Raw genomic sequence first — 115518 nt, 5'->3', positions numbered from 1 at the left:
CCAATTTTGAGTTTCATAGCAAAGGGTCGGAATATTTATGTAAATAAGGTATGTTTTCTTTTTTACATTTTGTATTCATTTGCAAACATTTCTAAAAACCTGTTTTCGCTTTGACATTATGAGGTATTGTGTGTAGATTGATGAAGATGTTTAATTTAATCTATTTTAGAATAAGGCTGTAACGTAACAAAATGTGGAAAGGGGAAGGGGTCTGAATACTTTCTGAATGCACTGTATGTCTGTATACATGCATGAATGAGCGATACTCACTCTGGCAGTAGGCGGTATTTGTCTTGGTTGATTTCAGGCAGGAAGGTGTCACTCTTAAACTGCTGCAGGATCCGTGTCACAAACAGCCTCCTGCTCCCCTGACTCTCCATCATCTCCTGGGGAACCAGACAACAAATATATACACTGAATGTATAAGTTTGGGATTTTAAGACCAAGACCCACATTTTGTCAATGATTTCAGAGTAGGAGTACTGATCTTAGATCAGTTTGCCCTTTAGAACATAATGTATCAGATTATTAAGGAGGGGGAAGACCTGATCTTAGATCAGTTTGCCCTTTAGAACATAATGAATCAGATTATTAAGGAGGGGGAGATCTGATCTAAGATCAGTTTGCCCTTTAGAACATAATGAATCAGATTATTAAGGAGGGGGAGATCTGATCTAAGATCAGTTTGCCCTTTAGAACATAATGAATCAGATTATTAACTTCTTATGGCTGCAGGGGCAGTATTGAGTAGCTTGGATAAGGTGCCCAGAGGTGTCCAGAGTAAACGGCCTGCTCCTCAGTCCAAGTTGCTAATATATGCATATTATTAGTACATTTGGATAGAAAACACTGAAGTTTCTAAAACTGCTTAAATGTCTGTGAGTATAACAGAACTCATATGGCAGGCAAAAACCGGAGAAAAAAAATCCAAACAGGAAGTGGGAAATCTGAGGTTTGTAGTTTTTGAACTCAGCCCTATCGAATACACAGGGGGATATGGTTCAAGTTGCACTTCCTAGGGCTTCCACTAGATGTCAACCGTCTTTAGAAACTTGAATGAGGCTTCTACTGTGATGTGGGACCGGTTGAGAGCTCTTTGAGTCCGTGGTCTGGCAGAGAGCCTGGTCCTGGTCATGCGCATTTCACATGATCGCGACCTGCGGTCCATGGCTTTTCTACAGACAATGGAATTCTCCGGTTGGAACGTTATTGAAGATTTATGATAAAAACATCCTAAAGATTGATTCTATACTAAACTTTTAAAACATTACTTCCGACGTTCGGCTGGACCTGCACGAGCGTTTGGATTTGTGTACTAAACGCCCTAACAAAAGTAGCTACTTGGGACATAAATAATGGACATTATCGAACAAAATCAAACATTTATTGTGGAACTAGGATTCCTGGGAGTGCATTCTGATGAAGATCATCAAAGGTAAGGGAATATTTATAATGTTATTTCTGATTTCTGTTGACTCCAACATGGTGGATATATATTTTTCCTGAGCGCCATTCTCAGATGCATGGTTTGCTTTTTCCGTAAAGCTTTTTTGAAATCTGACACAGCGGTTGCATTAAGGAGAGGTATATCTATAATTCCATTTATAACACTTGTATTTTCATCAACATTTATGAAGAGTATTTCTGTAAAATTGATGTGGCTATGCAAAATCACTGGATATTTTTGGAACTACTGAACGTAATGCGTCAATGTAAACTCAGATTTTTTTATATAAATATGAACTTTATCAAACAAAACATACATTGTGTAACATGAAGTCCTATGAGTGTCATCTGATGAAGATCATCAAAGGTTAGTGATTACTTTTATCTCTATTTGTGCTTTTTGTGACTCCTACTTTGGCTTGGTGGTGACCTAACATAATCGTTTGTGGTGCTTTCGCTGTAAAGCCTATTTGAAATCGGACACTGTGGTGGGATTAACAACAAGATTAGCTTTAAAACGGTATAACATACATGTATGTTTGAGGAATTTTAATTATGAGATTTGTTTTTTTGTATTTATTAGGCGCCCTGCACTTTCACTGGCTGTTGTCATATCGATCCCGTTAACGGGATTTCAGCCCTAACACGTTTTAAGAAGGGGGGAGACCTGATCTAAGATCAGTTTGCCCTTCAGAACATAATGAATCAGATTATTAAAGAGGGGGGAGACCTGATCTAAGATCAGTTTAGAACATAATGCATCAGATTATTAAAGAGGGGGGAGACATGATCTAAGATCAGTTTGCCCTTCAGAACATAATGAATCAGATTATTAAAGAGGGGGGAGACCTGATCTAAGATCAGTTTACCCTTTAGAACATAATGCATCAGATTATTAAAGAGGGGGGAGACATGATCTAAGATCAGTTTGCCCTTTAGAACATAATGAATCAGATTATTAAGGAGGGGGGAGACCTGATCTAAGATCAGCACTCCAACTCTTGACAAATAGACCCAAGACGTTATTTTCTACTAATATGCCCCATTGTAGATCGACCCAGACAGTCTGTGTGTGTGTTCATAACAAGGTTGTGGTTAAATGGAAAATAGTCAAGGTCTTAAAGTCCCAAATTGAACCTTTAAAGAGTTATCCCTTTAGATTGAGATATGAGGTGGAGAGTGTGTGTGTGTGTGGAGAAGTGAAGAGAGTTCGAGAGCGTGTGCTGTATTGTCAAAAGCATCCTTGAGCGATGAGGTCTCCATGACAACCTACCGACTGCCGAGGGAAAGAAAGGTATGAGGGACGCTCTGTGTGTGTGTGTATGGAGATTGAAACTTTTCTACTTTCAATTTCTTTCAGACTAGCAGACAAATAGCATAATTGAAAAGTCTCTCAGTGTTTTTGACAGCGGAGAATGCAGTTGAGACCTTGGAGAATGCACCAAGGTCGTCAATGATGTCTGTTTCTGAGGTAAAATATGTTTAGAGCAGTAATGAAGTTCCCACTCTAGTAAACAGTTTCAAAAACGCCCACTCACTCAAAACCCATTTCTCTACAAGTCTGAGGTAAAATACATTTAGAGCAGTAATGAAGTTCCCACTCTAGTAAACAGTTTCAAAAACGCCCACTCACTCAAAACCCATTTCTCTACAAGTCTGAGGTAAAATAGGTTTAGAGCAGTAATGAAGTTCCCACTCTAGTAAACAGTTTCAAAAACGCCCACTCACTCAAAACCCATTTCTCTACAAGTCTGTCTTTATGACCACATCCCTCTACACAAATTCCCATCTGGCCATGTCTCAGAGACTATTGACCCATTCCAAATGGATCCTATCCAATCCTCCACATGAAGGACCAATGGCGAAGGCCTGCGTATTTCTTACCTCGTACAGAGAGCTGCCACCGATCACCCAGACCTGGTCGACCCGTTCTGCCATCTCAGCCGTGTCCAGCAGGCGGAGTGCTGAGCAGAAGTCTGACGCCAGCTGGTGAGCCCCGGCTGGAGGCTCTCTGACATTCACACAACACAGGAGTAATGTTAGGACAACATAGTAGCAATGTTAGGACAACACAATAGTAATGTTAGGACAACACGCTAGTAATGTTAGGGCCACACAGGAGTAATGTTAGGACAACACGGTAGTAATGTTAGGACAACACAGTAGTAATGTTAGGACAACAGTTAGGACAACACGGTAGTAATGTTAGGACAACAGTTAGGGCAACACGGTAGTAATGTTAGGACAACAGTTAGGGCAACACAGTAGTAATGTTAGGACAACAGTTAGGGCAACACGGTAGTAATGTTAGGACAACAGTTAGGGCAACACGGTAGTAATGTTAGGACAACAGTTAGGACAACACGGTAGTAATGTTAGGACAACACGGTAGTAATGTTAGGACAACACGGTAGTAATGTTAGGACAACACGGTAGTAATGTTAGGACAACAGTTAGGACAACACGGTAGTAATGTTAGGACAACACAGTAGTAATGTTAGGACAACAGTTAGGACAACACGGTAGTAATGTTAGGACAACAGTTAGGGCAACACGGTAGTAATGTTAGGACAACAGTTAGGGCAACACGGTAGTAATGTTAGGACAACAGTTAGGACAACACGGTAGTAATGTTAGGACAACACGGTAGTAATGTTAGGACAACAGTTAGGGCAACACGGTAGTAATGTTAGGACAACACATTAGTAATGTTAGGACAACACGGTAGTAATGTTAGGACAACACGGTAGTAATGTTAGGACAACACAGTAGTAATGTTAGGACAACACAGTAGTAATGTTAGGACAACAGTTAGGGCAACACGGTAGTAATGTTAGGACAACACAGTAGTAATGTTAGGAGAACAGTTAGGGCAACACGGTAGTAATGTTAGGACAACAGTTAGGGCAACACGGTAGTAATGTTAGGACAACACAGTAGTAATGTTAGGACAACACGGTAGTAATGTTAGGACAACAGTTAGGGCAACACGGTAGTAATGTTAGGACAACACGGTAGTAATGTTAGGACAACAGTTAGGACAACACGGTAGTAATGTTAGGACAACAGTTAGGGCAACACGGTAGTAATGTTAGGACAACACAGTAGTAATGTTAGGACAACAATTAGGACAACACGGTAGTAATGTTAGGACAACATGGTAGTAACAATGTGTTTTGGTTCATAGTATTTAATGACTTCAGTATTACATTGTCCCTTATGACACAGAGGAAGAGAACCTTCCCTATATTACCCTCATTTCTCTTGCAGGTACAGATAACACAGGATGATGAACATTGTATAGAAATGAGTAGCTGGTCAGTGGCTGTCATTACAGATGTCCTCCATGCCTCTTACTTAAGTTCTCTGCTGAGAACGATGTTGATCCTGTTCTTGAGTGGCCGGTTCCGCTCTGGAATGGAGAACCATGTCTTCCGCCCCATGATGACAGCATTCTGTTTACCTAACCAATCCCAGACAGAGATGACAACATTCTGTTTACCTAACCAATCCCAGACAGAGATGACAACATTCTGTTTATTTAACCAATCCCAGACAGAGATGTCAACATTCTGTTTACCTAACCAATCCCAGACAGAGATGACAACATTCTGTTTATTTAACCAATCAGACAGAGATGACAGCATTCTGTTTACCTAACCAATCCCAGACAGAGATGACAACATTCTGTTTACCTAACCAATCCCAGACAGAGATGACAACATTCTGTTTACCTAACCAATCCCAGACAGAGATGTCAACATTCTGTTTACCTAACCAATCCCAGACAGAGTGACAACATTCTGTTTATTTAACCAATCCCAGACAGAGATGACAACATTCTGTTTATTTAACCAATCAGACAGAGATGACAGCATTCTGTTTACCTAACCAATCCCAGACAGAGATGACAACATTCTGTTTACCTAACCAATCCCAGACAGAGATGACAACATTCTGTTTACCTAACCAATCCCAGACAGAGATGACAACATTCTGTTTACCTAACCAATCCCAGACAGAGATGTCAACATTCTGTTTACCTAACCAATCCCAGACAGAGATGACAACATTCTGTTTATTTAACCAATCAGACAGAGATGACAACATTCTGTTTATTTAACCAATCCCAGACAGAGATGACAACATTCTGTTTACCTAACCAATCCCAGACAGAGATGTCAACATTCTGTTTACCTAACCAATCCCAGACAGAGATGTCAACATTCTGTTTACCTAACCAATCCCAGACAGAGATGACAACATTCTGTTTACCTAACCAATCCCAGACAGAGATGTCAACATTCTGTTTACCTAACCAATCCCAGACAGAGATGACAACATTCTGTTTATTTAACCAATCCCAGACAGAGATGACAACATTCTGTTTATTTAACCAATCCCAGACAGAGATGACAACATTCTGTTTATTTAACCAATCCCAGAAAGAGATGTCAACATTCTGTTTACCTAACCAATCCCAGACAGAGATGTCAACATTCTGTTTACCTAACCAATCCCAGACAGAGATGACAACATTCTGTTTATTTAACCAATCCCAGACAGAGATGACAACATTCTGTTTATTTAACCAATCCCAGAAAGAGATGTCAACATTATGTTTATTTAACCAATCCCAGACAGAGATGACAACATTATGTTTATTTAACCAATCCCAGACAGAGATGACAACATTATGTTTATTTAACCAATCCCAGACAGAGATGCAACATTCTGTTTATTTAACCAATCCCAGACAGAGATGTCAACATTATGTTTATTTAACCAATCCCAGAAAGAGATGACAACATTCTGTTTACCTAACCAATCCCAGACAGAGATGACAACATTCTGTTTACCTAACCAATCCCAGACAGAGATGACAACATTCTGTTTATTTAACCAATCCCAGACAGAGATGACAACATTCTGTTTATTTAACCAATCCCAGACAGAGATGACAACATTCTGTTTATTTAACCAATCCCAGACAGAGATGACAACATTCTGTTTACTTAACCAATCCCAGACAGAGATGTCAACATTCTGTTTACCTAACCAATCCCAGACAGAGATGCAACATTCTGTTTATTTAACCAATCCCAGACAGAGATGACAACATTCTGTTTATTTAACCAATCCCAGACAGAGATGACAACATTCTGTTTATTTAACCAATCCCAGACAGAGATGACAACATTCTGTTTATTTAACCAATCCCAGACAGACATGCGTTTCCCCTGGTCAAGAATAGCTCAGGGTCCTACACAGCCCTGAGACATGGCTGAGGCCTGCTATGATGTCTATGGAGGTCATTTCTCAGGGTCCTACACAGCCCTGAGACATGGCTGAGGCCTGCTATGATGTCTATGGAGGCCATGTCTCAGGGTCCTACACAGCCCTGAGACATGGCTGAGGCCTGCTATGATGTCTATGGAGGCCATGTCTCAGGGTCCTACACAGCCCTGAGACATGGCTGAGGCCTGCTATGATGTCTATGGAGGTCATTTCTCAGGGTCCTACACAGCCCTGAGACATGGCTGAGGCCTGCTATGATGTCTATGGAGGCCATGTCTCAGGGTCCTACACAGCCCTGAGACATGGCTGAGGCCTGCTATGATGTCTATGGAGGCCATGTCTCAGGGTCCTACACAACCCTGAGACATGGCTGAGGCCTGCTATGATGTCTATGGAGGCCATGTCTCAGGGTCCTACACAGCCCTGAGACATGGCTGAGGCCTGCTATGATGTCTATGGAGGTCATGTCTCAGGGTCCTACACAGCCCTGAGACATGGCTGAGGCCTGCTATGATGTCTATGGAGGCCATGTCTCAGGGTCCTACACAGCCCTGAGACATGGCTGAGGCCTGCTATGATGTCTATGGAGGCCATGTCTCAGGTTCCTACACAGCCCTGAGACATGGCCGAGGCCTGCTATGGTGTCTATGGAGGTCATGTCTCAGGGTCCTACACAGCCCTGAGACATGGCCGAGGCCTGCTATGGTGTCTATGGAGGTCATGTCTCAGGGCTGGGCCAGACCTACAGTCAAGCACAGGACTGTTTGATTCGAGAACTGAAGGGCAAAAGTACTCCTTGTTTTCATCCTCTCATTCGAATCTAGGACTGTTTCAGACCTGGGGCACTCGGTGGGAGCAATTAACTACCAGGTAGAAAGAAAAACCAGAAGTGTTTTGGCACCTCCAGGACTGGAATATAGTGAGGAAAGAAATCAAGAAAAGGACAGGGGAATGACATTTGACGATGACAGGACATGTGATACAGGTGCTCAGGTCATGTGATGAGGGAGGAGTGAGATGTTTTCATTTCAGATGACACTAGGACTGATTTCAACAACGAGGGAGGAGTGAGATGTTATATCATTGCAGATGACACCAGTGGTAGGTGTTTTACCTCAACGAGGACTGAGATGTTATATCAAGTTTGCAGATGACACTAGTGGAAATGATTACCAAAGGACGAGGGAATGACATTTTATGACAGTTTGACAGATGACACTAGTGGTAGGCTTGATTACCAACAACGAGGGAGGAGTGAGATGTTATATCAAGTTTGCAGATGACACTAGTGGTAGGCTTGATTACCAACAACGAGGGAGGAGTGAGATGTTATATCAAGTTTGCAGATGACACTAGTGGTAGGCTTGATTACCAACAACGAGGGAGGAGGTCCATCGGAGTGTGGTGTCAGGAAAATAACATCTCACTCAACGTCAACTAATTAAAGGAGATGATCGTGGACTTCAGGAAACAGCAGAGGGAACACCCCCCTATCCACATCGACGGGACAGTAGAGGAGAAGGTGGAAAGTTAAGTTCCTCGGCATACACATCACGGACAAACTGAAATGGTCCACCCACACAGACAGCGTTGTGAAGAAGACGCAGCAGCGCCTCTTCAACCTCAGGAGGCTGAACATTTTTTGGCTTGTCACCAAAAACACTCGCAAACTTTTACAGATGCACAATCGAGAGCATCCTGGCGGCTGGCAACTCCACCCACAACCGTAAGGCTCTCCAGAGGGTAGTGAGGTCTGCACAACGCATCACCGGGGGCAAAATACCTGCCCTCCAGGACACCTACACCACCCGATGTCACAGGAAGGCCAAAAAGATCATCAAGGACAACCACCCGAGCCACTGCCTGTTCACCCCGCTATCATCCAGAAGGCGAGGTCGGTACAAGTGCATCAAAGCTGGGACCGAGAGACTGAAAAACAGCTTCTATCTCAAGGCCATCAGACTGTTAAACAGCCACCACTAACATTGAGTGGCTGCTGCCAACATACTGACTCAACTCCAGCCACTTTAATAATTAAAAATTGGATGTAATAAATGTATCACTAGTCACTTTAAACAATGCCACTTTATATAATGTTTACATACCATACATTACTCATCTCACGTGTATATACTGTACTCTATACATTTACATTTAAGTCATTTAGCAGACGCTCTTATCCAGAGCGACCTACTGCATCTTGCCTATGCCGTTCAGCCATCGCTCATCCATATATTTCTATGTACATATTCTTATTAATTCCTTTACACTTGTGTGTATAAGGTAGCTGTTGTGAAATTGTTAGATTACTTATTAGATATTGCTGCACGGTTGGAACTAGAAGCACAAGCATTTTGCTACACTCGCATTAACATCTGCTAACCATGTGTATGTGACCAATAAAATGAGGTTTATATACAGTAGATGCTCCTGACTTTGGACTCAGTACTGTAAAAGCAGTGCGGGTATGTACCGGTAAATTCATTTGGATCATGACAGTGTTTTTACATATTTCTTTACTAAGGAGCAACTCCACCACTTTTGAACCTAATTTTCATTGTGATGAGCACAATACCAGTGTCTACATATGTGAAAACGTTGCATTTCTAAGTTTTGTAGACAATAAATATAAAAGTTTTAAAAAGTTACACCGATTACATCATCAAAAACAATAACATTTTAAAAACAGTGATTTTCAAACTGAGATTCGTGGTGACGTGGGGAGCTAGAAAACACTCTCCTTTGGGCTAGAAAATCAATGCTGGTTTTGAAAATCACAATTTAAAAAAAAAAAAACTTTTAATCCTACCCTGTGATTTCACAGAGGCATTTTTTTTAAAGGACCTTTCTTATGTTTTTAACCACCGATCATAGAAACGGGTTGGTCCTGGGGATGATGAATACGAGGTTAAAAAGTGGCGGAATGTCCCTTTAAAATAATATTTGCGAGACTCATGATACTTTGCACATGGTGCTATACTGTTACCTAGTGGCCATTAATAATACAGTTTAATGTTGACAACTGTCACAGTGTTTACAACTGAATCAGCCAATGTCTGTATCCGTGTTTGGATTAAGCTCATGTGATTTACACCGTATTGGTAAAAAATACAAATAATAATATGTAATAACCTGAACCAGCACTTTACCCCCACCAGCTCTGACTCTACTGATAAAGCTACTTTATTGACGAAAAATATATATTTTTTATACCTTTGATATGTGGCAGTCCCACATAGCTACGGTATCTGAAGATGAATGCACTAACTGGAAGTCACTCTGGACAAGACCATCTGCTAAAATAAATAACATGTCGTCAATGTGAAATATTTGGAAACGGACTTTACCTTCCACCGAAGACGTCATTGTCATCTTCTGGAAATGCTTAAATTCATTACTGTAAAAGAAGTCAACGTCATTATTATTGTTTGTGAGACAAAGGGAGAAAAACAACAGTCCAGCAAGAATGTAGAAGAAAAAAAAACTGTGAAGTCAATTGTATGGGTTTAACTACAGAAACGATGAATTTAAGTTATATGCCATGATGTTGTTAATTAATAACTTAAGTCTTGTGCAAAAAAACCCTGGCCTTTGGATCCTCGACGTTGTCACTCATTGCATCATCTGCAGCTGACTCTTCTGATTTCCTGCTAGATTTCTGTACCACACATCAATCGACCAAATATTTGCCATTTCAACACTGTTGTTAGCTTTCCATTCGTTGCCAGCTAGTTGAAACAGATATGATGTGTATATAGGCTATTGTTGTAGATGGCTTAGCCAGCAGTTAAAGCTAAATGAATGTGGCTAACGACGTTAGCTAAATGGCTATGTAGGCTAACGTTACTTACTTGAGTCTCTTCGGGTGCCAAGGTAGATTCCCGTTATTTCCAATCCCCATATCAGGACAAACAGCCACAATGCAGTTCAGCACACGAGACATTTTCTCTTGACGAAAAAGTGCAATGATTTTAGCTCAACCAAAATGAAGATATTCAGTACCTACTAGGAAGCCAACTGTGGACTACTGTACAGTTCCCGCCAATATAGATACATATTTAACCGGATATGATAACGTATTGTGTGGCCAAAGATTTGTTATAACTAAACCCAGATAGACCACAGCCTGTCGTTTCCAATGGAAACAAATGAGCCATAGTGGGCAGAACCAAGCACGGGTTAGCAAGATCCTATTGGCCTGTTCTAGCATATATCTGCATATTTCAGTTTGAGAACGCCTACTCCGTGAAGTGCGCGTGTGCAATAACTACATTTGTCGTTGCCCTCCTTCTAAACAACGTGATGTTTTACAACTTTGGTAAAGGGTAAAATGTACAAAACTTAGTACACTCTGGTCGTAGCAGATTTTAGTTTTGGGAACAAAAAACTGTATTGAGATCAAATGTTTAATCGATGAGAAAAATTACAGAATGTTGGTCAAAAACCATCTCCTTCAATCTTCTCCCATTGCCGGCCAGTGGACTTCCTCTCACTACCATTTTTGGTGTTGAGTGGAAACGCGTCACAAATCCAGTGAAATATCGGTTTCATTGTTCTATCTGTGGTATGGCCCAACTCTTCTTCGAGGCAGTACATTTCTCAAATATTAGCCACTGCCCTCTATAGGTAATTTTTGGAACATACTATACTGAATATGTCAATGTGTAGATAACAAGGGGAAATCTAAATTACAGTGGAGAGAAGAAATGTTGGGCCGAGAAAGGCTACTTTTGTAAGGTAGTAAGTCTCTCTCTCTCTCTCTCTCTCTCTCTCTCTCTCTCTCTCTCTCTCTCTCTCTCTCTCTCTCTCTCTCTCTCTCTCTCTCTCTCTCTCTCAATGTAAGGGCTTTATTGGCATGGGAAACATATGTTTACAATGCCAATGCAAGTGAAGTAGATAATAAACAAAAGTGAAATAAACCATAACAATTGTACCATAACACTGAAAGATAAGATGGGTATGATGGGGTGGATGGGTTAGGGGCAAGTGAGAGGTGAGGAGAGGGGGAGGGGTGGGTGGGTAGGTTAGGGGCAGGTGAGAGGGTGGGGGATGGGTAGGTTAGGGGCAGGTGAGAGGTGAGGAGAGGGTGAGGGGTGGGTAGGTTAGGGGCATGTGAGAGGTGAGGAGAGCGTGGGGGGTGGGTGGGTTAGGGGCAGGTGAGAGGTGAAGAGAGGTTGAGGGGTGGGTGGGTTAGGGGCAGGTGAGAGGTGAGGAGAGGGTGAGGGGTGTGTGGGTTAGGGGCATGGTGAGAGGTGAGGAGAGTGGGAGGGGTGGGTGGGTTAGGGGCAGGTGAGAGGTGAGGAGAGGGTGAGGGGTGGGTCGGTTAGGGGCAGGTGAGACGTGTAGGCTACTGGCGTCCTGTCCAGGGGGTGTACGTGTAGGCTACTGGCGTCCTGTCCAGGAGGTGTACTTGAACATAAAGCTGCCTCAGTCACATTACAAAGACAGGAAATGGGCTCCTGCCTCTATGGGCTGGTCTGTCTCAGACAATACTTACTTTTACAAGGCTTAATTTAGTTACTATGAGAGGATATGTGCTTTGGCCTGTGATAACCCCATAATCACCCTCAATATAGTATCGTTGCTTGGCCCCTGTCACCCACCTGTTAGAGGAAAGCCTTTTCTCACAGACGTACCCTAACCTACCTTTCATTATGTAATGAGACCATCTCTGTTAAACCGGGCTTCATCCCAAATTCCATTTGGCACACGACAAAGATTTCAGTTCAAATCCCTGTTTGCTAGTATAGGGCGTTGCCATCTCATAGCCAGCACCGTGGAGACTCATTGGCTGAGACGATGCTTGAGAACTGACCATATGTATGTTGCTATCACCTTTAGAGTGGAGGGGGCTGAAGGGACTGTTCAGTATGTTATATTTAAAGGGGTAGAATGTACAACATTCAGAGGCTACAAGGATGAGGTAAAGGACAGCCAATCCATATTTCTATCTCTTAGGATCCTTGCCCTGCGCCTTGTACACTTAGACCAGGTGGGGTTTGTACTAGGTGGGGTTTGTACCAGGTGGCCTATCCTCCAACAACACAAGGATACTTTTTCCATGTTAAGTCAAGGGGCTAGCTCTCTCCAGTATCCAGAAGTAGCAGTATCGCTGGATGCAGAGAAAGCTTTTGATAGAATGGAATTGTCCTTATGTGTTTTATACTCTCTCTAAATTGAGCCTGCTATTATGCAGTGGATCAGGGCACTCTATCATGAACCTATTGCTTCACTTGAAACGAATGGCAGACTGTAACATCTGCCACTTTCAGCTTCTCCGTTCTACAAGGCAGGGCTGCCCGGCCTCACCATGTATGTTCATTTTTCCACTAGACCCCCTTGACTGTATCACTTGGAGCGGTCATGACTTCAAAACCAGCCTATACAGTGATGATATCTTACTAACACTGAGCGGTCATGACTTCAAAACCAGCCTATAGGGTAATGATATCTTACTAACACTGAGCGGTCATGACTTCAAAACCAGCCTATAGGGTAATGATATCTTACTAACACTGAGCGGTCATGACTTCAAAACTAGCCTATACAGTGATGATATTCTTAGTAACACTGTGAAATCCCAGCTGTTCGATACCAATAGTGGCCAATGTTCTGGATATAAAGTGAATTGGACTAAGAGGGAGGCTATTTCTCTGAACCACCACAGCTTTCCATCCCACCTTCGTACTGCTCCCTTCATATGGAAACCACAAGCTATAAATACCCAGGGAGAGATATCAGGTCATCTATCAATAATATATTTCATCTTAATGGACCAGGTCTCCTAAAAGCCATCAGGGCTGACATTAAGAGATGGACAGTTCTGCCTTTATCACTATGAGGACAAGCCGAGGTGATAACGATGAACATAAACCCTAGACTATAATTTCTTATGTCATCTATACCACTTCAGGTCCCTCAGGTTTAAAGATACTGTATACCTAGTTTATTTTCTTCTCTTCTTGTGGAAAGATAAGAAACCAATATTTAACCATAAACACTGGCCATGTCAAGAAGCATGTGTTGATTAGGTGTTCCTGATGTTGACTTGTATTAATGGTCTTATAATGCCAGATACTCAATGTCATAGGGCTTTACAAAAAGGGGGGGGGGGATAGTATGAACCTGAAGTAGATAGAAGAAAGAGCATTGTAACAGAACATACACATTTGATCTCTATATCATCATTATGGTTCCACTGTAAGACTGATCTTCAAGAAAACTACAGAAAAAAAGATCCGTTAAACCTCGAAGCACACGGGAATCTCTACCTCTACCTGGTCCTTCTGTAGCACAGTTGGTAGAGCATGGCGCTTGTAACACCAGGGTAGTGGGTTCAATTCCCAGTACCACCAATACGTAGAATGTATGCACACATGACTGTAAGTCGCTTTGGATAAAAGCGTCTGCTAAATGGCATATATTATTATATTACCTTTACCTTTACCTCTACCTCTACCTCTACCTTTCCCACTCGCGTAGCTGCCAAACTGAGCAGAGATCGCTGCTGAGCAGAGAGAGCACTGAGCAGAGACCGCTGCTGAGCATTGCATTTACATTACATTTAAGTCATTTAGCAGACGCTCTTATGCAGAGCGACTTACAAATTGATGCATTCACCTTATGACATCCAGTGGAACAGCCACTTTACAATAGTGCATCTAAATATTTTAAGGGGGAGGGGGGGGTGAGGAGGATTATTTTATCCTATCCTAGGTATTCCTTAAAGAGGTGGGGTTTCAGGTGTCTCCGGAAGGTGGTGATTGACTTCGCTGTCCTGGCGTCGTGAGGGAGTTTGTTCCACCATTGGGGGGCCAGAGCAGCAAACAGTTTTGACTGGGCTGAGCGGGAACTGTACTTCCTCAGTGGTAGGGAGGCGAGCAGGCCAGAGGTGGATGAACCCAGTGCCCTTGTTTGGGTGTAGGGCCTGATCAGAGCCTGGAGGTACTGAGGTGCCGTTCCCCTCACAGCTCCGTAGGCAAGCACCATGGTCTTGTAGCGGATGCGAGCTTCAACTGGAAGCCAGTTGAGAGAGCGGAGGAGCGGGGTGACGTGAGAGAACTTGGGAAGGTTGAACACCAGACGGGCTGCGGCGTTCTGGATGAGTTGTAGGGGTTTAATGGCACAGGCAGGGAGCCCAGCCAACAGCGAGTTGCAGTAATCCAGACGGGAGATGACAAGTGCCTGGATTAGGACCTGCGCCGCTTCCTGTGTGAGGCAGGGTCGTACTCTGCGGATGTTGTAGAGCATGAACCTACAGGAACGGGCCACCGCCTTGATGTTAGTTGAGAACGACAGGGTGTTGTCCAGGATCACGCCAAGGTTCTTAGCGCTCTGGGAGGAGGACACAATGGAGTTGTCAACCGTGATGGCGAGATCATGGAACGGGCAGTCCTTCCCCGGGAGGAAGAGCAGCTCCGTCTTGCCGAGGTTCAGCTTGAGGTGGTGATCCGTCATCCACACTAATATGTCTGCCAGACATGCAGAGATGCGATTCGCCACCTGGTCATCAGAAGGGGGAAAGGAGAAGATGAATTGTGTGTCGTCTGCATAGCAATGATAGGAGAGACCATGTGAGGTTATGACAGAGCCAAGTGACTTGTGAGCAGTGAGCAGAGAGAGCACTGAGCAGAGACCGCTGCTGAGCAGAGAGAGCACTGAGCAGAGATCGCTGTTGCACTTGGCCAAATCAATTCCAGTAATTAATGAAAGATTTAAACATTTACGTCGCCACCCACCGTTAGCAGGTCCACGACCCATACTTTAATAAACGCTGCCCTAGAGCCTCTACAGTAGACCCTGTACTACTCCTACACCCTAGAGACTCTACAGTAGACACTGTACTACTCCTACACCCTAGAGCCTCTACAGTAGACCCTGTACTACTCCTACACCCTAGAGTCTCTACAGTAGACCCTGTACTACTCCTACACCCTAGAGCCTCTACAGTAGACCCTGTACTACTCCTACACCCTAGAGTCTCTACAGTAGACCCTGTACTACTCCTACACCCTAGATCCTCTACACTAGACCCTGTACTACTCCTACACCCTAGAGCCTCTACAGTAGACCCTGTACTACTCCTACACCCTAGAGTCTCTACAGTAGACCCTGTACTACTCCTACACCCTAGAGCCTCTACAGTAGACCCTGTACTACTCCTACACCCTAGAGTCTCTACAGTAGACCCTGTACTACTCCTACACCCTAGAGCCTCTACAGTAGACCCTGTACTACTCCTACACCCTAGAGCCTATTCAGTAGACCCTGTACTACTCCTACACCCTAGAGCCTCTACAGTAGACCCTGTACTACTCCTACACCCTAGAGCCTCTACAGTAGACCCTGTACTACTCCTACACCCTCGAGCCTCTACAGTAGACCCTGTACTACTCCTACACCCTAGAGCCTCTACAGTAGACCCTGTACTACTCTTACACCCTAGAGTCTCTACAGTAGACCCTGTACTACTCCTACACTTCTACAGTAGAGCCCCTACACAGTAGACCCTGTACTACTCCTACACCCTTTAGAGTAAACCCCTCTCCTACACCCTAGAGCCTCTAGACCCTGTACTACTCCTACACCCTAGAGCCTCTACAGTAGACCCTGTACTACTCCTACACCCTAGAGTCTCTACAGTAGACCCTGTACTACTCTTACACCCTAGAGTCTCTACAGTAGACCCTGTACTACTCCTACACCCTAGATCCTCTACACTGGACCCTGTACTACTCCTACACCCTAGAGCCTCTACAGTAGACCCTGTACTACTCTTACACCCTAGAGTCTCTACAGTAGACCCTGTACTACCCCTACACCCTAGAGCCCCTACAGTAGATCCTGAACTACTCCTACACCCTCGAGCCTCTACAGTAGACCCTGTACTACTCCTACACCTTAGACCCTAGAGCCCAGTAGGCCGTGTGCTACTCCTACACCCTAAAGCCTACAGTACACCCTACCCTGGAGTCCTCTTATCTAAAACAGTATTTACTACTGATAGTCCTATATACAGCTAGAGTAGTATCTATGCAACATCTGTTCCCATATCTCTCAGTCCTCTTATCTATATCTACCACAATGTCCCATGTCTGACCCCATCAGCTTTCTCGTTCTCCTCAGACCTGAGCTGAAACCTAGACCACTCCTTTCATCTAGAACAATGTCTATTACTGTAGTCAACACCCTCAACTAGACACCTCCTTTTAAGGAACCCATCCTCCACTACAACCACAGTGTAGGTCAGAGGTCTTCAACCTTTTCTAGCATGAAAGCTACTTTTAAAAAAATCTAATTTTCAATTTTCCTAACTTTCAAATAGGCACATTGTTCTCTTTCTTCTCTCCCCTGCAACTCTTCTCCGTGTCCTTAGTGAGAACATGTTCTCAACTGGCCTAGCTGGTTAAATAAAGGTGAAATAAAAATAAATAAGTAAGTAGAAAGTGTACAAGAGAAAGTACTGCACTATGTTTTCTGTCAATATACCTGGTAAAATAATGGTTAATAAACAACTCTAAGGCAAACCCTATAAATCTGTAATTTCGTACCCAAATTCTATCTTATATATTACACATTTGATGTCCATGTCACAGCTTAATTTTTATTTGATATAACTAGGCAAGTCAGTTAAGAACCAATTCTTATTTACAATGATGGCCTAACCTGGCCAAATCCTAACCCGGACGACACAGCTGCCCCCCTCATTACTCCTAATTCATATCAGAAAACAATTGTATTTAGGTCTGAAACAAAACTTGATTTATCTTGTGTAATTCCCCTTTTGTTGTGCATCTGGCCCTTTCATTTTGCATCTAGCGAGTAAATGTCTAGCAATTCTTCTGTACTACTGATGCTCCCTTCACCAGTAGTGGTGAGTGGGTAAAACCACTGGGAAAAGCCCATATTACAACCTATGTGTTGTGATTATTGCGTTATTTGCTCTACAACCTGTTCGTTCATATAATAAACAATAAGAAGACTCAGTGGCAGAATAAATTCAACCACATTTTTGTTTCACAAAACCGGAGGGAAACCTCTGTCCTGTGAAGTCCACTAAGCATATTGCATGTCACTAACAGTTACAGTACATGACCTACAGTATGGTTAAACAAGTTAACATTTCTGACATTTTCAGCTATTGATTTGGAGAGTTACAGAAAGTCACAAAGAAACAGGAGCTGCCTCCACTATTCCAGCACCTTTTCAACATCATCAAATCACCTCTGCTTAGTCTAATACAGTGACAACTAAAATATACCAAAAACAATTAAGTCCAATCAACGTAAGCTTAATATGATGTGTCCATGTTTCTGATTTGTGTGTGTGTGTGTGTGCGTGTGTGTGTGTGCGTGCGTGTGTGTGTGTGCGTGAGAGCAAGTAGAAAACATGTTGACTCACCCTACTTGTAGAGAAACGCCATCCTCCTCTTTCATGTTGATGAAACAGTCTTTCACTCTGTCATACACACTTTTATTTTTTGTTGCCCTGGGCTACCTGACTAAAATGCTTGCGTGCTAGCCTAACTTTCTTTCATGTGCAATGTTAGCTAGTTAACATTAGCCTTCTACATCTAGCTACATATTGAACTTCCATCCTCTCAGGCCAGGGGCACAATGCAGGAATTTATTTATTAATTTCCGTTATAATCATTGGCCAGTACGGAGAATTAAGTAAAACCACAAGTTTAGAGCAACACTGATTGGCTATTTTGCTCGTTGGCTTCTCTTGCATTCAATGCTACATGGCGGCAACAATGTTATACTCTTTATGACCAGACAGCATCAGACAGATTACCTACACATACGGAGACAGAGGGGCGCTGTTTCACTCGCTGGGATGTTTTCATTGGTGACATTCCTCTTGCCTCTTGCAAATTGAAGGACAATTATGAGAATACAGAGAGATTAAATAAAAAAGATTTTTGGGGAAGCTTGGCTTCCCTTGGCATCCATGAATACATGCTACTGCCTTTCACAAAAAAAGTTAGCAAATAACAAATAATAGATACAAATGATATACTTACTCATGATATACTTACTCATGATATATCAAATCTTCAAATCAAATGTATTTATTTTCACATCATATATTTTGTTGTGCTGTTGAAAAACAGCCTAAAACCCCAAACAGCAAGCAATGCAGGTGTTTATCATCTTTAGGTGGCTAGAAAACTCATCATTATTATAGAACCTAGGAAGAAACCTAGAGAGGAACCAGGCTATGTGGGGTGGCCAGTCCTCTTCTGGCTGTGCCGGGTGGAGATTATAACAGAACATGACCAAGATGTTCAAATGTTCATAGATGACCAGCAGGGTCAAATAATAATAATCAGAACAGTTTGAAACAGGTCAGCACCTCAGTAAATGTGGACCGGGGACTTTTCTCTGTATAGTCATCAATGAGGTTGCTCTTGCTGGGGCACGGATTCCTGGGCTCAGGTCCTCCGAGAGATGACACCAAGAAAGAGAGAATTAGAGAGAGCATTGGACACTGGCTATCAAACCTCTTCTGGCTGTGCCGGGTGGATGATTATAACAGAACATGGCCAAGATGTTCAAATGTTCATAAATGACCAAATGCATGCTTTTCAACCGAGAACAGTTGAAACTGGAGCAGCAGCATGGCCAGGTGGACTGGGGACAGCACCCTGGAGTCATCATGTCAGGTAGTCCTGGGGCATGGTCCTAGGGCTCAGGTCTTGAAACTGGAGCAGCAGCATGGCCAGGTGGACTGGGGACATCAAGGAGTCATCATGTCCAAGTCCTGGGGCATGGTCCTAGGGCTCAAGGTCCTCCTTCAGAGAAAGAAAGAAGGAGAGAATTAAAACTGCACACTTAGATTCACACAGGACACCGAATTAGGACAGGAGAAGTGTCAGATATAAAATGACCCTAGCCCCCAACAAACTACTGCAGCATAAATACTGGAGGCTGAGACAGGCCAGGGTTTTGTCACTGTGGCCCCATCCGACCCACCACTGGACATGCTCAAACAGGAAGGATATAACCCCACCCACTTCCAGGTCCAAAGTCCAGCCAGGATATACTTATCTCAGTTCACTGGTCACGATGGCAACACCCATCCAAGTATACTTACTCATATATATAGCATTTATCTCACTGATCATCCCTAAAGCCACGCTTTTACACGACTTCATTTGTGCATACATTCTACAGTATGGCTGGTCCTGGAATCGAACCCAAAACCCTGGCGTTGGAGACGCCATGCTCTACCAACTGAGCAAACAGAAGGACCACCACTCATGATCTACTTACTCATGATATAGTCTACTCATGATATACTTACTCATGATATACTTACTCATGATATACTGTCTTCATAAAACAATTTTTTTTATTTATTTTTGTTGTTGTTGAAATAACAGCTAGCCTACAATTTGACAACTGAGGTCATTTATCATCTTTAGCGTGGCAGAATTCTCATCATTATTATAGAACCTAGGAAGAAACCTCATGAGAGGAACCAGGCTATGAGGGGTGGCCATTTCCTCTTCTGGCTGTGCCGGGTGGAGTTTATCCAGAACTCTGGTTGTCTGTTCAACATGGCCAGGTCAAAGTTCAAATGAGAACTAATAATCACAGTAGTTGTCGAGGGTGAAATCATAACCTCAAAAAAAATTTCAGTTGGCTTTTCATAGCCGATCATTCAGAGTATCTCAGAGTATCTCTGGGACAGGTAGCACGTCCCGTGAACAGGTCAGGGTTCCATAGCCGCAGGCAGAACAGTTGAAACTGGAGCAGCAGCACGGCCAGGTGGTCTGGGGAAAGCAAGGAATCATCAGGCCAGGTAGTCTGGAGGCATGGTCCTAGGGCTCAGGTCCTCCGAGAGAAGAGAGAGAGAAAGAAAGAATTAGAGAGAGCATACTTAAATTCACACAGGACACTGGATAAGACAGGAGAAATACTCCAGATATAACAGACTGACCCTAGCCCCCCGACACATAAACTACTGCAGCATAAATACTGGAGGCTGAGACAGGAGGGGTCGGGAGACACTGTGACCCCATCCGACGATGCCCCCGGACAGGGCCAAACAGGCAGGATATAACCCCACCCACTTTGCCAACGCACAGCCCCCACACCACCAGAGGGATATCTTCAACCACCAACTTACCATCCTGAGACAAGGCCGAGTATAGCCCACAAAGATCTCCGCCACGGCACAACCCAAAGGAAGGGGGGGAGGGTTGTGCTGAGTTACTTATCATCTGTCATGGTGATGTATTCCCACGGCAACACGTTTTTCCACACCCGTGTTTGTTCAAGCTGGCCTGAAATGTGATTGGTACACCTCATTCCAACATTGTTTAATTTAAAATATGTTTCCTTACAGCACAAGAAGAATCCAGTTTAGCTATCTGTACATCTGGTCGGGTATACCACAAATAGCTGAATACTACTTTCTTACTTAATCACAATCCCCCAAAAACAACAACATTCGTTGCAGGGGAAAGGCTATGTTATTGAATGGTTTTACATTTTTACCTGTTGTGAAAGACAACCAATGTTGAATCAGTGTCACGCCCTGACCTTAGAGATCCTTTTTATGTCTCTATTTTGGTTTGGTCAGGGCGTGAGTTGGGGTGGGCATTCTATGTCTTGTGTTTCTATGATTTTCTATTTCTATGTTTTGGCCGGGTATGTTTCCCCAATCAGGGACAGCTGTCTATCGTTGCCTCTGATTGGGAACCATACTTAGGTAGCTTTTTCCCCCCACCGTTCTTTGTGGGAAGTAGTCTTTGTTTGTTGGCACTATTGCCTTCAGCGTCACGGTTTATTGTTGGTGTCATTCTTAAATAAAGTAAAATGCACGCTCACCACTCTGCACCTTGGTCCTCTCTTTTCAACAGCCGTGATAATCAGGAAGATGCTGCTAATTAGACACTATGACCATATACAAACACATTTGGCTTAAAAGGTTTTCTTAATTTCTCTCTCTAGGAATTCCATTTTCACTAACAGAGGTTCAATTACCTTGTTGGTATCATAATTCCACAGTTTTATTGACAATTTATGTCCAAAGACCGGTCTCCAAACTAAACATGGTAAGAGACTATGATTGAAAATATGTAAGCCACAGTAAGTGACAAGAGGTTAACACATTCAATACTGCATAAGGTAAACATACACAGTACTTGTAAAAGATATAGCTATAGTAACTATAGTGGGACAACCAGATCTGGGTCATATAACCGAGTCAAACTTCAAATACACAAGGTGGGAGACATCAGTGTAGACACTAATTACAATACACTAACTGTAAGGTGGAGGTGGAGTTTTGTACTGCTCAATGTTCTAGAATATATATATAATATATATATAATATATATGCCATTTTAGCTGACGCTTTTATCCAAAGCGACTTACAGTCATGTGTGCATACATTCTACGTATGGGTGGTCCCGGGAATCGAACCCACTACCCTGGCGTTACAAGCGCCATGCTCTACCAACTGAGCCACAGAAGGACCATAGAATCTAGTCTGTTATGATGAGCCTGAGGATGAGGTCAGGGGGAGGACGGTTTTTCAGCTCAGTTTGAGGAGAATGAGAAATCCATGTCAGAGGAGAGGGGTTAGATGGGGGCCGGATGCTGCTGTTGGTGAGAGCAGGCATACTCTCTAGTTGAGGATGTAGGAATCAGGGATGTTTATAAAACCCTAGATGACTTTAATGGGGTGCTGTTTTGAAGCCACTGCGCAGCCATTCAACTCCTTGACCATTCAACTCCTTGACCATTCAACTCCTACACCATTGTAAAAACGATTTTAGAGGCTATAGAAATGCATGTATTATTGTCAACATTTGTTTTTGCCAAGTATATTCTATCATAGTTGCCTTAATGCATACTTTTAAACATACACATTTAAATAAAAAACTATTATAATAAAACATTCTTTAAAGTATACTTTTTAGAGAGTACTAATGTTACTGTCCCCGCTACAACAAAGAAAAACTTAAATACAAGCAATTTTGTCCGTGACATCCTATGGAGGACTGCTCTTTATGAGGAGAACCAATATGGCGGCTGCTGGCTTCAAAGTGTCTCGTTGGCCAATACATAGCATCAGTATCAAGGGTTTATAAACATCATATGTAGGAATAGTAGAGGCTGGGTTCAATCAAATCAAATTTATTCATAAAGCCCTTCTTACATCAGCTGATGACACAAAGTGATGTACAGAAACCCAGCCTAAAACCCCAAACAGCAAACAATGCAGGTGTAGAAGTACGGTGGCTAGGAAAAACTCCCTAGAAAGGCCAGAACCTAGGAAGAAACCTAGAGAGGACAAGAGGAGCCTAGAATTCAGCTCAGGAGAATGAGAAAGACATGTAACAGATGAGGAGTCAGACAATGGAGGAGGAGGTCTAGCTACTCTAGCTGAGTATTGTTGGCTTACAGTAGTTGATGGAGGGGCTCTACTCTAGGCTAGGGGCTCCAGGGTGTAGGAGTAGTACATGGTCTACAGTAGGGGCTCTAGGGTGTGGGAGTAGTACAGGGTTTACTGTAGGGGCTCTAGGGTGTAGGAGGAGTACAGGGTTTACTGTAGGGGCTCTAGGGTGTGGGAGTAGCAGGGTTTACTGTAGGGGCTCTAGGGTGTAGGAGTAGTACAGGGTCTACTGTATGGGGCTCTAGGGTGTGGGAGTAGCAGGGTTTACTGTAGGGGCTCTAGGGTGTAGGAGTAGTACAGGGTCTACTGTTGAGGCTCTAGGGTATAGGAGTAGTTCAGGGTCTACTGTTGAGGATCTAGGGTGTAGGAGTAGTTCAGGGTCTACTGTAGGGGCTCTAGGGTGTAGGAGTAGTTCAGGGTTTACTGTAGAGGCTCTAGGGTGTAGGAGTAGTACAGGGTCTACTGTAGAGGCTCTAGGGTATAGGAGTAGTACAGGGTCTACTGTAGAGGCTCTAGGGTGTAGGAGTAGTACAGGGTCTACTGTAGAGGCTCTAGGGTGTAGGAGTAGTACAGGGTCTACTGTAGAGGCTCTAGGGTGTAGGAGTAGTACAGGGTCTACTGTAGAGGCTCTAGGGTGTAGGAGTAGTACAGGGTCTACTGTAGAGGCTCTAGGGTGTAGGAGTAGTACAGGGTCTACTGTAGAGGCTCTAGGGTGTAGGAGTAGTACAGGGTCTACTGTAGAGGCTCTAGGGTGTAGGAGTAGTACAGGGTCTACTGTAGAGGCTCTAGGGTGTAGGAGTAGTTCAGGATCCCGCCTGTCTTCAGGAAACATTTATGTTGCCAAGTTCCGATCTTGATGGAGCGCTCGCAGGTCCCCAGCAGGTCGTTGGTGTTGATGTCGCTGTCGTACACCTCCAACCTCAAGATGTTGTTCTCACGGGCGTTGAGGAAGCTGAACTCCTCCTTCCAGCTGGGGTCGTGGTTGTTGTTCTTCACCTCTGTCCTCCCGAGAAAGCCGTGCGCTCTGAACACCTGGATAATAATGAGAATGATTATGATCATAGAGTTAGTTAGAGGAAACATCATGGATATAACCCGTTCGCCTATGAGGATACACAACTGTATGCTAGCATAGCACAATGACTGGAAGTCTACAGGTAAGCTAGCATACCTAGCTAGCATTAATTCGAAAAACTACCTGTAACTTCCTTCATACGGCACGCAGAGGCATAAATCTGGTATCGACGAGTTCATCTGACTCTGGGTAAAGAATCTGGGTAAAGAATCTCCAGAATCTCGCGGTATCCCTTTAAAGTAGTCAACTGAGTGGGTATGGTCGTCACTAGTTACCACAGCCACAAAGTCATAAACCCCGCCCATTTCTATAATTTATCTTTGTAAAATCGGATTTTAAACCCAACCCCAACCCTAACATTAACGTTAACCAGGCTGCTAACCTTATGCCTAACCCTGACCCTAAATTAATGCATACATTTTTTTGTGTGGCTGTGGTATGTAGTGGAAACCAGTGTGTTGGGAGGGATCAGCGAAGGAGAGCAGATCAGGAGAGCATTGTCTCTTTCTTCAAATTGGGTTAACTATGGATTGAATGAAATTAATGGCAAGATTTGTTTCAGGACTCCAGCCCCGCAGGTGGCGGTAAATTACCAATATAAGCTTTGTGAAAATTGACTACTTAAAAATGGAGATGGCTTTAATGGCGCTGCCCATGCTCAGATACAAAGACGAGTCCTCTAACTAACTCTATGAATTCTGATATTAATGCTGAAAATGATCCAAATAATCTTTTACCTTTATTTAACTAGGCAAGTCAGCGAAGAACAAATCCTTACTTTTCACGGCCGTCAAAGGAAGTTGACCAAAGCGCAGCGTGGTGAGCGTACATATTCCTTTTATTTAGGATGACGCCGACAAAAAACAATAAACAATACAAAACAACCGTGAAGCTTAAACCTCTTGAAGCTAGGGAGCAGAATTTTTATGTTTGGAAAAAATAATGTTCCCAATGTAAGCTGCCTATTTCTCAGGCCCAGATGCTGGAATATGCATATAATTGACAGATTAGGATAGAAAACACTCTAAAGTTTCCAAAACTGTCAAAATATTGTCTGTGAGTTTAACAGAACTGATTTTGCAGGCGAAAACCTGAGGAAATCCAACCCAGAAGTGCCTCTTATTTTGAAAAACTCCTGTTCCATAGCCAGCCTTTCCTCCATATCAACCAGATTCATTTTGCAAATGCTTCCACAGAGTGTGAACAGTCTTTAGACATAGTGTCAAGGTTTTATTCTGAAAAATGAGTGAGATTTATCAAAACGCGTCAGTGGATAGCTGAATGTCCTTCGATTAGTTCATGCGCGTTCAACATTTTCTTTATCTCTTTTATTGAATAGTTTACCATCCGGTTGAAATATTATTGATTATTTATGTTAAAAACAACCTGAGGATTGGTTATAAAAAATGTTTGTTTCTACAAACTTTACGGATACTATTTGGAATTTTTGTCTGCCCTTCATGACCGCTCAAGCCTGTTGATTTCTGAACATACCAAATTTAGGTTTTTGGATATAAAAATAATATTTATCGAACAAAAGGAACATTTATTGTGTAACTGGGAGTCTCGTGAGTGCAAACATCCGAAGATCATCAAAGGTAAACGATTAATTTGATTGCTTTTCTGACTTCTGTGACCAATCTACATTGCTGCTAGCTGTTCGTAATGTTTTGTCTAGTGATCGATAAACTCACAAACGCTTGGATTGCTTTCGCTGTAAAGCATATTTTCAAAATCTGACACGATAGGTGGATTAACAACAAGCTAAACTGTGTTTTGGTATATTTCACTTGTGATTTAGTGAAAATGAATATTTTTTGTCATTTTTAAAAAATTTGGCACTGCAATTCAGAGGTTGTTTACGAAAATGATCCCGTTAAAGGGATACGTGCGCCAAGAGTTAAGGGCTATATGCCACAAACAAAGTTAACTTCCCACACTGAAAGGAGGGAAAAGGGCTACCTAAGTATGGTTCCCAATCAGAGACAACGATAGACAGCTGTCCCTAATTGAGAACCATACCCGGCCAAAACATAGAAATACAAAATCATAGAAAACAAAAACATTGAATGCCCACCTCAAATCACACCCTGACGAAACCAAATAGAGACATAAAAAGGCTCTCTAAGGTCAGGGCGTGGCATTATTTACAAAGACAAACCCTCCTCTAACCCGGACGACGCTGGGCCAATAGACTCCCAATCATGGCCGTTTGTGATACAGCCCGGGATCGAATAATCTTAACATCACACATCAGCTATCATGGTGGACAGGTGACTCAGGTGAGGAGAGATTTACCTCGACGTAGGCATCAGGGGTCCCTAGCAGGCTGCTGTGCAGGTCAGTGGCATGGAGGTTGAACACCTTGAGGACTTTAGGTTCCTCTGCTGCATAGATCTGGACCACAGTCAGAACACACACCACCAGCAGGCACCACGGGAGAGAGGAGGAGGACATGTCTCTCAGTCTGATAGGGCTTGATCCGTGGAGGGAAGACAACTAGAGAGAGAGGGGGTGTTAGGGAGATGAAAGGAGAAAATATAAGCACATCCATCACCTGTTTCTCTAAGAGCATGTCACAGAGCAAGAAGAGCAAGAAAAGATACATTAAAATACATAAATAATTAGAAGATAGAAGGAACAGGATATATCAGGACAATACCCACTGGTCACAGTTCAAAGTCTATTTCTGATTTACATTTGGTTGTCATTGGATTTAGGTTACATTGATTACTTTTTGCAAATTCAGAATTCCACGTTGATTCAAAGTCATCACATAGATTTTTGTGGAAACAATGTTGATTCAACCAGTTTTTGCCCAGTGAGTTCTATACATAATGTCAATTTTCAAATATAATACATTATAAAGTAAACTCTCATTACATGACTCATAAAAGGTCATAATACCTGTGTTCTGTAGAGTCTGGAGACGAGTCTGTCTGCCTCAGGGGGAAACAACCACTTCTGGTTTTTCCTATGCCCTCTCACTGTTTATAAAGACCTCACCTGTGCATCCACAATATACCCTCAACACAGATGCTTTGTACCAAATGACACCCTATTCCCTACATAGTGCTCTACTTTTGACCAGATCCCTATAGATCCTGGTCAAAAGTAGTGCACCACCTTGGCCAGGGTGTCATTTGGGACACAGATAGAGGGCCAATGGAGACAGGTGGCCTGTTCTCAGTGATGCCTCAACCAATGAGATAGCACTCTGTTGCTAAACAACAGCAACACCTACAAGTATTATTAACCTCTCTGATGCTGATGAATGAAGGCCCGGCTTTTTGATTAACACTTTGTGGGCTAGTTTTCTGGACACAAATTAAACTTGGTCCTGGACTACAAAGAAAAGCCCTTTCAACAGGGATTCTACATTAAGTGTGCTTTTAATTTCAGCATTAGGCTTAATCTGGGTCATCAAACCTCAATGTTCATTAAGAGAAATCCATGAAAATTCAAATTCATAATCACTGACATGTTAAGATAAAAAGTAAACACTTTACGTGATGAAATAAATATCCAGACTGAGACCATAACACTATATATGCCATTTAGCTGACGCTTTTATCCAAAGCGACTTACAGTCATGTGTGCATACATTCTACGTATGGGTGGTCCCGGGAATCGAACCCACTACCCTGGCGTTACAAGCGCCATGCTCTACCAACTGAGCCACAGAAGGACCACAAGATGCAGAACTGAACTGAGATGCAGGTTTCTTTGTTGATGCCATCGTCATATCAGATGAGTGATCCGATATCCAGTAGGGACAAGGTCACAGGGAGCATTTGGCATATGCTCAGTTATTGGGGTTAGTTCATTAACAAATGCACTTAAATATGATAATCAGACATTGTGATAGGGGTGAGTACATAGTATGTGCGTCTCTTAGGTCAAGAGGGTGTTTGGAATGAGCGTGGGGTCAAAGGTCAGCGTCGTGTAACGGTTGAGGTCCTGCTGGTCAGGGGCATAAAACAAATCACATTTAATAAAGCACATTGCATGCATGTCGTTGTATATGGCTTTTCAAATCTGATTCCATGAAATGCAATGTCATTTTACATGACTGGAGACGTCACAAGAACGTTTTTTAATAGCATACAAATGACCAAAATGGCTACTCCGACGTCGACATACTGAGATGAGTTAAACAAATGACGCTGTCTTTAAATGCAACCCTGTAGCATAGGCCAATGAAAAGTATGGATGCACAGATTATATGAGGAGGAAATTATACTTCACCAACTTTCCAGTGGCACCCAGTCATCCTGTCATCCAGTCATCCTGTCATCCAGTCATCCAGTCATCCAGTCATCCTGTCATCCAGTCATCCAGTCATCCTGTCATCCTGTCATCCAGTCATCCTGTCATCCAGTCATCCAGTCATCCTGTCATCCAGTCATCCAGTCATCCTGTCATCCAGTCATCCAGTCATCCTGTCATCCAGTCATCCTGTCATCCAGTCACCCAGTCATCCAGTCATCCTGTCATCCTGTCACCCTGTCACCCAGTCATCCTGTCATCCTGTCACCCAGTCATCCAGTCATCCTGTCATCCAGTCATCCAGTCATCCAGTCACCCAGTCATCCAGTCATCCAGTCATCCTGTCATCCTGTCACCCAGTCATCCAGTCATCCAGTCATCCAGTCATCCTGTCATCCAGTCATCCAGTCATCCAGTCATCCAGTCACCCAGTCATCCAGTCATCCAGTCATCCAGTCATCCTGTCATCCTGTCATCCTGTAATGGGTGCGTGTTGGTGGCAGGGAAGTCAGGCGCAGGAGAGTGAACTTGGTATAAACAGAGCAATTTAATAAATGCTAAAAAAAAAACAAAAAAAAAACAATATATAGAAAAATAATATAAACGGGTACAAAACCCATCACACACCAGAACATGACTTGAGCAAAACATACAACAAACAATCACCAACCAGGAGATGAGGGGAAACAGAGGGTTAAATACACAACGTGTCATTGATGGGATTGAAACCAGGTGTGAAGGAAGACAAGACAAAACAAATGGAAAATGAAAAATGGATCAGCGAAGGCTAGAAGGTCTGTGACGTCGACCGCCCGAACAAGGAGAGGGGCCAAGTTCAGCGGAAGTCGTGACACATCCAAACTGTTTTTTCCCCGCAATTGCATTTTTTATATTATCAAAGGCCTTTTAGCTGCTGACTGTTGTTCATCGACAGACACATTGACAGACACATTGATAGACACATTGACAGACACATTGACGGACACATTGACAGACACATTGACGGACACATTGACAGACACATCGACAGCCACTTTATATTGACAGACACATTGACGGACACATTGACAGACACTTTGACAGACACATTGACAGCCACATTGACGGACACCTTGACAGACACATTGACAGCCACTTTGACAGACACATTGACAGACACATTGACAGACACATTGACGGACACATTGACAGACACTTTGACAGACACATTGACAGACACATTGACAGACACTTTGACAGACACATTGACAGCCACATTGACGGACACCTTGACAGACACTTTGACAGACACATTCACGGACACATTGACAGACACTTTGACAGACACATTGACAGACACATTGACGGACACATTGACAGACACATTGACAGCCACATTGACAGCCACATTGACAGCCACTTTGACAGCCACATTGACAGCCACTTTGACAGACACATTGACAGACACATTGACAGACACATTGACAGACACATTGACAGACACATTGACAGACACATTGACAGACACATTGACAGACACATTGACAGACACATTGACAGACACATTGACGGACACATTGAGAGACACAGACACATTGACAGCCACATTGACACATTGACAGCCACATTGACAGCCACTTTGACACCTTGACAGACACATTGACAGACACATTTGACATTGACACATTGACAGACACATTGACAGACACATTGACACACATTGACAGACACATTGACGGACACATTGACAGACACTTTGACAGACACATTGACAGACACATTGACGGACACCTTGACAGACACATTGACAGACACTTTGACAGACACATTGACAGACACATCGACAGACACTTTGACAGACACATCGACAGCCACATTGACAGCCACATTGACAGACACTTTGACAGCCACATTGACAGCCACTTTGACAGACACATTGACAGACACATTGACAGCCACTTTGACAGACACATTGACAGACACATCGACAGACACATTGACAGACACTTTGACAGCCACATTGACAGCCACTTTGACAGACACATTGACAGACACATTGACAGCCACTTTGACAGACACATTGACAGACACATTGACAGACACATCGACAGACACATTGACAGACACTTTGACAGCCACATTGACAGCCACTTTGACAGACACATTGACAGACACATTGACAGCCACTTTGACAGACACATTGACAGCCACATTGACAGCCACATTGACAGACACTTTGACAGCCACATTGACAGCCACTTTGACAGACACATTGACAGACACATTGACGGACACCTTGACAGCCACATTGACAGCCACATTGACAGACACTTTGACAGACACATTGACAGACACATTGACGGACACCTTGACAGACACATTGACAGCCACATTGACAGCCACATTGACAGACACATTGACAGATACATTGACAGACACATTGACAGACACATTGACAGACACATCGACAGACACATTGACAGACACATTGACAGACACATTAACAGCCACTTTGACAGACACATTGACAGATACATTGACAGATACATCGACAGACACATTGACAGACACTTTGACAGACACATTGACAGCCACTTTGACAGACACATTGACAGATACATTGACAGACACATTGACAGACACATTGACAGACACATCGACAGACACATTGACAGACACATTGACAGACACATTAACAGCCACTTTGACAGACACATTGACAGATACATTGACAGACACATTGACAGACACATTGACAGACACATCGACAGACACATCGACAGACACATTGACAGACACATTGACAGACACATTGACAGACACATTAACAGCCACATTGACAGACACATTGACAGACACATTGACAGACACATTGACAGACACATTGACAGACACAACTCAACAGTCAGCTGTTTGATATTTGCCCCATGGCCTGCCCAGTTGTGGGATTCCCGACAGTAGGCCTATATGTGCTATGGCTAAATGATGCTCTCTGGTGAAGTATTTTTAATGATTTCATTTATTTCTGTACAAACAGGAGCAATTAGGCCTTTATCATTTCACAAATGTATTTGACTTTATTGTGGCTATGTTTTCATCCCCAAGGCCAAATAATCAACACTTCTTATTATTCGAAAAGAAAGGAGGACCAAGGCAGTCTTCATATAATTAATTACAATGCCTTTATTAGTATGGCACGTTCAATAGAAACAATAAACGACGCGTTTCGGCTGCATGGTCTTCGTCAGGGAGGACAACAAAAAACGACGCGTTTCGGCTGCATGGTCTTCGTCAGGGAGGACAACAAAAAACAACACATTTCGGCTGCATGGTCTTCGTCAGGGAGGACAACAAAAAACGACACGTTTCGGCTGCATGGTCTTCGTCAGGGAGGACAACAAAAAACAACACGTTTCGGCTGCATGGTCTTCGTCAGGGAGGACAACAAAAAGTACTACTTTTTAGTCTTCTGATACTTCTAGCTTGGAGTTGTATTTTTATGATCACATAGCTACAGTATTTCACCTTTTAATGTGTATAGTATTGCTTACTATGTGTGTCCAATCAATTGTGTAACCACTCCCTCTTCCAATTAGGGCTAATTGGAAAAGCTAATTGGACATTGTATTCCTTTTTTAAAACTTTTTTGTCCTCCCTGACGAAGGCCATGCAGCCGAAACGCATCGTTAAAAAAAAAAAAACTTTGTTTCTATTGAACATGCCATACTAATAAAGGCATTTTAATTAATTATATGAAGAGGGCCTTGGTTCTCCTTTCTTTATGATGACCAATTTACCCCTTTTACCAAAGAGCACCTTCTGTCTACCAAAATGTAATATTGTGTACCTTAGTAGCTCTTCCCTTCCTCCTCTTTCTACTTCTTGTTATTTGTTCAATGGATTGTGGTCAGGATCCCATGAGGTTATTGCATATAATAACATCCCATTTAAAACAGTCTATCAGCAAGTAGCCTACAATTTCAAGAGAGTGTAGTCAGTAAGACAATGAACAAGTATTTGTTATCTTATCAATTATTTCCCTTTTTTAGCCCATAGTGGTTTAGTTATATTGTCATAGAAACGACGCAGGCCCTTTTTTAAACAATTGTAGCACAGATTTTATGTTCATAATGCAAATAAGAAAAGATATCAAATTATTTGAACAGCCTTTGGGAAAAGTGTCAAAATATATACAGTATTTGCATCAGTAGACTAAGTGACTGAAATGCATCAGAAAAGTATTGGAGGGTTCAGGAAGGCATCAAGGAGGCTAATCAGGAAGCGGCTATAGGTCTAATGTGTGCAGAGAAGAAGTGCATTGCTTTGACTTGCTAGACTAATGATCATGAGCACTCACCTCAACTTAGCTAACATTTTCACAGGCTAATATTTGACCCAATATCCAAATGGAGATTCAGTGAAAACAAACGTATGACATTGATTTATCAAGATGAGTTCCCTTGCTTGTCTCAAAGATGCGCAATGGCGCTGTCCCAATAACCGGTGCTGGAATATCAGGTGAATAACCAATATAATAATATAACCATCAATAGTATAACCAGTGGAGGAGCCTAGTGGAGCACAATGTTATATTATTACATCATAGCCTAGTGGAGCACAATGTTATATTATTACATCATCATGTATTATAACCAGTGGAGAAGCCTAGTGGAGCACAATGTTATATTATTACATCATCATGTATTATTACATTTACATTTACATTTAAGTCATTTAGCAGACGCTCTTATCCAGAGCGACTTACAAATTGGACCAGTGGAGTCGCCTAGTGGAGCACAATGTTATATTATTACATCATCATGTATTATAACCAGTGGAGTCGCCTAGTGGAGCACAATGTTATATTATTACATCATCATGAATTATAACCAGTGGAGTAGCCTAGTGGAGCACAATGTTATATTATTACATCATCATGTATTATAACCAGTGGAGTCGCCTAGTGGAGCACAATGTTATATTATTACATCATCATGTATTATAACCAGTGTAGTAGCCTAGTGGAGCGCAATGGAATTTCTTAGTGACCCCAAACTTTTGAATGGTAGTGTACACTCAGCCTCTTGCAAATTGAAGGGAAATTATGAGAATACAGAGAGATGAAATAAAATGATTTTTGGGGAAGCTTGGCTTCCCTTGGCATCCATGAATACATGCTACTGCCTTTCACAGACAAGTTAGCAAATAACAAATAATAGATACAAATGATATACTTACTCATGATCTACTTACTCATGATATACTTACTCATGATCTACTTACTCATGATCTACTTACTCATGATATACTTACTCATGATATACTTACTCATGATATACTTACTCATGATCTACTTACTCATGATATACTTACTCATGATCTACTTACTCATGATCTACTTACTCATGATATACTTACTCATGATCTACTTACTCATGATCTACTTACTCATGATATACTTACTCATGATATACTTACTCATGATCTACTTACTCATGATATACTTACTCATGATCTACTTACTCATGATATACTTACTCATGATATACTTACTCATGATATACTTACTCATGATCTACTTACTCATGATATACTTACTCATGATCTACTTACTCATGATATACTTACTCATGATATACTTACTCATGATATACTTACTCATGATATACTTCAGTCTTCATAAAACAATTCATTTTTACCATATTTTTTATGTTGTTGAAATAACAGCTAGCCTACAATTTGAAAACGAGGTGCTTATCATCTTTAGCGTGACAGAATTCTCATCATTATTACTCACCTGTTAATCGCAGACTCCCAGTAACCAACCAGTAACCTCTCTCTTAAAGCTCATTGGAGGAGAAGATCCAATGTCCCTCCCATGGACCCTCTCCTCCAATGATCTTTAAGATGAATTGAGGAAACAAGGAGGGAGGAAGCAAGGATTTGACAGCCAGAAATGTTTTCATAGACAGCCAGTCCAATGTGTCCATAAAGGGGAGGTTACTAGTTCTTTAAGCCTCATTGTCAAATTGTAGGCTAGCTGTTATTTCTATAACATGAATATGGTATTTCAGTGAAGAACTAGAGAGAGCCAGACTGAGACCATTGTGCAGGGAAACAAGATTTGTATTAATTGTTGTCATACTAAAGTGAGGATCAGAGCAGGCCAGACACAGTGACAGCAGGCCAGACACAGTGACAGCAGGCCAGACACAGTGACAGCAGGCTAGACACAGTGACAGCAGGCCAGACACCAGTGAGTGACAGATGTTAACTCATTCACTACTGCAGTTCTAAGGTAAATGTGTAGACACTAATTACAATGAACTAACTGTAGGGGGGAGGTGGAGTTTTGTACTGCTCAATGTTCTAGAATCGAGTCTGTTATGATGAGCCTGAGGATGAGGTCAGGGGGAGGACGGTTTTTCAGCTCAGTTTGAGGAGAATGAGAAATCCATGTCAGAGGATAGGGGTTTGATGGGGGCCGGATGTTGTTGTTGGTAAGAGCAGGCATACTCTCTAGTTGAAGGGTGTAAGGAATCAATAATGTGTATAAAACCCTAGATGACTACAATTGGCCGCTGTTTGGAAGCCACTGCGCAGCCATTCAACTCCTTCACCATTCAACTCCTTCACCATTGTAAAAACAATTTGGGATTATATAGAAATGCATTTATTGTTGTCAACATTTGTTTTTGCCAAGTATAGTCTATTATATATGCCTTAATGCATACTTTTAAAGTATAATAAAGTAGCGTTTTTAGAGAGTACCAATGTTACTGTCCCATCTACAACAAAGAAAGACTTAAATACATGTAATTTTGTCCGTGACATCCTATGGAGGACTGCTCTTTATGAGGAGAACCGATATGGCGGCGGCTGGCTTCAATAAGGTTTGATTTGATTTGATTTGGAATGAGAAAGCAATGTAACAGATGAGGGGTCAGACAAGGGAGGAGGAGGTCTAGCTACTCTAGCTGAGTATTGTTGGATTACAGTTGTTGATGGAGGGGCTCTATGCTAGGCTAGGTGCTCCAGGGTGTAGGGTAGGACTAATACAGGGTCTACTATAGAGGCTCTAGGGTGTAGGAGTAGTATAGGGCCTACTGTAGGGGCTCTAGGGTGTAGGACTAGTACAGGGTCTACTGTAGAGGCTCTAGGGTGTAGGACTAGTACAGGGTCTACTGTAGAGGCTCTAGGGTGTAGGACTAGTACAGGGTCTACTGTAGAGGCTCTAGGGTGTAGGAGTAGTACAGGGTCTACTGTAGAGGCTCTAGGGTGTAGGACTAGTACAGGGTCTACTGTAGAGGCTCTAGGGTGTAGGACTAGTACAGGGTCTACTGTAGAGGCTCTAGGGTGTAGGACTAGTACAGGGTCTACTGTAGAGGCTCTAGGGTGTAGGAGTAGTACAGGGTCGACTGTTGGGGATCTAAGGTGTAGGAGTAGTACAGGGTCTACTGTAGAGGCTCTAGGGTGTAGGAGTAGTACAGGGTCTACTGTAGAGGCTCTAGGGTGTAGGAGTAGTTCAGGATCCCGCCTGTCTTCAGGAAACATTTATGTTGCCAAGTTCCAATCTTGATGGAGCGCTCGCAGGTCCCCAGCAGGTTGTCGACGAAAATGTTGCTGTCGTACACCTCCAACCTCAAGATGTTGTTCTCACGGGCGTTGAGGAAGCTGAACTCCTCCTTCCAGCTGGGGTCATGGTTGTTGTTCTTCACCTCTGTCCTCCCGAGAAAGCCGTGCATTCTGAACACCTGGATAATAATGAGAATGGGTTGTGAGTGATCAGTGTGATCAGCCAAGGAGAGCAGATCAGGAGAGCAGATGATCAGCAGAGAGCAGATCAGGAGAGCATTGTCTCTTTCTTCAAACATTGGATTTAATTAAATTAATGACACACGATTTGGTTCAGGACTTCAGCCCTGCAGGTGGCAGTAAATTACATATATAAGCTTTGTGAAAATTGACTACTTAAAAATGGAGATGGCTTTAATGGCGCTGCCCATGCTCAGATACAAAGACGAGTCCTCTAACTAACTCTATGAATTCTGATATTAATGCTGAAAATGATCCAAATAATCTTTTACCTTTATTTAACTAGGCAAGTCAGTTAAGAATAAATTCTTATTTACAATGACAAACCCTCCTCTGACCCGGACGACGCTGGGCCAATAGTACGCCGCCCAATGAGACTCCCAATCACGGCCGGTTGTCTCAGCTATCATGGTGGACAGGTGACTCAGGTGAGGAGAGATTTACCTCGACGTAGGCATCAGGGGTCTGGAACAAGCCGCTGTGCAGGTCAGTGGCATGGAGGTTGAACACCTTGAGGACCATAGGTTCCTCTGCTGCATAGATCTGGACCACAGTCAGAACACACACCACCAGCAGGCACCACGGGAGAGAGGAGGAGGACATGTCTCTCAGTCTGATAGGGCTTGATCCGTGGAGGGAAGACAACTAGAGAGAGAGGGGGTGTTAGGGAGATGAAAGGAGAAAATATAAGCACATCACCTGTTTCTCTAAGAGCATGTCACAGAGCAAGAAGAGCAAGAAAAGATACATTAAAATACATAAATAATTAGAAGATAGAAGGAACAGGATATATCAGGACAATACCCACTGGCCACAGTTCAAAGTCTATTTCTGATTTACATTTGGTTGTCGTTGGATTTAGGTTACATTGATTACTTTTTGCAAATTCAGAATTCCACGTTGATTCAAAGTCATCACATAGATTTTTGTGGAAACAATGTTGATTCAACCAGTTTTTGCCCAGTGAGTTCTATACATAATGTCAATTTTCAAATATAATACATTATAAAGTAAACTCTCATTACATGACTCATAAAAGGTAATAATACCTGTGTTCTGTAGAGTCTGGAGACGAGTCTGTCTGCCTCAGGGGGAAACAACCACTTCTGGTTTTTCCTATGCCCTTTCACTGTTTATAAAGACCTCACCTGTGCATCCACAATATACCCTCAACACAGATGCTTTGTACCAAATGACACCCTATTCCCTACATAGTGCTCTACTTTTGACCAGGGCCCTATAGATCCTGGTCAAAAGTAGTGCACCATCTTGGCCAGGGTGTCATTTGGGACACAGATAGAGGGCCAATGGAGACAGGTGGCCTGTTCTCAGTGATGCCTCAACCAATGAGATAGCACTCTGTTGCTAAACAACAGCAACACCTACAAGTATTATTAACCTCTCTGATGCTGATGAATGAAGGCCCGGCTTTTGGATTAACACTTTGTGGGCTAGTTTTCTGGACACAAATTAAACTTGGTCCTGGACTACAAAGAAAAGCCCTTTCAATAGGGATTCTACATTAAGTATGCTTTTTAGTTGAGCATGGCCTTAAGCCAAATACATTTAATCTCAGTTTTTCATAATTCCTGACATGTAATCCTAGTAACAATTCTGTGTCTTAGGTCAGTTAGGACCACCACTTCATTTTAAGAATGAAGTGGTGTCAGAATAATAGTAGAGAGAATTATATCTTATAGCTTTTATTTCTTTCATCGCTTTCCCAGTGGGTCAGAAGTTTACATACAATCAATTCGTATTTGGTAGCATTGCCTTTAAATTGTTTAACTTGGGTCAAATGTTTTGGGTAGCCTTCCACAAGCTTCCCTCAATAATGGGTGAATTTAGTCCCATTCCTCCTGACAGAGCTGGTGTAACTGAGTCAAGTTTGTAGACTTCCTGGCTCGCACACACTTTTTCAGTTCTGCCTACAAATTTTCTATTGAGCTCCATTTTTTGTGATGGCAACTCCAATACCTTGACTTTGTTGTCCTGAAGCCATTTTGCCACAACTTTGGAAGTATGCTTGGGGTCATTTTCCATTTGTAAGACCCATTTGCAACCAAGCTTTAACTTCCTGACTGATGTCTTGAGATGTTGCTTCAATATGTCCACATAATTTTCCTCCCTAATGATGCCATCTATTTTGCGAAGTACATCAGTCCCTCCTGCACCAAAGCACCCCCGTGCTTCATGGTTGGGATGTTGTTCTTCGGCTTGCAAGCCTCCCCTTTTTTCCTCCAAACATAACGATGGTCATTATGGCCAAACAGCTCTATTTTTGTTTCATCAGACCAGAGGACATTTCTCCAAAAAGTATGATCTTTGTCCCCATGTGCAGTTTCAAACTATAGTCTGGCGTTTTTATGGTGGTTTTGGAGCAGTGTCTTCTTCCTTGCTGAGTGGCCTTTCAGGTTATGTCAATATAGGACTCGTTTTACTGTGGATATAGATACTTTTGTACTTTTGTAGAACCACGGAGAGTTTCCTTAAGTCTCAAAGAAAATAGGCGCTGCCTCCACTATTCCAGCACAGTTTCAACATTATCAAATCACCTCTGCTTAGTCTAATACAGTGACAACTAAAAACAATTTAGTCCAATCAGCCATGGCAGTCCCATGGTTCCGATTCCTCTCTCTCTCTCTCTCTCTCTCTCTCTCTCTCTCTCTCTCTCTCTCTCTCTCTCTCTCTCTCTCTCTCTCTCTCTCTCTCTCTCTGTGGTTCATGCAGAGCCCCTACAGTAGATTCTGTATTACTCCAACACCCTAGAGCCTCGACAGTAGACCCTGTACTACTCCTACACCCTAGAGCCCCTACAGTAGACCCTGTACTACTCCTACACCCTAGAGCCCCTAGCCTAGCATAGAGCCCCTCCATCAACTACTCTCATCCAACAATACTCAGCTAGAGTAGCTCGACCTCCTCCTCCCTTGTCTGACCCCTCATCTGTTACATGGCTTTCTCATTCCAAATCAAATCAAAACTTATTTGTCAAATGCGCCGAATACAACAAGTGTAGACTTTACAGTGAAATGCTGACTTACAAGCCCTTAACCAACTGTGCAGTTCAAGAAGAGTTAAGAAAATAGTTACCAAGTAGACTAAAATAAAAATTAACACAATAAGAATAACAATAACGAGACTATACACAGGGGGCACCGGTACAGAGTCAGTGTGGAGGCTATACACAGGTGGCACCGGTACAGAGTCAGTGTGGAGGCTATACACAGGGGGTACAGAGTCAGTGTGCGGGGGTACAGGTTAGTTGGGTTAGTTAGAAATGTCCTTGTTTTTGAAAGAAAAGCACGTTTTTTGTCCATTAAAACAACATCAAATTGATCATAAATACAGTGTAGACATTGTTAATGTTGTAAATAACTATTGTAGCTGTAAACGGCTGATTTTTTTATGGAATATCATAATATGCGTACAGAGGCCCATTATCAGCAACCATCACTCCTGTGTTACAATGACATGTTGTGAAGAGGTGTCTCCAGGATGCTGGCCTTCTAGGCAGAGTTTCTCTGTCCAGTGTCTGTGTCCTTTTGCCCATCTTAATCTTTTATTTTTATTGGCCAGTCTGAGATATGGCTTTTTCTTTGCAACTCAGCCTTGACGGCCAGCATCCCGGAGTCGCCTCTTCACTGTGACATTGAGACTGGTGTTTTGCGGGTACTATTTAATGAAGCTGACAGTTGAGGACTTGTTCAATTGTGCACCGGGGCCTCCCACTCCTCTTTCTATTCTGGTTAGAGCCAGTTTGGGCTGTACTGTGAATGGAGTAGTACACAGTGTTGTATGTCTGTGTCTTCCGGGTTGGAGCGAGCGGTCGCATCGCACTTCGCTCCGCAGGTAGTATAACTTTTTCATTACATTTCATTACATTTCATTATAGTACAACGGTTGATTTGTCTAATCCTAGCAATTTCTTCTTAGCTAGCTACATAGCCGTCCTTGTATCAGAGATAATTGCATAATTATCGTATTTCGTCGCCCTAACGTAGCCTTCACTGCTATTCACTGCTATTCGCCCAGCAGCTAGCCAGCTAGCAAACGCTAGCAAACGCCCACAGATTAGCAGCACTGTAGTACTATTACACTCAACTGAACGACTTGATTAGTTTAGTGTTAGCTAGCTACATAGCTGTCTTTGTATCCAAGATAATTGTGTAGTTTAGAGTGTGTAGTCTTGGAGTGATTATCTTAATTTACCGAGGTTAGCTAGCCAGCTATTTGTCGTCCTTAACGTAGGAGACTCTGCTAGCTAGCCAACAGCTAACAGCTAACAGCTAGCCAACGTCTACTGAATTGAACCCAACAACCCGGTCGCACTCACAGGTAGTATCACATTTTCATTTCATTTCATTACAGTACAACGGTTTGATTTGTTTGATCGTAGCTAGCTACATAGCTACATAGCTGGCTACATAGCCGTCTTTGTATCAAAGATAATTGTGTAGTCTAGAGCGATTTTCTAGGTTAGCTAGCCAGCTATTGTCGTTCTTTTAACGCAACGTAACGTAAACAACACTGCTAGCTAGCCAGCTAGCCCCCGAATAGCAGCACTGCAGAAACTATTACACTCAACGGAACGACTTGATTAGTGTAGTGTCAACAACGCAGCTACTGCCAGCTAGCCTACTTCAGCAGTACTGTATCATTTTAATCATTTTAGTCAATAAGATTCTTGCTATGTAAGCTTAACTTTCTGAACATTCGAGACGTGTAGTCCACTTGTCATTCCAATCTCCTTGCATTAACGTAGCCTCTTCTGTAGCCTGTCAACTATGTGTCTGTCTATCCCTGTTCTCTCCTCTCTGCACAGACCATACAAACGCTCCACACCGCGTGGCCGCGGCCACCCTAATCTGGTGGTCCCAGCTCGCACGACGCACGTGGAGTTCCAGGTCTCCGGTAGCCTCTGGAACTGCCGATCTGCGGCCAACAAGGCAGAGTTCATCTCAGCCTATGCCTCCCTCCAGTCCCTTGACTTCTTGGCACTGACGGAAACATGGATCACCACAGATAACACTGCTACTCCTACTGCTCTCTCTTCGTCCGCACACGTGTTCTCGCACACCCCGAGAGCTTCTGGTCAGCGGGGTGGTGGCACCGGGATCCTCATCTCTCCCAAGTGGTCATTCTCTCTTTCTCCCCTCACCCATCTGTCTATCGCCTCCTTTGAGTTCCATGCTGTCACAGTTACCAGCCCTTTCAAGCTTAACATCCTTATCATTTATCGCCCTCCAGGTTCCCTCGGAGAGTTCATCAATGAGCTTGATACCTTGATAAGCTCCTTTCCTGAGGACGGCTCACCTCTCACAGTGCTGGGCGACTTTAACCTCCCCACGTCTACCTTTGACTCATTCCTCTCTGCCTCCTTCTTTCCACTCCTCTCCTCTTTTGACCTCACCCTCTCACCTTCCCCCTACTCACAAGGCAGGCAATACGCTCGACCTCATCTTTACTAGATGCTGTTCTTCCACTAACCTCATTGCAACTCCCTCCAAGTCTCCGACCACTACCTTGTATCCTTTTCCCTCTCGCTCTCATCTAACACCTCCCACACTGCCCCTACTCGGATGGTATCGCGCCGTCCCAACCTTCGCTCTCTCTCCCCCGCTACTCTCTCCTCTTCCATCCTATCATCTCTTCCCTCTGCTCATACCTTCTCCAACCTATCTCCTGATTCTGCCTCCTCAACCCTCCTCTCCTCCCTTTCTGCATCCTTTGACTCTCTATGTCCCCTATCCTCCAGGCCGGCGCGGTCCTCCCCTCCCGCCCCATGGCTCGACGACTCATTGCGAGCTCACAGAACAGGGCCCCGGGCAGCTGAGCGGAAATGGAGGAAAACTCGCCTCCCTGCGGACCTGGCATCCTTTCACTCCCTCCTCTCTACATTTTCCTCCTCTGTCTCTGCTGCTAAAGCCATTTTCTACCACTCTAAATTCCAAGCATCTGCCTCTAACCCTAGGAAGCTCTTTGCCACCTTCTCCTCACTCCTGAATCCTCCTCCCCCTCCCCCCTCCTCCCTCTCTGCAGATGACTTCGTCAACCATTTTGAAAAGAAGGTCGACGACATCCGATCCTCGTTTGCTAAGTCAAACGGCACCGCTGGTTCTGCTCACACTGCCCTACCCTGTGCTCTGACCTCTTTCTCCCCTCTCTCTCCAGATGAAATCTCGCGTCTTGTGACGGCCGGCCGCCCAACAACCTGCCCGCTTGACCCTATCCCCTCCTCTCTTCTCCAGACCATTTCCGGAGACCTTCTCCCTCCTCGCTCATCAACTCATCCCTGACCGCTGGCTACCTCCCTTCCGTCCTCAAGAGAGCGAGAGTTGCACCCCTTCTGAAAAAACCTACACTCAATCCCTCCGATGTCAACAACTACAGACCAGTATCCCTTCTTTCTTTTCTCTCCAAAACTCTTGAACGTGCCGTCCTTGGCCAGCTCTCCCGCTATCTCTCTCTGAATGACCTTCTTGATCCAAATCAGTCAGGTTTCAAGACTAGTCATTCAACTGAGACTGCTCTTCTCTGTATCACGGAGGCGCTCCGCACCGCTAAAGCTAACTCTCTCTCCTCTGCTCTCATCCTTCTAGACCTATCGGCTGCCTTCGATACTGTGAACCATCAGATCCTCCTCTCCACCCTCTCCGAGTTGGGCATCTCCGGCGCGGCCCACGCTTGGATTGCGTCCTACCTGACAGGTCGCTCCTACCAGGTGGCGTGGCGAGAATCTGTCTCCTCACCACGCGCTCTCACCACTGGTGTCCCCCAGGGCTCTGTTCTAGGCCCTCTCCTATTCTCGCTATACACCAAGTCACTTGGCTCTGTCATAACCTCACATGGTCTCTCCTATCATTGCTATGCAGACGACACACAATTAATCTTCTCCTTTCCCCCTTCTGATGACCAGGTGGCGAATCGCATCTCTGCATGTCTGGCAGACATATCAGTGTGGATGACGGATCACCACCTCAAGCTGAACCTCGGCAAGATGGAGCTGCTCTTCCTCCCGGGGAAGGACTGCCCGTTCCATGATCTTGTCATCACGGTTGACAACTCCATTGTGTCCTCCTCCCAGAGCGCTAAGAACCTTGGCATGATCCTGGACAACACCCTGTCGTTCTCAACTAACATCAAGGCGGTGGCCCGTTCCTGTAGGTTCATGCTCTACAACATCCGCAGAGTACGACCCTGCCTCACACAGGAAGCGGCGCAGGTCCTAATCCAGGCACTTGTCATCTCCCGTCTGGACTACTGCAACTCGCTGTTGGCTGGGCTCCCTGCCTGTGCCATTAAACCCCTACAACTCATCCAGAACGCCGCAGCCCGTCTGGTGTTCAACCTTCCCAAGTTCTCTCACGTCACCCCGCTCCTCCGCTCTCTCCACTGGCTTCCAGTTGAAGCTCGCATCCGCTACAAGACCATGGTGCTTGCCTACGGAGCTGTGAGGGGAACGGCACCTCAGTACCTCCAGGCTCTGATCAGGCCCTACACCCAAACAAGGGCACTGCGTTCATCCACCTCTGGCCTGCTCGCCTCCCTACCACTGAGGAAGTACAGTTCCCGCTCAGCCCAGTCAAAACTGTTCGCTGCTCTGGCCCCCCAATGGTGGAACAAACTCCCTCACGACGCCAGGACAGCGGAGTCAATCACCACCTTCCGGAGACACCTGAAACCCCACCTCTTTAAGGAATACCTAGGATAGGATAAGTAATCCTTCTCACCCCCCCCCCTTTAAGATTTAGATGCACTATTGTAAAGTGACTATTCTACTGGATGTCATAAGGTGAATGCACCAATTTGTAAGTCGCTCTGGATAAGAGCGTCTGCTAAATGACTTAAATGTAAATGTAAATGTATGAGATTTTCGGTTTCTTGACAATTTCTCGCATGGAATAGCCTTCATTTCTCAGAACAAGAATTGACTGACGAGTTCCAGAAGAAAGTTCTTTGTTTCTGGCCATTTTGAGCCTGTAATCGAACCCGCAAATACTGATGCTCCAGATACTCAACTAGTCTAAAGAAGGCCAGTTTTATTGTTTCTTTAATCAGAACACCAGTTTTCAGCTGTGCTAACATAATTGCAAAAGGGTTTTCTAATGATCAATTAGACTTTTAAAATGACAAACTTGAATTACCTTACACACTGTGCCATTGCTGATAATGGGCCTCTGTACGCCTACGTAGATATTCCAATACAAATCTGCTGTTTTCAGCTACAGTCGTATGAAAAAGTTTGGGCACCCCTGAGAATTTCCATGATTTCCATTTATAAATATTTGGGTGTTTGAATCAGCAATTTCATTTTGATGTATCAAATAACTGATGGACACAGTAATATTTGTGCAATATGCATCAAAACAAAATTATACAGGTGCATACATTTGGGAAATAGAAAAATCACATCAATATTTAGTAGAGCCTCCTTTTGCTAAACTAACAGCCTCTGGACGCTTCCCATAACCTCTAATGAGTGTCTGGATTCTGGATGAAGGTATTTTGGACCATTCCTCCCTACAAAACATCTCCAGTTCAGTTAGGTTTGATGGTTGCCGAGCATGGACAGCCCGCTTCAAATCATCCCACAGATTCACAATGATATTTAGGTCTGGGGACTGGGATGGCCATTCCAGAACATTGTACTTGTTCCTCTGCATAAATGCCCGGGAAGATTTTGAGCAGTGTTTTAGGGTCGTTGTCTTGTTGAAATATCCAGCCCCGGCGTAACTTCAACTTTGTGACTGATTCTTCAACATTATTCCCAAGAATCTGCTGATATTGAGTGGAATCCATGCGACCCTCAACTTTAACAAGATTCCCAGTACCGACACTGGCCACACAGCCCCACAGCATGATGGAACCCCCATTTTACTGTGGGTAGCAAGTGTTTTTCTTGGAACACTGTGTTCTTTTGCCGCCATACATAACGTCCCTTGTTATGACCAAATAACTCAGTCTTTGTTTCATCAGTCCACAGCACCGTATTCCAAAATGAAGCTGGCTTGTCCAACTGTGCGTTTGCATACCTCAAGCGACTCTGTTTGTGGCGTGTGTGCAGAAAAGGCTTCTTCCGCATCACTCTCCCATACAGTCTCTCCTTTTGCAAAGTGCGCTGAATTGTCGAACGGTGCACAGTGACACCATCTGCAGCAGGATGATGTTGTAGGTCTTTGGAGGTGGTCTGTGGGCTGTTTTTGACCGTTCTCACCATCCTTCGCCTCTCCGATATTTTACTTGGCCTGGCACTTCTGGCCTTAACAAGAACTGTGCCTGCGGTCTTCCATTTCCTCACTATGTTCCTCACAGTGGACACTGACAGCTTAAATCTCAGCGATAGCTTTTTAAGCCTTCCTTTAAACCATAATGTTGAACAATCTTTGTTTTCAGGTCATTTGAGAGTTGTTTTGAGGCCCCCATGTTGACACTCTTCAGAGGAGAGTCAAAGAGAACAACAACTTGCAATTGGCCTTAAATACCTTTTCTCATGATTGGATGCATTTGTCTATGAAGTTCAAGTCTTAATGAGCTCACCAAACCAATTGTGTGTTCCAATTAATCAGTGCTAAGTAGTTACAGGTATTCAAATCAACAGAATGACAAGGGTGCCCACATTTTTGCATAGCCTATTTTTCACATCTGATTTAATTTCATACAACTTAATATTGCTACACTAAAAGTCTTTGTCTGGACAATACCCCAGTACTCAGCTTTTATTAGAAAATGGATGGCATGCCAGAGTAAATTATTATGCAGCCTCAGAGGGGTGCCCAAACTTTTTCAGTTTACAAGATTAACAATGTCTACACTGTATTTCTGATCAATTTGTTATGGACCAAAAATTTGATTTCCTTTAAAAAACAAGGACATTTCTTAGTGACCCCAAACTTTTGATCGGTAGTGTAGGTGGGGGTGACTATGCATAGGTAATAAACAGCGAGCAGCAGCAGTGCACAAAAGGGATCGGGGTCAATGTAATGCTTGGCCCCAGTGATGTACTGGGCCGTTCACACTACTCTCTGTACCGCCTTGTGGTCAGCAGTTGCCATACCAGGCGGCAATGCAACCGGTCAGTATGCTCTCGATGGTGCAGCTGTATAACCTTTTGAGGATCTGAGGACCCATGCCAAGTTTTTCCAGTCTCCTGAGGGGGAAAAGGTTTTGTCGTACCCTCTTCATGACTGTCTTGGTATGTTTGGACTATGATAGTTCGTTGGGGATGTGGACGCCAAGGAACTTGAAACTCTTGACCCGCTCCACTACAGCCCCGTCGATGTGAATGGGGGCCTGTTCGGCCCGCCTTTTCCTGTAGTCCACGATCAGCTCCTTTGTCTTGCTCACATGAATTATTAAGGGAGAGGTTGTTGTCTTGGCATCACACTGACATTTCTCTGACCTCATCCCTATAGGCCGTCTCATTGTTGTCGGTGATCAGGCCTCCCACTGTTGTGTCATCAGCAAACTTAATGATGGTGTTGGAGTCGTGTTTGGACATGCAGTCGTGGGTGAACAGAGAGTATAGGAAGGGACTAAGTACACACCCCTGAGGGGCCCCAGTGTTAAGGATCAGCGTGGCAGACATGTTGTTGCCTACTCTTACCACCTGGGGGCGGCCCGTCAGGAAGTCCAGGATCCAGTTGCAGAGGCAGGTGTTTAGTCCCAGAGTCCTTAGCTTAGTGTTGAGCTTCGCGGGCACTATGATGTTGAACGCTGAGCTGTAGTCAATGAACAGCATTCTCACATAGGTGTTCCTTTTGTCCAGGTGAGAAAGGGCAGTGTGGAGTGAGATTGAGATTGTGTCATCTGTGGATCTGTTGGAGCGGTATGCGAATTGGAGTGGGTCTAGGGTGTCCGGGAGGGTGTTGTTGATGTGAGCCATGACCAGCCTTTCAAAGCACTTCATGGCTACGACGTGCGTGCCACGGGGCGGTAATCATTTAGTCAGGTTACCTTCACTTCCTTGGGCACAGGGATTATGGTAGTCTGCTTGAAACATGTAGGTATTACAGATTCGGTCAGGGAGAGGTTGAAAATGTCAGGGAAGACACTTGCCAGTTGGTCAGAGCATGCTCGGAGTACACATCCTGATAATCCATCTGGCCCAGCAGCTTTGTGAATGTTGACCTGTTCACACTTTAATATTTTGTTGTCCTAGGCTCCTGTCTAAAATGCTTGCTCGCTAGCCTACCTTATTTTCATGGGCAACGATGAGCCAGCTAGTTAACATTAACCTGATGTGCCTGTCTCATGGCACCCAAGTTATCCGAAGGCCTCGTGCCACTTTATAAAGCCCCCGCGGCATGCAGAATACGCTCATATTAAACCACATGTGGTTTGTTCCCAGTGGTATCTAGCACCAATATGAACACAGGGTGCATCCCAAATTCCACCCTTTTCCTTATATAGTGCACTACTATGCACCCTGGTCAAAAGTAGTTTACAAAGAGAATAGGATGCCATTTGGGAAGCAGTCACACCCTCTCCTGCCAAGAGATTTTAAAACCAAGCTAAAAAAGCCAATCTGAAGTTTAATCCTACATAAGCAAACAATAAACTCAACATCAGGTAATCTGATGCGGTTTAAGCTGCATTTGCATTTGCTTAAACTGTTTTCTAGTGAAATGTGTTTTCTCGTCAGGACACTGTAGTTCAGAGCAATGTGGCAAATGTCAGAGACGGACAGAAAGATTTATACAAATCTCTGATGTTGAAAATGAAATGTTAGCCTAAAAGAAACGTGAGACAATGTCTAGATGCTTTTTATAGTGGAGATCAAGTTTATAAATTTCCTGGCTGGGCTGATGAGACAGTGGACTGCTCAGTCAGATGGGACAGAGTAAATAAGCCTTCCAACATCATAGATTTAGCCGGTGGTAACTTCTGGAATAGACACTGGCTGGAATGTGCTTTTAACCAATCAGAATTGAGGAACTGACCCACCCATTGTAAAACAAGGTAATAAGGAATGTGTCACCCAGTTCCTAAGTCCCATCGCTACAGGCCAATAGCAGAAAAAGATGGACAGGACCTCTTATTGGGCTGTGTCTGAAAACAGCACTAGCTGTCAAAATCCTGTCAAAAAATCTATGTACAGTGTGTGCAAATGTAGAAGAGTAGGGAGGTAGGCAATAAATAGGCCCTAGAGGTGAAAATAATTACAATTTAGTAATAATACTGGAGGGATAGATGTGCAGATGATGATGATGATGCAAGTCGAGATACTGGGGTGCAAAAGAGCAAAAGGGTAAGTAATAATATGGGGATGAGGTAGTTGGGTGTGCTATTTACAGATTGGCTGTGTACAGGTACAGTGATCGGTAAGCTGCTCAGACAGCTGATGCTTAAAGTTAGAGAGGGAGATATAAGACTCCAGCTTCAGAGTTTTGAGAGGAATTGAGAAGATAAAGAAGCAAGGATTTTTTTATTTTTAAAATTTAACTAGGCAAGTCAGTTAAAACCTCTTTGGGTTAGGGGGCAGTATTTTGACGTCTGGATGACAAGTGTGCCCAAAGTAAACTGCCTGTTACTCAGGCCCAGAAGCTAGGATATGCATATAATTGGTAGACTTGGATAGAAAACACTCTAAAGGTTCTAAAACTGTTAAAATAATGTCTGTGAGTATAACATAACTGATATGGCAGGCAAAACTCAGAGGACAAACCATCCAGAAAAACATAAATTCAGCCCACCTGTCTTAGAATTTTGTGTTTTCTTTCTTTATTTGGTCAGGCCAGGGTGTGACATGGGTTTATTTTGTGGTATGTTTTTGTATTGGGGTTTTAGTAGGTATTGGGATTGTGGTTGAGAAGGGTTGTCTAGGAAAGTCTATGGTTGCCTTGAAGCCGTTCTTAATCAGTCTTTAGAAAAAGTTCCAGGCTTGTTTTTGGAAATTTGTAGTTTTTCCAAGTGGCTCCCATTTTGGCTGTAGTGTTAGTTACGCGGACTGGTGAATGCGCGTACTTTGTTGTTTATCTCCGGTATAGACAATAACAATCCTCCGTCTTAAATTCTATCGTTTATTTACGTATTAGGGTACCTGAGGTTTGATTATAAACGTTGTTTGACTTGTTTGGAGAAGTTTATCGGTAACTTTTGTGATTGATTTTATATGCATTTTGAAGGAGGGAAACTGAATTTTTGGGATATAAAGAAGGACTTTATTGAACAAAATAACCATTTGTGATGTAGCTGGGACCTTTTGGAGTGCCAACAGAAGAAGATCTTCAAAGGTAAGGCATTTATTTTATCACTTTCTGACTTTCGTTGCGCATCTGCCTGGTTGGAAAATGTTTTTAATGCTTTTGTGTGCTGGGCGCTGTCCTCAGATAATCTCATGTGTACGTGTACTTTCGCCGTAAAGCCTTTTTGAAATCTGACACAGTGGCTGAATTAACAAGAAGTTACGCTTTCAACTGATGTATGGCACTTGTATTTCATGAATGTTATATATGACTATTTCTGTAATTTGAATTTCGCGCTCTGCAATTTCACCGGATGTTGTCGAGGTGGGATCTAGCCCAAAGAGGTTTTAAGAACAAATTCTTATTTTACAATGATGTCTTACCCCGGCCAAACCCTCCCCTAACCCAGACAATGCTGGGCCAATTGTGTCGCCCTATGAGACTCCTGATCACGGCCGGTTGTGATACAGTCGGGATCAAACCAGGGTCTGTAGTGACACTTCTAGCATTGAGGTGCAGTGCCTTAGACCGCTGTGCCACTCGACAGTTAGCAACGTTTTCCTCACTCATTGGGCAGGGAAACTAGCCCTCAAAGTGTTAATTCAAAAGTCTGGCCTTCATTTTATCAGCGTCAGAGGATACCTGTAGGTGTTGCTGTTATTTGGCAACGCAGACTGTCATCTCATTGGTTGAGGCATCACTGAGAACAAGCCACCTGTGGAGTGCCATTTATAAACAGTGAGAGGGCATAGGAAAACAGTCAGTGGTTCCCCTGAGACACACAGAGGGACACACAGACAGACGCTCGTCCCCAGACTCTACAGAACACAGGTATTATGACCCTACCGAGAGTTTATTTCATAATGTATTATATTTGAAAATGGACATAATGTAAAGAACTCACTGGGCAAAAACTGGTTGAATCAACGTTGTTTCCACGTCATGTCCTGATATATCAAGTCTTTCCTCTCTTCTTCTGACTTTTTCTATCTTTTCATTTGTTTCTCTTCTCTCCCCCACTCTCTCTCTGCCTCCCACCCCCATCTCTGCCTCTCCCCCGTCTCTCTCTCTCTCTCACTCTCACCCTCACTCTCTCTCTGCCTCCCACCCCCCATCTCTGCCTCTCCCCCGTCTCTCTCTCACTCTCACCCTCACTCTCTCTCTGCCTCCCACCCCCATCTCTGCCTCTCCCCGTCTCTCTCTCACTCTCACCCCCACACTCTCTCTGCCTCCCACCCCCCATCTCTGCCTCTCCCCCCCTCTCTCTCTTCCCTCCACAGATCAAGCCCTATCTGACTGAGAGGCATGTCCTCCTCCTCTCTTCTGTGGTGCCTGCTGGTGGTGTGTGTTCTGGCTGTGGTCCAGATCTATGCAGCAGAGGAACGTAAGGTCCTCAAGGTGTTCAACCTCAGAGCCAGCGACCTGAACAGCGGCTTGTTCCAGACCCCTGATGGCTACGTCAAGGTAAATCTCTCCTCACCTGAGTCACCTGTCCACCATGATAGCTGATGTGTTGTGATCTGTCTGGTGCCAAATGTCTGGGTGATACACATTTGTGGTGGAAGCTATATGAAGCTCTTTGAGCATCTGGGCAAAAGCTTTATATAAATCTAATCTATTATTATGATTGTTATTATGTTTATGATGATTGTCATGACGATGGTGATATTTATGATGACGATGATGTTTATGATGATGATTATCACTATCATTATTATCATCATTATTATCATTATCGTCATAATCATTGTCATTATTATAATACAGGTGTTCAGTGGCGCCGGCTACGGTGGGAAGACAGAGGTAAAGACCGACAACCATGACCCCTGGTGGAAGGAGGACTTCAACTTCTTCAACGTCCGTGAGAACGACCCGCTGAGGCTGGAGGTGTACGACTCCGACGTGCTCTTCGACGACCTGCTGGGGACCTGCGAGCGCTCCATCAAGAATGGAACTTGGCAACATAGCTGCTCCATCAAGAGGGGAGGGACGCTGTATTACTCCTACACCCTAGAGCCTCTACAGTAGACCCTGTACTACTCCTACACCCTAGATCCTCCACAGTAGACCCTGCACTACTCCTACACCCTAGAGCCTCTACAGTAGACCCTGTACTACTCCTACACCCTAGAGACCCTACAATATACCCTGTACTACTCCTACACCCTAGAGACCCTACAGTAGACCCTGTACTACTCCTACACCCTAGAGTCCCTACAGTAGACCCTGTACTACTCCTACACCCTAGAGCCCCTACAGTAGACCCTGTACTACTCCTACACCCTAGAGTCCCTACAGTAGACCCTGTACTACTCCTACACCCTAGAGACCCTACAATATACCCTGTACTACTCCTACACCCTCGAGACCCTACAGTAGACCCTGTACTACTCCTACACCCTAGAGCCTCTACAGTAGACCCTGTACTACTCCTACACCCTAGAGCCTCTACAGTAGACCCTGTACTACTCCTACACCCTAGAGCCTCTACAGTAGACCCTGTACTACTCCTACACCCCAAGCCTAGAGTAATGTCCCACTTCTCATCCATAACAATCTGTCAAACTCTGACCTCATTCTGATTCCAAACACCCTCAACACCAGTGTTTCCCAATCCCGGTCCTGGGCACTAACACACCTGTTTCAACGAAAGTCTTGACGATGTCTTGATTAGTTGAATCAAGTGTGTTAGCGGAGTGCTAGGGCATAACCCAAAACGTGCTCCTCTTTGAGTCCCCTAGACACAGCTCTAAAATGTGTTCTGAATCACAACAGACACATGTACCTACTTTCTCCCTCCTCCTCACTCTGATCTCATGGTCCTCCCTTTAGACATCAATAAAACAACTGTTTTTCAGGAGAATGCTCTCAATTTGGTTCTTTCTTTTATCACCATGAAGTGTTTAGGTTTTCTCCTAATATTTGTCAGTGACTCCTGCAGGAATTTGTGCCTCTGTGAAGGAATTGTGCAGGACTAATGTTGACAACTGTCAGAAGTTTTGCCTACCCCTCCGTAGGACTCCTGTTTGTATTGTCCTGCAGGAATTTCTAAAATCCTACAGATCCTGCATGTTTAAAAAAAAATATTCCTGCAGGACATGGTAAATTCCTGCAGGATTAATTTATTCCTGCAAGGTAAGACAAATTCCTGCAGCGGTTTTGATAAACCTATATAATGTCAGGGCAGTGTCGGTGAGAGCAGGTTGGTAAGAGCAGGGCAGGGTCGGTAAGAGCAGGGCAGGGTCGGTAAGAGCAGGGCAGTGTCGGTAAGAGCAGGGCAGGGTCGGTAAGAGCAGGGCAGTGTCGGTGAGAGCAGGGCAGTGTCAGTAAGAGAAGGGCAGTGACAGTAAGAGAAGGGCAGTGTCGGTGAGAGCAGGGCAGTGTCAGTAAGAGCAGGGCAGTGTCGGTAAGAGCAGGGCAGTGTCGGTAAGAGCAGGGCAGTGTCAGTAAGAGCAGGGCAGTGTCAGTAAGAGCAGGGCAGTGTCGGTAAGAGCAGGGCAGTGTCAGTAAGAGAAGGGCAGTGTCGGTGAGAGCAGGGCAGTGTCGGTAAGAGCAGGGCAGTGTCAGTAAGAGCAGGGCAGTGTCAGTAAGAGAAGGGCAGTGTCAGTAAGAGAAGGGCAGTGTTGGTAAGAGCAGGGCAGTGTTGGTAAGAGCAGGGCAGTGTCGGTAAGAGCAGGGCAGTGTCGGTAAAAGCAGGGCAGTGTCGGTGAGAGCAGGGCAGTGTCGGTGAGAGCAGGGCAGTGTCAGTAAGAGAAGGGCAGGGTTGGTAAAAGCAGGGCAGTCTCGGTGAGAGCAGGGCAGTGTCGGTAAGAGCAGGGCAGTGTCGGTGAGAGCAGGGCAGTCTCAGTAAGAGAAGGGCAGGGTTGGTAAAAGCAGGGCAGTCTCGGTGAGAGCAGGGCAGTGTCGGTAAGAGCAGGGCAGTGTCGGTGAGAGCAGGGCAGTGTTGGTAAGATCACAGCAGTGTCTGTATCTGTAATTTTCTGGTAATCATCCCAGTACCCTGGCGACGTGTGGTACATTCTGAAGTACACTATGCTACACACTGCAGTAGCCTGTGTTCATACACAGTGCCTATCATAGAATATTGTTGACATGTCCTATAGTGCCCCTATCCCGAATCTTGTTTCTTTAAAAATATATTGTATAATATTTTTGTGTGTTACAACAGATCTAGCATATGCATTTCTACCATTGGGTCCCTTACTAGAGCATTCTATGGAATACAATAAGCCTATAATAGGCACAGAAAACAACAACAGTGAAAGTGAAGGCACATCTTGCTGATAGACAGAGGCTGAGTGAGGGGTGTTTTTATTTCTCTTGTGAGTACAATAATAATAAAATAATAATAATAAAATAATCATAATAATAAATAAGAATACATAAATTGTCTTCCAGATATTTTCCTTGCTCTGGAGTTGAGGACATACTTGGGTCTGTTTTATCCTACTAAATGAAGGATGAGGGTCTGTTTTATCCTACTAAATGAAGGATGAAGGTCTGTTTTAGTGTTGTTTTATCATAATCACCACATGACCAATATGGTAATTACGTTATAATTTTGAAATTGGGAATTGCATTTGTCTTTACAATGACTTAATTTCTCCTATAGGAAGTTTGTATATAGAAATGTGTCATTATTGTAATGATTATTTTTGTGATATTTAGCCCTGCTCAGATAATCCCTACCATTGTGCTGCTGAATTGCCTTAGTGCTGCTGCAAATGTACATTATCCCAGGAGTGTTGGAAGTTATAATGTAAGTAACCAAATGTGTTTTCCTCTAACTTCCCGAAATGCCTCTGTCAATCGAACAGATATTGTAAGCAGTAATCACGAGCCCATGAACCTGAGTTCTACTGTCAGCACTGAGGCGGTTTGCTCTGGTAGGAAGTCCATTATCTGCTCCAAAATAAATATCACTGCCATGTCTTCCTCTGATAAGCCTCACAGTAAATCAATAAAAACAATCATTAACATAATTTGCCTGGAAACAAGGTTCATGAAATTGATAACTTTCTGGGAAATGGCAGCAGTGCTTTGGTTACCACATCATCAGAAAAAATGATGGGGGTGGAGTTGCTGTTTGTATGCAGAGTCATATTCCTGTAAAGCTTAGAGAGGATCTCATGTCAAATGCTGTTGAAATAATATACCTACAGTGAGGAGAACAAGTATTTGATACACTGCCGATTTTGCAGGTTCTCCTACTTACAAAGCATGTAGAGGTCTGTCATTTTTATCATCGGCACACTTCAACTGTGAGAGACGGAATCTAAAACAAAAATCTGGTATATCACATTGTATGATTTTTAAGTAATTTGCATTTTATTGCATGACATAAGGGGCTGTCTGTCCGTAATAAAGCGTTGCTCTGCTTTCTTGACATGGCTATCAAAAAAGCAAGTCCTACACTCTTAGAAAAAACTGCGTTATCTAGAACCTTAAAGGGTTCTTCGGCTGTCCCTCATAGGAGAAGCCTTTGAAAAACCCTTTTTGGTTTCAGGAGGAACTCTTTCGGGTTCCAGGTTTAACCATTTTGGGTTCGGTGTAGAACCCTTTCCACTGACGGTTCTAAATGGAACCCCAAAAAGTTAAACCTCTAACCAAAAAGGGTTGACCTAAGGGGACAGCCAATAAGGGGACAGCCAATAAGGGGACAGCCAATAAGGGGACAGCCAATAACCCATTTGGAACACATTTTTCTAAGAGTGTACAGGCCCTAATTTTGTTGCCCCTTGTCAAGTGCCACAAAGATGGACTTAGGCAAATTACAGTTGACCCATCACAGAACAGCACAGCTGGCCCTTAAATGTACACAGAGAGTTAACAATAATAATATGCATGTCAATCTTTCCTGGATCAGATGGACAAGTAGAGGAGGGATTAACCTAATCACTACTTGTATTTGTGAGAAGTATTGACACGTCGATGCATCGAGTTGTCTGTATAAATGACTAGCACACAGCGAAGACACCCATGCACCAGAGGTCTCTCCACAGTCCCCGCGTCCAGAACAGACTATGGGAAACGCACAGTATGACATAGAGCCATGACTACATGGTAGTAATTCATACAAGCAGTAGAATCAGATTTTTAAAAAAATAGATCAGCAGGGTTATATCTGGAAAGATCAGTCTATCTGAACATTCTGTAAATGTCCATTCTCCTGACTGTCCATTGCCCCAGGTGTACATAATCAAGTCAAACCAACTAACCAATGCTAGTCTGTACAGAGAAGTATAAATAAGTTGTGATGCTCAAATACTGTATGACTCTTTCAACATACCACTGAAAATGTTGAAAGCTGCAATACAGTTTTTGATTCAAAGCCTACTTTGGACCTTCTTGTCCATCTGAGGGGGAGTGTTCTTGTTTCAAACACACTCTACCACATTTAAAGGGATAGTTTATTCAGAATACAAACTAACATAATTTTTTACCTACTGTACCTTGGCTGTAGTTGATTCAAGAAGGCAGTTTTGGATATTTAGTTCCCACTTAATAGCTGTATTTTGTTACTGTGAGCACTTAACATTAAACTGCCCTTGTGCCTGTGTATTACAACTAAATTCAATTAGCATGTGGTGACATAATACTTTTAATTGCAAAGCAATGAGCCAAGAGTTTTTGTAATTACGGGACACAAGAGGAATAGTGACGGTTCCTTATTCCATGTAATAACTCCATCGTTATGTAATCATGAAGCGATTTACAAAGTACTACGCTACAACACATATATAAGAACATGATGTGAAGTGTTACTGTATTATCTTATGTTTCACTCATTATGAACAATATATTAGTTAGTCATTTTGAAGCTGCAAAAGTGGTCTACTCTAATGTTGATGTGATTCCATGTCCCTCATGTGTTTCATTCTAGGCTATATATTCTATTAAGATTCACATCTGAGAGCCCTCCAGACCATGTGCTAATGATCATATATTTAGACTAATTCAACTAACTGTTGTAGTTTTTTATCAAATATTTGGCCGCCATCAAATAAATACATTTTTGTTTAAAAATAATTTTTAAAAAAGTGTTGCCTTTTAGTCGAAACTATATAAACTATATTAGACTATGAATATTTGAAAGGGGCACAACTTTCACATGCCCCCCCACATTCTGAAATAAAAAAATGTATGATTATAATTGGAATGTGATACAAAACTAGGCAGCGGTGTGCTTTAGGACCATGTGGATGCCTCCTTGCGGACGCTGCTGTTTGGAGTGTTTATCCCACTTCTAAAACAAAAGTTGCACAGCCCGTGTGCACTGTCCCTGCATTCAATTTGAGAAGACGGTGATGGAGAAGATGGCTGACGTTTTACGTGCTCCTAACCGATTGTGCTTTTATGTTTGTTTTTCGCATTGTTTGTAACGTATTTTTTAAACTTATTTTGTACATAATGTTGTTGCTACCGTCTCTTATGACTGAAAAAAACTTCTGGACATCAGAGCAACGATTACTCACCACGAACTGGCAGAGGCTTTTTTTTCCATTATCGAATCCTACAAGCCTGATGTGAATGACATACTGCTTTCCCGGGAACAGGCCCAAATCCATGTTATTTGCGTGAAGAGACAACAGAGAAAAAGAGGACGGAGGTTGGGCTGCCTTCTGAGAATTCGTAGGTGATCTAATAAACCCCCACTGCCTTCCGTCCTACTAGCTAACGTGCAATCATTGGAAAATAAAATCGACGACCTACGAAGAAGATTAAACTACCCCAATGGGACATTAAAAAACGGCAATATCTTATGCTTCACAGAGTCATGGCTGAATGACGACATTATCAACATACAGCTGGCTGGTTATAAGCCGTATACTCTGTATCGGCAGGATAGAACAACGGTGTCTGGTAAGACAAGGGGTGGAACTATGCATATATGTAAACAACAGCTGGTGCACAATATCTAAGGAAGTCTCAAGGTTTTGCCCGCCTGAGGTAGAGTATCTCATGATAAGCTGTAGACCACACTATCTACCTAGAGAGTTTTCATCTGTATTTTTCGTAGCTGTCTACATACTACCACAGACTAATGCTGACACTAAGAACGCACTGAATTAACTGTATCCACCATAAGAAAACAGGAAAACGCTCATCCAGAGGTGTCGCTCCTAGTGGCCGGGGACTTTAATACAGGGAAACTTAAATCCGTTTTACCAAAATTCTATCAGCATGTTAAATGTGCAACCAGATGAAAAAAAAACTAGACCACCTTTACTCCACACACAGAGACGCGTACAAAGCTCTCCCTCGCCCAAACCCAATAAAAAGATTGGAAAGATTCTCCCATCAAAGGTGACTGTTTATAATAGCCTGGAACTCATTTTTGTTGCTCCTAACTGTCTGATTGAGAAACCGTTGGGTGGGAGGAACCATGGAGATGCTTGCTAGCCCAGCTAGCTAGCTAACTGGCAGACCTTAGCTCTGTGGTTAATTAAGCTAGCTATCTATGCAGAAGATGAATAGTAAGTAGCTAATCGGTTAGCTAATCACTTGTTAACCAGCTAGTGAACTGTTAGCTAACAATTTGATATATGTATGTATTATGTCAATAACCTTGTACAGACACCGTCAATTAATATAGGCCTAACTGCAGCTAAGTTAGCAGACCTTTATAGTTAGCTAGCTAAACACAGCTTTCTAGCCTGAGCTGGATGGGTAGCTAGCTAAGCAGCTGGTATGTTCAATTATTGGGACAGTGAAGAATGTTTCTAACCACGATTACGGATAATCCTGAATGAATCGTGAATAATGATAAGTGAGAAAGTTAGGCGCACAAAAATCACCCCCCAAAAAAAAATGTATATGTTATAGTATTTGTGAGAGGTTAGTATGTCTTGGGGCTATGGTCTTTGTACATCTAACCTTCTCACTCATCATTATTCACAATTCATTCAGGGCTATCCATAATCATACTAGCATCCACTTTAATGTAGAAGTGTTTCGAAATATATTCTATTCTTATTTACAATAAAAGTGACACACTACATTATTTACCATGACCATTCATTTAAATACTCTGAAACACAACCAAAACCAACAGCAAATGCATGGAACAAATTAAAACACACGTAAGTGAATTTGTCCCAATACCTTTGGTCCACTGAAACGGGGAGGGGGGGACTATGCACAAAAAGTGCTGTAATTTCTAAACGGTTCACCTGATATTGATGAAAATACCCTCTGATTAAAGCCGACAGCCTACCCTTTTGATTTTTTTTGGAGTATAGAGTCAAAATAATAAATGATTTGTAGAGAGAGAGAGAAAAAGGTGAAGAGGCTCTTCTCTCGCAAGCCCAATTTGTTCTCCTGGCAAGTCAAAGATCTTCTCCCCTCAACCCCTCCCCTTTGTTCTCTTTTCAGAAAACATGTTTTTCAATCTTCCACCCCCGTTTTGACTCCAGAGGGTTTTAGACCAACCCACAGCCAAATAGCAAGCTTCATATAAAAACCAATGTGATTCGAAACACTTTATCATTAACTCCGGCAAACTGACACACTCAGAGAGAGAGAGAACACAGTGCAGAACCTTCAATGCAGGAACACATATCAACTTGTTTACCTTCATAAAGGTAAGAGTAGCATCATTTCTGTTAGATTTCATCTAAAAACATACATTGCCTTGAAAATCCCTGCACCAGTAATTGGTTCTTGGCTCAAGAAATGCAACCTCATTTTATTGGTTGTGTGTCCATTCAAGAAAGTAAAACATTAAAAATCAAATAGCTAAATTATCCTTGGTATGACCGACTTAAAACAATTCCACTTTGGATGGTGTAGCAATATATCCAGTCACTACAAAGATACAGCCGTCCTTCCTAACTCAGTTTGACGGAGAGGAAGGAAACTGCTCAGGGATTACACAATGAGGCCAATGGTGACTTTAAAACAGTTACACAGTTACACAGTTTAATGGCTGTGATAGGAGAAAACTGAGGATGGATCAACAACATTGTAGTTATTCCACCATACTAACCTAAATGACGGAGTGAAAAGGAGGAAGCCTGTACAGAATACAAATATTCCAAATCATGCATCCTGTTTGCAATGAGGAACTAAAGTAAAACTACAAAACATGCATCCTGTTTGCAATGAGGAACTAAAGTAAAACTACAAAACATGCATCCTGTTTGCAATGAGGAACTAAAGTAAAACTACAAAACATGCATCCTGTTTGCAATGAGGAACTAAAGTAAAACTACAAAACATGCATCCTGTTCGCAATGAGGAACTAAAGTAAAACTACAAAACATGCATCCTGTTTGCAATGAGGAACTAAAGTAAAACTACAAAACATGCATCCTGTTTGCAATAAGGCAGTAAAGTAAAACTACAAAACATGTGGCAAAGAAATTAACTTCATGTCCTGAATAAAAAGCTTTATGGCAAATCCAACACATAACTGAGTACCACTTCATATTTTCAAGCATGGTGGTGGCTGCATCATGTTATGTATATGCTTGTCATTGGCAAGGACTAGGGAGTTTTTTAGGATAAACCCCCCGGAAGATAGCTTCGTAATATTAAAGATTAATGATATTAAATATAGATTAATGATATTAAGGATTAATGATAAAAATGATTATTCATATTAAAGATACATTAATTGATATTAGAATGATAGTAACTCGCCCTCCATTTGGTAAATCCGACCACAACTCTATCCTCCTGATTCCTGCTTACAAGCAAAAATTAAAGCAGGAAGCACCAGTGACTCGGTCTATAAATGACTCGGTCTATTTCTGGAGGTAGCTCAGGCCTTGATAGGGAGAGGAAGTGTTTTTGAGGATAGGTCAGGCCTTGATAGGGAGAGGAAGTGTTTTTGAGGATAGGTCAGGCCTTGATAGGAAGAGGAAGTGTTTTTGAGGATAGCTCAGGCCTTGATAGGGAGAGGAAGGTTTTCTGGAGGATAGTTCATTGAGAGAGTAACTTAATTTATGTAGAATGTGTTGTTTAATTGAAAAAAACATTTAATACACTATATCAGGTATGAAGGTAAGACCAAGATGCAGACAACGTCCAATAACAATGGTTTAATAATCCAGGTCAAGACAGGCAGGGGTCAGTAAACAAGAGGTGGGGCAAAGGTACAGGTCGGTATGCAGGCTCAGCGTCAGGGGCAGGCAGAGTGGTCAGGCAGGCGGGCTCAGAGTCAGGACAGGCAAGAGTCAAAATCAGGAGGGCGAGAAAAAGAGAGACCGGGAAAAGCAGGAGAGACACAAAAACGCTGGTTGACTTGACAAACAAGACGAATTGGCAACAGACAAACAGAGAACACATGTATAAATACACAGGGGATAATGGGCGACACCTGGAGTGGCGTGGAGACAATTAAAATTTTACTAGGCAAGTCAGTTAAAAACAAATTCTTATTTTCAATGACGGCCTAGGAACAGTGGGTTAACTGCCTTGTTCAGGGGCAGAACAACATATTTTTACCTTGTCCATGGCTGAGCAGCTGCTCACAAGCCTAAGATAACCATGTGCAATGCCATGTGTTTGGCTGGAGTGGTGTAAAGCTTCTCGGCATTGGATTTTGGAGCAGTGGAAACCATCTGGCATTCCGACAGACTAATCTGGGTTTGTCGAATGCCAGGAGAGTGCTACCAGCCTGAATGCATAGTGTAAAATGTAAAGTTTGTTGGAGGAGGAATAATGGTCTGGGGCTGTTTTTCATGGTTCGGGCTAGTTTGGGGAATTCCTTTTCTGTTTCAGCATGACAATGCTCCCATTCGCAAAGCGAGGTCCATACAGAAATCGTTTGTCGAGATCGGTGTGGAAGAACTTGACTGGCCTGCAGAGAGCCCTGACCTCAACCCCATCGAACACCTTAGGGATGAAGTGGAACGCCGATTACGAGCCAGGCCTAATCACCCAACATCAGTGCCCGACCTTACTAATGCTCTTGTGGCTGAATGGAAGCAAGTCCCGCAGCAATGTTCCAACATCTAGTGGAAAGCCTTCCCAGAAGAGTGGAGGCTGTTATAGCAGCAAAGGGGGGGGGCCAACTCCATATTAATGCCCATGATTTTGGAATTAGATGTTCGATGAGCAGGTGTCCACATACTTTTGGCCATGTAGTGTATATTTTGTTGTATTATTCATAAAAGTGCATTTATCTATAGGTGCATTATTTAAATAAGTGCTTTCATCAAGAGTTACATGCACATCATTCTAGAGCAGAGTGCATTGTTTATAGCGATCACCATGGAGAAGATGATGGATGCATTCCCTAAGCATTGTTTATAGCGATCACCATGGAGAAGATAATGGATGCATTCCCTAAGCATTTTTTATAGTGATCACCATGGAGAAGATAATGGATGCATTCCCTAAGCATTGTTTATAGCGATCACCATGGAGAAGATAATGGATGCATTCCCTAAGCATTTTTTATAGTGATCACCATGGAGAAGATAATGGATGCATTCCCTAAGCATTGTTTACAGCGATCACCATGGAGAAGATAATGGATGCATTCCCTAAGCATTGTTTATAGCGATCACCATGGAGAAGATAATGGATGCATTCCCTAAGCATTGTTTATAGCGATCACCATGGAGAAGATAATGGATGCATTCCCTAAGCATTGTTTATAGAGATCACCATGGAGAAGATGATGGATGCATTCCCTAAGCATTGTTTATAGCGATCACCATGGAGAAGATAATGGATGCATTCCCTAAGCATTGTTTATAGCGATCACCATGGAGAAGATAATGGATGCATTCCCTATGCATTGTTTATAGAGATCACCATGGAGAAGATAATGGATGCATTCCCTAAGCATTGTTTATAGCGATCACCATGGAGAAGATAATGGATGCATTCCCTATGCATTGTTTATAGCGATCACCATGGAGAAGATGATGGATGCATTCCCTAAGCATTGTTTATAGAGATCACCATGGAGAAGATAATGGATGCATTCCCTATGCATTGTTTATAGAGACATTGCCATCACCTTTCCTGAAAATGTTACAAGTGAGTCAGGAAAAAATGAATTAAAAAACACATTTTTAAGAGAATCTCCAGAGTCTTAATTGTAAACGTAAACAAGGAAATAAAAAGAGACCTTCTGTTCTACACAGATGATCCTAATGCTTGGCAGAAACCTTTTCCACAAGACCAGCATGTTGATCCTACTGCTGGGCCCACAGCTCTCCACAAGACCAGCATGTTGATCCTACTGCTGGGCCCACAGCTCTCCACAAGACCAGCATGTTGATCCTACTGCTGGGCCCACAGCTCTCCACAAGACCAGCATGTTGATCCTACTGCTGGGCCCACAGCTCTCCACAAGACCAGCAAGTTGATCCTACTGCTGGGCCCACAGCTCTCCACAAGACCAGCATGTTGATCCTACTGCTGGGCCCACAGCTCTCCACAAGACCAGCAAGTTGATCCTACTGCTGGGCCCACAGCTCTCCACAAGACCAGCATGTTGATCCTACTGCTGGGCCCACAGCTCTCCACAAGACCAGCATGTTGATCCTACTGCTGGGCCCACAGCTCTCCACAAGACCAGCATGTTCCACACAGCAGCGACCACTACCCTAGGGTCTGGCAGAACACTGTTGAGGGTAGTGGACAACATGATGCAGTCCATACCAGGTATCATTCACATCATTCAAATCCCCAAGCTGACAAGGTAAACATCTGTCATTCTGCCTCTGAACAAGGCAGTTAACCCACTGTTCCTAGGCTGTCATTGTAAATAAGAATGTGTTCTTAACTGACTTGCGTAGTTAAATAAAGGTTTTTAAAAAATGATGAGAGTTTGGAGCTTTGCCCTCCACACCACCCTCCTCAATTCTGCTACCAGGCCTGGGACACTCCTGCCCCCCATGGCAGCCCCAACTATGCAACAGAAGCCACACCAAAGCCTCCTTTGCACACCTAGAATGGAGCATTGGCAGCCACTCCGATCCCCTGCAGCATCTCCACTCCTTTGGCGGTAGCTTCATCAGGGTGGACTGAGCTCTGCCAACACTGCTCTCCCAGTTACCCCCCAGTCCCTGCATCCAGCGACTGGAGGGAGGTCTGTCAAATGCTCAGTCTGCTCTGCTGTCATGTGTTTGGCCAGGGACCTTGGCAAATTCTCAGCTCAATCAACAAATAGCTGCAGATGACCCTATGCTTGTTAGCTCCTATGGGACAAGAGCTGAATACCCCCTCTGACTTTAAATCTCCCAAGGGGCTTCGGATAATGCACCTAAATGTGCGAAGTATGATTTAAAAATGGAGGCAATGGTTCCAGGTTACAGGATCCGTGTCCTGACATTCTGGTTACCTCGGAAACATGGTTAAATGGTTCTGTCTCTGATAAAGACATTGAAGTAAATTATTATAATGTATTTAGATGGGACCGAATACAGAAAGGGGGAGGAGTTTCATGGCGTCCCAATCTTTAAAATCTCCTGGTTGTAGATAAACCAGAACACACGTGTATTTGTTGCCGGGATTTACCGACCCTCTGCTGCCATGGTGGATGCTTTTGGTGCTATATCCAAGTATTTAACACCTTTTTTTGTCCTCTGAGTTGGTCATTTTAGGGGATATCCCTGGCATCAGATCAATTTAAGAGTATATGCATTGATTTTAATCTGATTCCATTGATCTCAAAAATCTTATTGATTGATTTCATTCTTACTAATAATCCCCATAAATATTTGTCTAGTGTAGTATTTGTATATGCTCTCAGTGATCATTGTCCCATAGTATGTATCAGAGATAAGAAACAGCAAAATACTAGTCCTCTTTTTTAAACTTAACTAGGCAATTTAGTTAAAAACAAATTCATATTTACAATGACGGCCTACCCCGGCCAAACCCTCCCCTAATTCGGACGACACTGGGCCAATTGTGCATCGCCCTATGGGACTTAGTGACACCAGTGCCTTAGACCTCTGCGCAACTCAGTAAAAACCCTCAAAGGTTCTAGAACATTTCTCCTCCATATTTATTCCTATGGCAGATAAACACACCCCTTTTAAACAATTCAGAGTCAAAGATAGATCTAACCCTTGGTTTTCTTCTGAGCTATCTGAGCTCATTCAGATGAGAAACCAAAGCAAGGAAAACTGACTCTGTGGAGGACTGGCAATCTTTAACACAATTGAGAAGAGAAAGCTGCTAAAAAATTAAAATCAAGCTACTTTTTTAGCTCTATCTCTGACTCTGCTGGTGATCCTTCTACGTTTTGGAAAACAGTAAATGCACTGAGGTGTACAAATTCCTAAAAGGGCATTGTGCTGCCCTCTTCATTGACCTGTCAAAGGCTTTCCATACTGTTGATCACTCACGGCTAATTTTGAGGCTTTCTTCAATTGGCCTAGACCAGGTGGCATGTAGGGAAAGGGATTTAGATTTTTTTGGTTACTACACGATTCCAAAACCCTTGAATGAGGAGGTGTGTCCAAACTTTTGTACTGTATATGAATGCAGCTACCATTTCATTAAAGCCATTGGATGAGGTTTATCATAGCACACTGCTCTTTATTACGGCTAACAATTTTAGTATTCATTACTGCATTCTCTACCAGAAAGTTGGTTGGCCCTCTGTGATGTCATCACTGCATTCTCTACCAGAAAGTTGGTTGGCCCTCTGTGATGTCATCACTGCATTCTCTACCAGAAAGTTGGTTGGCCCTCTGTGATGTCATCACTGCATTCTCTACCAGAAAGTTGGTTGGCCCTCTGTGATGTCATTGCTGCATTCTCTACCAGAAAGTTGGTTGGCCCTCTGTGATGTCATCACTGCATTCTCTACCAGAAAGTTGGTTGGCCCTCTGTGATGTCATCACTGCATTCTCTACCAGAAAGTTGGTTGGCCCTCTGTGATGTCATCACTGCATTCTCTACCAGAAAGTTGGTTGGCCCTCTGTGATGTCATCACTGCATTCTCTACCAGAAAGTTGGTTGGCCCTCTGTGATGTCATCACTGCATTCTCTACCAGAAAGTTGGTTGGCCCTCTGTGATGTCATCACTGCATTCTCTACCAGAAAGTTGGTTGGCCCTCTGTGATGTCATCACTGCATTCTCTACCAGAAAGTTGGTTGGCCCTCTGTGATGTCATCACTGCATTCTCTACCAGAAAGTTGGTTGGCCCTCTGTGATGTCATCACTGCATTCTCTACCAGAAAGTTGGTTGGCCCTCTGTGATGTCATCACTGCATTCTCTACCAGAAAGTTGGTTGGCCCTCTTTGATGTCACGTAGGTTGATACATTGCAATGTTTTCATTTATAAATCCCTTTTATAGAAAGAGATCCTGGTCTCAGTATGACTCACTGATAAAATAAAGGTAAAATAAATATCATTAATCTATCCTTAATATCATGAATCCTTAATATCATGAATCTATCTTTAATGTCATTAATATATCTGTAATGAATACAATGGGAGACAGAGAGCTGGTTTCAAGCGCAGGGTGCAGCAGGTGTTTATTTGTAAAGGACCACAGGAGGAGTCAGGTAGCTGGGTCCAGGGGCAGGCAGTAGGTCATACACAGGGGGTCAAAAAGGCAACAGTACAGGCAGGGAAAAGGCTAGTAAAGTAGTCCGGAAGATCAGGCAAGAGGTTGATGACAGGGAATCTGATAGGCTAAAGTACAGGCAGGGAATTGTTAAAGGCATTGTTAGTGAGAATGGCCAAAACTATGAAACACAGGAGGATTAACAGGAAAAACAGAGCCCTGAATAGAAAAGCATATCAAAACAAACAATACCTCACAAAGATGGGATGCAAAGAACTGAATGAAATAGTGTCTGTAAATGACATACAGGTGTGTGAACAGGTGATCAGAATTCAGGTGATTGGGATCTGGAGAGTGAGCTGCCTTCAAGGGATCTATGTTTTTGAGAGTCTGAGCTGGAAAGTGGGCTGCGTTCAGGGGATCTATGTGTTTGAGAGTCTGAGCTGGAAAGTGGGCTGCGTTCAGGGGATCTATGTGTTTGAGAGTCTGAGCTGGAAAGTGGGCTGCGTTCAGGGGATCTATGTTTTTGAGAGTCTGAGCTGGAAAGTGGGCTGCGTTCAGGGGATCTATGTGTTTGAGAGTCTGAGCTGGAAAGTGGGCTGCGTTCAGGGGATCTATGTGTTTGAGAGTCTGAGCTGGAAAGTGGGCTGCGTTCAGGGGATCTATGTGTTTGAGAGTCTGAGCTGGAAAGTGGGCTGCGTTCAGGGGATCTATGTGTTTGAGAGCATGAGTTGGAAGCAGACATTAAAATATCCTTAATATCATTAATCAGTAATATCATGAATCTATTCTTAATTTCTTTCATCCTTAATATCTTTCCTTACTGTGTTTTTCTTTTCTCAGAAGAAAGCAGTTTTTGTGAATGTTGAATAGCCACCATGAGGCCCGCTGGTCTTTCCATTTTCATTGCCATCCTCTCAGCCTGTGTCCTGGGGTGCGGCTCCATGTGGCCTTACTCCAGACCGGAGTGGCAACAGGTTAACATTGATCGGCCAAATGAAGTGGAAATTCACTTAGTGCTTGGGCCATCCGATGTCTTCATCAATGACCAAGCTTATATTAGTTACGCATCTTCTTACATCAAAGGGAAAGCAGCTAAGGTGTGTGTTATGAAAGCAAACATAGACCAAAACGGGCAAACAACATTTAATGTGCTTAGCATGCCAGATGGGATGAGCAATGCACTTATTGAGAACGCTGATAGAGTCAAGATTACCTTGATTTCTCATGGTTACAGAAAACTGGTAGAGTTAACAAACTATGGTCAGAAACATTTTGGCGTGGACTACAATATCAACAACATGAATTACCATGAACTGGCTAATGTGGTGAAGGTATTGGTCAGCAATATGAAACAACCCCAAGTTGAAATGCGATTCATTGTGTGCAATGCTGGAACGGATGCCGCAAGCAATTACATGACTGGATTCATGAAGGAGGTGAATAATAATCATCTAGGGTTCCAGCTCCATAAGATTGTGGCGTACGACACCTTGCTGTCAACAACCGACACATTTAATGTTTACCAAACCCAAATGGGCAATGTTCCTGAAAACCTATTCTGGAGTTATGAGCAAAAGGGCATGGAACCTTTTCCTGCTGTCTTGGACCATGGGCAAATGACGAATGAAATTACCATAAAAGATCAAAGAAGATGTTTGTTTACTTATGAAAATGGAAACGTGTTTCGCAGCCCCTTGCGAAAAATTACTAATAATAATAACCAAATGGAGGTCGATTTGGAAAGAAACATAAACCAGCTTAATGACCAAAACAGCTTTGGGGAGCAGCTAGATATGAACTTACATGGTTGTTATAAGAAGAGGCGACGACGCAGAAATGTGTGCAATTCAGAAGAGTATGTGGTGAAGGACAAGTCACTGTGCATTAAAGACGGTCAAGTGGAGGTTGAAGTGGCAAGCAGGAGGAATCCAGAGGACACCCACCTGGTCTCCTTCCCTCTAGATGAGTCCAGAACCTTCTACACCCGGCAGATCGAAGAGAATGCCATGCATCAGGGCAGTCGGGTGAAAGCGGCCGGTGGGGGTGCCTTGGACAAGATCAACAGAGGCATGGCGGTGTATGGCATTGTGGCTGGCTTCATTGGGGCGGGGAAGTTTTTTGCAGAGAATGATACAGCCAGAGGTGCCTTCACTCTCACCCAGTCTCTACACGGGCTTGGGGGGCTGACTGGCGTGAATCAACAGCTCTCCAAAATGTCCCAGAACATATTAAAAAGCACCATCAGTAAAGGGACAGAGAGATTGGGTCTAGAGAAGACATTGGAGAGAGTAAGCGGCTCACTGGAAAGAGTTCAGGAGAGTGCCGCTGGACAATTTATGAAGGACATTCCCTTCGTTGGCTTGGGTTTCCAATTCTATTTCATAGCTGAAGATTCTGTAGCGATTCAGACAAGCAACAACTCTGACCCAGAACAGAAGAAATATTATGGCTTAAAAGTTTCAAACTTAGTCTTGGACGTGTCAACCACTGTGCTGACCATCGCTGAAGTGGCCTTCCCTCCGGCCGCACTCATTCTGGAGCCCATAATCATTGGCCTGACCATAGTTAGGATGTCTCTCGGTGATTTTTACTGCGATGTTGTGAGTGAGCTGGACCGGCTGCCCAAGGGGGCTAATGACATACAGAAACTGACTGCTGTTTTAAAAGGGTTAGGGGAAGGTGCTTTGGATTTTGGGACTGGAGGGCTGCTGAGACAGATGAAAGAGGTGGATGAAGAATACAGAAAAAACCAAGAGCTTCTGCGGAAATTGTTTTCCCCCGGTGCCTATTACAGAATAGTGGCCAATGACGGTAACGTAAGCACCATCGACCTGACGGAAGGGGAGCTCTCACAATACGGGGGTTTGATAACGGTCCGGCTGTCGAACCACGGCAATGTCACCATTCAGATTGGAGGCATTGATGATGGGCGAGGCGGGGTCAAAACCATTGTGAAAACATTCCACAACCCTGCCATTCAGAGCATCATTCTTGGGGTGGGGGAGTCTCGCCAGTTCCTGTACACCCAGAAGACTGCAAACCTGTGGTGGGTCATCCCAGTGCACTCCAAAAAGGTAATCTGTGGAGAACTCCTGCTCCGCTCCTCCCTGTTCGGCACCTATTATGGGAATGACAAGGACAACTCATTCTTTGCCCTCCATCAACCGTCAGCAGAGCAGCCTCCACCAGCTCCCTCAGACCCTTGCGCTTATGGAGGCCTGGATTTGGACTACGTGATCCGGAACTACCGCTACACCATCCACGGTCATGGGGGGGATGACATTTTCTTTCTCGGGTCGCAGGCTTCGGTGCTCTCTGGCGGAGAAGGGAGGGACCTTTACGTCTTTCCCACAGACGGAAGCATTTCCGAGATTGACAATTTCTCCCACGATTTGTTTGAGGATCACCTGTTGATAAAAGCACCTTTCAGCCGCATTGATTGTATCCGGAATCAAAACGATCTTCTCCTCATTTACGGACAACAGAAGAAGCACCAGATCACCATTAGGAACTGGTTTACCCACAGTAACGTTGACTACTATCAGCACATGACATTTCAGTCTTCTGATGGCGTCATGTTTAAAATAGCAGACAGAGGACTTATGGGGCACAAGTTCCATACTAACTGTGTCCCGGAAACTCTGGACAACACCAAATCCCAAAGTCTGATATCTCTCAGACTGGAGGGGGTTTACCAAAGTGTAATCAGGGTTTTGGGCAGCAATTTTAGTGACAGCATTTTAGGCAACAAGAGGGACAACGTTCTCAATGGTGGTCCGGGAGCAGATGTACTTGAAGGAGGAGAGGGAGCCGACACCTATGAGATCTTTCCAGCAGAAGGCTGTGATATCATCAACAACTACGCCACAGACCAGAAAGTAGACTTGGTGGTGTTTCACGTGCCCTTCCAGAGGATTCGTGCAGAACTGCTGGATGATGGTGTTCAGGTGACAGACGAAAAAGAGCCGAAGTCAACGTGCTTCCATTTGCAAAAGTGGAACACGGACAGACAATATCAACACTTGGCGTTTCTGTCTTCTGATCATGTGACTTTTTACATCTCAAAAAGTGAAGACAGTGGGCTGGTAAAGACGCCGCTGATTGTCGACCTCAGCACAGAGCAACATGGCAGCACCGTCAACCTCAACAAAACTGACCAACACTTCCACACTGTGGTGACTGTCTTCGACTCCCCCTATGATGACATCGTTGTCGGGAATGTGCTGGGCAATTTCCTCAGCTGCAGCGGGGGCAGGGACCACCTGCAGGGAGGAGGTGGCAGTGATAAATACGTCATCAAGTCTGGCTGCGGAGGAGCTCATATCAACAATCTCGCAGAAGACAAATCTAGCGACGTTTTGTTTATCCAGTATGCCTGGGGGGAAATCAAAACAGAGCTTCGATTGCCACACCTTGTTTTGAAGGTGGCAGTTGTTAACATTGAAGTCGTCCTGTGGAAGTGGTTCCAGGGTGAGAACTTCCAACACCTGGTTGTGCAGACTTCTGACGGCATCATCTCCACCTTGCCGCTCAATGAGTCCGACCAGGACGTCATGAGTCCCATGGAAATTAACCTCAGCAAGGAGGAGTGTATAGACCAGAAACAAATATTTGACTTGAGCAAAGAGCCCTGGAGGAAAGTGGAAAGGTTCCAAGCCAAATCTAGCAAGTGTTCATACACTGTGATTGGAAACTCTTTGGACAACTTCATTGACCCTGGCATTGGAAACATTTACAAGTACCAGTACCTGCGGGGAGGCAATGGGTCAGACACCTATGTCCTTGGCCATGCATACGGCTATGAGAACGAAATTGACAACGAGGCAGGAGACATGAAAATGGACAACCTCTTCCTTCAGGTCCTCTATGAAGACGTCGAAGTTCTCCTGGAGGGACCCCACATTATCATGTTCTCCCGCTCTAGGAACGACTCGGTCCGTGTACGCTTGCTGAAGTACTTGAAGGGGCCGAAGTTTCAGCACCTCCTGGTTCGTTCCTTGGATGGATTTCTGTTCAAAATCAATGGTGATTCTTACCCCTACAAGTCCGTTCTCAGCATTGACATGGCATCCTCCACCAAGAGCTGCAACATCAGCTGTGCCTCATCAGGAAGTGAATTCAAAAATGTTTCTAGAATACGTGGCGCCACTGCCTTCAGTAACTACATCACGGGGAGCAACGGCAGTTTCCTTATTACCGGGGGCAACATGAATGACTATATCCATGGCCACCAGGGAAGCGAGATGATCGCGAGCTTTGGAGGAAATGACATCATCATCGGAGATGGCGGGAATGACGTCCTGGAGGGGGGAGAAGGGGAGGATGAAATCCAGGGTGGCGAGGGAGACGACTTAATCTACGGGGGAGGTGGGGCCGACAGGATTGACGGGGGTCCTGGGATAGATACAGTATTCTTCAGTGGAGACGTGCGGACAGGCAGTGGGGTCACGGTGGACCTACACTCAGGCAGGGGGTGGGGAGCAGACGCGGAAAATGACACCTTCACTGGTGTGGAGAGGGTGATTGGGACAGAGTTCAACGACCTGCTGATTGGCGACAACGAGGATAACCAGCTGATTGGGAAATTCGGAAATGACAGTCTGGTGCCGGAACACGGGTCAGACCTGCTGTGTGGGGGGCCAGGAAGAGACCTTTACATTCTGGACGACAGCAGCGGAGTAAAACACATTGACAACTTCGCCTCAGATGGGATCGAAGATAGCGTTCTAATTCGTAACTTCGCCCCCCAGGACGCCTGCTTCTTTACTTTAGAAGGAAACCTTGTTGTTTCTCTGCACTACCGAGACCCTCTTCTAAAACTGATTGGCAGAGACTCGCTCACTGTGATTTTTGATAACTGGAGCAGCAACCGCTCGCTTTACCAACACATCAGCTTTGCCTTTGCAAACAACACCCTGACCGACTCATCCTACTTCAACTCAGCTGTTGAGATTAGCCCCTCCCTCAAGGCTTTTAACTCATCCCTTCCACCCTTCAGCGTGACACGTGCTAATGAGACGGCCATTGAAGTAGAAGACATGGCTCTGGGGAGAGTAGGAAGTGTGGCAGAGTCAATGTTCCGCTATCATTTAAAAGTGTCAGACCAGCTTTTCCACACCGACACTTTACCTTGGGGTAACAGCCCCTCATTGGAAATCACTGGCCTCCTTTCTGGAGTCCTTTACACCTTTCAGCTCTACCTGACGAGATGTGAAGTTCCAGTGTTGGTTTTATGGGAGGCAGCACAGAGAACGAAACCCAATCCGCCAGTGTCTCTGAAAGTGCTGCACGTCACCCACAGCAGCGTGATGATAAACTGGGCGGCACCCCCTGTGGGGTCTGACCCCGACAGCGAGAGGTACACTTACGTGGTGCTTGTGGAAGAAGACAGTGGTGACCTGGTGGCGCACTTCAACACCAGCGACGCTAGAGCGGAAATCCGCGACTTAAAACCCAAATGTGCATTCAGGGTCTTTGTGTCATCGGTAATAGAAGAGATGGAAAGTCAGAAGGCTGTCTTCCCACCAATAGAAACTCTAAGCATATGCTTTGGCTTCATCGCCCCCAGTGGAAGCACTATCGTTGAGGAGAAAATGACAGCGGATGGACCGGTGGCGGTGATTGAGTGCCTGGAGGGCTACCAGCTGACCTCTAGCTCTGAAATTCAATGCACACCATCAGCCCTATTACTACACTTGAATAGGCCCTGTGTCCCCAGAAGCTGCATCCATTGGGGCAATTATGTTCCTCATGGCAGAATTATCTCTGTTATCTGTCTTGGTGTCGACTTCAAAAGCAGATGTCACTACGGTACTTTTCAACCCACCCCTCCGTTTTGCTGCAGTACCCCACCGGAGATCAACAACGGGTTTCACCGTTCCCTGCAACACTCAAACTACATTACAGTCAGATACAGCTGTGACTCAGGGTACGATCTTTTTGGGGTGTCCAGCTTTACATGCCAGGTAGAATCAGGAGAGTGGTTCCCACCCCCTAGAGCTGGAATACTGCAATGCAAACCAAGCCCCTGCCTTGCCCCTCCCCAGGTTCCTCATGGTAAATTCTATTCACCTTCAGGTAGCACAAGGAATTTCAAAGGGGACACTCTGTACTTGAGATGTGATCATTTCCACCACATTTCCTCTGAGGACAGCACCATCACCTGCCACGGTGGTGACTGGGGATTGATAACCTCAGCCTGTGAGCCTGACTTCCATCTTGTCAACATTCAAGATGGCCTTTATGACTTAGTTGGCGATATCGTGGCATGGAGATTTTCCTTCCATAATATTGATCCCTACGCCAGGTTTGCCTGTGCAGATAGACAGTTGGAGTTTGTAACACTGATAGGGACTCCCAGGAGTCCACACGTGAAATGTAGAAAAGTAAAGCTGCAGACAAGTGGCTCGGATTACACAGGGATCGTTGAGGGGAACGTGGACGAGGCCGGTTGGAGCAAAGTTTGTGTTGAAGACTCAACTGCCGCTAAAGCGGTCTGTGGACACCTGTTTCCTGGTCATGGTGAGTCAGCATTTATGTACAGTTGGTGGTCCAACATGATTGACACCCTTCATAAATATGACTGTATAAAATGAATAATACCAATACTGAGCTTCAGTATACTGTATGCTCCAATTATTTTTATACTAATGCAGTTGTTCAGATAGGTTTGTTGTTCAGATAGGCAGACACAGAGTCATATTGACACACACACACACACACACACACACACACACACACACACACACACACACACACACACACACACACACACACACACACACACACACACACACACACACACACACACACACACACACACACACACACACACACACACACACACACACACACACACACACACACACACACACACACAGACAGACAGACAGACAGACAGACAGACAGACAGACAGACAGACAGACAGACAGACAGACAGACAGACAGACAGACAGACAGACAGACAGACACTTATAGACAGACATACAGACACACACATAGACAGTGCCTTCGGAAAGTATTCAGACCCCTTGACTTTTTCCACATTTTGTTGGGGCTTATTCTAAAATGTATTAAATATATATTTTCTCCTCATCAATTTACACACAAACCCCCTTAATGACAAAGCAAAACAAGATTTTAGAAATGTTTGCTAATTTATAAAAAATGTAAAACTGAAATATGACATTTACATAAGTATTCAGACCCTTTACTCAGTACTTTGTTGAAGCATCTTTGGCAGTGATTATTACAGCCTTGAGTCTTCTGGGTATGATGCCGCAAGCTTGGCACATCTGTATTTGGAGAGTTTCTCCCATTCTTCTCTGCAGATCCTCTCAAGGTCTGTCAGGTTGGATGGGTAGAGTTGCTGCATAGCTATTTTCTGTTCTCTCCAGAGATGTTAGATCGGGTCTGGTCCGGGCTCTGGCTGGGCCACTCAGGGACATTCCGAGACTAGTCCCAAAGCCACTCCTGTGTTGTCTTGGCTGTGTGCTTAGGGTCATTGTCCTGTCTGAGGTCCTGAGCGCTCTGGAGCAGGTTTTCATCAAGTATCTCTCTGTACTTTGCTCCGTTCATCTTTCCCTCAATCTGGACTAGTCCCTATTGCTGAAAAACATCCCTACAGCATGATGCTGCCACCACCATGCTCCCCTGTAGGGATGGTGCCAGGTTTCCTCCAGAAGTGATGCTTGGCATTCAGGCCAAAGAGTTCAAACTTGGTTTCATCAGACCAGAGAATCTTGTCTTTAGGTGCATTTCAGCAAACTCCAAGCGCGCTGTCATGTGTCTTTTACTGAGGAGTGGCTTCCACCTGGCCACTCTAATATAAATGCCAAATAGGTGGAGTGCTGCAGAGATGGTTGTCCTTCTGGAAGGTTCTCCCATCTCCACAGAGGAAGTCTAGAGCTCTGTCAGACTGACCATCAGGTTCTTGGTCACCTCCCCGACCAAGGCCCTTCTCCCCTAATTGCTTAGTTTGGCCGGGTGGCCAGCTCTAGGAAGAGTCTTGGTGGTTCCAAACTTCTTCCATTTAAGAATGCTGCAGAAATGTTTTGACACCCTTCCCCAGATCTGTGCACAATCCTGTCTCGAAGCACTATTGACAATTCCTTCGACCTCATGGCTTGGTTTTTGCTCTGACATGCACTGTCAACTGTGGGACCCTTATATAGACAGGTGTGTGCCTTTCCAAATCATGTCCAAGCAATTGAATTTGCCACAGGTGGACTCCAATCAAGTTGTAGAAACATCTCAAGGATGACCAGTGGAAACAGGATGCAATTGAGCTAAATTTCACTTCTCATAGCAGGGTCTGAATACTTATGTAAATAAGGTATTTCTTTTGAACATTTAATAAATTTGCTAAAATTTCTAAAAACCTATTTTCACTTTGTCATTATGGGGTATTGTGTGTAGATTGCTGAGTATTTAAAAACAAAAATCCATTTTAGAATCAGGCTGTAACTTAACAAAATGTGGAAAAAGTCAAGGGGTCTGAATACTTTCCAAAGGCATTGTAGACACAGACACACACATAGACACACTCAGAGAAACACAGAGATACACACACACAGCAGTATGAACTCACCAGACATACATAATATCATATTAATATCCAAGTACTGTAATATAAATTCCTCTTATGGAATATTAAGTTATTGAGCATATGAGTCTGGTGAGTTTATAGTGTTTATATTTCTGTTTCCATGACAGATATTGTGTTTATATTTCTGTTTCCATGACAGATATTGTCTTTATATTTCTGTTTACATGACAAATATTGTCTTTATATTTGTTTCCATGACAGATATTGTCTTTATATTTCTGTTTACATGACAGATATTGTCTTTATATTTCTGTTTCCATGACAGATATTGTCTTTATATTTCTGTTTCCATGACAGATATTGTCTTTATATTTCTGTTTACATGACAGATATTGTCTTTATATTTCTGTTTCCATGACAGATATTGTCTTTATATTTCTGTTTCCATGACAGATATTGTCTTTATATTTCTGTTTCCATGATAGATATTGTCTTTATATTTCTGTTTCCATGACAGATATTGTCTTTATATTTCTGTTTCCATGATAGATATTGTCTTTATATTTCTGTTTCCATGATAGATATTGTCTTTATATTTCTGTTTCCATGATAGATATTGTCTTTATATTTCTGTTTCCATGACAGATATTGTCTTTATATTTCTGTTTCCATGACAGATATTGTCTTTATATTTCTGTTTCCATGACAGATATTGTCTTTATATTTCTGTTTCCATGATAGATATTGGCTTTATATTTCTGTTTCCATGACAGATATTGTCTTTATATTTCTGTTTCCATGACAGATATTGTGTTTATATTTCTGTTTACATGATAGATATTGTGTTTATATTTCTGTTTCCATGACAGATATTGTCTTTATATTTCTGTTTCCATGATAGATATTGTGTTTATATTTCTGTTTCCATGACAGATATTGTCTTTATATTTCTGTTTCCATGACAGATATTGTCTTTATATTTCTGTTTCCATGACAGATATTGTCTTTATATTTCTGTTTCCATGATAGATATTGTCTTTATATTTCTGTTTCCATGATAGATATTGTGTTTATATTTCTGTTTCCATGACAGATATTGTCTTTATATTTCTGTTTCCATGACAGATATTGTCTTTATATTTCTGTTTCCATGATAGATATTGTCTTTATATTTCTGTTTCCATGACAGATATTGTCTTTATATTTCTGTTTCCATGACAGATATTGTCTTTATATTTCTGTTTACATGATAGATATTGTGTTTATATTTCTGTTTCCATGACAGATATTGTCTTTATATTTCTGTTTCCATGATAGATATTGTGTTTATATTTCTGTTTCCATGACAGATATTGTCTTTATATTTCTGTTTCCATGACAGATATTGTCTTTATATTTCTGTTTCCATGACAGATATTGTCTTTATATTTCTGTTTCCATGATAGATATTGTCTTTATATTTCTGTTTCCATGATAGATATTGTGTTTATATTTCTGTTTCCATGATAGATATTGTCTTTATATTTCTGTTTCCATGATAGATATTGTGTTTATATTTCTGTTTCCATGACAGATATTGTCTTTATATTTCTGTTTCCATGATAGATATTGTCTTTATATTTCTGTTTCCATGATAGATATTGTCTTTATATTTCTGTTTCCATGATAGATATTGTGTTTATATTTCTGTTTCCATGATAGATATTGTCTTTATATTTCTGTTTCCATTATAGATATTGTGTTTATATTTCTGTTTCCATGACAGATATTGTCTTTATATTTCTGTTTCCATGATAGATATTGTCTTTATATTTCTGTTTCCATGATAGATATTGTCTTTATATTTCTGTTTCCATGATAGATATTGTGTTTATATTTCTGTTTCCATGACAGATATTGTCTTTATATTTCTGTTTCCATGATAGATATTGTCTTTATATTTCTGTTTCCATGATAGATATTGTGTTTATATTTCTGTGTCCATGATAGATATTGTCTTTATATTTCTGTTTCCATGATAGATATTGTGTTTATATTTCTGTTTCCATGACAGATATTGTCTTTATATTTCTGTTTCCATGATAGATATTGTCTTTATATTTCTGTTTCCATGATAGATATTGTCTTTATATTTCTGTTTCCATGATAGATATTGTGTTTATATTTCTGTTTCCATGATAGATATTGTCTTTATATTTCTGTTTCCATTATAGATATTGTGTTTATATTTCTGTTTCCATGACAGATATTGTCTTTATATTTCTGTTTCCATGATAGATATTGTCTTTATATTTCTGTTTCCATGATAGATATTGTCTTTATATTTCTGTTTCCATGATAGATATTGTCTTTATATTTCTGTTTCCATGACAGATATTGTCTTTATATTTCTGTTTCCATGATAGATATTGTCTTTATATTTCTGTTTCCATGATAGATATTGTCTTTATATTTCTGTTTCCATGATAGATATTGTCTTTATATTTCTGTTTCCATGATAGATATTGTCTTTATATTTCTGTTTCCATGATAGATATTGTCTTTATATTTCTGTTTCCATGACAGATATTGTCTTTATATTTCTGTTTCCATGATAGATATTGTCTTTATATTTCTGTTTCCATGACAGATATTGTCTTTATATTTCTGTTTCCATGATAGATATTGTCTTTATATTTCTGTTTCCATGATAGATATTGTGTTTATATTTCTGTTTCCATGACAGATATTGTCTTTATATTTCTGTTTCCATTATAGATATTGTGTTTATATTTCTGTTTCCATGACAGATATTGTCTTTATATTTCTGTTTCCATGATAGATATTGTCTTTATATTTCTGTTTCCATGATAGATATTGTCTTTATATTTCTGTTTCCATGATAGATATTGTCTTTATATTTCTGTTTCCATGACAGATATTGTCTTTATATTTCTGTTTACATGACAGATATTGTCTTTATATTTCTGTTTCCATGATAGATATTGTCTTTATATTTCTGTTTCCATGATAGATATTGTCTTTATATTTCTGTTTCCATGATAGATATTGTCTTTATATTTCTGTTTCCATGATAGATATTGTGTTTATATTTCTGTTTCCATGATAGATATTGTCTTTATATTTCTGTTTCCATGATAGATATTGTGTTTATATTTCTGTTTCCATGACAGATATTGTCTTTATATTTCTGTTTCCATGACAGATATTGTCTTTATATTTCTGTTTCCATGATAGATATTGTCTTTATATTTCTGTTTCCATGATAGATATTGTCTTTATATTTCTGTTTCCATGATAGATATTGTCTTTATATTTCTGTTTCCATGATAGATATTGTCTTTATATTTCTGTTTCCATGATAGATATTGTGTTTATATTTCTGTTTCCATGATAGATATTGTCTTTATATTTCTGTTTCCATTATAGATATTGTGTTTATATTTCTGTTTCCATGACAGATATTGTCTTTATATTTCTGTTTCCATGATAGATATTGTCTTTATATTTCTGTTTCCATGACAGATATTGTTTTTATATTTCTGTTTCCATGATAGATATTGTCTTTATATTTCTGTTTCCATGACAGATATTGTCTTTATATTTCTGTTTCCATGATAGATATTGTCTTTATATTTCTGTTTCCATGATAGATATTGTCTTTATATTTCTGTTTCCATGACAGATATTGTCTTTATATTTCTGTTTCCATGATAGATATTGTCTTTATATTTCTGTTTCCATGATAGATATTGTCTTTATATTTCTGTTTCCATGATAGATATTGTCTTTATATTTCTGTTTCCATGATAGATATTGTGTTTATATTTCTGTTTCCATGACAGATATTGTCTTTATATTTCTGTTTCCATGATAGATATTGTCTTTATATTTCTGTTTCCATGACAGATATTGTCTTTATATTTCTGTTTACATGACAGATATTGTCTTTATATTTCTGTTTCCATGATAGATATTGTCTTTATATTTCTGTTTCCATGATAGATATTGTCTTTATATTTCTGTTTCCATGATAGATATTGTCTTTATATTTCTGTTTCCATGATAGATATTGTCTTTATATTTCTGTTTCCATGACAGATATTGTCTTTATATTTCTGTTTCCATGATAGATATTGTCTTTATATTTCTGTTTCCATGACAGATATTGTCTTTATATTTCTGTTTCCATGACAGATATTGTCTTTATATTTCTGTTTCCATGACATATGTGTTACATTGCTGTTTTCATGTGTTCTTGTATTTTGTTGCTGTTGTGTATACAGAATGGACAGCATCAGTGATCGACAGTGGAAGGTTTGTTTCTCAACAGACACACATCTGCGATGTCATGGGATGTAGGTTCATACCAGAAACATTGACCTGCAGCAAACAGATCCAATGCAGACAGAGCTGTGATCCCTATGACGTTCCCAATGGCCAAGCACTTTGTGCCTCCAATTTTGAAGGAGAAAAATGCGATATAACGTGTAACCGACTCTATAATCTTGAAGTCTCCTCTCAGATCCAGTGTACCAGTTCTGGATGGTCAAGCTTTCCCTACTGCATCGGTGAGTGGACGTCAACATGGCCATTGTTATTTTTTTATTTGGCTACCAGAATGCCAATTATCTTACTTCCATTTTCTCCCCAATTTGGAATAGCCAGATATTGACATATTTATTTAAAAAAAAATTGAGTGCAGTAAATTATGTGACCAGTACATGGGATGTCTAAGTGTAATAATCACAACAACAACAGATTTCATAGTAAAACACAGGTCAGCATAAGACAAGGGTAGCCTACACTACATTTATAAACATCTTCCCACATTTTCAGCCTGATTTTTCAGAGGGGAGAACAGGGTGCATAATAACACCGTTGATACACCAGAAAGGTTTTAAAATGTATTTTTCCAAAGTCGTATGCAATAGACCATACAATACAATCTGAAAATACAGCCGTATTACAGCGTATTAAATAATTGTATGTAAATAGAAATGTGATCCAAAATATACCCGCTGAATTATTTTACTAAGTAAAACATGACCTTACATGACCTGGTGGTCCTTCTGTAGCTCAGTTGGTAGAGCATGGCGCTTGTAACGCCAGGGTAGTGGGTTCGATTCCCGGGACCACCCATACGTAGAATGTATGCACACATGATTGTAAGTCGCTTTGGATAAAAGCGTCTGCTAAATGGCATATATACATATATACTTAAACTTTCTGCGACTAAAAATGGTTGAATTGAACTTACTCCAGTAAAATACTTGTGCTTAACTGGGGGAAATGCAATGTTTTGAATGATCCTTTAAAAAAAACAGAAGCATACCACCCTGCATCCCACTGCTGTCTCGCGTCTCAAACTAGGCAGAGTTGGTCTTGGTTGGTCCCTGAATGGGAGACCAGATGGTGCTGGAGGGCCAGTCGGAGTCACTCTTTCCTCTGGTCTAAAAAGTGTTCCAATACCCCAGGGCAGTGATTGGGGACATTGCCCTGTGTAGGGTTGCTGTCTTTTGGATGGGATGTTAAACGGGTGACCTGACTGTCTGTGGTCATTAAAGATCCCATGGCACTTATTGTAATAGTAGGGGTGTTAACCCTGGTGTCCTGGTTACATTTCCCAATCTAAACATCACGGCCATCTAATCATCCCCTGCTCCCAATTGGCTGATTCATCCCTCTTCCCTGTAATCATTACCCCGGTTGTTGCGAAAATGAGAATGTGTTCTCAGTCAACTTACTGGTTAAAAAAACATTATAAAAACCTGAACAGTTTGTGATAACTGTATTATTTGATGAAATGTGCATGTTAAAGGCCAAGAAAAATCTAAATTTCAAATCATTTATGGGTAACATTGAAGTACCATACTGTGATTGTTTTTCAATTAAAATGTTTGTTTTTTTTGTTTTTTTTAAATGCTTCTTAGCAAAGAACACTTTCTCAAGCAAGAATTTTGCTAGGTCTGTCTGGGAGTGGTCTGAGTGGGGAGGGGAAAATGATAACTAGCTGTGATTTGTAGAAAGGTTTGGAACTATCTTTCTTATTGTATTGGTCTATTAACTAATCCACTGGCCAAAACTCTATGCACCAAAACAGGCTGAAATGTCAGGCGGTCTTTTCAAATAGCTCTCACACTATAGTAGTGAAATTGCACTGCAACAACCATTTGTGCTCTAAATATGTCCCTTCTGAAACCAATCTGTTTTGTGGACGCATGCGTTTTCTACTTCCGGGTCACACAAGACTCCACCTGTATCTAGTTGGCTGTGCAGAAGTATCATTTGACTAAGTTGAAAATTATTACTGCAGTGCTTGAAAAAAATCCACAGAACAATGGCAGTCATTCTGGGCTTAAAAAGGGGAAATGTTTTTTTTTGTGTGTGTTTTATATGTTCTCATATGTTGCTGCAACTGTTAAGTAAAAGGTGTGTACATTCTGAAAATGTGTTTCACGCCATTACATTTCAGTGTACACAATGTCCAAGATGACTTCACATATACCCTTAAGAAGAACCCGAGAACCTTTTCCATCAGATTGTTTTGCTCATGTGTCTATGATGGAGGGGTTGATGGGAAGTGTAGTTCTAAAGTTATTTATCTGAAAGAGTACATTAGGAAAGCCATCTTGGAAACCGAGCACTGTGTAGAGATTGCAATTTAATAGCGTGGACAGGATGTCAAAACAATTCAAGAATAAATACAAAACACACACCTTATTTAAACAGTTGTGGCAACACATGGAAACATGTAGCACACACAAAAGAAAAACCACTTGAGATGGTTAAATAAAGTTGCATTAGTGACTAACTCCTGCCTAAAGTGCAAATATTGCTATCATCAGTGTTTCTCCCAGCTGCCACATTCAGAATATTCCACTGAGCCACTCAGGGAAATCCATTTCTATTAATCTATTTGAAAGGTAAATATTCATTTGACTAACCTGCATTCTTTCTCTCTTCTGCCCCCAGAGAGTGGGGATTGTGGCTATGACAACGAGAGTGGACCCCATTTCATGAAGTGCTTGAGCAAGCTTTGGGTTGAGGCAGGTTGTAGCCTCCAGACCGAAGGTTCTCCTACAAGGAACCCGAAATTAGTAAGATACTGGAACACAATGACTGTGAGTGAGGTGAGGAGAAACATGGCCGAATACCCCAGTAACAACGCATTCACTATAAACACAGTGTGCGAGGAAGATGAGGAGTGCTTCCCCGCCCATGCCACGGTGCTCACCAGTGACGGATCCAGGAGAACCATGGCAGAGCTGAGCGTGGGGGACAGGGTGCTGGCGGTCGACGCTGCTGGCCGGCCCACCTTCAGCGAGGTCCTCCTGTGGCTTGATCGGCGGAGCGGCTCAAGAGAGCGTTACCTCCTGCTGGACACGGAGGGGTCCGAGGAGCCCCTGTACATCACACCTGACCATGTTCTCTTCATCGCCCCCGACAACGCAACAACAATTGACTTGGCCAGCGACGCACGCAGGGTGCCGGTGTTCGCCAAGGATGTCCTCCCGGGCCACCTAATCTACCTGCATGACCCCAGCACTGGATCACTGGAGGCCAAACGTGTGACCGAAGTGAGCGAGGCAGAGAGCCTAGGGGCCTACGCTCCCCTGACTGTGGAGGGGAACCTGGTGGTGGACGGACGCCTAGTTTCCTGCTACACCCTGCAGTGCCGGCAGCAGCTTGCTCACCTCACCTTCATCCCCTACAGGCTCCTCCACATCCTGCGCTCTTCCCTCTCTGTCCTTGGGTTCCGGCTTCTGGAGCCCCCGAGGCAGGGGCAGGAAGACCAGGAAGGTATGCACTGGTACGCGAACGCCTTGTACCAGCTGGGCCGGTGGATGGGGTATCCGTTCAGTGAGACATGCTATTCCACCGACCTGCTGAGCTACCACTACCCCAGACCTGCCACTGGTTCGCTGTGAAGGCTGTCCACCTAAACTCCTCCACAGTCAGATGCCTCACTTATTTGTCTTTCTATAAACGAGGGTACCAGTGACAATTTCCTACACTCAACAACTTGTTACAGCTGTTTCATGGCAATACATGTCATTACGTATGATATAACAGGGGATCATAGTTATATTCAATCAAATTGATGTGTTGATTTAAGTGTTTATTAGTCCTTTATCATGGTTGGTGTCTTGACTGAATTTGTTCAAAATTGTGTGGCATAAAACATAAAACATTGTTTTTTTCTCCTTGCGTTTATGGCAGTGTGTTGTTGTCGTTATATCATATATTAAGAATGAATCAGTTAAATTAGACGTTGAACTGGAACTCTGTAAGAATCCTGTCTGACTGTTTTTTTTTGTATAGAGATCTCAGAAATGCAGTGTAACTACGAAACATTTAATTTTATGTTGGGGGGGGGGGTGAAAATAGTTTTCATGGGGCACACAAATCCCACATTATGTGTGCGATAGCAAAATCGAATGCTTTTCACCGAAAGAGTCACCTTGCCTTGATACTTAAAACCTGAATGATGCCGTCATTAGCTTGATTCTTCAATAGTTTTGCATGATACTTGTAAATGCTTTAAAAAATATTTTATTTGACACAGCAAGTTTACTGTGCATTTCTCGTTAAGTTGTATCTCAATTAAAACCCCTTATGAACTCTAAAGAACCACCATACAGTATGGTGTTCAAAGCAAGTACAATATATTACCTGCAGTGTGTACTTGTCTTGGACAGTACACTATATTCTCTGTCAGATTTATTCTAATATAGACACATACAGGTAACTGCAAAGATAATGGAAACATTTGACTAAATGGGGATAGTAGTAGTAGTAGGTTTAACTGGTTTCTCACAGTCATAGACTGAAATTTTACACCAATTTACAGTCATAACATCAATCAAATATAATTATCAGATCCTAAACTAGCAAAACACTTAATATAATACAATGTTAAAATATGCAATATATGTAAACAAAACAACAATGACAAGTTTAAGGGTGGCAGCTTTATTTATTTTACCTTTATTTAACTAGGCAAGTCAGTTAAGAACAACTTATTTTCAATGACGGCCTAGGAACAGTGGGTTTAACTGCCTGTTCAGGGGCAGAACGACAGATTTGTACCTTGTCAGCTCGAGGGTTTGAACTAGCAACCTTCCGGTTACTAATCCAACACTCTAATCACTAGGCTACCCTGCCGCTTTTTGGTGTATGCATGATCAGTGTAGTGAAGAATGGGATGGTAGAGTTCTGACAGCGACCTGCACGTGTCATCGGAGTGTTCAGTTTGTGGCTGTTGCGGGTTTCCTGTCCAGTAATCTGCTGTCTGCTTGGGTGGAGCCAATCTGCAAACTGGGAGTTCTGCAGGGATTTAATAAATGTCAGTCGGATCTGATCCCGTCTGCTCTCCAAAGACATGACTCAGAGGGTTTACACGAGTGTGGAGCAATTAACATCCTATTATGCTTAGGTCATGCATAAAAATGCTGAGCAGGCCATTATTTTGGCTATAATGGCTATGCCCCCCATAGGGTGACAATGCCCTCATCCACAGCGCACAAGCGGTCACTGAATGGTTTGCTGAGCATGAATGAATGATGTAAACCATATGCCATGGTCGTCCTGCTGATGGGACCCCCTAATGGGGTCCGGGTGTGTGTGTGTACCATTGTTGGAGTTACGGGTTAATTGCAGACTGGCAGTAGATACCCATCTACGGTGCACTGAATAAGCTACAATAAACTGGACAAGGGCAACAGCTAGGCTATACACTATAGGGAAGACAAATGCCACAACCTATAACTGCGTTTAGCCTGATTAATCATGTTAAATACAGTCACACACTACAAAAACTGATATAGCCTCAAGCTATAGAAACATTTGCTATCTAACTGGGAGTCTCCTGAGTGAAAACATCCGAAGTTCTTCACAGGTAAATGATTTAATTTGGTTGCTTTTCTTATTTTCGTGAAAATGTTGCCTGGTGCCAGCAGAGCCAAGCATAGCATTATGCCATGATAAACTTACACAAATGCTTGTCTAGCGTTGGCTGTAACGCATATTTTGAAAATCTGAGATGACAATGTGATTAACAAAAGGCTAAGCTTGTGTTTGAATATATTTCATTTGCGATTTTCATGAATAGGAATAGTTTCTAGGGGTATTTATGTCCTCTGCGTTATGCTAATTCGTTTGAGGCTATGATTACGCTCCCGGATCCGGGATTGCTAGTCGCAAGATTAAGGTCAGAACCCCCCACAAGGTACTTGGAGTCAAACATACAGGCCTGGATGAGGTCTTTAAGGTCAGGGCCCTCCGTAAGGCTCACAAAATAATTTTAGACCCAAGTCACCCCCTGTACCTGGACTTTGAACTACTCCCCTCTGTGCGCAGGTATATGGTGCAGGTATAGGGCACCCCTCAGCAGGAAAAACAGAACGAGACAATCATTTGTGCCAGGTGTGATATCCCTCCTAAATAGCTTGGGCTAATGTTCCTATTGACTCCGTAAGGCCAGCACGCTAGTCTTTAAATTGTATTATTTTGTATTTATTTATTACTTTACTTATTTATTTAAATGCCACTTTAAATGTGTACATGACACTGCAACAACATTTCCCCCATGGGGACAATAAAGTCAGTAAGTAAGTAAGAAGATGTCACTTACAAGCTCCAATCACAGCTTCACCACAGGAACCAATCACAGCTTCACACCACAGTACCAATCACAGCTTCACACCACAGTACCAATCACAGCTTCACACCACAGTACCAATCACAGCTTCACACCACAGTACCAATCACAGCTTCACCACAAGCTCCAATCATAGCTTCACCACAGGAACCAATCACAGCTTCACACCACAGTACCAATCACAGCTTCACACCACAGTACCAATCACAGCTTCACACCACAGGAACCAATCACAGCTTCACACCACAGTACCAATCACAGCTTCACACCACAGTACCAATCACAGCTTCACACCACAGGAACCAATCACAGCTTCACACCACAGTACCAATCACAGCTTCACACCACAGTACCAATCACAGCTTCACACCACAGGAACCAATCACAGCTTCACACCACAGTACCAATCACAGCTTCACACCACAGTACCAATCACAGCTTCACACCACAGGAACCAATCACAGCTTCACACCACAGTACCAATCACAGCTTCACACCACAGGAACCAATCACAGCTTCACACCACAGTACTAATCACAGCTTCACCACAGGAACCAATCACAGCTTCACACCACAGTACCAATCACAGCTTCACACCACAGTACCAATCACAGCTTCACACCACAGGAACCAATCACAGCTTCACACCACAGTACCAATCACAGCTTCACACCACAGTACCAATCAAATCAAAATGTATTTGTCACATGCGCCGAATGGAACAAGTGTAGACCTTACGGTGAAATGTTGACTTTACAAGCCCTTAACCAACAGTGCAGTTCAAGAAGAGTTAAGAGAATATTTACCAAATAGACTAAAATAAAAAGTACAAACAAAAAGTAACGCAATAAGAATAAGAATAACAAGGCTATATACAGACTGTACCGAGTCAGTGTGCGGGGGTACAGGTTAGTTGGGGTAATTTATACATGTAGGTGTGACTGTTGTGAAATAAAACAGTAAGAGTGCAGAGGGTTAAACACAGGCACCTTAATTGTGGAAGACGGGTTTGTGGTAATGACTGGAGCTGAATCAGTGGAATGGTATCAAATTGTCAGGATCGTCTGAATGAATGGACCAAGACGCAGCGTACTTAGAGTTCCACATGTTCAATAAATATGAAACTCAACAAAAACAATACAGAAGAAAACGAAGATCCACTAAAATCTTTGACAACTGAGTGGCGTTTTTCAACGGATTGTTAAATATGAACTATTTGGCTGTAATATCATCACCTCTTGAAGAGAATAGTCAGAACAACACATTTCAGATTGTTCCATGCAAAACATTTAGGTCTATCATCAGAGTTACACAGTGAGTCACTGGATGCCTTTTCATGTTCTGTAAACATCGATTGATCATATCATTTCAGATATATGACGGTAGCCTCACGATACCTCTCAATATTGGCCACCATTTATTTGATATTTGAGTGATACACTGAACAAATATATAAACGCAACTTGCAACAATTTCAAAGAATTTACTGAGTTACAGTTCATATAATGAAAATCAGTCAATTGAAATAAATTCATTAGCTCCTAATCTATGGATTTCACAAGACTGGAAATACAGATATGCATCTGTTGGTCACAGAAACCTTAAAAATAAAGGTAGGGACGTGGATCAGATAACCAGTCAGTATCTGGTGTGACCACCATTTGTCTCATGCAGCGCGACACATCTCCTTCACATAGAGTTGATCAGGCTGTTGATGGCCTGTGGAATGTTGTCCCACTCCTCTTCAATGGCTGTGCCAAGTTGCTGGATATTGGCGGGAACTGGAACGTTGTCGTACATGTCGATCCAGAGCATCCCAAACAGGGTGAATGGGTGACATGTCTGGTGAGTATGAACTGGGACATTTCAGCTTCCAGGAATTGTATACTTTTAAGCAATAAGGCAGGAAGGGGTGTGGTATATGGCCAATATACAACGGCTAAGGGCTGGTCTTATGCAGGACATGGTGCATTATCATGAGGTGATGGCGGCGGTTTTAATGGCACGAATGGGCCACAGGATCTATCTCATCATGGTGTGTCTGTGCATTCAAATCTAATCAAGCTTTATTCATACACCACTTCACAGACAAGGAATGCAACGCATTGTGATTCACAGGAAATAACAACAACAATGAAAATAACATCTGAAATATTTACTATTTACCACAAACATAAGAGGATAAACAAAACAAAAGAATAACAAAAACTGAATGACTATAAAGCACCTTAAGGAAAAGCATTTCCTCCAGCAGACAAGCGAGCTCGATAGCTAAAGATATCTTAGTTAGATAGTGTAATTAGGTTGTGAAGACTTGGTCGATATTAGCTACAGGTTTATAGTTTTTGGTCAGATTAACCCAGCTGTTGGAGGGAAGCCTTTTCTCTCAGGCATACCGTAACCTACCTTTCATTATGTAATGAAACCATTTCTACCTCTGTTAACCATGACAACAACGTTGGCCCCTGTTGTCACCCACCTGGTGGAGGAAAACCTTTTCTCACAGTCGTAACCTACCTTTCATTATGTAATGAAACCATCTCTGTTAACCCAGGCCTCATCCCAAATTTCACCATATTCCCTATATAGTGCTCTATTTTTGACCAGGGCCCATAGTGCTGTATAGAGAATAGGGTCCTTTCTGGGACGCAACATAGGATTTCAGTTCAAACCCCTGTTTGCCACGTAGTATAGGGCGTTGCCGTCTCATAGCCAGCACCGTGGAGACTCATTGGCTGAGACGATGCTTGAGAACTGACCATATGTATGTTGCTATCACCTTTAGAGCGGAGGGGGCTGAAGGGACTGTACAGTATGTTATATTTACTGGTTAGAATGCACAACATTCAGACGCTACAAGGCTGAGGTAAAGGACAGCCAATCCATATTTCTATCTCTCACTCTCTCTGTAGTCATTTCTTTGTCTCTATTTGGTTTGTTTCTCTCAGAAGTATCTTGGCTTCTCCCTCTCTCTGTAGTTTTCTTCGTCTGTACTGGGTTTGTTTTTCTCAGAAGTATCTTGGCTTCCCCCTCTCTAGTTCTCTCTGTATGTGGCATGTGTATTTTCTTCTTCTCTCTCCTAGTTGTTATCCCTAAACTGAACGAGACCTGAAATGGATGTACATTGTTATTACATTGTTATGTGTGTATGTTTACGGTTTGAAGACGGTTTCTGCTCTGTGACAAGCTCATACACTCTCTTTAACCTCTACGGAATGGTATCAAGAATATGCATATCCTTGCTTCAGGTCCAGAGCTACAGGCAGTTAGACTTGGGTATGTCATTTTAGGCAAAATGGGAAAAAAAGGGTCCAATCCTGTTTCTCTCTCTCTCTCTCTCTCTCCCTCTCTCTCTCTCTCTCTCTCTCTCTCTCTCTCTCTCTCTCTCTCTCTCTCTCTCTCTCTCTCTCTCCCTCTCCCTCTCCCTCTCCCTCTCCCTCTCCCTCTCTCTCTGCCCCCCCTCTCCTAGTTATCTTCCCTCCACAGATCAAGCCCTATCTGACTAAGAGGCATGTCCTCCTCCTCTCTTCTGTGGTGTCTGCTGGTGGTGTGTGTTCTGGTTGTGGTCCAGATCTATGCAGCAGAGGAACGTAAGGTCCTCAAGGTGTTCAACCTCAGAGCCAGCGACCTGAACAGCGGCTTGTTCCAGACCCCTGATGCCTACGTCAAGGTAAATCTCTCCTCACCTGAGTCACCTGTCCACCATGATAGCTGATGTGGTGCAAAATAGCCAGGTGCTAGTGCTATACATTAGTAGATTAGATGAGGTGAGTCACCCTTCCCCCTTTATAATATGAACATCTGTGGGGGGGGGCTTATACATCTAATCTAATGATGATAATGACGATAATGAAAATAATTGTAATAATGATGATGATAATGATAAGAATGATGATAAATCAAATCAATTCAAATTGTATTGGTCACATACACGTGTTTAGCAGATTTGAATGCGAGTGTAGCGAAAAATGCTTGTGCTTCTATTTCGGACCGTGCAGTAATAACTAACAAGTAATCTAACAATTTCACAACTGCCTTATACAAACACAAGTGTAAAGGAATTAATAAGAATATGTACATTTAAATATATGGAAGAGTGATGGCAAGATGCAGTAGATGGTACAGAGTACAGTTTATACTTATGAGTAATGTAGGGTATGTAAACATTATATAAAGTGGCAAATAAAGTGAACAGGGAGTACAGGAGAGGGCTCAGAACGCACCCTTGTGGGGCCCCAGTGTTGAGGATCAGCAGGGTGGAGATGTTGTTTCCTACCCTCACCACCTTGGGGCGGCCTGTCAGAAAGTCCAGGACCCAGTTGCACAGGGCGGGGTCGAGACCCAGGGTCTCCAGCTTAATGACGAGGTTGTAGTGGTACTATGGTGTTAAATATTATTATTATCATTATTATCATTATTATCAGTATCATTATTATCATCATCATCATCATCATCATCATCATCATCATCATCATCATCATCATCATCATCATCATCATTAGCATCACAAGTATCATTATGATTTAGGTGTTTATGGGCTCCGGCTACGGCGGGAAGACAGAGGTAAAGAACAACAACCATGACCCCTGGTGGAAGGAGGACTTCAACTTCTTCAACGTCCGTGAGAACGACCCGCTGAGGCTGGAGGTGTACGACAGTGACGTGCTCTTCGACGACCTGCTGGGGACCTGCGAGCGCTCCATCAAGATTGGAACCTGGCAACATCAATGTTTCCTGAAGAAGGGAGGGAGCCTGTACTACTCCTACACCCTAGAGCCCCTACAGTAGACCCTGTACTACTCCTACACCCTAGAGCCTCTACAGTAGACCCTGTACTACTCCTACACCCTAGAGCCTCTACAGTAGACCCTGTACTACTCCTACACCCTAGAGCCCCTACAGTAGACCCTGTACTACTCCTACAACCTAGAGCCTCTACAGTAGACCCTGTACTACTCTTACACCCTCTTTAGTAAACCCTGTACTACTCCTACACCCTAGAGCCTCTACAGTTGACTCCATACTACTCCTACATTCTAGAGCCTCTACAGTAAACCCTGTACTACTCCTACACCCTAGACCATAGAGCCCAGTAGACTGTGTACTAACCCTACACCCTAAAAGCCTACAGTACACCCTAGAGCTCATTAGACCCCTTCCACATAGTTAAAACAATTATCCACAGCAACGTCTGGTCCCATAGTCTCTCTCCTCTTATCTATATTTACAACGACGTCCCATTTCGGACCCCTCATCTGTTACATGGATTTCTCATTCTCCTCAAACTGAGCTGAAAAACCGTCCTCCCCCTGACCTCATCCTCAGGCTCATCATAACAGACTAGATTCTAGAACATTGAGCAGTACAAAACTCCACCTCCACCTTACAGTTAGTGTATTGTAATTCGTGTCTGATGTCTCTCTCAGTCTCCCACTTTGTGTATTTAACTGATTTGGGTATAAATCGGATCTCAGGGGATCAGGGACCATGCATGACAAACAGTACACCAGATTTAAGACTGTCCATGCACCAGATTTAAGACTGTCCATGCACCAGATTTAAGACTGTCCATGCACCAGATTTAAGACTGTCCATGCACCAGATTTAAGACTGTCCATGCACCAGATTTAAGACTGTCCATGCACCAGATTTAAGACTGTCCATGCACCAGATTTAAGACTGTCCATGCACCAAATTTAAGACTGTCCATGCACCAGATTTAAGACTGTCCATGCACCAGATTTAAGACTGTCCATGCACCAGATTTAAGACTGTCCATGCACCAGATTTAAGACTGTCCATGCACCAGATTTAAGACTGTCCATGCACCAGATTTAAGACTGTCCATGCACCAGATTTAAGACTGTCCATGCACCAGATTTAAGACTGTCCATGCACCAGATTTAAGACTGTCCATGCACCAGATTTAAGACTGTCCATGCACCCAATTTAGCAACATACAACTGCTTATTTCCAGTAAACGTCACCATAAAACATGGCTTCTGTGTCTGTTTATCTCGTGAACTGCAGTAAAGAAGTTGACCTCTTGTCACTATGATTGTACTGTCATGCTCCTTCTAGCTCTGTGTCTGATTGGCTCTGTCCAACTGTCACTTCCGTGCTCACTCAACCATGGCATCAATTAATAAAAAGTAGATTCACTGCACATGGCTTTCAGTCTCTCTCATATTTTTTTTAGTTGTGTTGAAATGAGGCTCACTTACATGAAGGTCTGTTAGAAAAGGAACACAATTCTTAGAGAGTAACACAAATAAAAGGAAGTGATTTAAAGCTATATATGTGTGTTTTTACAGTTAGGACACAAATACCCGGGTCTTCCTGATTCACTATTGGTTCTATTTTAGGGCAGTTGAAAAGTTTGAAAACAAAGAAAATATATAGCATGTCCCCTGCAAAGAATGTTTATTAGGGGTTATGACAAAGTAAGAAAGCAGTAACAGTATAGAGCTAATTTAGGTATTTAACTAAGGAACCAGACCAGATGTACAGATACCAGACTCTTCTTGTGCTGTGAGGAAACATGTTTTAAATAAATTAAACAATGTTGGAACGAGGCGTACCAAACACATTTTAGGCCAGCTTGAACAATCACAGGTGTGGAACAACGTGTTGCCGTGGGAATAAGTCATGATGACACATGATACGTCACTCAGCTATTAGTCCCTGTTTGTGTTCCAAATGGCACCCTATTCCCTGTGTAGTGCACTACCCACTCTATGGGCCCTGGTCAAAAGTAGTGCACTATATAGGGAATAGGGTGCGTTTGAGGTGCAACCCTTGTAAAGAACTAGTAACCTCCCCTTTATGGAAACATTGGACTGGCTGTGTCTGAAAACATTACTGGCTGTCGAAATCCTTGCTTCCTCCCTCCTTGTTTCCTCAATCCATCTCAAAACGCTTCGGAGGAGATGAGTGGATCCAACGTCCCTCCCTTGGTTGTCATCCTCCAATGAGCTTTGAGAGGAATTGATAAAAAAACAGGGAAGCAAGGATTTGCCAGCTAGCAACGTTTTCCTCACTCTTTGAAGGCTGTGGATCTATTCAAAAGCCTGGTCTTCATTTCATCACCATTAGAGGTTTATACTATTTGTAGGTGTTGCTGCTATTTGGCAACGCAGACTGTTATCTCATTGGTTGAGGCATCACTGAGAACAAGCCACTTGTGGAGTGTCATTGCATTTTTTTCCAGGGGAGAGGGGGTGTATGTTGAGGGTGTATTGTGGATACACGGGTGAGGTGTTTACAAACAGTGAGAGGGCATAGGAACAACCATCAGTGGTTGGTTTTCCAGACAGACAGACAGACAGACAGACAGACAGACAGACAGACCAGACAGACAGACAGACAGACAGACAGACAGACAGACAGACAGACAGACAGACAGACAGACAGACAGACAGACAGACAGACAGACAGACAGACAGACAGACAGACAGACAGACAGACAGACAGACAGACAGACGCTCATCTCCAGACTCTACAGAACACAGGTATTATGACCATTCAGGAGTCATGTAACGAGAGTTTACTTTATAATGTATTATATTTGAAAATGGACATTATGTAAAGAACTCACTGGGCAAAAACTGGTTGAATCAATGTTGTTTCCACGTCATGTCCTGATATATCAAGTCTTTCCTCTCTTCTTCTGACTTTTTCTATCTTTTCATTTGTTCCTCTTCTCCCCTCTCTCCCCCTCTCTCCCCCTCTCTCCCCTGTCTCTCTCTCTCACTCTCTCCCCCACTCTCTCTCTCTGCTTCCCACCCCCATCTCTGCCTGCCCCCCCTCTCTCCCCCACTCTCTCTCTCTGCTTCCCACCCCCCATCTCTGCCTCTCTCCCCTGTCTCTCTCTCTCCCCCTCTCTCCCCCTAAATTATTTTATTATTGTTATTAAAGGGATAGTTCCCCCAAATGCATTGATTGCTGGCTTACCTTGTCAATAGACTGCTTACAGGGCAAGGAAACAGTCAAGATAAAAATGGTAGTTGACCATGAAATATATTATGTGGTCTCTGGGTGACCCTCTGAGGTTAGGGGTCACCATGTTATTTAACCAGGTAGGCCAGTTGAGAACAAGTTCTCATTTACAACAGCCTGGCCAAGATAAAGCAAAGCAGTGGGACACAAACAACACACATAGTTACACATGGAATAAACAAACGTACAGTCAATAGCACAATAGAAAAGTCTATATACCGTGTGTGCAAATGGCATAAGGAGGTAAGGCTATAAATAGGCCGTAGTAGCGAAGTAATTACAATTTAGCATATTAACACTGGAGTGATAGATGTGCAGAAGATGATGCAAGTAGAAATACTGGTGTGCAAAAGAGCAAAAAAAAGGATATAAAAACAATGTGGGGATGAGGTAGGTTGGATGGGCTATTTACAGATGGGCTATTTACAGATGGGATATTTACAGATGGGCTATTTACAGATGGGCTATTTACAGATGGGGTATTTACAGATGGGGTATTTACAGATGGGCTATTTACAGATGGGCTATTTACAGATGGGGTATTTACAGATGGGGTATTTACAGATGGGCTGTGTACAGATGCAGCAATTGGTAAGTCTCCAACTTCAGCGATTTTTTTAAAAGCAGGACTTAGCTCCCTGATTCTCCTGAACCTTCGACCGGTGGTTGTAGCTCAGCTAAAGGCCAGTCCAAATGATAAAAGAATCTATGGTTCTCTAAGTCACTGTGGTTGGTAATAGGACGGGTTGAGTATAGAGGTGAAGTGACAGACCAGTGGTTGAGTAGACTAGTGTCGGTTGGGAAAAGTAAGTTGGGTAAATAGACTGAATTGTATGTGTGTATTATGGGTTCATTTAGAAGATGCTGATTCAGCTGGGGGAAACCCCCACCACAGCCTCAACCCCCACCACAGCCTCAACTCCCACCACAGCCTCAACCCCCACCATACCCTCAACCCCCACCATACCCTCAACCCCCACCACAGCCTCAACCCCCACCACAGCCTCAACCCCAACCATACCATAAACCCCCACCACAGCCTCAACCCCCAACACAGCCTCAACTCCCACCACAGCCTCAACCCGCACCATACCCTCAACCCCCACCATACCCTCAACCCCCACCACAGCCTCAACCCTCACCACAGCCTCAACCCCAACCACAGCCTCAACCCCCACCACAGCCTCAACCCCCACCACAGCCTCAACCCCAACCACAGTCTCAACCCCCACCATACCATAAACCCCCACCACAGCCTCAACCCCCACCACAGCCTCAACTCCCACCACAGCCTCAACCCCCACCATACACTAAACCCCCACCACAGCCTCAACCCCCACCACAGCCTCAACTCCCACCACAGCCTCAACCCCCACCACAGCCTCAACCCCCACCACAGCCTCAACCCCCACCACAGCCTCAACTCCCACCACAGCCTCAACCCCCACCACACATTAAACCCCCACCACAGCCTCAACCCCCACCACAGCCTCAACTCCCACCACAGCCGCAACCCCCACCACAGCCTCAACCCCCGCCATACACTAAACCCCCACCACAGCCTCAACTCCCACCACAGCCTCAACCCCCACAATACATTAAACCCCCACCACAGCCTCAACCCCCCACAGCCTCAACTCCCACCACAGCCGCAACCCCCACCACAGCCTCAACTCCCACCACAGCCTCAACCCCCGCCATACACTAAACCCCCACCACAGCCCCAACCCCCACCACAGCCTCAACTCCCACCACAGCCTCAACCCCCACCATACATTACACCCCCACCACAGCCTCAACCCCCACCACAGCCTCAACCCCCACCACAGCCTCAACTCCCACCACAGCCTCAACCCCCGCCATACACTAAACCCCCACCACAGCCTCAACTCCCACCACAGCCTCAACCCCCACCATACATTAAACCCCCACCACAGCCTCAACCCCCACAGCCTCAACTCCCACCACAGCCGCAACCCCCACCACAGCCTCAACCCCCACCACAGCCTCAACCCCGCCATACACTAAACCCCCACCACAGCCACAACCCCCACCACAGCCTCAACTCCCACCACAGCCGCAACCCCCACCACAGCCGCAACCCCCACCACATCCTCAACTCCCACCACAGCCTCAACCCCCACCACAGCCTCAACTCCCACCACAGCCGCAACCCCCACCACAGCCAAGATCTAAGATCCTGTAGAACAGACAGACAGACAGACAGACAGACAGACAGACAGACAGACAGACAGACAGACAGACAGACAGACAGACAGACAGACAGACAGACAGACAGACAGACGTTTGTGTGTAGCACCACAGAGAGAAGAGACAGAAGTATGTTCTGTAGTCAGGGTTAGGTCAGGGTTAGGGTAGTGGCTCATATTATAATACCTTAATTAGCTCTGTAGTCTTCTGTACGTCTTTAATACAAAAAGTTTATTAATCAGATCTTGGAATATTAACCACAAGTGGATTCACTTCATTCAAAGTGATTGAGGATAAAACCAATAGGTTTTCCAACTCATCCAGTTGATAGAGCCCTGGGATAAAGCTTCTATTGAAGCCAGAGACAGTGTTTGTATGTGGCGCCACAAAGTGAGTGATATAACTGTAGTGTGTAAAGGCTTTGTCCCACATTACACCCTATTCACTCTATAGTGAACTACTTTTGACCAGTAGTGCTCTATATAGGGTGTATATAGGGAATGGGGTGCCATTTGGGACTCAAACATTGTCACTGTAGGAGTGGTCCTTATAATATCACTCTGACTGAAGCAGGTGGCTGTGAGGCGCCTGTTGTCTCCTGCAGATAGTGATCAATGGTATTACTGATGAATTACAGATTCTATGCAGTACTATTTACCATGTCCACCCTTAGCAATGTCCTCTCTCTCACCTAACTGTTGATTCACTGGGCTGGCCTTTTGACATTATCTGGAATACAATTTGTTCAATCAGCATTTCAAATAGTATCAGAATTTGTCGTTACACCTTATAGGCTTCCATATGTCTCTTGGTAATATAGGGTGTGTTCTCATTGGTTATGTCATCACTAAGTAGTCCTACATACCATCTGTGGGTCATCGTACCACCTGGGTGTGGGTGTGTGGGAGGGGGGCTGAGATCTTTATAAACCGCTAGATGGCACAATAAGGACCATCAGCAGTTGGGTGACTAGAGAAGACAGACGTCCAGCTCAAGAATATCCAGGTAAGACATGATCTGTTGTTCTGGTGCTGCTCTACTACCTCTCTCTCTCTCTTCCTTCATTGATCTCTTAATTCTGAAAATATGTCCTGATCTTTCAACTACATTTGAATGTCTGTAGTGTTATTTTTAAGTTCTTATGGACATAATAATATATCTTCCCCTCCTCTCCTCTCCTCTTCTCTCTCCTCCTCTCCTCGTCTCTCTCCTCTCTCCCGGACAGTGTACCATGGCCTCTCTCTCTCTGTCCCTGGGACTACTGGTGCTTTGCACCCTGGCTCTTGTACACTGTGACCTGGATGACAGCCATGTCCGGGTGTGGGGCCTTAGTGCCTCCAATCTGAAAGGAGACCTCCTCTCCCAGCCAGACCCCTACGTCAAGGTGAATTCATTCATTTATTTCTTCTTTATTTAACCCGAACAGTCAGTTAACAAAACATTCTTATTTACAACAACAAACTGTCAGGTGGGGAGATAAAACATTCTTATTTACAACAACAAACTGTCAGGTGGGGAGATAAAACATTCTTATTTACAACAACAAACTGTCAGGTGGGGAGATAAAACATTCTTATTTACAACAACAAACTGTCAGGTGGGGAGATAAAACATTCTTATTTACAACAACAAACTGTCAGGTGGGGAGATAAAACATTCTTATTTACAACAACAAACTGTCAGGTGGGGAGATAAAACATTCTTATTTACAACAACAAACTGTCAGGTGGGGAGATAAAACATTCTTATTTACAACAACAAACTGTCAGGTGGGGAGATAAAACATTCTTATTTACTACAACAAACTGTCAGGTGGGGAGATAAAACATTCTTATTTACAACAACAAACTGTCAGGTGGGGAGATAAAACATTCTTATTTACAACAACAAACTGTCAGGTGGGGAGATAAAACAGAAGTACAGTGATGTTACAGACAGGACAGACATCATAACACAGAAGGACAGAGACACAGCAATAATCAAACAGTAAACAGTAAACAGTAGACAGTCAGCTGTCATTTGTTTGAATATCAAGTAGCCTACAGTGATTGCACGGCCAGGCAACAGGGAGTACAGGAAGGGGATGAACACTCCTGAGGTGCCCCTGTGTTTAGGATCACTGTGGAGGATGTGTTGTTACCTACCCTTACCATTAAAGATCATTTAGTATTAGAAGCACAATAACAATAAAAAACGACAACATTCTCTTCTTTAGGTGTGGTGCGGCCCAGCCTTCGGTGGCATGACCAGCATTTTAACGAACCAGGCCAACCCCACCTGGCCCGGTGAGTTCAACTTCCTAGACATCATCCGCAAGTCTGTCCTGAAGCTGGAGGTGAGTTTCCCCCCTTACTATGCAAAGCACTTTGATCACTGGAAAATCACTATGTAAATCCCATCAATTATTATTATCATGATAATAATGATGAAGAGGGACAGGAAGAGAAAGAGATGGAGGAGGAGGAAGAGGAAGAGGAAGAGGAGAATGATGATGATTATGATTATTACGAATTTGATAGTTATGATTATTATTAATTATTACTATTGTGTTTGTTATTATTATAATAATGTAATTATTATTAGGTGTGGGATCAGGACGCCGGGCCAGATAACCGCCTGGGAACCTGCACCACCACTGTCTACCCAGGAACACACACTGAGACCTGCCACCTGAAGAAAGGCACCGTCTACTACACCTACAGCTACAAGAAGGAACAGGAGCAATAGAATGATGATTAGATTGTAACCTATGACCTTTGTGACCTCGTGTCTGATTGGTTCTCTCACCCTGTCACCCATATATTCTCTTCCTTACAGCATCAATAAAAAAAGTGCTTTACGGCAAGATGTTCTCAGTCTGACTTTATCATGTTTCTGTATTGTTTTATGCTTCTCAGAATGTCTTAGATTGATCCATAGAATATTAAAAGTTAAAAAAAATCAATATTTCTACTAATTTGAGATTTTATCTCAAAGATTTTTACCATTTGACATTTACAGTGGACCATTATTGTGCTTAAACCTGAGTTTAATATAACTTCCTGTTATTAATATAACTTCCTGTTATTAATATAATTTTCTGTTATTGTAAGGTTTGGACTACGTTCATAATCAGCAGATCAGATAAATACAACACATTTGAACGTATGTTACACAAAACACTATACAGTTTAGAGACATTACTGAGAACACTATACAGTTTAGAGACATTACTGAGAACACTATACAGTTTAGAGACATTACTGAGAACACTATACAGTTTAGAGACATTACTGAGAACCCTTTACAGTTTAGAGACATTACTGAGAACCCTGTACAGTTTAGAGACATTACTGAGAACCCTGTACAGTTTAGAGACATTACTGAGAACCCTGTACAGTTTAGAAACATTACTGAGAACCCTGTACAGTTTAGAGACATTACTGAGAACCCTGTACAGTTTAGAGACATTACTGAGAACCCTGTACAGTTTAGAGACATTACTGAGAACCCTGTACAGTTTAGAGACATTACTGAGAACCCTGTACAGTTTAGAGACATTACTGAGAACCCTGTACAGTTTAGAGACATTACTGAGAACCCTTTACAGTTTAGAGACATTACTGAGAACCCTGTACAGTTTAGAGACATTACTGAGAACCCTGTACAGTTTAGAGACATTACTGAGAACACTATACAGTTTAGAGACATTACTGAGAACACTATACAGTTTAGAGACATTACTGAGAACCCTTTACAGTTTGGTTTAGAGACATTACTGAGAACACTATACAGTTTAGAGACATTACTGAGAACACTATACAGTTTAGAGACATTACTGAGAACACTATACAGTTTAGAGACATTACTGAGAACACTATACAGTTTGGAGACATTACTGAGAACACTATACAGTTTGGAGACATTACTGAGAACACTATACAGTTTAGAGACATTACTGAGAACACTATACAGTTTGGAGACATTACTGAGAACACTATACAGTTTAGAGACATTACTGAGAACACTATACAGTTTAGAGACATTACTGAGAACACTATACAGTTTGGTTTAGAGACATTACTGAGAACCCTTTACAGTTTGGTTTAGAGACATTACTGAGAACCCTATACAGTTTAGAGAACATTACAGTTTAGAGAACACTGAGAACCCTTTACAGTTTAGAGACATTACTGAGAACACTATACAGTTTAGAGACATTACTGAGAACACTATACAGTTTAGAGACATTACTGAGAACACTATACAGTTTAGAGACATTACCGAGAACACTATACAGTTTGGAGACATTACTGAGAACACTATACAGTTTGGAGACATTACTGAGAACACTATACAGTTTAGAGACATTACTGAGAACACTATACAGTTTAGAGACATTACTGAGAACCCTGTACAGTTTGGTTTAGAGACATTACTGAGAACCCTGTACAGTTTGGTTTAGAGACATTACTGAGAACCCTGTACAGTTTGGTTTAGAGACATTACTGAGATCCCTATACAGTTTGGTTTAGAGACATTACTGAGAACCCTGTACAGTTTGATTTAGAGACATTACTGAGAACCCTTTACAGTTTGGTTTAGAGACATTACTGAGAACCCTATACAGTTTAGAGACATTACTGAGAACACTATACAGTTTAGAGACATTACTGAGAACCCTTTACAGTTTGGTTTAGAGACATTACTGAGAACACTATACAGTTTAGAGACATTACTGAGAACACTATACAGTTTAGAGACATTACTGAGAACACTATACAGTTTAGAGACATTACTGAGAACCCTTTACAGTTTGGTTTAGAGACATTACTGAGAACACTATACAGTTTAGAGACATTACTGAGAACACTATACAGTTTAGAGACATTACTGAGAACACTATACAGTTTAGAGACATTACTGAGAACACTATACAGTTTAGAGACATTACTGAGAACACTATACAGTTTGGAGACATTACTGAGAACACTATACAGTTTGGAGACATTACTGAGAACACTATACAGTTTAGAGACATTACTGAGAACACTATACAGTTTGGAGACATTACTGAGAACACTATACAGTTTAGAGACATTACTGAGAACACTATACAGTTTAGAGACATTACTGAGAACACTATACAGTTTGGTTTAGAGACATTATTGAGAACCCTTTACAGTTTGGTTTAGAGACATTACTGAGAACCCTATACAGTTTGGTTTAGAGACATTACTGAGAACCCTTTACAGTTTGGTTTAGAGACATTACTGAGAACCCTATACAGTTTGGTTTAGAGACATTACTGAGAACCCTGTACAGTTTGGTTTAGAGACATTACTGAGAACCCTATACAGTTTGGTTTAGAGACATTACTGAGAACCCTGTACAGTTTGGTTTAGAGACATTACTGAGAACCCTTTACAGTTTGGTTTAGAGACATTACTGAGAACCCTATACAGTTTGGTTTAGAGACATTACTGAGAACCCTGTACAGTTTGGTTTAGACAAATTACTGAGAACCCTATACAGTTTGGTTTAGAGACATTACTGAGAACCCTGTACAGTTTGGTTTAGAGACATTACTGAGAACCCTTTACAGTTTGGTTTAGAGATATTACTGAGAACCCTGTACAGTTTGGTTTAGAGACATTACTGAGAACCCTTTACAGTTTGGTTTAGAGACATTACTGAGAACCCTATACAGTTTGGTTTAGAGACATTACTGAGAACCCTGTACAGTTTGGTTTAGAGACATTACTGAGAACCCTATACAGTTTGGTTTAGAGACATTACTGAGAACCCTACACAGTTTGGTTTAGAGACATTACTGAGAACCCTATACAGGTTGGTTAAGAGACATTACTGAGAACCCTATACAGCTGTGGGTCGCCATTGCCTCTTGGCGAATGTGGGGTTGGTACAGTATTTATACGGGGGTTGGTACAGTATTTATACAGGGTTGGTACAGTATTTATACAGGGGGTTGTTACAGTATTTGTACAGGGGGTTGGTACAGTATTTATACGGGGGTTGGTAAAGTATTTATACGGGGGGTTGGTACAGTATTTATACAGGGGTTGGTACAGTATTTATACAGGGGGTTGGTACAGTATTCATACTGGGGGTTGGTACAGTATTTATACAGGGGGTTGGTACAGTATTTATACGGGGGGTTGGTACAGTATTTATACGGGGGGTTGGTACAGTATTTATACGGGGGGTTGGTACAGTATTTATATGGGGGGTTGGTACAGTATTTATACGGGGGGTTGGTACAGTATTTATACAGGGGTTGGTACAGTATTTATACGGGGGTTGGTACAGTATTTATACAGGGGTTGGTACAGTATTTATACGGGGGTTGGTACAGTATTTATACGGGGTTTGGTACAGTATTTATACGGGGGGTTGGTACAGTATTTATACGGGGGGTTGGTACAGTATTTATACGGGGGTTGGTACATTATTTATACGGGGTTGGTACAGTATTTATACGGGGTTGGTACAGTATTTATACGGGGTTTGGTACAGTATTTATACGGGGGGGGTTTGGTACAGTATTTATACGGGGGGTTGGTACAGTATTTATACAGGGGGTTGGTACAGTATTTATACTGGGGGTTGGTACAGTATTTCAGTATTGATACAGGGGGTTGGTACAGTATTTATACGGGGGGTTGGTACAGTATTTATACAGGGGGTTGGTACAGTATTTATACTGGGGGTTGGTACAGTATTTCAGTATTGATACAGGGGGTTGGTACAGTATTTATACGGGGGGTTGGTACAGTATTTATACAGGGGTTTGGTACAGTATTTATACTGGGGGTTGGTACAGTATTTATACGGGGGGTTGGTACAGTATTTATATGGGGGGTTGGTACAGTATTTATACGGGGGGTTGGTACAGTATTTGTACAGGGGGTTGGTACAGTATTTATACTGGGGGTTGGTACAGTATTTATACTGGGGGTTGGTACAGTTTTATACTAGGGGTTGGTACAGTATTTATACGGGGGGTTGGTACAGTATTTGTACAGGGGGTTGGTACAGTATTTATACGGGGGGTTGGTACAGTATTTGTACAGGGGGTTGGTACAGTATTTATACGGGGTTGGTACAGTATTTATACGGGGGGTTGGTACAGTATTTATACTGGGGGTTGGTACAGTATTTATACTGGGGTTGGTACAGTATTTATACGGGGTTGGTACAGTATTTATACGGGGGGTTGGTACATCTGTTGGTACAGTATTTATATGGGGGGTTGGTACAGTATTTATACGGGGGGTTGGTACAGTATTTGCACTGGGGGTTGGTACAGTATTTGTACATGGGGTTGGTACAGTATTTGTACATGGGGTTGGTACAGTATTTGTACTGGGGGTTGGTACAGTATTTATACAGGGGTTGGTCCAGTATTTATACAGGGGTTGGTACAGTATTTATACGGGGGGTTGGTACAGTATTTATACGGGGGGTTAGTACAGTATTTGTACAGGGGGTTGGTACAGTATTTGTACAGGGGGTTGGTACAGTATTTATACGGGGGGTTAGTACAGTGTTTGTACGGGGGGTTGGTACAGTATTTATACAGGGGGTTGGTACAGTATTTATACGGGGGGTTGGTACAGTATTTACACGGGGGGTTGGTACAGTATTTGTATGGGGGGTTGGTACAGTATTTGTATGGGGGGTTGGTACAGTATTTGTATTGGGGGTTGGTACAGTATTTGTACAGGGGGTTGGTACAGTATTTATACAGGGGGTGTCACGCCTTGGTCTTAGTATTTTGTGTTTTCTTCATTATTTGGTCAGGCCAGGGTGTGACATGGGTTTATGTTGTTGTATTTCGTATTGGGGTTTTTGTATTATTGGGATTACGGCTGAGTAGGGGTGTTGTATAGGCTTGGCTGCCTGAGGCGGTTCTCAATCAGAGTCAGATGATTCTCGTTGTCTCTGATTGGGAACCGTATTTAGGTAGCCTGGGTTTCGCTTTGGATTTTGTGGGTGATTGTTCCTGTCTCTGTGTAGTTTCACCAGATAGGCTGTAATTAGGTTTCACGTTCCGTTTGTTGTTTTGTATTTGTATAGTTATTTCATGTGTCGCTTTTTTCTATTAAAGTCATGAGTAACCATCACGCTGCATTTTGGTCCGGCTCTCTTTCCACAAACGAAGAACGCAGTTACAGAATCACCCACCACACTCAGACTGAGCAGCGTGTTAACAGGCAGCGACAGCTTGAACAGCGAAGGGAGGACGTTATGGATAGCAGAGGCATGGAGTATACGACGTGGGAAGAAATCGACAGGTGGGCGGCCAACCCAGAGAGAGTGCAGGAGCCCGCCTGGGATTCGCTGGAGCAATGCGAAGAGGGCTATAGGCGAATGGAGTCAAAAAGAAAGACATGTCGGCGCAGAGCGAAAACCGAAAGTAACCCCCAAATATTTATTGGGGGAGGGCGCAGAGAGAGAGTGGCTGAGTCAGGGTTCAGACCTGAGCCAACTCTCCCTGTTAATCGTGAAGAGCAGTTGCAGTGGGAGTGGCTGCACCACTTGGAGAATTGGACATGGGAAGACGTGTTGGATGGTAAAGGTTGTTATACTTGGGCGGAGATACTGGCCGGAAGAGATCGCCTCCCATGGGAACAGGTGGAGGCACTAAGGAGAGCAGAGGCAGCCGGAGATAGGAGCCGACGATACGAGGGAACACGGTTGGCAAGGAAGCCCGAAAAGCAGCCCCAAAAAATAATTGGGGGGGGGGGGCTTAAAGGGAGTATGGCTATGCCAGGTAGGAGACCTGCGCAAACTCCCTGTGCTTACCGGTGGGCGAGAGAGACCGGGCAGACACCGTGTTATGCTATGGAGCACACGGTGTTTCCAGTGCGGGTGCATAGCCCGGTGCGGCACATACCAGCCCTTCCTATTGGCCGGGCTAGAGTGGGCATCGAGCCAGGTAAGCTTGGGCAAGCTCGGTGCTCAAGAGCTCCAGTGCGCCTGCACGGTCCGGTCGATCCAGAGCCACCTCCACACACCAGTCCTCCGGTAGCAGCTCCCCGCACCAGGCTTCCTGTGCATGTCCTCAATCCTGTAGCACCAGTTCCAGCACCACGCACCAGGCCTTCTGTGCGCCTCGCCTGTTCAGCACAGCCAGAGCCTTCCTTCCCTCCTGCGCTGTCGGAGTCTCCCGCCTGTTCAGCACAGCCAGAGCCTTCCTTCCCTCCTGCGCTGTCGGAGTCTCCCGCCTGTTCAGCACAGCCAGAGCCTTCCTTCCCTCCTGCGCTGTCGGAGTCTCCCGCCTGTTCAGCGCTATCAGAGCCTTCCTCCTCTACAGCGCTGCCGGAGCCTCCTGCTTGTTCGGAGCAGCCTGAGCTGTCAGTCTGCATGAAGCAGCCAGAGCTGCCAGTCTGCAAGGAGCTGTCAGTCTGCAAGGTGCTGCCAGGCTGCATGGAGCAGTCAGAGCTGTCAGCCTGCATGGAGCAGTCAGAGCTGTCAGCCTGCATGGAGCAGTCAGAGCTGTCAGTCTGTATGAAGCAGCCAGAGCTGTCAGTCTGCATGAAGCAGCCAGAGCTGTCAGTCTGCAAGGAGCTGCTAGTCTGCAAGGAGCTGCTAGTCTGCAAGGAGCTGTCAGTCTGCAAGGTGCTGCCAGCCTGCATGGAGCAGTCAGAGCTGTCAGCCTGCATGGAGCAGTCAGAGCTGTCAGCCTGCATGGAGCAGTCAGAGCTGTCAGTCTGCATGGAGCAGTCAGAGCTGTCAGTCTGCATGAAGCAGCCAGAGCTGTCAGTCTGCATGAAGCAGCCAGAGCTGTCAGTCTGTAAGAAGCAGCCAGAGCTGTCAGTCTGCATAGAGCAGCTAGATCCGCCAGTCAGCCATGATCTTCTAGATCTGCCAGACAACCAGTCTCTTCCAGATCTGCCAGTCAACCAGTCTCTTCCAGATCTGCCAGTCCACCAGTCTCTTCCAGATCTGCCAGTCAACCAGTCTCTTCCAGATCTGCCAGTCAACCAGAATCTTCCAGATCTGCTAGTCAACCAGAATCTTCCAGTTCCGCCAGCCAGCCAGGATCTACCGGAGCCTACTACCTGCCTGAGCTTCATCTCAGTACTGGGCTTCCTCTCAGTACTGGGCTTCCTCTCAGTACTGGGCTTTCTCTCAGTACTGGGCTTCCCCTCAGTTCCGGGCTACCCCTCAGTTCCGGGCTGCCCCTCAGTTCCGGGCTGCCCCTCAGTCCCGAGCTGCCCCTCTGTCCCGAGCTGCCCCTCAGCCCCAAGCTGCCCCTCAGTCCCGAGCTGCCCCTCAGTCCCGAGCTGCCCCTTAGACCCGAGCTGCCCCTCAGTCCCGAGCTGCCCCTCAGTCCCGAGCTGTCCCTCAGTCGCGAGATGCCCCTCAGTCACGAGCTGCTCCTCAGTTCTGTGGGGAAATGGGTGAGGACTATTAGGCCATGGTCGGCGGCGAGGGTGGATTATCCCAGGACGCGAAGGGGAGGAACTAGGACATTAATGGAGTGGGGTCCACGTCCCGACCCGGAACCGCCACCATGGACAGACGCCCACCCGGACCCTCCCTATGGTTGTGAGGTGCGTCCGGGAGTCCGCACCTTAGGGGGGTTCTGTCATGCCTTGGTCTTAGTATTTTGTGTTTTTCTTTAATTATTTGGTCAGGCCAGGGTGTGACATGGGTTTATGTTGTTGTATTTCGTATTGGGGTTTTTGTATTATTGGGATTACGGCTGAGTAGGGGTGTTGTATAGGCTTGGCTGCCTGAGGCGGTTCTCAATCAGAGTCAGGTGATTCTCGTTGTCTCTGATTGGGAACCGTATTTAGGTAGCCTGGGTTTCGCTTTGGATTTTGTGGGTGATTGTTCCTGTCTCTGTGTAGTTTCACCAGATAGGCTGTAATTAGGTTTCACGTTCCGTTTGTTGTTTTGTATTTGTATAGTTATTTCATGTGTCGCTTTTTTCTATTAAAGTCATGAGTAACCATCACGCTGCATTTCGGTCCGACTCTCTTTCCACAAACGAAGAACGCCATTACAGGGGGTTGGTACAGTATTTATACTGGGGGTTGGTACAGTTTTATATGGGGGGTTGGTACAGTATTTATACAGGGGGTTGGTACAGTATTTATACAGGGGGTTGGTACAGTATTTATACGGGGGGTTGGTACAGTATTTATACGGGGGGTTGGTACAGTATTTATACTGGGGGGTTGGTACAGTATTTATACAGGGGGTTGGTACAGTATTTATACAGGGGTTGGTACAGTATTTATACAGGTGTTGGTACAGTATTTATACAGGGGTTGGTACAGTATTTATACTGGGGGTTGGTACAGTATTTATACGGGGGGTTGGTACAGTATTTATACTGGGGGTTGGTACAGTATTTCAGTATTTGTACTGGGGGTTGGTATAATTATGACAGGGTGCCTGGGTAAGGTCCTTATGAAGGGGAACATTTCCCCATGATGATAATTAGGTCCTAATGTTATATTGGGTGGGTGGGTTTATATCCTTCCTGTTTTGCCCTGTCCGGGGGTGTCCTCGGATGGGGCCACAGTGTCTCCTGACCCCTCCTGTCTCAGCCTCCAGTATTTATGCTGCAGTAGTTTGTGTCGGGGGGCTGGGGTCAGTTTGTTATATCTGGAGTACTTCTCCTGTCCTATTCGGTGTCCTGTGTGAATCTAAGTGTGCGTTCTCTAATTCTCTCCTTCTTTCTTTCTCTTTCTCGGAGGACCTGAGCCCTAGGACCATGCCCCAGGACCACCTGACATGATGACTCCTTGCTGTCCCCAGTCCACCTGGCCATGCTGCTGCTCCAGTTTCAACTGTTTTGCCTTACTATTATTCGACCATGCTGGTCATTTATGAACATTTGAACATCTTGGCCATGTTCTGTTATAATCTCCACCCGGCACAGCCAGAAGAGGACTGGCCACCCCACATATGCTCTCTCTAATTCTCTCTTTCTTTCTCTCTCGGAGGACCTGAGCCCTAGGACCGTGCCCCAGGACTACCTGACATGATGACTCCTTGCTGTCCCCAGTCCACCTGACTGTGCTGCTGCTCCAGTTTCAACTGTTCTGCCTTATTATTATTCGACCATGCTGGTCATTTATGAACATTTGAACATCTTGGCCATGTTCTGTTATAATCTCCACCCGGCACAGCCAGAAGAGGACTGGCCACCCCACATAGCCTGGATCCTCACTAGGTTTCTTCCTAGGTTTTGGCCTTTCTAGGGAGTTTTTCCTAGCCACCGTGCTTCTACACCTGCATTGCTTGCTGTTTGGGGTTTTAGGCTGGGTTTCTGCACAGCACTTTGAGATATCAGCTGATGTACGAAGGGCTATATAAATACATTTGATTTGATTTCATATTACAATAAGTTATCTTTATGATCCAACCTGGGATGACATGCTGGGAAGCTGCAGCAACACCATCAGCAAGTGAACCCACAACATCGTCAGGGAGCCCACCGATATACTTACATATACCCCACAGATTCATTATGATCTAAAAAGCTAAACTGATCCTAGATCATCTTTCATGTAGATTGTCATGCGGGACTAGGTGTGTGTGCAGGAGAGAGAGTAACGGAGTAAAGTGCTTTACTATTGCACACCAAACTGATAAGCCCAATACCATACAGGGTGCAGGACCCTATACCACACAACCCAAAACCACAGGGTGTCCAGTATAGAAAATAAAATACACCATGACCTAATATGTACACACGTAACAAAAGACAATCCCGCACAAAACAAGGGTGGGTCAAACTACTACATATAGGGAAGCTAATTAAACCAAAATACACACAGGTGAAACTAATGAGACAAAACCAACAGACAAACGAAAAAGGGATCAGTAGCGGCTAGTAGGACGGTGACGACGACCGCCGAGCACCGCCCAAACAGGCAGGGGAGCCAACTGCCCGAACAGGCAGGGGAGCCAACTGCCCGAACAGGCAGGGGAGCCAACTGCCCGAACATGCAGGGGAGCCAACTGCCCGAACATGCAGGGGAGCCAACTGCCCGAACAGGCAGGGGAGCCAACTGCCCGAACAGGCAGGGGAGCCAACTGCCCGAACAGGCAGGGGAGCCAACCGCCCGAACAGGCAGGGGAGCCAACCGCCCGAACAGGCAGGGGAGCCAACCGCCCGAACAGGCAGGGGAGCCAACCGCCCGAACAGGCAGGGGAGCCAACCGCCCGAACAGGCAGGGGAGCCAACTGCCCGAACAGGCAGGGGAGCCAACCGCCCGAACAGGCAGGGGAGCCAACCGCCCGAACAGGCAGGGGAGCCAACTGCCCGAACAGGCAGGGGAGCCAACCGCCCAAACAGGCAGGGGAGCCAACCGCCCGAACAGGCAGGGGAGCCAACTGCCCGAACAGGCAGGGGAGCCAACTGCCCGAATAGGCAGGGGAGCCAACTGCCCGAACAGGCAGGGGAGCCAACTGTCCGAACAGGCAGGGGAGCCAACTGCCCGAACAGGCAGGGGAGCCAACTGCTCGAACAGGCAGGGGAGCCAACCGCCCGAACAGGCAGGGGAGCCAACTGCCCGAACAGGCAGGGGAGCCAACTGTCCGAACAGGCAGGGGAGCCAACTGCCCGAACAGGCAGGGGAGCCAACCGCCCGAACAGGCAGGGGAGCCAACCGCCCGAATAGGCAGGGGAGCCAACGGCCCGAACAGGCAGGGGAGCCAACCGCCCGAACAGGCAGGGGAGCCAACCGTCCGAACAGGCAGGGGAGCCAACCGCCCGAACAGGCAGGGGAGCCAACCGTCCGAACAGGCAGGGGAGCCAACTGCCCGAACAGGCAGGGGAGCCAACCGCCCGAACAGGCAGGGGAGCCAACTGCCCGAACAGGCAGGGGAGCCAACTGCCCGAACAGGCAGGGGAGCCAACTGCCCGAACAGGCAGGGGAGCCAACTGCCCGAACAGGCAGGGGAGCCAACTGCCCGAACAGGCAGGGGAGCCAACTGCCCGAACAGGCAGGGGAGCCAACTGTCCGAACAGGCAGGGGAGCCAACTGCCCGAACAGGCAGGGGAGCCAACTGTCCGAACAGGCAGGGGAGCCAACTGCCCGAACAGGCAGGGGAACCAACTGCCCGAACAGGCAGGGGAGCCAACTGCCCGAACAGGCAGGGGAGCCAACTGCCCGAACAGGCAGGGGAGCCAACTGTCCGAACAGGCAGGGGAGCCAACTGCCCGAACAGGCAGGGGAGCCAACTGCCCGAACAGGCAGGGGAGCCAACTGCCCGAACAGGCAGGGGAGCCAACTGCCCGAACAGGCAGGGGAACCAACTTCAGCGGAAGTCGTGACATAGATGCTTTATGAATATGGCCTAGATCAGGGTCTGTATCCACAAAGCACTTCAGAATAGTGTTGCTGATCTAGGATCAGTTATACTCTTATGATCATAATGAATAACATTGTATGGACAGGTCGTAGATCACAGCACTCTTACTCAGAGATGATTTGTGGATATTGGCCCAACACTCTTAATCTGTCTTTGAGATGAGTTTTGAATATGAGGTGAGAGACTGCTTCCCAACAACAGGCGGTTTCTGTTGACTATCTAACGGATGTTCTTGAACAGGAAAACATCGTAAAGCAGAGCATTACATTTACATTTTAGTCATTCAGCAGACGTTCTTATTCAGAACAACTTACAGAGGAGGACAGAGGAGTCGAGGAGAGGACAGACTTTTGGCCAAATGAGAATCTCCCAGTGAATAAATGTATCTCAGTGACGGGGAAACTAATGAGTGGTTGAGAGGTTGAGTAGAGTGTTAATTTATTAGTAGGTAAAGGAGGAGTCTGCTCTCCTCATTGATTACCTTCTTCAGCAGAGGATTCACAAGAGTATCCTTTCAGGTTCTAGCACGTTTTCTGGAAGGAGAAAAGCATGTTACTTATTCATATACTTATCTATAAAATGTATTTCATCTATGAAATGTTTGACTTTATTCAATCAAGGTACTTATTGACGGACAATAGAGAATTGGTAAAAATTGGTGGCAAATTACTACAGTATCTCAAACTGATTAGGTGATGGAGTCTGGCCAATGGTGAGAAGATTATGTTTGACTGGCATTGGTATCAGTAACAACAGGACAACCCATTGGATAATCACAGTGTGGTCATTAAAAACGTGACAGCCCATTGGATAATCTCAGTGTGGTCATTAATAACATGACAGCCCATTGGATAATCACAGTGTGGTCATTAATAACGTGACATCCCATTGGATAATCTCAGTGTGGTCATTAATAACGTGACAGCCGATTGGATAAACACAGTGTGACCATTAATAACGTGACAGCCCATTGGATAATCTCAGTGTGGTCATTAATAACGTGACAGCCGATTGGATAATCACAGTGTGGTCATTAATGACGTGACAGCCGATTGGATAATCACAGTGTGACCATTAATATCGTGACAACCCATTGGATAATCTCAGTGTGGTCATTAATAACGTGACAGCCGATTGGATAATCACAGTGTGGTCATTAAAATCGTGACAGCCCATTGGATAATCACAGTCCATGGTCTTTCCTTGGTCTTCCCATTCTTTCTTTCATCAATTCCGTTCCTTGATCCTTTCCTTCCTTTCTTCCACTCCTTTGCTATCCTATCTTATCTTTTTCTAATTTCCTTCCCTCCTTTCCTAGCATCTTCTCCCCCCTTTCCTATACTAGCTTAATTTCCGCTTCACCTTATCCAGATCCCGTTTCTAATTCCCTTGCTATCTTTCCAAATTTCCTTTACTCTTCCTCTTTCCTAGGTTCCTTTCCTTTTTTCCTAGTTTCCTTCCCTTGATGTTTGTCCTCCTTTCCTCATTCGCTTTCCTAGCTCCCTTTCCTCCTAATCTTTCCTAACTACCTTTCCGTTCCTCCTTCCCTAGCTTCCTTTCCTCTCTTTTCTTAGCTCCCTTTCCCGGCTTCCATTCCTCTGACTACAGTAGTGTCGTTGTGCCTTCTACACTACTAGTACTGCTACTATTACAGTCACTATAACAGTAGCAGCAAGTCAGTGGCCCTGTGGTAGAATGTCCACCCTGAGATTGGAAGGGTTCAATCCCTGGTCGAGTCAAACCAGAGATTCAAATAAATGTGACCTGATGCCTTGCTGCTTTGACACTGAGCATTAAAGGGGAAGTTCAACCATTTTTACATGTAGACGTATTTTTACTCTTTCTGTGATTGTTGTTGATCCCCAAAACCATTATTTGATATTTTGCTCCACCACAGAGAAAATTGTTAGACACAGATATACTACATATTGACTACAGATATACTACATCTTGACTACAGATATACTGCCATTGACTACAGATATACTGCCATTGACTACAGATATACTACATCTTGACTACAGATATACTACATCTTGACGACAGATATACTGCCATTGACTACAGATATACTACATATTGACTACAGATATACTACATCTTGACTACAGATATACTACATATTGACAACAGATATACTACATATTGACTACAGATATACTACATCTTGACTACAGATATACTGCCATTGACTACAGATATACTGCCATTGACTACAGATATACTACATCTTGACTACAGATATACTACATATCGACTACAGATATACTGCCATTGACTACAGATATACTACATCTTGACTACAGATATACTACATCTTGACTACAGATATACTGCCATTGACTACAGATATACGACATATTGACTACAGATATACTACATATCGACTACAGATACACTACATATCGACTACAGATATACTGCATCTTGACTACAGATATACTGCCATTGACTACAGATATACTACATCTTGACTACAGATATACTACATATTGACTACAGATATACTGCCATTGACTACAGATATACTACATATTGACTACAGATATACTACATATTGACTACAGATATACTGCATATTGACTACAGATATACTGCCATTGACTACAGATATACTACATATTGACTACAGATATACTACATATTGACTACAGATATACTGCATATTGACTACAGATATACTGCCATTGACTATATCTGTAGTCAAGATGATAAACTACATATTGACTACAGATATACTACATCTTGACTACAGATATACTACATCTTGACTACAGATATACTGCCATTGACTACAGATATACTGCCATTGACTACAGATATACTACATCTTGACAACAGATATACTGCCATTGATTACAGATATACTACATCTTGACTACAGATATACTGCCATTGACTACAGATATACTGAGTGGCGGGGTGCATGCCAAGATGCATGTGATTGAAAATCAGGGTTATTGCATCAAATATTGATTTCTGAATTCTGCCTAAGGGGCTCTGCGTCCCTCTAGCGGGACAACTTCCGGTGAAACTGGAGGGCGCGCAATTCAAATAAATAATCATTAACATTATGGATATTAAACATTGAGGTTCATATACGTGTCTTTTATATCGGCTGAAAGGTTCAATTCTTGTTAATCTAACTGCACTGTTCGATTTACAGTAGCTATTACAGTGAAAACATGCCATGTGATTCTTTGAGGACGGCGCCCCACATCAAAATATTTGTCCACTGGCACAGGTTTCATAAATTCACAAATAGTGATTAAATATTCACAGACTTTTTGAAAATCTTCCTCTGATTTGTCATCAAAAGGGTCCCAGCTATAACATGTAGTGTCGTTTTATTAGATAAAATCCATCTTTATATCCCAAAAAGTCTGTTTATTTGGCGCCATCGATTTGAGTAATCCACTCGTTCAACATGCAGGGAAAGGAATCTGAAAATCTACCCCTAAACTTTGTTTCAACAAGTCAAAATACATTTCTATTTACTCCTCAAATACCCTTAAATGTAATCAAACTATAACATTTCTTACGGAAAGAAGTATGTTCAATAGGAAACCAATTTGATCAGGTGCGTCCTGTCTTCATTGTGCGCGCAAACACACATTTCCAAGAATGTGTCCCTGTACTAAAACTGATATTTCTTATTTGTTTTTGAAGTTACAATCCTGAAACCTTGAACATAGACTGCTGACACCCTGTGGAAGCCATAGGAACTGCATCCAGGGAGCTAATTTTCAGCATGACCTTATACTTACCATTCTAAGAAGATGGTCTCTCTCAACAACAACAAAAATTCAGGTTGGTTTTTCTTTGGATTTTCTCCTACCATATCTTTTGTATTATATTCTCCTACATTATTTTAACATTTCTACAAACTTCAAAGTGTTTTCTTTCCAATGGTACCAATTATATGCATATCATGGCTTCAGGGCCTGAGCAACAGGCAGTTTACTTTGGGCACGCCATTAGTATTCTGTTGTTTAAAAATTGACATGAACTTATTTTCTTTGCGGTCTGAAAACACTGCATCTGTTTTGTTATTTTGACCAGTTGTCATTTTCTGCAAATAAACGTTCTAAATTATAATATTTTTATTTGGAATTTGGGAGAAGTAGTATATATATTTTTCATTTTACCCAAACAAATACCTATAAATGGTAAGACCAGAGAAACTGATAATTTTGCAGTGGTCTCTTCATTTTTTCCAGAGATGTGTAATTTTTTATTTTTTAAAATATTTTTTATATATATTGACTTTCAATGTATACCACGTACACCAACATTGCTCGTCCTAATATTTCAATACTTCTTCATTCCGTTCTTTTACTTTTAGATTTGTGTATTGTTAGATAAAAAATCAGCCTCATGGCAGGATTTGAGTTAGGAACACAAACATTTAGCTACAACCACAATAACATCTGCTAGTCACGTGGAAAAATGTGTAGAATATAAATAAATTGGCTAGAAAACTGCAAAAAATAAATAAAGAATCAGCCTCATGGCAGGATTTGTAGATTAGAACAGCATGACGTAAACTATAAAAATGCACATTTTCCTCACAAATGTGTACAATGTGAGTAAATGAAGGGGCAGGAGCCCATCTCCTGATTCTGTGGAGTACAGCTCCTGGACAGGACGCTAGTCTGTCGTAAGGCCTGACCCCCTCCTGGACAGGACGCTAGTCTGTCGTAAGGCCTGACCCCCTCCTGGACAGGACGCTAGTCTGTCGTAAGGCCTGACCCCCTCCTGGACAGGACTCTAGTCTGTCG

At 43.3% G+C, this 115518-nt stretch overlaps 9 protein-coding genes and 2 long non-coding RNA genes across 16 annotated transcripts in view; 6 read left to right on the top strand and 5 right to left on the bottom strand.

Moving 5' to 3' along the window:
* dhfr (dihydrofolate reductase) overlaps positions 1-10814 on the bottom strand; it is a 13337-nt gene extending 2523 nt beyond the window's left edge. Inside the window, exons 1-5 of the mRNA XM_052479405.1 lie at positions 10596-10814; positions 10092-10141; positions 4804-4909; positions 3331-3457; positions 271-386 (exon numbers count right to left, since the gene is read on the bottom strand). Of these exons, the coding sequence (XP_052335365.1) occupies positions 271-386; positions 3331-3457; positions 4804-4909; positions 10092-10141; positions 10596-10687 (491 nt within the window). The 5' untranslated portion in view covers positions 10688-10814. The remainder of the gene's footprint in view (positions 1-270; positions 387-3330; positions 3458-4803; positions 4910-10091; positions 10142-10595) is intronic.
* Positions 4931-6590, bottom strand: LOC127911789 (uncharacterized). Of its 4 annotated transcripts, XR_008079379.1 has the most exons (4): positions 6501-6590; positions 5334-6305; positions 5103-5219; positions 4931-5026 (listed from the first exon to the last, which is right to left on the bottom strand). It is a non-coding gene; the product is annotated as an uncharacterized LOC127911789 (long non-coding RNA). The 4 variants fall into 4 exon arrangements; XR_008079377.1 differs by lacking the exon at positions 6501-6590 and having other exon boundaries at positions 5373-6245; XR_008079380.1 differs by lacking the exon at positions 6501-6590 and having other exon boundaries at positions 5412-6245.
* On the top strand, positions 6811-7670 carry LOC127911790 (uncharacterized). The gene is made up of 3 exons (XR_008079381.1): positions 6811-6949; positions 7014-7205; positions 7398-7670. It is a non-coding gene; the product is annotated as an uncharacterized LOC127911790 (long non-coding RNA).
* A 12068-nt stretch (positions 10815-22882) lies between the features above and the next one.
* On the bottom strand, positions 22883-27307 carry LOC118382765 (perforin-1-like). Its single transcript, XM_052479400.1, has 4 exons — positions 27140-27307; positions 26531-26731; positions 23388-24189; positions 22883-23310 (listed from the first exon to the last, which is right to left on the bottom strand). Exons 2-3 carry the CDS (start codon positions 26687-26689, stop codon positions 23929-23931), a joined length of 420 nt encoding a protein of 139 aa, XP_052335360.1. The 5' UTR covers positions 26690-26731; positions 27140-27307; the 3' UTR covers positions 22883-23310; positions 23388-23928.
* A 1721-nt stretch (positions 27308-29028) lies between these two features.
* LOC127911903 (uncharacterized) lies at positions 29029-33722 on the bottom strand. The gene is made up of 3 exons (XM_052479951.1): positions 33719-33722; positions 30272-31377; positions 29029-29852 (listed from the first exon to the last, which is right to left on the bottom strand). Exons 1-3 carry the CDS (start codon positions 33720-33722, stop codon positions 29397-29399), a joined length of 1566 nt encoding a protein of 521 aa, XP_052335911.1. The 3' UTR covers positions 29029-29396.
* Positions 33723-35137: 1415 nt separating this feature from the next.
* LOC118374931 (cytosolic phospholipase A2-like) lies at positions 35138-37510 on the bottom strand. 3 transcript variants are annotated; one of them, XR_008079376.1, is made up of 4 exons: positions 37345-37510; positions 36740-36940; positions 35915-36234; positions 35138-35758 (listed from the first exon to the last, which is right to left on the bottom strand). XR_008079376.1 is itself a non-coding variant. In XM_052479402.1 (4 exons), the coding sequence occupies exons 2-4, from the start codon at positions 36896-36898 to the stop codon at positions 35935-35937; spliced, it is 420 nt and encodes a 139-aa protein (XP_052335362.1). In that variant the 5' UTR covers positions 36899-36940; positions 37345-37510; the 3' UTR covers positions 35138-35934. The 3 variants fall into 3 exon arrangements, 2 of the variants coding, with proteins under 2 accessions (XP_052335362.1, XP_052335363.1); XM_052479402.1 differs by having other exon boundaries at positions 35138-35945; positions 35985-36234; XM_052479403.1 differs by having other exon boundaries at positions 35138-36234.
* Positions 37511-50144: 12634 nt separating this feature from the next.
* On the top strand, positions 50145-52345 carry LOC127911788 (perforin-1-like). Its single transcript, XM_052479401.1, has 3 exons — positions 50145-50313; positions 50763-50946; positions 51250-52345. Exons 2-3 carry the CDS (start codon positions 50788-50790, stop codon positions 51508-51510), a joined length of 420 nt encoding a protein of 139 aa, XP_052335361.1. The 5' UTR covers positions 50145-50313; positions 50763-50787; the 3' UTR covers positions 51511-52345.
* Positions 52346-58949: 6604 nt separating this feature from the next.
* LOC118374929 (uncharacterized) lies at positions 58950-83733 on the top strand. The gene is made up of 4 exons (XM_035761420.2): positions 58950-59066; positions 66815-73495; positions 79809-80093; positions 82498-83733. Exons 2-4 carry the CDS (start codon positions 66850-66852, stop codon positions 83451-83453), a joined length of 7887 nt encoding a protein of 2628 aa, XP_035617313.1. The 5' UTR covers positions 58950-59066; positions 66815-66849; the 3' UTR covers positions 83454-83733.
* Positions 83734-88896: 5163 nt separating this feature from the next.
* Positions 88897-92351, top strand: LOC118374930 (perforin-1-like). Its single transcript, XM_052479404.1, has 3 exons — positions 88897-89051; positions 89655-89855; positions 90713-92351. Exons 2-3 carry the CDS (start codon positions 89697-89699, stop codon positions 90971-90973), a joined length of 420 nt encoding a protein of 139 aa, XP_052335364.1. The 5' UTR covers positions 88897-89051; positions 89655-89696; the 3' UTR covers positions 90974-92351.
* A 2665-nt stretch (positions 92352-95016) lies between these two features.
* LOC127911902 (histidine-rich protein PFHRP-III-like) lies at positions 95017-96211 on the top strand. Its single transcript, XM_052479950.1, has 2 exons — positions 95017-95692; positions 95799-96211. The coding sequence occupies exons 1-2, from the start codon at positions 95017-95019 to the stop codon at positions 96209-96211; spliced, it is 1089 nt and encodes a 362-aa protein (XP_052335910.1).
* A 1092-nt stretch (positions 96212-97303) lies between these two features.
* LOC118374933 (perforin-1-like) lies at positions 97304-99233 on the top strand. The gene is made up of 4 exons (XM_052479398.1): positions 97304-97399; positions 97620-97778; positions 98610-98729; positions 98978-99233. Exons 2-4 carry the CDS (start codon positions 97626-97628, stop codon positions 99119-99121), a joined length of 417 nt encoding a protein of 138 aa, XP_052335358.1. The 5' UTR covers positions 97304-97399; positions 97620-97625; the 3' UTR covers positions 99122-99233.
* Positions 99234-115518: the final 16285 nt, after the last annotated feature.

Source organism: Oncorhynchus keta, chromosome 25 (assembly GCF_023373465.1).
Source record: "Oncorhynchus keta strain PuntledgeMale-10-30-2019 chromosome 25, Oket_V2, whole genome shotgun sequence".
NCBI classification, from domain to species: Eukaryota; Metazoa; Chordata; class Actinopteri; order Salmoniformes; family Salmonidae; genus Oncorhynchus; species Oncorhynchus keta.
Note: the sequence above shows the minus strand (reverse complement) of the source record. Positions and strands in the feature narration are given on the sequence as shown.

Coding starts and splice junctions, on each gene's coding strand:
- LOC127911903 (XM_052479951.1), bottom strand. Junction 29,853..30,271: donor CTGTCAATGTGTCTGTCAAG/GTGTCCGTCAAT, acceptor GTGTCTGTCAAT/GTGTCCGTCAATGTGTCTGT.
- LOC118374931 (XM_052479403.1), bottom strand. CDS start 36,898: ATGTCCTCCTCCTCTCTCCCGTGGTGCCTGCTGGTGGTGTGTGTTCTG. Junction 36,235..36,739: donor CCCCTGATGCCTACGTCGAG/GTAAATCTCTCC, acceptor ATTATTATCCAG/GTGTTCAGAATGCACGGCTT.
- LOC118374929 (XM_035761420.2), top strand. CDS start 66,850: ATGAGGCCCGCTGGTCTTTCCATTTTCATTGCCATCCTCTCAGCCTGT. Junction 73,496..79,808: donor ACACCTGTTTCCTGGTCATG/GTGAGTCAGCAT, acceptor TTGTGTATACAG/AATGGACAGCATCAGTGATC. Junction 80,094..82,497: donor AAGCTTTCCCTACTGCATCG/GTGAGTGGACGT, acceptor TTCTGCCCCCAG/AGAGTGGGGATTGTGGCTAT.
- LOC127911788 (XM_052479401.1), top strand. CDS start 50,788: ATGTCCTCCTCCTCTCTTCTGTGGTGCCTGCTGGTGGTGTGTGTTCTG. Junction 50,947..51,249: donor CCCCTGATGGCTACGTCAAG/GTAAATCTCTCC, acceptor ATTATAATACAG/GTGTTCAGTGGCGCCGGCTA.
- LOC118374933 (XM_052479398.1), top strand. CDS start 97,626: ATGGCCTCTCTCTCTCTGTCCCTGGGACTACTGGTGCTTTGCACCCTG. Junction 97,779..98,609: donor AGCCAGACCCCTACGTCAAG/GTGAATTCATTC, acceptor TCTCTTCTTTAG/GTGTGGTGCGGCCCAGCCTT. Junction 98,730..98,977: donor AGTCTGTCCTGAAGCTGGAG/GTGAGTTTCCCC, acceptor AATTATTATTAG/GTGTGGGATCAGGACGCCGG.
- LOC127911902 (XM_052479950.1), top strand. CDS start 95,017: ATGTGTGTATTATGGGTTCATTTAGAAGATGCTGATTCAGCTGGGGGA. Junction 95,693..95,798: donor CCTCAACTCCCACCACAGCC/GCAACCCCCACC, acceptor CCCCCACCACAG/CCTCAACCCCCCACAGCCTC.
- LOC118382765 (XM_052479400.1), bottom strand. CDS start 26,689: ATGTCCTCCTCCTCTCTCCCGTGGTGCCTGCTGGTGGTGTGTGTTCTG. Junction 24,190..26,530: donor CCCCTGATGCCTACGTCGAG/GTAAATCTCTCC, acceptor ATTATTATCCAG/GTGTTCAGAGCGCACGGCTT.
- LOC118374930 (XM_052479404.1), top strand. CDS start 89,697: ATGTCCTCCTCCTCTCTTCTGTGGTGTCTGCTGGTGGTGTGTGTTCTG. Junction 89,856..90,712: donor CCCCTGATGCCTACGTCAAG/GTAAATCTCTCC, acceptor ATTATGATTTAG/GTGTTTATGGGCTCCGGCTA.